Raw genomic sequence first — 144,179 nt, 5'->3', positions numbered from 1 at the left:
CGATCTCGCAAGAGAAGTACATCACCATCAAGGGGGAAAGAGTAGAAGGTGCTGCTGAGACGTCTTATTTGTAGAAATCAAGGCCGTGGATGCTGGTCTGAATGTTAGGTCTGTTATGGATAGTCTCCCGGGTGTGCGAGTCACCTGTTCTGAATGTTAGTTCTGTTTTGGATAGTCTCCCGGGTGTGCGAGTCACCTGGTCTGAATGTTAGTTCTGTTTTGGATAGTCTCCCAGGTGTGCGAGTTACTTATGTGTTAGTGTGTTACTTTTGCTTTCTGTAGCCATTGCTTTGTCATGTTGGAAGGAAGCACATTTTGCCAAATAAACAACTTTTTTTATTTACATTGCCCATGTCTGCTATTTACATTCATACTGCCCTTCATAGGCTTTGGGTTATTCGACCGGTTCCATTCGTGCTCCTTGAATGGCACCAAGCATTCCATCAGAGGGGTCTAGAAGCGGCCTGTTATCAGCCTCTGACAGACGGCCCTTCCAGTTTGTTCCTCCCTCCCGTCTTGGTCCTCCTCCTCCTCCGCCTCCTCCTCCTCCTCCTCCGCTGGTGCTTCCAAGTCTGGTGGCATTGGCTGTGTGCGTAGGATGGCGAGGTTACGCAACATGCAGCAGACAACGACGAAGTGGGAGACTCGCTCTGGTGAGTACTGCAAGGCGCCTCCGGAATGGTCCAGACAGCGGAACCGCTGCTTCAACACACCGATTGTGTGCTCCACAATGTTCCTCGTCGCCTGATGGCTCGCATTGAAGCGCTCTTCGGCAGGAGTGCTGGGCGAACGGAGCGTGGTCATCAGCCATGGGCACAGAGGATAGCCCTTGTCACCGAGAAGCCAGCCTGCTGGGTGAGCCGGGGCCTTGAAGAGGTCTGCAACTGAAGTCTGGCACAGGATGAAGGTGTCGTGGCTGCTGCCAGGGAACTGTGCATTGACTGCGAGGATCAGCTGTCGGTGGTCACAGACCAGCTGAACATTCAAGGAATGGAATCCCTTGCGGTTGCAGAACTCCTCCGGATTCAAAACAGGGGCCCGCAAAGCCACGTGCGTACAGTCAATGGCGCCCTGCACCATGGGGAAGTCCGCTATTGCTGCGAAGCCCTCTGCACGCTCCCGCTGCTTCTCCAGTGTCACAGGGAAGGAGATGTACTGCCGCCCCCTTTTAAATAGGGCATCTGTTACTTGACGGATGCAGCAATGCACCGCAAACTGCGATATGTTGGCGATGTCCCCAGTTGCGGCCTGAAAGGAGCCGGTTGCATAGAAATTCAGGGCAACAGTCATCTTGACAGCCACCGACAGAGAGGTCCTGCATCTTATCTGAGGCTGCAGATCTGGCTGAAGCAGGTGGCACAGCTCAGTCACCACCTCCTTTCTGAAGTGCAGCCTTCTAAGACACTGCTCCTCTGACATGTTCAGGTAAGAGAACTGCTGTCTGAAAACCCTGGCAGCGTAAGGTCTGGTGTGGCGACGTCTGTTGGCCCTCCTCCGTCTGGCCATTCCTGCCCCTCTCTCCCTGCGTCTCTGTGCCCTTTCCAAATGGTTCAGCAGCAGGACGTTCCCCTCCAATGCAGCCCCCATAATAACAGCGCACAAGGAATTGAAAGCCTAGTAAATGCTCACCAGCAGTAAGGTAAACGTCAGAAGGCTGAAGTTCCTCTGGCCAGCGCTGGCTCACTGGTGCAATGGCTCTCAGAGTGCAGCTCAGCAACTCTGTGAAAGTCTCGAGGAAGTTGTGCTCCCAAAATGGCTGCCGCTTTTATACCAGTGCAGTCCCCTTTAAAAGCGCCCCCCAGCCCGAGACCGACTGGGGAACGTTCCAGGTAAGCAGTCCTTATTAGCGCCAGGCGGAACGAAGGGGCGCACCACTGAATTTCCGGTCCGGGGTGCCAAAAAGGCGTTGCACACTGAAATGACGTCATGATCTGCCTGCGCCCGCGAGCGGGCGCTAAGATTTAGCGCCGGCGCTAAAACCCACTCAATATAGCAAGAGGCGCTGGGTTCACTGCGCCCGGGTGAAAATTGGCTAACGCCCCACTTCTCGGCCTCTTTAGACGCTAATCGTTGGCACAACCAATCGAATTTCTCCCCCACGACTCTAGAGGGAGTGCAACCAAGGTTCATGAGATTGATTTCTTGGATGGCGGGACTGTCGTATGAGAAGAGGTTGAGTAAACTAGGCCTGTATTCTCTTGAATTCAGAAGAATGAGAGGGGATCTCATTGAAGCATACAAAATTATTACACGGCTTGATAGGGTGGATGTCGGGAGAATGTTTCACTTGGCTGGGGAGTCTAGAACCAGGGGCCACAGCCTCAGGATAAAGGGTAGGTCATTCAGGACTGAGATGAGAAGACATTTCTTCATACAGACGGTGCTGAATCTTTGGAATTCTCTACCCCAGAGGGCTGTGGAGCCTCAGTCATTGGGTATATTCAAAACAGAAGTTGATAGATTTCTGACTAATAAGGGCATCAAGGGATATGGCCATAGGGCCGGTGAATGGAGTTGAGGCAGAAGATCAGCCATGATCTCATTGAATGGCGGAGCAGGCTCGAAGGGCTCCTATTTCTTATGTTCTTATGTTTTTATGTTCATGCAGTGCTAATCCTCACAGCTACGCTGTGTTGTGCAGGGCATAACAGACCATGATGATTCTGGAAACCTTGGCTGGTGCATACTGAAGGGCTCTTCCAGATCTGTGAAGGCATCTGAAGCACATTTTCAGCATGCCTATTGTCTGCTCTCTGACACATCTGGTGGAAATGTGGCTTTCATTATATCTCTCCTCGGCCTCAGTACTTGGCCTCCTCAAGGGTGTCATGAGCTATGTCTTCAGGAGATAGCCCTTGTATCCATGCAGCAAACCAGAAATTCTGTTTCGAGGAGCAAAGAGCTCAGGGAGGGTGGACTGGCGCAGGACGAAAGAGTCATGGCAGCTGCCAGGGAATTTGGTGCACACATGCATGATAATCTTACTATGGTTGCAGACCAGCTGCACATTGAAGGAGTCGAAGCCCTTGCGGTTGACAAAGACTCCTGGGTGATGATGGGGTCCCATGATGGCCACATGTGTGCAGTCGATGACGCCCTGCACCCGTGGGAAGCCAGCCAGAGTGGCAAAGCCGCGCGCCCACTCAGTAACACTGGCTTCATCAGTGGCAAAGTTGATATAATTGGCTGACTTGTCAAACCGGGCAACGGTGACCTGTGTGATGCATCTGTGTGCTGCAGATCACTGGAAGGAGCCTGAGGTGAAGAAGTTGAGAGTGCTGGTGACTTTGACAGCCACTGGTAAGGCATGTCCACCAGGTCCTCTGGGCTGCTGGTCTTATTCCAGCAATGTGAAAATGTCTGCGACGACCTGGCGCGATAGCCTGAGCCTCCTTTGGCACTGCTGCTCAGTCATGTTGAGGAAGCTCATCCTCTGCCTGTATACCCTCTGTTGAGGGTGCTGTCTCCTGCGCGGTGCAGCCCTGCGCTGATGCCCTCTGTCCTGTGGAGTATCAGGTGGTTGAGGAGAAGGTTGGTGGTGGTGTTGTTGGTGCTGCTCGTATGCCTGGTGCTGCTGGTGTTGGGGCTCATCATGGTCCGATTCTGAGGACCAAGGTGAAACAGTATAAATGGTACCCATGCTAATGGAATAGATGGCAGGTCAAGTAAATATGACACAAGCAATCTGTCAGTGATGTGATAGGTTCTAACAATGAGGTGACACTGGGTAGCGACTTTGCTGGAAACACTTGCAGCCTGTAGAAAGCTAAATCTGTGCTGGCAATGCAGTCAACAACAGCTTCTGCCTGAGGAAAGTGATCAGCTGTGAGGTGGGAGTTTTTATTGTACTTTTCATGCTGTGCACTAATCAGCTGGAGCAATGGCCACTCAACTTCCGCCTCAGGTTGACAAACGTGGTTCCTGAGCTACGTGATTCCTGTGGTCAGCCAGGTAAAATTTGAAAGGTAGGTTTATAAAGGCCTAGAAATTGGGTTGGTAGCGCCGGCACTGAGCGCCTAAAGAGACCTAGAATTGGGGCGAAGCCCTATGTTGGGGCGAGCGCTATGAGGATAGCGCCGACTCAGAAATTGATGATACATTTAGCGCCTGCGCTAAGTGTTTGCGCGCGCCCGCGAGCGCAAACTGCTCATGACGTCATTTCAGTGTGCAACGCCTTTTTGGAGCGCCTGAGCGCATATTGGGTGGCGCCCGGAGCCTTAGCGCCCAGCGCTATTAGTGACAGTTTGAAGGAGGGCTAACAGGTCCTTCTCGGAGTAGGGCGGCGCTATTTAAAGGGGACAGCTCTAGTGCAGAATCTTCTGCCACTTGGCCTGCTCATTGCGATCGCTGCTGGAGAGATTTGGCGAGCTAATGTGGAGCGCACTTCTGGGATTTGAGCTTTACAGTACTTGGGACCTTCAACCCTGTCCGAAGCACTTGCAGCACTACACCTAAAAGCCTTTTGACCAACTGGCATCCGAATGGGAGCTTGTTTGGAGGGCGACGGCCTCATTGCCCAACACTGTGAAGGGGCAGAGAGACGGCGGGAGAGAGGGCCGGGATTGTCCAGAAGGAGGAGGGGCAATGGAGGTCGGCCAATCCGACGGGAGGCTGCGAGGGCCTTTAGGCAGCAGGTGACAAGCCTTGACATGTTGGAGGAGCAGTGTTTGCGAAGGCTCCGAATCTGGAGGGACATTGTTACTGATCTGTGCCACCTGCTTGGTCAGGATCTGCAGCCGCGTGAACGCTGCAGAACCTCTCTGTCCGTGATGGCTACACTGACTGAAGGCCTCCATTTTTATGCCAACGGCTCCTTTCAGTCAGCCATTGGGGACAATGCGACTGTCGCTCAGGCTGCAGTCCGCTGTTGCATCCGGCAAGTGACAGATGCCCTTTATAGGCGAACGCGTCCATTCATTACCTTCCCTCGGACCCTGCACAAGCAGGCGGAGGAGGAGGAGTATGAGGAGGAGGAGGAGGAGGAGGAGGAAGAGCAGGAGGAGGAGGAGGAGGAGGAGGAAGATGGAAGGGCTGCTGAAAGTGGAAGGTCCATTCGTCAGAGGCTCCTCTGGACTCGTCTCGACGCCCCTGTGGCAGAATGATGAGAGTCTTACCTCATGGGCACTTTGGATGTTTGAGGGCCTCTGCATGCCAGCATCACTGAAAGTAGTCACATGCACCAAGCAACATTTAAACTTCTGTTTATTGACATAAAAGTCTTTCATTACAGCTAAACAACGTAAAGTGAGCAGAAACTATCACTGCCAAAATAAAAGTGACCTGTTCGGCAAATCAGCAAAACTCAACAAAAATCTGCACCTATAACAACAGGTGAGGGTGTCCGTGAATTTGGACAAACAAACGTCTCAGCACCTCCCTCTACAACTGGCCCCTTGAGGGAGAACGACTTCTCGTTCGCGCCCGGCCCCTTCCCTCCCTGCTGCTCCTACGTAATTGCACCCCAGTGGCGGCCTCAAGGCTGGGGGACGCTTGCCGACTGTCTGGAAGCACAGAAGCCTCTGAGGTACGGCCTGGCCGACCTCTGGGCTTGGAGGGTGCGGACGCGGGATGCTTGCTTTGAGCATGGCTGGGAGCAGTGTGGCCTGCAGGTGGTGGCAGCTGCAATGCAGGCATCCCAGCGCTGGCATGTGCAATGGTCTCCTGCCGAGAGAGGACACCTGCACCATGGTCGGACGACACACTGGCTATCTGAGGGGGGCGGCTCGGCTCATCCGCCACAATCGCAGGCTCCACGGATTCCTGGCCTTGTACGGGAGTGGAAGGGCCCGGGGTGATCCTATCTGATGCAGAGAGGGTGGCTGCAGTGAGACATCGCGTTGCCTCAATCTGGCTGTGGAGGAGCCCAGCAAGTGAATGCGTGGCAACAGTGAGGACCTGTGTGCCAGGTGCCAGTGCTTCGGAGAAGGCCTGGACAGTTCTTCCCATGGCTTCGGACAAGGCAGGAGCTGACCGCTCCACTGCCTCGGACAAGCCCTGCACAGAACTTTCCAGGGATTGTCCGAAGCCCTGAACAGTCCTTTCCATTGCCGACTCAAAGCCGTGGACAGTCCTCTCCATTGTTGGGCCGAAGCCCTGGATAGTCCTATCCATTGTGGCCCCGAAGCCCTGGATAGACCTGTCCATTGTTTCCCCGAACACCTGGAGAGACCTCTCCATTGTTGCGCCAAAGCCCTGCAGAGTCCTCTCCATTGTTGCCCCAAAGTCCAACATACTCCTAGCCAATGAATCTATTGACTCAGGCATCTTCTCCACTGCAGCCATCAGCTCCGTGTGTCTGACCCGGGCCTGTTTACTCATCTCTGCCAGGCGCCGGACCTCATCTGCACTCTGTGCAGCAGTCAAGACGACCTGCCTTGCCCTGCGGGGAGACGGTGGCCGAACTTGCCTATCCCCCCTGCGTTGCTCCATGCCACTTGGTCCGGCAACTGGTTCATCCTCAGAGCCACCCCGCCTCCCCTCCAGGGGACTACTATCCCCAGTCTGCAGATGTCTCAGCTCCCCGGATTCTGCAACGGCTGGTCCGGATTCCTCCTGGTCCTCGCCTCCGGTGGCACTGGCACTGGCAGCTTCAGCGCGTTGAGCCCGAGTTGGTGCTGCTTCATCTGAAAGTGGGAGGTGGAAGAGTGGCTTTAGCAAAAGGACAGGTTTGCTGAAAGGCATGCCAGATTGCGGCATGGCCCTGACATGGCTGCACACTGAGGATGCATGCTGGCGGGGGGACCAAGTGGAAGGCAACAGGTGGAAAAGGTGAGAGTCTTACCCTCGCTGTCGGTAATGGGGTCGGCAGATGCAGTGGTCACTGGACCAGACAGACGTCCTCCAAGTACCTGGTGCACTCTCTCCTCCAGATCCGTGAGAGTGACCACTTGTGCAGGTCCGCCACCGGTTCGACACTGTTCTTTTCTAATCTGCGCCATCTTCGACTGCAGGGGAAAGAAGGGGAGGTTCTGTTACATGAGGCCTTGAGACATCATCGCATGCCCCCCATTGTGCAAGAGCCCTTACATGAGGCCATGAGACATCATCGCATGCCCCCCATTGTGCAAGAGCCCTTACATGAGGCCTTGAGACATCATCGCATGCCCCCCATGGTGCAAGAGCCCTTACATGAGGCCTTGAGACATCATCGCATGCCCCCCATGGTGCAAGAGCCCTTACATGAGGCCATGAGACATCATTGCATGCCCCCCATTGTGCAAGAGCCCTTACATGAGGCCTTGAGACATCATCGCATGCCCCCCATTGTGCAAGAGCCCTTACATGAGGCCATGAGACATCATCGCATGCCCCCCATGGTGCAAGAGCCCTTACATGAGGCCTTGAGACATCTGTCCATGTGTCTGCCCAGAAAGGGCCATGGGTGCATACTGACAGATGGCCAGTGGCGCATCATTGCAGCAGGGTGCCCGAAGTCAGCTGCAGATGGAGGGAAGCAAAAGTTTGGTAAACCATCACTCACCCTAACGATCCGTGTCAGGTCGTTGAATTTCTTCCTGCACTGAACAGGGGTCCTGGTCGCCATGCTGCTGGAGTTGACCCTCACAGCAACCTCCCTCCAAGATCGTTGGTAAGCCTTCTGATTTGGCCTCTTGCCATTATCCGGGTACAGCACCTGTCGACGGTGTTCAACTGCAGCCACCAATTGGTCCAGAGCCTCAGTGCTGAAGCGCTCTGCTCTCTGCCTAACCTTCTCCATAATGATGAACTTTGTACCACCAGACAAGGGCGAGCGCCGAATCTGAGGCCTACAGGGCGTTGGGTGTTGAAGCTCAGTCTGACTGACCCACCCCTTTAAGAGCCGGCCGGCGCCTGCAGGTCTCGTGCTTTGCCATAATTGAGTTCACCTGCGCTGCGCCCGTCCGCGTCAAAATTGAGTAGCGCCTGACCTTTTGCACCTTAAGAGCACCGTGCAACAGCTGATTTAGCGCCTGAATCCCCTTTGGGGGCGATGCAACCCAATATCGCCCCAGGCGCGGATAGCTCTCGTCTGGCTATAAACTTAGCGCATCGCCAGTTCTACCGCCTCAAGCGTGGCTATACCCAATTTCTAGGCCAAAGACTCTTAAGTGTCTGACATCTACCTGATAATGATTTAAATTAACTTGCCCGCCTCTGCTGACCGGAGTGCTGCCGCACTGGCAAACGCGCCCGAGGGAAAGGTGCGTAGGGGCAGGATGATGGCGGGTTTCTGACCCGCTCCAAGATATTGCAAATTTCTCACCTGACCCATCTCTGATTGCGCCTGCGCAGACCCTAGAAAATTCCAGCCTTTGAGTGGAATCCCCACTTCCATGACCCCTTTCGCCATCATCCCTCTCATGGCCCAGCCCCACTTCACTGCTAACACTGCGCTGGAGAACACTTTGGTGCAGATCAGTGAGGCCAAGGCTAAGGTATCTGTCAATTTATTTAAGGTGGCAGACATGTTGGCATCCAGAGTCGGCACAGTGGTGTTGAAGGCGTGCATGGGCTCATTTGATTGGTGCGTATGACAGTCCATGCCGCTGGCCACTCTATCCATGGAAGAAGACATCTTCTCAATGTCCTGCAACATCACCTCTCTCGTGCTTGAGGTCAATTCCTCCAATCTCTCTCCAATTCTGGTGATTCTACTTTGAAAGCCTGTCAGTTCATCACACATTCTCTCCTGCTGCTCAATGATTCTCCTCTTCATCGACGGCCCCCGAGGTATAGCATCTGTATCCAGCTGAGCAGAGCTTGGAGAGGGCGATGCAGATACTCCACTGATTGCCGTATAACATGTGGGAGGCTTTTACTTTCTTGTGTCACCGGGTAGCTGGGAACTCCCTGTGTCCCCATCTCCAACAACCAGGATGCCATAACTCCACTGGTAGCAAGAGCTCAGAAACCAACACAAAGAATACAAGATCACCACGCAGATGAGAAGACCATTCAATCCTTTTTAATTCATCCATCCAGAAAAACTTAGAAATTGGATAAAACCCGAAAATGGGCGGGAGCTGGCGGAAGCACCAGCCAGCACTATTCGCCTGCGCCTCTTCTAAGAGCTGCAGGCAGCACGCAAAATTCATGCTGTCTGCTCATTAACATGATTGGAGCGCTGAACTCAGTGCTAAACGCGCTGCTGATTGGCTTAGTGCTCAACTGCGGGGGGCAGGGGCAACATCAGGTGCAATCAACTGGCCAATAATGTTTGGCCTAGGCTCTCTCCACTACTTAAAGGGGAGGTGCTTTGTTGCAGAAGCACCTCATTATCAAATGAGAAGACACAATGGACCAACAGGGGAGAGAAAGCGAAGCATTTTTCCAATGCTGCACTGGAGGCCTTCGTCCTGGGGGTGGAAAGATGATGGCGGGCTGTCCTTTACCCGTAGGGTGGCAAGAGGCCATCCAAGCTCCTCACCAGAAGGATTTGGGAAGAGATTGCACAATCTATCACGGCCACCAGTGTTGTTCCCAAGGCATGGCTCCAGTGTCGCAAAAAGTTTAATGACCTCACATGGCAGGTAAAGGTGAGTGAAGGCTTCAGCAAATGTCATATCCCACCATCTGCACCACAAGCCTCACACACTGCTCAATGCACCACACCCCCAGCACTCGCCTACCAACAATCTCTACCTATCATCACTTACACCTCACAATCATAGCTTCACTTCACCCTCACACATTTACCACTGTTGCAACACTCACACCAACATCTCAAGTCTTGCACACACTGACAGCTATTCAACCATAGCAGGCACATCACCCAAACACATTGCAGCACACTCACTAACACAATTCCCTTTCCCTTGCAGGCCAAGATAGCACACAACTGCAGACAGCAACAACAGACGGGAGGCGGGCAAGCCAGGATTCAGATCCTTACTGACTTCGAGGAATCCGTATTTCAAATGATTCAAAGGGCAGTGACAAAGTCTGTGACCAGCGGAGAAGTTGAACCCATTGCTGATGATGACGGTATGGTCGTACCTAATCCTTCTTCTCACATCCCACTTCCCCCTCATCCCACAATCTCTTCCCACTTACAAGCTGCTGATGGTGTATGCATGGATATCTTGCTTTCCCCCTACCCCTCACCACAACCTGACTCTTGTGCCTTTCTGCTTTCAGATAACCAAGAACTGCAACCAGCACAGCCTGTCCCTCATCATCTTCAGCAAACTGACGGAGGAGGCAAAGAAGGAGAAGAAGAGACACCAGCACTACATTTGACACTCGCAGACACCAGCTCAGAAAATGGCACTGTGTGAACTTTAGATGGTAGTATAGATGCGGGATCTGCACCTGGTGAGTCACCGGGCACAAGTGGGCTGCAGCCAGGCCAGGGGGAAAAGGTAGCTCAGCTACCAGCTTTCTGGAGGGCGAGGTTGCGCATGAGTTTTGCTCCACAGGACTCAGATTATTACCTCGATGGGGTGGCCTTCAGAAGAAGGGTGATGGGCATGCACACAGAAATGGTAGGCGCAATGGCAAGCCTGCCAGAGAGCCTCTTGTCAATGTCATGGAGCATGGAGGAGTCCGATTCCAACATAGCACGGGGCTTTGCACAGAGCTTGGAGCCCATGATTTCCAGGATGGAAATGATGGACAACATCAGGAGAGACCTTGTGGAGCCATGGATGATGGTGGGTGAGATGGGTGATCTTGCAGCTTCCACTGCAGCACAGCAGAAGCAACCCAACAGCTCACTGCAAGGAAGTTGGTCCCGTTCCAGTTCAGGTGCAACCCGTCCGACTTGTACAAATCCCACCTTCCCCAGAAGCAGACCCAGTGATCCAGGAAACTAAAGCCCTCCCTCCTGCACCAACTCTTTAGCCATGCATTCACCTGCTCTATCCTCCTATTCCTATACTCACTAGCAGGTGGCACCAGGAGTAATCCAGAGATTTCAACCTTTGTGGTCCTGCTTTTTAATTTGCTACCTAGCTCCTGAAACTTTTGTTGCAGGACCTCATCCCTCTTTCTACCCATGCCATTGGTACCAATGTGAACCACGACCTCTGACTGTTCACCCTCCCCCTTCAGAATGCCCTGCAGCCGTTCAGTGACATCCTTGACTGTGGCACCAGGGAGGCAACATACCATCCTGGAGTCATGTCTGCGGCCACAGAAACGTCTATCTGTTCCCCTTACGATGGAATCCCCTATCACTATTGCTCTCCCACTCTTTTTCCTCCCCTCCTGTGCAGCTGAGCCACTCGTAGTGCCACGGACTTGGCTCTTGCTGCATTCCCCTGAGAAACCATCTCCCCCAGCAGTATCCAAAACGGAAAATCTGTTGGAGAGGGAGATGGACCCAGGAGACTCCTGCACTACCTTCCTAGTTCTTTTACTGTGTGTTTTGTGGTGGCTCTCAGTTCAGCTTTGTGCCCAGGTGGACGCTGTGATGTTCCATGATAGAGAGATGGTCTGATGGGGAAGTGGTGAGCAACGGGGATCTGGGGTTTCATTCAGTCAAATTAGAGTCTGATGAGGCGTTTATGGCCAGCCTGTCCAGAACGGGGATTTGATGCCTGCCTCCTCCCTTCCTCCTCCTCCTCTGCCTCATCCTCCTCTTTCTCCTCTTCCTCTTCATCCTCCTCCTCCTGAGGTTGTCCCACAACTCATGGTGGCAAGGGCTGCACGTTCATGATGGCCAAGTTGTGGAGGATGCAGCAGACCACCACCAAATGGGACACCCACTTCAGCGTGTACTGGAGGGCTCTTCTCGAGCGGTCAAGGCAGCGGAACCATTGCTTGAGCTCCCCGATGGTCTGCTTGATGATGTTCTTGGTGGCAGCATGGCTGTTGTTATATTAGTGCTGGCCACAAGTGATGGGGTTGCGGAAGGGAATCATCAGCCATGTACAGTATGGACAGCCCTTGTCTCTGAGCAGCCACCCTCGGGTTTGATGTGGCGGCTGGAAGATTGCTGGCACATTGAACTGGCGCAAGATGAAGGCATCATGACTGCTGCCAGGATAGCGGGAATTCACCATCATGATGCGCTGGGCATAGTCATACAACAAATGCACATTAAGTGAGTGGTAACCTTTACAGTTACAGAACATCTCAGCATTGTTACTCGGTGCCCGCAAAGCCACATGGGTGCAGTCAATGGAACCCTGCACCATGGAGAAGCCTGATCTCCTGGCAAAGCCACATGCGCATTCCTCCTGCTTCTCTCTGTTCAGAGAGAAGACAATGAAGTCCCTTCTCCTGAAGTAGAGAGCCTCTGTGACCTCCCGGAGCTAGCAGAGTTCGGTGACCACCTCCTTGGTGAAGTGGAGCCTCCTAATACACTGCTCCTGGCTTAAGTAGAGGTAAGAGAAGTGCTCTCGGAACATCCTAGGTGGGTAAGGCCTCTTGCTTAGAGCCCTCCTGTCCCTCCTCCTCCTCCCTCTGTGAGCATCTTGTACTCTTCTTCGCTGCCTCCGCTCCATCTCCCTGTCGTACTCGAGCGCGAGGGGAACTGCAAGTACAGCCCTCTGAGTGGGAGCAAGTGGTGTGAGCAGAACCCTTTAAATGAGAAGCAAGGCATTCTCCACTTGCAGCAACACTTCCTGTCACCTCAGCAACTTTAAACAAATATAGAAAGCTCCAAGAGTTGCAGAAACCTAGACAGAGCCAGTAGAACTGAAAAAGCAAGTCAGCTGCAAGTTGTTGGTGAAGATCCCTTTAAATAACACTGCTGGAGGCTCCTTCCTGCTGTTGAATGCTTGCTCAGCTGGTCATGATTAGGAGAGGGCCATAAGTGGAGCGGTGATGACAGATCTTGCGTCAAGTCAGCGTTGCACACTCATTGACATCACGATCTGCCTAATCTAAATATCTGCAGCGAGCGCAGGCTATGGCAGGACCCAAAGGAATTGGGTGGAAGCAAGTTGGCTGCCATCTTTCTTCAAAATGGGCCTTAATGACAACCGTTAAACACCAAATTTCTAGGCCCCTGTCTCTTAAATGATTCCAGGCTTTTGGCTCCAATACTTGTGAAGGAATAGCGATATTCAGAAAAATACACCATCCTATGAAAGAAAAAGCCTTATTAAAACATGACATACTGGGTCTGGAAGTCTGGAAGCCTTAACAATCTAAAGCTGTGAACAGCATACAGGATATTGAGATAAGATAAGTTGTTGTCACTGAATCAATAGCCTTATTGAAGCAGAAAGGTTGGAGGTTCCTAAAAGTCTGCAGCTTGGAAAGAATACAATAGCCATACCAAGTTAAGTGTTATAAACCAACACTTTGGAAAGAATCACATAAATTAAAGAAACATCAAGGTATTGTAAGGTATTTGATTTTGGTGGATATCCTGGAATAGACTAAGAAATGTAAAAATGTAATGAAGTTAAGATTTGAGAATAAGGATCTCTAATAATAAGATTGTAAAAGTTTTCTGTATTTGGAACTGTCAATGTTGCAATTGAATCACCAGCTGTAAGTTACATGTCGGTTCTTTAATAAATCTATATTTTTTTAGAATTGTCTCACATAGTACTTCTGTATCAAACTCGCAAACTCAATCTCTGTACACTCTTTGGTGAGGAGTTGCAGAATTCTGGGGGAGTTTTCTGGACCCTCATAATATCCGGAAGGTTACAGTCTCGCTAAACTTATTAAAAGTGCTATCTGGAGGATGGTAACATCTTCAGGTCATTCCTTTCCTTTAGGGAGAGATAGTCTGGACCTTTAGACCCAATTAAGCATCTTTAGGATTCAGCTACCTCTAACTTTAGTTGAAGGTGAACGTCTGGGGAATACGCCTGATCTGGGGTAGCCCGACAGGGGCTAAGACTAGTAATAATTCCTTCCATACTCTACCTAGAAGTGCATTCTGTACTAATCATTCTTTGCATTAAGCACTTCCTAATGCCAGATCTAAAACTGCTTTTCACCCCTTTGAACCCTGTGCCCTTTGGTTCTACTATCACTGTTTAGTTTGAAGTTGTGCTCTATGCCTTCCCTATACTATTTACTATTTTATAACCCTCTGAGGTTCCCTCTCATTTGTTTCCTTTCAAAGCTGAAGAGCCCAATTTTTTCTAATTATAAATACCTTGTGATTACGAGCTATGGCCAATTCATGGGGATTTAACTGTATGCAACATTGTACTGTTCATTTTGTTCAATAAGCCATAACTGGATTGAAATTCCCAATGTTCGGGAATGCTTCCCTGACCTAAATCTAGTAACTAGGGAGTAGAAACTTGGGGCATACTGATCCCATCAGATTCCCGCTCCTTTTGCATATCATGCCGTTTTGTGACTCTGAGGCCCTGATTTTAACCCAACCCTTCCAGTTGAGAATGGGGTAGGTGATCGGTTAAAATTGGGAAAATCCATTTACCACCCCATTTTTGTCGGCATTTAAACAGGTACTCATTAGGATCTGTGTAACGTTGTGAGTTGTACATTTCCAAGCCAGTTCTGAGCTTCTTTCTTATTTTTTCCTCCCTTAGCTACCCTCATTAAGCACTCACAGCATATCATGGCTGTTGCTTTTGCTTCACTGTTTTGGATGGATGAAGAGTTGGAAAAAGAGGAGCAGCAGCAGCCAGAAGAACCCGGACAATGAGCAGCTGGGCCTGTTGGAAGACAGCAGGTCTGCTGCAGGGGGCTGTTCGCAGAAGGCCTTACCCAGCCCACGGGTAGGCTAAGAGATATTTCTGAGCAGCAGTGCAGGAGGAAGCTGTGTTTCACCAGGCAAGCTGTCACTGACCTATGCAGCTTGTCGCAGCAGGACATGTTGCCTGCTGGCTCAGGTGGCCACGCTTTGCCAGTGGCTCTCAAAGTCACCACCACCCTTAACTTTCTTGCCATAGGCTCCTTCCAGGTTGCTACAGGGGGCATCACCCACATCTCCCAATCTGCAGTACACAGCTGCATCAAAAAGGTCACCAATGTCCTGCTTGCTAGAGCAAACCAATATATTACCTTTGCAATGGATGCCAACAGCCAGAATGAGAAAATTCTGGGAAGTGCAGTAGTGGCCACTTTCCTCATGTCCAAGATGTAATAGACTGCACTCATGCAACTATCAGGGCACCAGAACACGAGCCAGCATTTGACCGACTGTGACACCAAGTAGTCCTAATAAAACTGAAGTCAATGGCGATCAGCGGGAAAACTCTCCAGTGGCTGGAATCAAACCTGGCACAATAGAAGATATTTGTCGTCATTGGAGGCCAATCTTAGCCCCAGGACATCACTGCAGAAGTTTCTCAGGGCAGCATCTTAGACCCAACCATCTCAAGCTACTTCAATAATGACCTTCCCTCCATCATAAGGTCAGAAGTGGGGAAGTTTGCTGATGATTGCACAATGTTCAACTCCATTTGTAATTCCTCAGATAATGAAGCAGTCCATGCCTGCATGCAGCAAGACATGGATAACATCCAGGCTTGGCCTGATAAGTGGCAAGTGACATTCGCACCACACATGTGTCAGGCAATGACCATCTCTAACAAGAGAGAGCATAACTACTTCTCCTTGACATTTTATGGCATTACCATCACTAAGTCCCCCACTATCAATACCTGGGAGAAACCATTGACCAGAAACAGAACTGGACAAGCCACATAAATGTCAGTGTCCTTGTTGAGTACAAGAATGCTACATTAGAATTTTTTTTTGAAAAATCACATTTATGTAATGATAATAAAAATTATTTATAATTATGACATTTACACTAGCTAATCTCTTAAAATATAGTTCGTGACTTATGATATGCTAAAATGGCCCATTTGAATGAATAATGACTACATTTGTTTTTGTAAAGGTGAGAATCATGTCATTCATCTGGTACATGCATGCATTCTGCATATGGACTTCAAACGCTGTACACTTTATTTGAATTATTCTTATCATACAAAATGTTCCTTTTCTGGACCAAGGGTTTGCAGGTCACTATTAGAAAAACTGCATAGATGAGCCATAGAAAGATGATAAGCAATCTGAATTAGCTTTAGTTACAATGAAAAATAGTGACAGGCAATCAGTTTCCAAACAGAAGTGATCATATGACTTTAGGCCTTAAGCATCAGGAACGTGCCCCTTTTTTCACAAAAGCAGATGTAAACTGGATAAGCAACATCTCAGGGGGACATGCACTGAAAAAAATCACTCACCTAGTGACACTGAAGCAGTATAATCCCTTTATTCTTCAGGCTCTGGATTTTTTTTCCCACTCTGATTTATCTCCCCTCCCTCTCCTGAATTTCTGCCTACAGCTGCCCTCTGTTAACCAACCCAAGTGATGATTTTTCATGTGGGAGTTTAGAAAGTGATGACAAGAAAATCCACCTTGGGGCATCACAGCCAACAGCAATCTTGCCCACATGCACAGACTTCCTAGCCAGAATCACTAAGAACACATGCAGGCTGTTATCAAAGCCTTCAGTGCTCTTTATCATTTTCATTAGTGAGATTGCACAGCTTTCACCAACCATACAGCAGTGCTTGTTAAAGTCATTTTGTTGTATTTCTGTGCTGATCAGCAGCAATAACAACAAATTACAATTTAACTGCGGCTTTTACTGTAACAAAATGCTCCATTTACAGTGGGTTTGTTGGCACCAGAGAAGCAAGAGGCAAAAATGGCGGAAGGCACTGTCAAAGAGCAACGTTTGAAGAGGGTTTCAAAGGAACATAGGAACAGGAGTAGGCCATTCAGCCCCTCGAGCCTGCTCCGCCATTCAATGAGAACATGGCTGATTCTTATAGCCCGCCTGTGGCCCATACCTACTTACACCTTTGGTTAACAGAAAGCTATCAGTCTCCGATTTTAAATTAACAATTGATTTAGCATCAATTGCCGTTTGCAGAAGAGAGTTCCAAACTTCTACCATCCTTTTGTGTGTAGAAGTGTTTCCTAACTTCAGCTCTTCAAAAAATTCAATCACGTTTGTCAGGCATGACCTACCTTTCACAAATCCATGCTGGGTCTTTCTAATCAACTGAAAATTTCCAAGGTGTTCAGTCACCCTATCCTTAATTATAGACACTGTTATGTTCATTAATAACTAGACATTCTTATTATGAACAGCTAGCTTCTAGCTAGACATTTATTCAGTACACGTTCTCTAGGTACAGCATCTGTAGAGATTCCGCATGTGTGCTTCTGTGTGCAGGCTGCCATCTTGACTGTTGCCTTGTGGGTAGCCTAATGCCTCATGGGTAATGTAGCCTTAATATATATACAGCTGGGTAGTGTAGTTTTATACATACAGCTATATACAGCTCTACGGCTCCACCTAGTGTCCACTATAGAATGACATGTTATTGATCATTACATCCCCCTTTCTTTGAGGTTTAACAAAATCAATATCAATCAACTTTCAAGAAAACAATAAAGATAATATCAGTAACACTTTTGTTAGTGCTCTATAAACATAAACATTTTCAAAACAGTCAACACATTTTCAAAGCTTTACATTGTACTCAAAGATTAAGTCTATCAGGCTCTTTTACTTCACGTGTGGATCTTCTCAACATGGGTAAGTCTGATATGTCTTCATGAGATTGTTCTGGCAGTGAATGACAAGATGCAGTTGTGGCATTGTCATCAATCTGCTCTTGTATAGATCGAGGTCTCCTTGCGATCTTTGCTTGGAGAGGGTTTCAGTGTTTCCTTCACTCTTCATGCCATAACTCTCAATGTAGTCAATGCACTCTCGAAAAACTGCTGGCAGCTGGATCCCATCATACAGCATAGTCCTCTCAGCAGCCTCGGCTAATGGGACACCAAAGATTGGCCTGAGGGAAGAAGGAGTATCCACCGGAACTGTTTCCTGCTCTGGTGCAGGCTTCTTCTTTTTCTTTTTCTCTTTCCACTGCTTAACAACATCTGCTGCAGTTATATCTTTGGACTTTTTCTCCTTGTGTTTTTCCTCTTTGTGCTTTTCTTCCTTTGGCTTCTCTTTGACCTTAAAGTCTTTTTCTTTCTTCTTGGAGAAACTAGGCTTTTTGAAGACATGGATACCCTTTGGCCTTTTCATCCTTGATGGGCTCTCTGCTTCATCACCTGAGTCATCTGGTCTGCTTATGGCACAGTTTATACGGTAGACTCTTTTGACCAGTTCTAAGTCCTCACAAGCTTTGTCACCTAGTATCGAATCAAGTCTTTCAGCCACAACAGAAAACATGAGATGATGCACTTTGTCTTTGACTGTCACTTTAAGTCTGCATACACCTAAGCTATCTATTTTCTGTCCATTATAGTCCTTCAGTAGTACTGACTTTTTCTGTATTTTGGGCTTTTCTTTCATATTTTTTATGTCACTCATACTGATTAAATTTGCTTTTGCCCCAGTGTCCAGTTTCAATGTAACTAATGCTCCATTTATCTGCAGTGGGATCATCCATTTGTCCACTTTTACTGCATTGACTTTATGTTCAGCATTGTCCATTTCTGAGGGCTGCACATTTTCTGTATCTTTTTTGATATCGTCACATGACACCATTCCTACAAAAAATGTCTCACTTAAATCAGTGTCCTCAATCACATTAACTTGTTGCCCTTTCGTTGATTTACTTTTGAAAAGCATTGTTTGGCAAAGTGGTTCTTTCCATTACACTTTGTGCACATTTTTCCAAATGCTGGGCATTGTCTTAACTGATGTTTGTAACCACAGCGTTTACAATTAAAAATTTCATCCTCCGATTGCTTTTCATTTCTGTTCTGCCCATGTTTCTTCCCCTTGTAGGACACAGCACCGACAGCAGCATTTTCACTCATTACAAGCGCATCATTATTGATTTCACTGAAAGTCTTCGCGTGCTTTCGAGCTAACTCGCTGGCTTGGCATATTTTCACCGCATTTTCCAAATTTAGTTCGGTTTCTCTCAACAGACGTTCCCTGACTTTTTTATCATGAATACCAAACACAATCTGGTCATGAATCATGGATGATTTCAGCTCAGAGAAATTACATGTCTGTGCTTTCAGTTTCAGATCAGTTATAAAGCTATCAAAAGTCTCATTTTGTTGCTGTGTCCGAGAACGGAAGATGTATCTTTCATACGTCTCATTCTTTTTGGGAGAGCAATGTGCATCAAATTTTTTTAGCACATCGTCTAATTTTTCTCTGTTCTCCGTTGGGTTAAATACAAATGTATTAAATACCTCTATTGCCTGTGGGCCTGCAACCGTAAGCAGCAACGCTATCTTCCTTGCGTCTGGCTTCGTACCGAATCCGATGGCTGCAATGTAGAGTTCGAATTGCTGTTTAAAAGTCTGCCAATTGTAGTCGATTTTTTCTGTGAGATTCAAACGCTCTGGTGGCTTCAAATTCTCCATGTCGCTTTTCACAATTTTCAGCAGATCTTCACCATCCTGGTACCATGTTATGTTCATTATTAACTAGACATTCTTATTATGAACAGCTAGCTTCCAGCTAGACATTTATTCAGTACACGTTCTCTAGGTACAGCATCTGTAGAGATTCCGCATGTGTGCTTCTGTGTGCAGGCTGCCATCTTGACTGTTGCCTTGTGGGTAGCCTAGTGCCTCATGGGTAATGTAGTCTTAATATCTATACAGCTGGGTAGTGTAGTCTTATACATACAGCTATATACAGCTCTACGGCTCCACCTAGTGTCCACTATAGAATGACATGTTATTGATCGTTACAGACACTAGCAATTTCCTGACAACAGATATTAGGCTAACTGCTCTATAATTCCCTGGTTTCCTTCTCTCACCATTTTTAAATAGCGGAGTGACATGCGCAATTTTCCAATGTAAAGGAACGGTTCCTGAATCAGGAGAACTTTGGAAGAGTATAGTTAGGGCATCTGCAATGTACTCACCTACTTCCTTTAAAACCCTGGGTTGGAAACCATTTGGTCCTGGGGATTTATCACTCTTTAGTGCCATTATTTTCTTCATTACTGTTATTTTACTTACATTAATTTCATTGAGTCCCTGTCCCTGACTTAGTTTCCTTGGGATTTCTGGCATACTATCCTCTTCCTCTACTGTAAATACTGATGCAAAGTAATTTTTCAACATGTCTGCCATTTCCTTATTAACACTGATAATATCACCGCTTTCAGTTTTTAAGGGGCCAACATTGCTCCTGACTACCCTCTTTTTCCTAATATAATTGTAAAACAATCTTTGTGTTGATTTTGATATCCTTTGCAAGTTTCCTTTCATACTCCCTTTTTGTAGCTCTTACTATCTGTTTTGTGACCCTTTGCTGTTATTTGTATCTTTCCCATTCGCCACGATCTGTGCTATTTTTTTGCATTTTTGTATGATTTTTCTTTTAGATTTATGCTGTCCCTTACCTCTTTAGTCATCCATGGCTGTTTATTTTGGCAAGTAGAGCTCTTGCCCCTCAGGGGTATCTTTCTCTTAGGCAGTCCCTCGGAACCGAGGATGACTTACTTCCACATTAAAAATGAATTCTCAAGTGACTGATGAGTCCAATGCGGGACCTACAGTCTCTATCACAGATGGGGTAGATGGTGGTTGAAGGGGGGGTGGGTGGGGTGCTTGGGTTAACGTGCACTCCTTCTGCTGCTTGCGCTTGGCTTCCACTTGCTCCCGGCGAACAGACTCGAGGTGTTCAGCGCCTTCCCGGATGCTTCTCCTCCATTTTGTGCAGTCTTGGGCCAGGGATTCCCAGGTGTCGGTGGGGATGTTGCAGTTTTTCAAGGAGGCTTTGAGGGTGTCCTTGAAGCGTTTCCTCTGCCCACCTGGGGCTCTCTTGCCATGTCGGAGCTCCGAGTAGAGTGCTTGTTTTGGGAGTCTCGTATCGGGCAAGCTGATCGAGCGTGGTCAAAGCTTCGATGCTGGGGATGTTGGCCTGAGTGAGAACACTGACGTTGGTGTGTCTATCCTGCCAATGGATTTGCAGGAGCTTGCGGAGGCAGTGTTGGTGGTACCTCTCCAGTGCTTTGAGGTACCTGCTGTACATGGTCCATGTCTCTGAGGCACACAGGAGGGCGGGTATCACTACTGCTCTGTAGACCATGAGCTTGGTGCCGGGTTTGAGGTCCTGGTCTTCAAACACTCTCTTCGTCAGGCGACCGAAGGCTGCACTGGCACACTGAAGGCGGTGTTGGACTTTGTCATCAACGTCTGCCGTTGTTGACAGTAGGATTTTGATAATCGGTGGGCAGTACTGTGTGGCGGGGGCAGGTTGGTAGGGGACCTTTGTCTTACGGATGTTTAATGTAAGGCCCATGCTCTCGTATGCTTCGGTGAAGATAGTTTGGAGTTTGACCTCCGAGTGTGCGCAGATGTAAGCATCGTCTGCATACTGTAATTCGATGACAGAAGATGGTACGACCTTGGATCTGGACTGGAGACGATGGAGGTTGAACAGTTTCCCGTTTGTTCTGTAAATCAGCTCCACTCCAGCGGTGAGCTTACTGAGGGTGAGAAGGAGCATTGCTGCAAGGAAGATCGAGAAGAGCATTGGTGCAATGACACAGCCTTGCTTGACCCTGGTCCGTACGTGAATTGGGTCTGTGGTGGATCCGTTGGACAGGATCACAGCTTGCATGTTGTCATGAAGCAGGCGGAGGATGGTGACAAACTTTTGAGGGCAGCCGAATTTGAGGAAGACACTCCATAATTCCTCATGGTTGACAATGTCGAAGGCCTTTGTGAGGTCATAAACTGGTTCTGTATCACCTTAAATTCTTTTTTGAACATCTCCTACTGATCTAATGTCATTTTACCCATTAACAGATTTGCCTAATTTACTGTGGACAGTCTCTATCTCATCCCTTTTAAGTTGGCCATACCCAAATCTAAAATCTTAGTCACTGTTTCGCGTTTCTCCCTTTCAAACACTTCGTTGAACTCAATCATGTTACGATCACTATTGGATAAATGTTCATGCACAGTTAGGCTGTTAACTAAATTTGGCTCATTACTCATTACTAAATCTAATACGGCTTGCCCCCTTGTTGCCTCTAGGACATATTGTCGTAGAAAACTATCCCAGACACACTCAAGAAATTCACTACCTTTCTGACAGGTGCTAGTTTGCTTGTCCCAATCTATATGAAAGTTAAAATCCCCCATTAAAACAGCTCTGCCTTTGCTACACACTTGCCTAATCTGATGAAGAATGAAGAGAGGTAGTATGTTGAAAGACATAATAGTAGCTGAAACCTCTGTCACCGATGGTGGAGTGGTGATGGAGAGGGATGACACACAATCGACCAAAGTCAGAAGAGTAGAGGGTGCATGTTAGGATTGGAAAAGACTGTTGAGATAGGGAGGGGTGAAGCCACGGAGCAATATGAAAATAAGGTTGAGCATTTTAAAGTCGATGTGCTGGGAAATAGGGATCCAAAGGAGGTGGTCAGTCAACAAGATGGAGAAGTTAGTGCTATTTTGTAAGCTATTTTGTGTCGTGGATTAACATTTACTAGAGACAATTAAGGCTCCCAAACTCCTTTCATCCAGCAGAGAAAGGGGCTTTCATCCCATTAGTCTGAGGTACAGCTGAATCCAGGTATCAGAAATGAGAACATGCTAACATGCTGTGCTACCTAGTGCCCACATAAAACAATACTTTTGTTTTGCTTACATAAGCTGTCTCATAGTTACCACTGAATAATTAAACATTGTTTCATTGAAAGCTATTAATAATTAAAGTGGGTTCTACATAATTAAGCAAATGATCTCACTGTAAAAATGGAAATATTCAATCTCTCTATCTTTTATGGATAGGACTGTGCATTTTTCATGGGGTTTTTGGTCAAATGTCAAATTGTATAGACCGAGGAAAACAAAATTCAGTCACAAAGACAAATTTTCTTCATACTGCAGGATGGGAACCTTGCCCAGCAGAAGCACATATTGAAAATTTGGCCATATGTTGCACAGAATTTCCAAGCTCAAGTGTGCATGTTACCGCTAGAGGAGAACATAAGAACATAAGAAATAGGAGCAGGAGGAGGCCATTTGGCTCTTCGAGCCTGCTCCGCCATTCAATGAGATCATGGCTGATCTTCTACCTCATCTCCACTTTCCTGAACTATCCCCATATCCCTTAATTCCCTTAATATTCAAAAGTCTATCAATCTCTGTCTTTTGAATATACTCAATGACTGAGCCTCCACAGCCCTCTGGAGTAGGGAATTCCAAAGATTCACCACCCTCTGAGTGAAGAAATTTCTCCTCATCTCAGTCCTAAATGGCCAACCCCTTATTCTGAGACTGTGACCCCTGGTTCTAGACTCCCCAGCCAGGGGAAACATCCTCCCTGCCTCTACCATGTCAAGCCCTGTAAAAATTTTGTATAATTCAGTGAGATCACCTCTCATTCTTCTAAACTCTACAGAATATAGGCCTAGTCTACTCAATCTCTCCTCATAGGACAATCCCCCCATCCCAGGAACCAGTCTGATGCGTATTTCCTGCGTAGACTCATACTTAACAAAATCCCTGACCATGCAACAGAAATTTTAACAGTGAACCTCAGCTGATTTTTCTGTGACAATAATTTTGCAGGATGTTCCCCATTACATAAAATACAAGCAAAACTGTACAGACATTAAAAATGTACAGTCCCATTTATGCACCATCAACTTACATTTCTAATAATGACCTCCAATTCATTCTGTAGCTGTAGTACAAGATTGTACAACTGAGGACTATTAATTGCACATCTCTTCCAGTGAATTTTACAGCTGACCTCAGTTAGCTGTGCTCAGATGCAGGCATTGATGTATGGTAGCTATTTGTTCAATATATTACAAAAGAAAATCTCACATTCCTCCAATAATGGGTCTGATTTTCATCCCACTACCACGCCCATTTATGTCTGTTAATGGGCAATAGCAGGATAAAAATTGCAAAACTAAACATACCAACCTACCAAAATTGATTTTCATGTCATCTGATATTGCACGGTTGCCAACTACTGCAGTTACACTCCACACACAAAAATTTCAAAAAGGTCTATCATTTTACTGGCTTACACAAATGTCTGCACATTATCACCCATATATGAGCCCATAGTGCCTGTCTTAAGTGTTCTCTTTTTTAAATTATTTTTTTATGGGATGTGTGTGTCGCTGGCAAGGCCAGCATTTATTGCCCATTCCTAATTGCCCTTGACTCTAGTACTGCTATGAGGTGCTCCATTTTCATCTGTGCAGTTGCACGGCCAGTCATCGGAAGGACCAAGAAACAGGGCAGAGGGGCAAGGGTTAGCACATAGTAGCAAGGGTGAGCACTAGCTGATGAGTAACAGTGCAATGCAAATGTCGATTGTGATGCTGTGGGGGCAATTTTCCCAGCCCCGAGGAGGTGGGTTTGGAGGCAGGACAGTTGACAAAATGGCAAAAACTGAGTGCGGGTTCGGAACCCGCCTCCAGCCCACCTCCATTGGGAAGATCGCCCCTGTGTGTCTGTGTGCACTGGTGGGTTGAGTAAAAAGGAAAAAAAGAAGGGCAAAACACCCTGCTGTGCATGCCCTCCAGCCGGTCATCTCCAATTATGTCGATGGCAGTATCCTCCATTGGAGTCAAAGGGCTTGATTTTGTCAGTGTGGGCGGGCTGGGGCTTGTCAGGTGGAAATCGTGTCAGGATCCCGACTCCTAAGTGAAGTGTTGAAAAAGTGCGATTTTCCCCTAATTGGGCACTTGATTTCCTGCATGTGGGAACCACTGGCCCAATTAGTCTTTTCATACAGAAAGTCGCCTCCGACGACATCATCAGTGCTATTGGATTTAAGGCCTGCAAGCAGCCTTGATTCTTCTGGAGACTGCAAAGGCTCTGCAATTTATATGAAGGAGTTGAGACCACACCTTGAGTATTGTGTGCAATTTTGGTCACCTTATCTGAGGAAGGATGTTCTTGCCATGGAGGGATTGCAGCGAAGATTCACCAGACTGATACCTGCGATGGCAGGAATGACGTATGAGGAGAGATTGGGTCGATTGGGCTTATATTCACTGGAGTTTAGAAGAATGAGAGGGGATCTCATTGAAACTTATAAAATTCTAACAGGACTAGACAGACTAGATGCAGGAAGGATGATCCTGATGGCGGGGGAGTCCAGAACCAGGGGTCACAGTCTAAAGATAAGGGGTAAGCTATTTAAGACGGAGGTGAGGAGGAATTTCTTCACCCAGAGAGTGGTGAACCTGTGGAATTCTCTATCACAAAAGGCAGTTGAGGCCAATTCATTAAATATATTCAAGAAGGAGTTAGATATATTTCTTAAGGCTAAAGGTATCAAGGGTTATGGGGAGAAAGCAGGGACAGGGTACTGAATTTGGATGATCAGCCATGATCTCATTAAATGGCAGAGCAGGCTCGAGGGGCCGAATGGCCTACTCCTGCTCCTATCTTCTATGTTTCTATGAATCGTGGAAAATGTCAACAATGAAGCAAATGTGTGCTCCTCGGTTTGATGAGCCCTCCCTCCAAGCTCTGGTGCACGGAGCCAGCTGTAATAAGGAGTTGCTGTTCCCTTCCTCAAGGAGAAAAAAGCCACCCCAGCAGACAAAAGCTGTGTGGCTACAAGTGGCCCAGGTTGTCAACTCCATTTCAATGAGCCGCAGAACCTGGCTGCAATGCAGGAAGAGGTTTCATGACCTTCTCCGCACCGGAAAAGTGAGTATGACTTTCCCATCACCCTCAATCTGATCCCCATCGCCTCTCCTCACCAGCACTCTGCTTTGCCAACCTCTTCCTCCACATCCCACTTGACACTTACATCCCTGTGCCCTTACCCATTCCCTTTCTCTCTATGGTCACATTCACTTAACTATTCAACCATGCAGCCCTCACACTTCCTATCACTGTGATGCCATGACAACAACTACTTACAACACACAGGAAGGTCCTTTGTATCCTTCTAAGCATCTATGCTATGCATTCACTACACTCACTCCTTCCATGGTCCATGGAGGAGCTTAGTCGCAAGGGTATTGAAAACATGGTCATTGTTCAGAATAGAATGACATCTCTTGAGGAGCGATGGTCAGCTACTGAGCAAACAAAGCAGAATTTCATGCAAGTCCTCTGGAGTAGGACTTCCAGTGCAGAAATGGGTCCTCATGGCCCCCCTGCAGTGCAGCAAGGTGCTGTCAAACCATTTGCTACCTCTGAAATGGGGCTGACCCATGAGAGGGATGTTGGTGGCAGACAACAAGGAAGTGGGGGCTCCTCTCCAAGCGCTCACATGACCATGCCACAGCAAAGCCCTCAGTCAGAGCCCCATCAGAGTCCTCACCCAAATGAGATGGGCGTCTCAGCCCCTGCACAGCCGTAGGAGCAGCAGACTGTTGGCGAGCCTGCACAGGTTCGCCACCCCAGAGGATGCCCGCCAAATGTATCGAGACAGGAGCAGCAAGAAAGTGAGCAAGGGGCCTCCACATTTGCTGAAGCCACAGGGGAAGCACCACGTAGGAGCACACATAAGAGGAAGATAAAGCACAAGTAGTCACAAGGGTAGTCACTTGGGTGCTGTGTTGTTTTGTTTTTGGACCAGCCATCATTGTGATTGTATTATAAAGTGTTTAGATCGCAAACTGTTGAAGTTGTGGAATAACAACAGAAAATGCTGGAAATACTCAGCAGGCCAGGCAGCATCCGTGGAGAGAGAAACAGAGTTAACGTTTCAGGTCTGGGACCCTTCATCAGAACTGGAAAAAGCTGGAGATGTAACAGATATTAAGCAGGTGCAGAGACAGCGGTGGGGGGGCGGTTAGGAGGGGAGGAAGGAATAGAAAGAACACCCTGTGCTTTTGTAAGAGGCAGGAAAGATAAAATGTTGCAAATGGGAATGGCAAAAATCATACTGCATGAAAAATGGGGGCAGGGATAATTATCTGAAATTGTTAAACTCAATATTGAGTCCAGCAGACTGCAAAGTGCCCAATCGAAAGATGAGGTGCTGTTCCTCGAGCTTACGTTGAGCTTCATTGCAGCAATGCAATAGCCCGAGGACAGAGAGATCAGAGTGGGAGTGAAGCGGTGAATTAAAGTGACAGGCGACCGGAAGCTCAGGGTCACCCTTACGGACTGAACGGAGGTGTTCCGCAAAGCGGTCACCCAATCTGCGTTTGGTCTCCCCAATGTAGAGGAGACCGCATCGTGAGCAACGAATACAGTATATTAAATTGCAAGAAGTACACGTAAATTGCTGTTTCACCTGGAAGGGGTGTTTGGGGCCCTGGACAGTGGGAAGGGAGGGGGTAAAAGGGCATGTGTTGCATCTCCTGCGCTTGCACGGGAAGGTGCCAGGTGAAGGAGAAGGGCTGTTGGGGGTGATTGAGGAGTGGACCAGGGTGTCGCGGAGGGAGCGGTCCCTTCGGAATGCTAAAAGGGGAGGTGAGGGGAAGATGTGTTTGGTGGTGGGATCACGTTGGAGGTGGCGGAAATGGTGGAGGATGATCCATTGAATGTGGAGGCTGGTGGGGTGAAAGGTGAGGACAAGGGGAACTCTATCGTGGTTCCGGGAGGGAGGGGCAGGGGTGAGGGCAGAAGTGCGGGAAATAGAACAGACACCGTCAAGGGCCATGTCAACCACGGTAGAGGGGAATCCTCGGTTGAGGAAAAAGGAAGACATGTCGGAAGCATTAGTATGGAAGGTGGCATCGTCAGAACAGACGCGGTGGAGACGGAGAAACTGGGAGAATGGAATAGAGTCCTTACAGGAAATGGGGTGGGAGGAAGTGTAGTCTAGGTAGCTGCGGGAGTCGGTGTGCTTGTAGTGGATGTTTGTTGAAAGCCGATCGCCAGAAATGGAGACGGAGAAGTCAAGGAAGGGAAGGGAAGAGCGACTCAACATTGAGTTTAACAATTTCAGGTCATTATCCCTGCCCCCATTTTTCCTGCAGTATGATTTTTGCCATTCCCATTTGCAACATTTTATCTTTCCTGCCTCTTACAAAAGCACAGGGTATTCTTTCTATTCCTTCCTCCCCTCCTAACCACCCCCCTCCTGTCTCTGCACCTGCTTAATATCTGTTACATCTCCAGCTTTTTCCAGTTCTGATGAAGGGTCCCAGACCTGAAACGTTAACTCTGTTTCTCTCTCCACGGATGCTGCCTGGCCTGCTGAGTATTTTCAGCATTTTCTGTTGTTATTTCAGATTTCCAGCATCCGCAGTATTTTGCTATTACATGTTGAAGTTGTGGCCTGTGTCATTTCACAAATGGGACTTTCACATTGAGGGCTTATCAGAATGGTGGTCAGAGTGATAGGAATCCGTAGGTTCTTCTCCATTGTCGATGATCTGGTAAGAAGGCGCGAGACTAAAGTGTTTGATTGTGCAGGCTAAGCAAACCTGGCCAGGATGAGTGCATCCCTTGCATCCTGGGCAGCAATGTTGTTGCGCGCTGGCACCTTCTGGCCTGTGCATCTTCAGGTGGGTGACTAGCAGCTTGGCGCTCCTGTTGATGCTCCTGCTGTTGGTGCTGCTGTTGCTCATGGTTCTGCTGCTGCCACGGCTGGTCTGCATCCGAACCTGATGTCCAGGAGAAAAGGAATTAAATGTTCGCCATGCTTCTGGAATATGCCTCAGTTGAAGAAGCTCTTAGTCAAGGTGGGGAGAGGGGTTTCCCAAGAGGTCACACTGGAGATGGGTGTCAGGCTCCAAACTTCCACAACACTGAGTATGCCTGCTAAAAGTTCCCCCAGACAACAAAGTTCTGGCACCTGCAAATGATCATTGGTGAAAACTCCTTTGTAATGGTGGAGCTGCAGCTGTTTGTAACAATCCACTAGTGAGGCCGCCAGGATTACCTGGCGTGTTCCAGAAGAGCCGTGTAGGATGGGGGGAATGTGTTAAAATCAGTAACGCCTCTCAAAATGGGATTATAGAGGCAATTAAGTAGTTGTTAAGGGCAGTAAGGGCCTATCCCGCCTCTTGGAGGTGGGATGGAAAGCGGGTCAGAAAACACACACTTAGGAAAATTGCTTGGAGGCGGGATGGAGGCGGGAACGGGCTCGCCCGCCAGTTTTGGTGATTTTAACAACTCGCATGCCTCCAAACCCGCCTCCTCGGGGCTGGGAAAATCGAGCCCAAAGTTTGCAACTTGGTGGGCCCTCTTGAGGTTCTTGAGGTTTCCCTCCAATTGTGAGCCAGTGGGTTAGGATGTGCTCTGCTGAAGTATTCTGAAGATGTGTGAGGGAACTTAGCATAGTGTGGATGCTAAGAGAATAAAGCACCAAGTGTGTGCAATATCTAGGAATCACCAGAATACTCACCAATTTTGTCAGCCAAATTCCCCTAAATTTGTTGGCCACACCTGCCTTTCATAAAACGGGATTGGATTTTCTGGAAAGGATAATAAACAGTGGCAATATAAGCTAAAAGGTATTATTCTGAAAGACACAACCCAGGGGATGGATTTGGTGGTACTGGTGAAAAGATTGTGGAACCCATCAATACAGAGGACAGCAGCAGTAAAGAGAGCAAATGAGATCTTGGGTGGTATAGCCAGAGGAATAGAACACCAATCGTTGGAAACGATTGTACAAAGCACTGATCTGGCCCCACCTGGAGAATTGTGTACAATTCTTGTTAACGTTTTATGCGAAAGACATCCAGGAGAGGGGACAATGAAAGGCACCCACTTCACGGCCTGACAACCTTCCTAAAATAGGGCAACCAAATCTGGATACAATGGGCCGATTTTTCTGGCGGCCCTGCTTTTGTGCACTCCCCAGGCCAAAGTATGCCTGACGTTGCCATTGCAGCTCGGGCACAGGCCAGGGCCTTGCACCAGGAATCAGAATGAAGCCAAGAGTGCAGGATTGAGAGGCCTTGGGACCTTCAAGAAAAGCAACCAGAAGGCCTCAAAATCCAAAAAATCTGCTACATCCCTTAGCAGAACATAGACCACTTACCCTGTCAGATGTCATTGCTTTACTACCTGATTGCCTCAGGTCTCCAAATCTGAGAAAGTCCAAGCAGAAAATCCAACAGCATCTTCTTTGGACAACTCTGAAATGTGCCCCCAGCCAACTAAAGCATCGCAAATTGAGGTGGGGTGACCCATCCCGCCTCATTTAAATAAGAATGTTGGGCCAGTTCCTTGTGTAGATTCTATTCTACCGCTTGGAGGAAATCCCACAAATCCCAGAAAAAAGCAAAGGTTACAGAGACCCAATGGGCCAGTCCACTCCCTTCTTCCTGACATTTGCTCTTAGGAAATGGATATTCCCTTGAGGCAATGGTCATAAAAAACCACCCCCAATATTCTAACTGTATCTGAACCAATGATTTATGTAGTCTTAGCATTACCTCTGCTTTGGAATTCTGCAGTTATAAAACTTATGGCCCTAGAAATTCAATTGCACTGCGTCTGTTGTAAAACAGACGCCATTGGGCCCAGAATGGCGGGTGGCGTGCGTGCGCTAATTCCACGCTGGAAGTGCGCCACCTGCCATATTGGATCAGGCTGCACAGTAGGTGCCCAGGGTAAGCACCTGTAACTAGTTAAGTGAATTTGCATATGCAAATAGGGGCCCTAACGCCCACCAGGCATACAGCAGTCAAAGGGACTGCGGGAGTTTGCACAAAAGGCAAGTTTCAAGTTTATACTTGTTGCAATCCTGCTCCTCCTGGCTCCACATTAAAACAGTGGGCCACTGCCGGCCACCCCTCACCTGCCTCACCATTCCTTCCCCTCCCCAAACTCACCTGAGATCCTCAGCTGATGTTCAAGCTGGCTGAATTCGCTGCCCATCCATAACCGGCGAGCTGCCTCTGGGACTGCATTGGGCACCTGCAGCTTGCCGGTACTATGCTAATTAGGCCATCGGACCAATTTGCCATGGTCCTGCCACTGGCCTCATTAGGCATGTGCAATGTGCGCTGCACCGGGATCGCGCCCTGATTCTGGCACGGTCCAATTTCTAGGCCAGACTCTCAGGTAGTTTTTACGGTGTTAACATTTTGCCCTCCCACTGCTCAACTTCTGTGTATCGGAACCCTTAAGTCATCTACTCATTTTAAAGATTTATCGTACATATGTCCCCTCCATATTCTTCCTCCCAAATTGCTCCAAACTAAATTTAATCTGACATCTATCTGCCCAATCACCTAACCTGTTTATGTGCTCCTGAAGTTGCTTACAGTCGACTTCACAGTTAACTATCCTCCATATTTTTGTATCATCTGCAAATGTTATTATTATGTCCCATATACCCAAGTCCAGATGGCTTATAAATATTGAGAAGAGCAGTGGACCCAACACTAACCCCTGCATGGCACCAATATTACATCGCTCCAGTCAGAAAAACATCCATTCAGCACTGCTCTGTGATTTCTGTCCTTTAGTCAACTTCCTATCCATGCTGCTTCATACCCTTTAATGCTGTGTGCCTTCAATTTATCAACAGGCCTCCTTTGCAGCACCTTATCAAACAACTTTTGAAACTCCATATTCACAACTTCAGCAGCATTTCCTTTATCAGTAGCGTCTGTTATTTCCTCAAAATCTCTGTTACATTTGTCAGACATGACTTGTCTTTTACAAATCCGTGCTGGCGGTCCTTAATTGACCTAGGGCTGAAATTCTTCCGATGTCACAGTGGAATGGCTGCAAACTCAGCTGACACCTGGATACACCAGCTCCTGACCTTCAGTTCAAGTTTCTGAGATGTCCTTGTAGGGGTGGGGTCTCCACCGCCTCGAACAAGGCCATCAACATAAAGAGGGGCAGGGGCGAGGAGGGAGCCTCTAAGTTCACTCCAAGTTCTCATGCCCCGGCCTTCAATTGAGACTCAAAGGCCATGAAATTTGGTAGGTTAGCGCCTCCCGTTAACGCCTGGCGGGGGCACTAATGGGGCATTAAGGGGTTAGCGCCCGGCCGCGATGAATCCAACGCCGCACGCAACCTTCGGTGATGAATTAGCGCTGGCGCTGTTACTGCCTAGGCCTCTAGCACCTCTCACATGGTGATGTCAATGCGTATGCAACGCCCCGTTAATGGCCCCGATGCAAATTGCCTTTCACCCCTGCTTTAGCGCCTCATGCCAACAACGCCAGTAAGAGGAGGCGTTGTGCACACAGAGGTGCGCTGCAGGAGCGGGAGTTAAAGGGAATGCTTCTGTGTCGCTTGAACATCGCAAGAAAGGCGCTTTCAGTGATCGCACCGTTTATTACTGGCGCCAGTCTGCTGCCTGCGCAAGAATTTTTACACCTTTTCCTCAAACATCTCCAAATGCTGCACTTTCTGAAAGTGAGGGGGGCTGCAATGGCAGTTACCCAGGTCGCATTGAAAAACACCACTGATGACTGTGAGGTTATACAGCGTGATTGGCCCTTCCCTTTAAGAGATGGAAGCAGCCTGTGTGATTAAAGAGTGCTGTTTGGACTGCGCATGACCTGCTTTATCACTCTGTCAGTAGCGCCCCGCTCTCAGAGGTTAGCGCCCTAAGTTAGGAGTGTAGCACTTGATTTAGTGCTCAACTTCCCTCTTGGAGCACTAACAATGAATTTCGTGGGAGTCGACAATGATTAGCGCCTAGCGCTAATTCTTCAACTTTTAAAGTTTTAGCGCCCCAAACGGAGCTTTCTTAATTTCTCCCCCAAAGAATCAGCGCAGGTACTCAACAGGCATAACTCGCCAACACCTGACAGAAGTGGGGTCCACCAGGGGCTGGGCTCTGGGGCTGGACCCTGGAACATCAGGGGTTGCTATTTTTCTTTCTGAAGCAGCCCATAAGACAAGGGGTGATGTAATAAAACTCACTACGCACTTGGTTTGTATAAAGCAAGGCTTTAATCAACTTGTTTCAGAACATGGAGGTATAGTTGTATTTCACTAGTTCCTGTCTTACAAAATGTCCCTGGTAAGCTGGGCCCACGCCCGAGTATTTATACTCCTTGGACGGCGCCACCAGCTGGCCGTCCAGGATTATTTCATGAGTAGTTTCTTGATGATGATGAGATTTACAACAAGGGGCAAGATGTGTTTTTCTGGGGGAGGGGTTGAGCAATCCTCATTCTGGCTAGCCTGTTTAGTTGGCGTGGGGAACCACAGATGTGTCCTGTTGTGTCTCCTTGTGTTCTTACACTATATATATTACAGACACTTTAGTTCATTTTTAGTTAGTGCTTTTACTCAGCTGTATTTTTTTGCTTTGTTACAGTGCTGCCGCATGGTGCGGAGTGATACAAGATGTCCGACGCTGCACTGTGCACTGCCCGTGCACAGTGTGGCACATAGCAATATAACTACACCATACCAAAGTAGTTCCATACCAAAGTAGTTCCATTTAACGATGTGATACTATAACAATGGATACTATAACAATGTAACATCCCTCTTTCTCAAAAAACTAAAACATGAAATTTAACAATTTAAATTAACAAATATTATATCTAAACTATTATTATCAACTACAAAGAATCGTGAGTTTTTTTTTATTCGCGATATCGCTCAGGTGGTTGGATGTTGTCCCTCCATCTTGTGGATTTGGTGGTGACCATTCCTCTCTGCAGTGTTTTGGTGTGTTCCGCTCTCGTTGTTGTTGTTGCTGTCGCCTTTGGAGTTCGAGTGTGCATGCTCGTGGTTGTTTGATTTGTAGCGCTTGTTTCTGGTGTTGTACTGCTTGTGGTAGCTGGTGTTGTCAATGTTGCTGATGTTGTCTGCTGCTTATCCAGTTCAGGTGAAGGTCTGATGTGGAGTCTGTTCCATCTGTATTGGTTACCAGGTTCAGTCTCTACGAAGTAGGATCTTGGAGTATCAGCTTTTCCAATGACCTTAGCTGGATTCCAGGTTTTCAACACCGGGTCTTGCACATGCACTGATTGTCCATTCAGCAATTCTGGTAGCGTCTTTGCATGTTTATCGAAATGTTTGCTTCCTACGATTTGTGCTTCTGCCAGCTTTTGTCTGAAGTCCTCCTGGTCCTGCGGAGGATGTATTTTTGCTGGTAGTGTAGTCTTAAACTTCCTCCCATTCAGCAATTCCGCAGGTGATTTCATGTCTGCTTTCAGTGGTGTTGATCTGAGTGATAGGAGGGCAAGGTCTTGGTCTTCCCCCATCTCACTACTTTTGATGAGAGTTCTCTTGACAATCTGGACCTGTCTTTCGATGAACCCGTATCCCCTTGGGAAACGTGGGGATGAGGTTACTATTTTGAACCCATACTTTTCTGCCAGAGCTCTGAATTCACTCGATGTGAACTGGGTTCCATTGTCACAGATTACCTTTTCCAGGATTCCTTGTTCAGCAAACAAGCTCTTTGCAATCCTGGTGGTAGTTGTGGCTCTCAAGTCTTTCATCCTTCTCACAAAAGGAAACTTGGAATAGTAATCTGCCACTATGACATACCATTCTTGATTGCACATGAAGAGATCTGCCCCAACATTGTGCTATGGTCTTGACGGTATTTCACTAGGTATCATCTCCTCTTTCTGTTGTGCATTTCTGTATTTCTGGCATATATCACATGCAGAGACCATCTGTTCGATATTTTTGTACATGCCTATCCAGTATACAGCTGATCTGGCTCTCAGCTTGCATTTTTCCATTCCCATGTGGCCTTCATGTATGAGATGGAGAAGTTGTGTCTGCATCGTCTTTGGCACGATGATCCTCGATCCAGCAAGGAGAATACCGTCTTCTACTGCAATATCATCTTTAATCGTCCAGTATTGACGAATTGTCGCCTGTACCTGCTGGATTCTCTCCGGCCACCCCTGTATTACTTGTTGTGTGAGTAGTTGCAACTCCTCATCTTTGCTAGTCTTATCTCTGATTTGACTGAGCTTTGTAGGGGTAACATTCACTAGGTGGTGGATTTTTACTGTTAGGCCCTCCACTCGTGTTTCTTATATGGTGACACTCGAGACAACGCATCTGCTAGCACCATTTCCTTTCCTGGCTTATATTTAAGCGTGAAGTCATAGCTTTGGATCCTTAGAAGTAGTCTTTGCAGTCTTGCAGGCGCTTTGCACAGATTCTTCTTATAGATCTGTTCTAGTGGACGATGGTCACTTTCTATTGTAAATCGCCTGCCATATAGGTATGTATGGAATTTCTCGCATCCGTACACTACTGCTAATAGTTCTCTTTCTATGTTGGCGTATCTCGTCTCGGCTGACATCAAGGCCTTTGATGCGAAAGCTATCGGCTTTCCTTCCTGCACCAGAGCTGCCCCTAGTCCTCTGGTAGAAGCGTCTACTTGCAGAGTGACTTGTTTCTTTGCACAACAATTCTTTAAGTTGTTTGAAATTCCTTTCGTGTGATTCAGACCACTGGTATTCGGCATCTTCTTTCAATAGCTCTCTGAGATTTGTTGTATGTTCCGACATGTGTGGGATGAAAGAACTCATGTATTGGACCAAGCCGAGGTAACTCCTCAGCTCTTTCTTGTCTTTGGGTGGTTTCATTTCAGCAATCGCCGCAATCTTCTCTGGATTTGGCTTGACTCCCTCTGGTGTATAAATCATACCGATAAATTGGCATTCCTTGACTTTAACTATGCACTTATCTGCATTTAACTTGATGCCAGCCTTCCTGGTACTCTCCATGGCCTCATGTAGGTGCATGTCATGGTCTCTTTCATCTGCTCCATAGATCTGAATATCATCAGCTATTCCTATAGCTCCTTCACAGCCTCTGTATGTCTCGTCTATTTTCTGTTGCAAGATATCTTGACTGACCTTTAGCCCGAATGGTAGCCGCAGGAATTTGTAACGCCCAAATGGTGTGTTGAATGTTGTCAGTGTTGTTGATTCCTCATCCAACTTCACGTTCCAATATCCATTTCTGGCATCTAGTTTTGAGAAAACCTTAGCTCCTGCCAGTGATGGCGTAATCTCCTCTAGCGTTGGGGTGGGATAGTGGTCCCTCTTTATCGCCTGGTTTAGGTCTTTGGGGTCCAAACATATTCTGAGACACCCGTTTGGCTTTTCTCGTACCACAATTGAGTTTACCCAGTCTGTGGGTTCAGTGACCTTTACGATCACTCCCTTTTCTTCCATTTCCTTTAGCTCTCTTTCAAGCTTTGTCTTCAGCTCGATGGGTACTTTTCGTGGAGCATGGATAACGGGCTTTACCTCTGGATCGATGGTGATGTGGTATTGGAAATCTCCGAAACATCCCACTGTATCATCGAAACATTCCGGATACATGCCTATCAAGTCTTTTTTACTCTTGATTTGTGGGCGGTTCTCCAGTGGGGTGTTGCTGTCTATTTTCAGTGGCGTTTCCGTCAGCTCGTGATGCACTGAGATCAATCTCAACTTCTCACAGCTGTATAATCCCAGGATCACTGGCCCCTCAGTGTCAGTGACATAGAACATACAGTTGATGTTCTTTCTTTTATGTGTCCCTTTGATAAAGGTTATTCCGAGTTGTTTAATCTCACTCCCCCCGTATGCTGTCAGCGTGACATTACTTGCCTTTAAACAACCATTTTTCGGGTAGCCATCTTCTTTCAGGTTTTCGGGAAAGATCTGCTGGTACAGCCTCATTGGGAGAATGTTGCTCTGAGCCCGTGTCCAGCTTCAACTTTAAGTTGATGGTTGTGGGCCGACCTTTGACCTTTTTTTTTATTTGGATGATGGTGTGCAATTCTCTCCTCGGAGTATTTTCCGCTCTGGACATCGCGAGAAGCTGTATCTTTATGGTTTCAATGTTTAGCGCATTGTCATGATCATCATCATCATTCTGCTCATCCATGGCATGGATATTGTGTTTCTTTCTCTGGTTCTGCTGTCCACCTTTGTTTTTGATGTATGTTCCTTCTTTCTTTGTTCTACACCTCTTTTCCCAGTGGTTTAGTTTGCCACATGCATTGCAGCTTGTTCCATATGCTGGACATTTCCTCTCTTCTGTGAAATCATGCAGTCTTCCACAATTTCTGCACATGTTTCCCCCGTTGTCATGTGCATGTCTTTGTGTGTTGTACTTTTCTCTCACTGCATCCACTCTGTTGTCCGTCTCAGAAGCCGTCCGCATGTCAGCCGTTTGAGAAATCAGCGTTTTCATTTGCTGCTTCATGGCTTCATGAGCTCTCGCAGTATCTATAGCCTCTGTTATTCCAAGCTTTTCTTTTCCTATCAGTGCTTTTTGTACCTCTACATGCGCTGACCCCCATATTAGCTGGTCCACAAGCCTTTCCTCCATTTCCTTAAATTTACACTTGCTGGCTTCATTTCTCAGCCTTGTCAGGAAATTGTCAGCTGTTTCACTGGGTTCCTGTCTTAGACTCTGGAATTTGTATCTGTGTATACGGTGATTGGATTTAGGCTCTAGATGGTTGCTGAATTTATCAAAAATTGTCGCAGGGTTTTCCTTTTCCTCTTCAGTCAAACTCCAGCTATTATACAAATCTAGATCTTTTTCTCCTGTCCACAACAGAATGTAACTAACCTTTTCCTCGTTGGTAGTACCCTTCAGGAAGCTTTTGAATGTAAGCTCACATTTCTGTTTGAACTTGCGGAATGCTTCTACTATATCGTCGGCTTCCCAGTTCATGAGGGGTTGCATTTGCACAGTCAGTGCCGTCATTTTAGTTTCACGTACAATTCACTCTCAATCACTGCATAAAATCACTTTTCGTCTTATTCATAGTTCGTATAGCACAATGTTGTACTCACTTATACCGCTGCCACCATGTTGTGTCTCCTTGTGTTCTTATACTATATATATTACAGACACTTTAGTTCATTTTTAGTTAGTGCTTTTACTCAGCTGTATTTTTTTGCTTTGTTACAGTGCTGCCGCATGGTGCGGAGTGATACAAGATGTCCGACGCTGCACTGTGCACTGCCCGTGCACAGTGTGCCACATAGCAATATAACTACACCATACCAAAGTAGTTCCATACCAAAGTAGTTCCATTTAACGATGTGTTACTATAACAATGGATACTATAACAATGTAACACCCACTAAAGACATCCTTCTCCTGACCCTTACTGCTGATCACATGAATTTTGGTGGAATCAGTGGTGGGAGCAATCCCTGCATAACTGCTGGGATCATTCCCCCCGCAGCCACCCCGACCCCCTCCCTCCACCCCGCCCAAGGAATTTCCTGGCCCTTAGGTCTTTCTAAGTGAGTATTACTTTGTCACACATTATCACCTCTAGAAGCTTACCTACTGCTGACATTAGACTGACTGGTTTTCTGGTTTATCTATTTCTCTCTTTTTAAATAGAGCTATTTCCTCTCTGAATATCCTTCACATTCTAGGATTCATGCCTTCAGGTCCTAGTGTCTTTTCCATTTTGAGTTCCACCTATTTTTAAGTGCAACTTCTTTATGTATAGCTATCCTATATAATTGCTCTACCACTTCTCTTCTACTCTTTCATTCTCACTATCACTATCTATTGTGAAAACCAAGATGGAGTACTCATTTAGTATCCCCAACATTGCTTCATCCTCCATAAGATTTATTTTTCCATCGCTAGTCTGCTTTACATTTTCTGAATTCAACTATAATTTTAACAGAAAAAACACCACTTTATACACTAGGCCCTCTCTCTAACATAAGAAGTACTCAGTACAGTAATATAATGGCCCAGAAATTAGGCTCGGGGGCTTGCCGCGCGTGGAAGCCCCCAATGTGCACTTACCCGGCGCGCCGGCCGTTCTGCTCCCGGGACGCGTGGAATTCCTTTTTTCTGATGATGACTCCCGGGCAGCGCCTGACGTCACGCCGCCCAGGAGTGCAGCCAGCGCGGAGTGTAAGTGAGACACGCCCCGTGAGGTTTCATTACCATAGGACACGCCCCCAATCTTTCTCACAAGCTGCAAAGCATTTTTACATGCAGAGCAGCATTTTGAATAGGTTCTTTGTATTTTTATGAATCTTTTGGTAATTTTTATAAACTTTTAAAGACTTTTACATTATTTTGAAGAATCTGAAGTTGTTTTAAACAGAATTAAAGCAATTTAAAGAGTTATAAAAGCCCTGAAAGCATTTTTTTCATTCAATTTATTTAATTAGCAACATGAAATGGCTGGAATGAGCACAATTCACGTCATTAAAAGAACTCACAATTTAACTGACGATGACCTCAGCAATCTCCTCAACGAGGTGGAGGCGCAGCGTCTGCGCATCATTGGGAATGAGAACTCCAAGGCGCCGCGAAAAGGGCAGATGATAGCTTGGTCTTTCAAGTGGCAGCATAGGGCTCCAGTCACGGGTAGGGAAAAGGCACAGGAAACGTATGGGTGTCACCTTGTGCGCAGAGTGGGCCTTTGGCGTAGCGGTAAGCATCCCCGCCGCTGGGCCAGAATGAGTAGGGTTTTGAACCCCACTTCAGACAGTCCCGGCAAGTGGAGTGGGAGCTCCGACTATAAAGTCTGGCTGGACCTCCAGCGGGATACTTGCGTCCGTGGGTGTGGGTGGCCCCCCCCCCTCGTATGGGTTGTGGGAGCCCGTAAAACCTTCCCGCCATAGGACTAACCACCCTAATGGCTGGTATGAAGATGGTTACGGTCACGGAAGGAGCGTTAACGTGGCCAGAAATCCTTCCACCACTTCATAAAGTTCCCCAAAGGGAACAGTGTGAGGACACGTACGACGACGACCTCTTGCGCAATGCACCTCCTTGGACCCTCAGTCACAGATGTGAGGGGGCAAATCGTTCAATTGTTAAATTTTTCATTTTATTGACATGTAAAATGTTGTGTTTGCTGTTTTCATTGAAATGTTTATTTGTGACTGAAAGGATATGTAACCTTTTCCTTTAAACAGTGCAGCCTGTAGTCACTTTGAAAGAAATTTGCAATTTTTATTGGAGCCAAAGTATTTTTACAACTGTTTGAAAATTAGAACATAGCTAGTTTCCACCTTGAATGTCTTTATTGCAGTAAGAAAGTAGATAAAGTCACTTTAAACTGTTAACACATTTTTTCTGAACTATTCATGTTTACAAATGTTTGAAAAGTAGGAAATAGCTAGTTAACATTGAAAAGTTATAAACTATCTACATCAAAACTGACCCTGATAACTGTTTTATGATGCAATAAAAGGTCACTGTTTCACTTTAATATGTGTCTGCTCCTGTCTTTGCCTTGCGGTGGGAGGGGTAGGTACAAGGCGACACTACCTCGTGAAGGTGTTGGCTACCAGCAGTTCCCGAGCAGCCTTATTTTCGGCGGCACTTGGCTCCTCCCCATGAGGCCTGGCAACATGCACATTGCCATCGCCTTCATCCTCCATTTCAACAGGCAGCTGTTCTGCAGTGTTAAGGGTCAGTCCTTCCTGCAGGGCAAGGTTGTGCAAAGCACAACAGGCCAGCACAATCCTTGCCACTCTCTGGTGAGAGTGCTGCAAGGTCCCCCCTGACCTATCCAGGCACCGGAAGCGTGATTTCAGAAGTTCTATTGTCCTCTCCACCACTTGACGTGTGGACACGTGTGCATGGTTGTATCTCTCCTGAGGCTGATTATTGGTCTTGCGGTAAGGGGTCATCAGCCATGGTCTTAGCGGGTAGCCCTTGTCGCCCAATATCCATGCGGATCCTGTAGGCAATTTGCTGAGAGCATCATACAATTTAGAGTTACGGAGGACGAAGGAGTTATGATTACTTCCCCGGTGCCCTGCATTCACGTTTAGGATCCTGAGATGCGCATCACATAATATCATTACATTCAATGAATGATACCCCTTCCTGTTTATGTATGTCACAGGTGCATCCATTGGTGCCTTCAATGCAATATGGGTTCCATCGACGGCCCCAATCACTTTGGGGAATCCAGCAATGCGATGAAATGCTAAGGCCATCTCCTTTTGATGTCGAGTGAACAAGTCATACTTAATTAAATCTGAAAGCCTATGGCAAATGGCTTCTGTGACCTGGTGAATGCAGACCCTCGCAGCATTCTTGGAGATGTTGCTTATGTCACCGGTGCCTGCTTGAAATGACCCACTTGCAAAGAAGTTCAATGCTGTGGTTACCTTCACGTTCACTGACAAGGCAGTGCGGGTCTTCGAGCATGGTTCCAGGTCTGCCTTCAACATGTCACATAGTCGGCCAATTGCCTCTTTACTGAAGCGCAGCCTCCAGACACACAACTCCTCCGACAGCATCTCAAATGATCGCCTCTCCCTGTACACTCTGTGGGGTGGGTAGTTGTTCCTTCTGACCAGGAGACAGTTATGGTTCCTCACTCTTCTACATTGTTCCCTGGCGTTACGATTTCTTTGAAGCAAATCCACACAGAGCATCACGGCAACATTTCTATAAGCAACATTTCTATAAGAGGGCATGTTTCTCGCTCACAGGACTCCTCTTTACACAGACGTACCTGCAAGGAGGAAATGGAAATAGTTGTTACAGTTATTTTACTAAACTGAGTGGCTATAAAATCAACTCGGCCTATGCCAGGAAACATGCTTTAACGGCTTGCGAACATGTCTTACCCGCCTGATGAATATCACAGGCCGAGATCCTTTTCCAATAACTTACATTTTCAGAAAGTCATCATTACATACATACATTCATCCACATACTGAAAGGAATACATACGTAAATGTACATCCCTCAAGGAATATATACAGACATACATACAACCATACATACATACTTACTAAAAATAAGATATATTACTGATGAAAAGTTCATTTTTTAAGCATTTTATTCATTTTTAAACAGTCACTTTCACATTTAATAAACACATTAAATTCAATTAGGCCTTGCACACAGCCACAATTGCTCCTTATACCTAAATTACTCAAAACCCGTTAAAAAAAAAAAATTCAAGTTTAAAACTTACCTCACACTTTCTTAAAATAACTTTCCTCCCTTTCCCAACCAAAAATGTGCCGTTCAGAAGCTCCACTGATGAAATACTTCTTCCTCTGGAGCTTCTCGGGGGCTTTACTCATCCTTTTTTTATGTGTAAAATGTGTGGACTTACTCTCACTCAAACCATTCATAAAAATGCCAAAGTTTACTGCGCACGCGCTGACTGAAACGACGCATGCGTTCCGCCTCTTAACCCCTTGGTTCCGACGACAGGAAATGACGGTTTTCAGCGCATGCGCTGTGCATCCTGAAAACCGGCACTTCCATCGGGCCCACGCGTGAGTACCCCGTCCGTACTCACGCGTTGGGACCCGAATTACTGGGCCAATGTTAATACAATGTTAGTCTGAGTGTGTTGTGAAAGACGGCATTTTTGAAAGGCATTTAACAGAGGACTGATGTGGCAACTCTGTTGAAGAGAAGGCTTTAGATTGTATGTGCTATCTTAAAGCTCACGGTACATCAAACAGTCTGGGCCTTTATGTACTTCAGAGAATTTGCATTATTTTATTACTTCTCATTATTAGTTCCTCCTCAAATTGGAGTCAAATAATGTCCCCATAAGTATCATTAATATCCTATGAGCAATTTATAATTCACATTTATTTATTATTGTGCTGCTGAAGTAAAGACTATAAGAGATCACATCATAGGAAGAAAGAAAAGTAAATTAGGTTTTTATGTTACACTGAATGTTTCCCCATCTAGAGCACTGCCTTCATTACTGTATTATAAATCAAATTATAATATCCTACTCTCTCTAAATATGTGTTTTGTTTCTGAGAGATGATCTGAACAATCAACACATTCCATTATTTCCAAATATATATTGAACATATTGTAATAATATTAGTGCAGATTTAAGGACGGATCAAAGATCTTTAACCTTTGATAATATAACATGGGAGCCATTGTTATATCAGCGACCAAAGTTATTTAATTTACTTTTCAGTCCAATTCTGTATCCAGGATTGTTTATGATCTACAAGATCATAAAATCTTTATTAACAAGAGTGGTAGCAAATACGCCTCAGGGAAAACAATGTGGGATATGGAACAAAATAGGCAGATGTCTAAATTGTGCACAAAGACAATGATTTTAAGGAAGTGATTGAGGTCATTTCTATTATGGTAAGATATCCTAAATGGAACATAGACTTCGAGAGCAATATGCTGCTACTCTGTTAAACTAGCCAAACGTTAACTTTTTTACATGACACATTGCGAACCTTCTGCACATTACCTTCGATTTTTAGTTCACTGTCTTATCCTCATCTTCAGCCTATCTTTCATTTTCAGAATAGAGCTTGTTTCTAAATTGTCAGACTGCTTGTCCGACATCCAGTTCTGGATGAGCAAAAATTTTCTCCAATTAAATATTGGGAAAACCGAAGCCATTGTTTTCGGTCCCCGCCACAAACTCCGTTCCCTAGCCACTGACTCCATCCCTTTCTCTAACATCTGTCTGTGGCTGAACCACACTGTTCACAACCTTAGTGTCATATTTGACCCTGAAATGAACTTCCGACCACATATCCGCAGCATAACAAAGACCGCCTACTTCCACCTCCGTAACATCGCCCATCTCCGCCCTTGCCTCAGCTTATCCACTGCTGAAACCCTCATCCATGCCTTTATTACCTCTAGACTTGACTATTCCAACACACTCCTGGCTGGCCTACCACATTCCACCCTACGTAAACTTGAGGTCATCCAAAACTCGGCTGCCCGTGACCTAACTCGCACCAAGTCCCGTTCACCCATCACCCCTGTGCTTGCTGACCTACATTGGCTCTCGGTTAAGCAATGCCTCAATTTCAAAATTCTCATCCTTGTTTTCAAATCCCTCCATGGCCTCACCCCTCCCTATCTCTGTAATCTCCTCCAGCCCCACAACCCCCCCGAGATATCTGTGCTCCTCTAATTCTGCCCTCTTGAGCATCCCTGATTATAATTGCTCAACCTTTGGTGGCCGTGCCTTCTGTTGCCTCGGCCCTAAGCTCTGGAATTCCCTCCCTAAACCTTTCCGCCTCGCTACTTCTCTTTTCTCCTTTAAAACGCTCCTTAAAACCTACCCCTTTGACCAAGCTTTTGGTCACCTGCCCGAATTAATCCTTATGTGGCTCGGTGTCAAATTTTTTGTCTTATAATACACCTGTGCAGCGCCTTGGGAGGTTTTACTACATTAAAGGCGTTATATAAATACAAGTTGTTGTTGTTTAACGCATCGATCCTAATAAAGACTGTGTCATTGAGTAGCATCTGTTCAATTCATGGTAAAGACTGTATATACATTCTATATAAAATATATTTTAATAATTTTCACTATTTATGGCACTTAGAACACTACAGTTAATAGAGATTGAATCTTTTAAAATATAGTCAAAATTAATAATTTTCTCAGTATAAAATGAATAATGCACCATAGACTGCAAAGTTACAATACAAGGATGTACTGGCTATTTAAATGCTAATTGGTAATTGAAACTCTACCACTAGTGTGTTATGACATGTTAAATACAATCTAATGAAGTTTGCAAGCCTGGAAGTGCGGTTATTAGCAGGGATGTGTAAATTCATATTAGCCAGAAATTAACCTTCTCCATATATAGATAATATAAAACTAGGAGAACATTGACAATTGCAGTGTTTGGTCATACCTTCAAGACATGATCCTCCCAATATGTATTTCTGTTACTAACATAAAGGCTCGTTTTGAAGAAAAATGGTGGCTGACTCACTTCCACTCGCTTCTGGCGGGTTCTGCCGCCATTTTGGGGAGGTCGGTAGCGTTGCAGTTGCCAACGCTCACTTCAGCTATTTAGAGGAGGCAGATTGTGACGTTAATGAGTGTGCAATGCTGATTCGACGCACGATCTGCCATTTTGGACATCGACGCTCGTTTTAACGCCCTCTCGTAATCAAGGCCAGCTGAACAAGCATTCAGCAGTAGGAAGGAGCCCTCAGCCGTGCTATTTAAAGGGATCATCAACAACTTGCAGCTGACTTGCTTTTTCAGTTCTACTGGCTCTATCTAAGTTTGTGGAACTGTTTGGAGCTTTCTGTACTTGTTTAAAGTTGCTGAGGTCACGGGGAGTGTTGCTGCAAGTAGAGAAGGCCATGCTTCTCATTTAATGGGTTTTGCTCAGACCACTTGCTCACAGTCATGGGGACTCTACTTGCAGTTGCCCTTGCACTCGAGTATAATAGGGAGGTGATGCGGAGGCAACGAGGAAGAGGACAAGATGCCTGCAGAGGGAGGAGGAGGAGGGGCAGGAGGGCTCTCAGCAGGAGGCCTTACCCATCTAGGGTCTTCTGAGAGCACTTCTCCTACCTACACCTAAGCCAAGAACAGTGTATTTGGATGCTCCGCTTCACCAAGGAGGTGGTCACAGAACTCTGCCACCTCTTGGAGCCAGACCTGCAGCCTCAGAGGAGGGCAGTGGCAGCTCTCCCAGTGGCCCTCAAGCTAACCGTGGCCCTCAATTTTTTTGCCAGTCTGCAGCAGGCGACACAGCTAACATTTTCCATGTTTACCGTCCATCACTGAGGCTCCCTACTCCAGGAAAGGGGACTTCATTGTCTTCCTTCTGACCAAAGACAAGCAGGACAAGCGCGCATGTGGTTTTGCCAGGATAACGGGCTTCCCCATGGTGCAGGGCTCCATCGACTGCACACACGTGGCTTTGTGGGCACCATATACCAATCCTGAGATGTTCCATAACTGCAAAGGCTACCACTGACTTAATGTGCAGTTGTTGCGAGACCACGCCCAGCGCATCATGATGGTCAAAGCCTGGTATCCTGGCAGCAATCATGATGCCTCCATCCTGCGCCAGTCCAGTGTGCCAGCAATCTTCCAGCCACCATGTCACATCTGAGGGTAGCTGCTCAGAGACAAGGGCTATCTGCTCTGAACCTGGCTGATGCCGCATATGAAAAACATTTTGCCCTTTCTTTGGGGTGTTGCGCCATGCTTATTTTCACCTGACAATGAGGTGCTTCTGCAACAAAGCACATTCCCTTTAAGTAGTGGAGGGAGCCTAGGCCAAACTTTATTGGCCAGTAGACTGCACCCAATATTGCACCCCTCCCCCCGCCCCCGTTAAGAGCTAAGCTAAATAGCAGGGTGTTTAGCGGTGAGATCATGTAAATGAGCAGCCAGCCTGATTTTTGCATGCTGCCTGCGCCACTTAGAATGCCCCCACCCGTTTTCGGGCCTTATCCAATTTCTAGGCGAAGAACTTTTTGGAACAGGTCCAATTAGCTCTAACAAGCCCATCTCTTTTTCAAAGGTCATTCCCACCTGCCTGCCTTCTTACCAATTTCCTACATTACAACAGTGACAACACTTCAAAAGTACATGATTGGCTGTAAAGCGCTTTGGGACATCATGAAAGGCTCTATATAAATGAAAGTTCTTTCCCTCTCCAGAAATGCATGTAAGGGGGGTGACTTTAAGAACATGAGAACATAAGAATTAGGAGCAGGAGTAGGCCATATGGCCCTTTGAGCCTGCTCTGCCATTCAATAAGACCATGGCTGATCTTTGACCTCAACTCCACTTTCCTGCCCAATCCCCAGATCCCTTGATTCTCCTAGGGTCCAAAAATCTATCTATCTCAACCTTGAATATACTCAAAGACTCAGCATCCACAGCTCTTGGGATAGAGCATTCCAAAGATTCACAGTGAAGAAATTCCTCCTCATCTCAGCCTTAAACGGCTGACCCCTTATCCTGAGACTATGCCCCCTAGTTCTAGACTCTCCAGCCAGGGGAAACAACCTCTTAGCATCTACCGCCAATCCCTCTCAGAATCTTATGGGGGAAAAATTCAGTTGGTTTGCGCCTCCCATTAGCGCCTTAAGAAAGCGCTAATGGAGGGCAAAGCAACTAGCACCCGGGCGAGGCGATATCTGCGCCTCTCGTGGAATTGACCGGACATTTTGTGGCGGCGCCAAACAATACCGCCCGATCTCCTGCGCACGCAGATCTTGACGTCGTTCGAGCGTGCAACGCCCTTGTGGCGCCCTGGAACAGAAATTGAGTGGCGCCCCCCTCCTTTCCGCCTGGCGCAACCAACGACAGGTAGACTGGAACGCTTCCCAGTCGCTGTGGGGCTGGGGGGGGGGCACTATTTAAAGGGGGCCTCTTCCTGGCTTTTTGTGTGGTAGACATTTTTGCACCACTCATTCTGAGAGAGAGAGAGAGATTTTGAGAGAGAGAAAGAGAGAAAGAGAGACTTCTGCATTGAGTCAACGCTGTCTGAAGTACTTTTGGCTTCTGACCATAACTTTGCAGGTACTTTGGTTTTTGACCTTCATTACTTTGATTGCCAAGAGACTATGGGGGCTGCACTGATTGAGGGCGTTGTCCTGTGCCAGCAGATTCGGAGGGCACAGAGACGCAGAGAGAAAGTGGCAATCATGGCCAGACGGAGGAGGGACAACAGGCCTCTGTACAGGAGACCTTACCCTCCCAGGGTATTTCGCCAACAATTCTCCTACATTAATATGTCTGAGGAACAGTGTTTGCGAAGGCTGCGCTTCAGCAAGGAGGTGGTCACTGAGCTCTGCCATCTGCTGCAGCCAGATCTGCACCTCAACTGAGGAGCAGGACATTTCTGTCGGTGGCAGTGAAGATAACAGTGACTCTCAACTTTTATGCCACCGGCTCATTTCAATCAGCTACTGGGGACATCGCCAATATCTCCCAGTTCACGGTCGATTGCTGCATCCGTCAGGTCACAAATGCCCTCTATAAAAGGAGACAAGAGTACATCTCTTTCCCCATGACCCCAGACACCCAGCATGAACGCGCTATGGGCTAGTGCTATTACATCTTTTATAATGGACTCTAGCATTTTCCCCACTATCGATGTCAGGCTTACCAGTCTATAATTCCCCGTTTTCTCTCTACCACCTTTTTTGAATAGTGGGGTAACATTAGCTACCCTCCAATCCATGGGAACTGTTCCAGAATCGAGGGTGATCTCCTTCCCTTGCGCACTTCCCCCCTCCCACCCTACTGCTCCTCCGTAATGGGACCCCAGTGGCTGCAGCAAGGCTGGTGGAAGGCTGCTGATTGTCACAACCTGAGATTGCAGATGCCCTTGAAGGACGGCCTCGACCAGCTCTGGGCCTGGAGGGCCCGGCTGCAGACTGCACCAAGTCTGCATGGGCAGCAGCAGTCTGTCCTAAAGGCGGTGACAAGTGCAGTGGAGAAGTGACAGTGGTGGCAGCAGGAATGCTATCATCTTGAGAGAGGACAGCAACTCCCTGCTTGACTGACACACTGGCTCTCCCACGGGGCAGCACTTCAGCATCCGGAGCAATCTGCTGGAGCACAGATTGTTGGCCTGCTGCAGCGCGGTGAGAGCCCCGGGGAAATGTGTCCGAACCAGCGAGGATGGCAGCAGTCAGTGCTCACGTGGCCTCAATCTGAGTCTGCATGAGTGCAGTCTGAGATGGGATCATGGCAGCCAGTGACTGAATTGCAGCACTAAGCATTTGCGTGGCATCCGCCTGTGCTACAGCGAAGTGCTCCACACTCCTTGCCAATGATTCAATGGATTCAAGCACCCTTCCCACTGCACCCATGAGCTCAGTGTGCATGTCCACCGCCTGGGTGTTCATTTCAGCGATGAGCCGCTCCTCCTCTGTGTCCAGTGCAGTAGGACTCGCTGGCATACTCTCCCTCTGAGGAGAAGGCCCCCGAGCTTCCCTACCCCCATCGCATTGCTGCAGCCCGCTGGGTCCTGGAGCTTCACCCTCATCAGACCATTCCTCCCTACTCCCCTCCAGGGAAGGCGTGTTCCCAGTGTGGGCATGGGATTCCTCAGGAGAGGGTGGCGCTGATGCTCCGGCTTCATCTTCCTCCTCGCCTGCAGCTTCACTCCCACTGGCAGCTTGAGGGCCCGTCTCCTCAGCTGGTGAATCACCATCTGAAAGCAAGGAGGTACAAGAGTGGCTTTAGCGTGAGGACAGGATGGCAGTAAGGGAGGAATGAGTGCAGCAATTTAGTAAGTTGGATTGAAAGTGTCAAAGGCTGGTGTTGTGAGGGATAAGTGGAAGGAGAGAGGACAAAAAGGTGATGACGTTACCATTGCTGTCCAGAATGGGGTCGGCATCTCCAGTGGCGACGGGACCGATCACCCGGCTTGCCACAATCCTGTGGACACGCACCTCAAGATCGCTGAGGGGTTGCAGCTGAGGCCGCGCTCCACCCGTCCATTGCTGCTGTTTCCTATTATGAGATAGCTTGGCCTGCAAGAAAAAGGACGGCATCTGAGTAAATATACAGCCATGGTCTTGCCTGATGTGCCTCCCATAGTTGAATAGCCCTTACTGTATACAGCCATGGTCTTGCCTGATGTGCCTCCCATAGTTGAATAGCCCTTACTGTATGCAGCCATGGTCTTGCCTGATGTGCCTCCCATAGTTGAATAGCCCTTACTGTATGCAGCCATGGTCTTGCCTGATGTGCCTCCCATAATTGAATAGCCCTTACTGTATGCAAAGTGTGGAATGTGCGTGTGTGTTTGATGAAAGGGTCATAGGGGTTGGATGAGTGTTGGGCATTGGGGTTTTAAGACCCTCTGGCCATTGAGTGAGGTTGAATTGGAGGGATGGAGAGTTATTGAAAAAAAGCCACTCAGCCTGACAACCCGAGTGAGGTCATTGAACTTTTTTCTACATTGGATATGGGTCCTGGGCACCATGCTCCTGGAGGAGACGCTCTGAGCCACCTCCCTCCACACTCTTCTGTACTCGCACGGCAAAGGCCTCCTGCCACTCTCTGGGTACAGTATAGATCTTCTGCACTCCACCGCGCCAACTAGAGCCTCCAAGGCCCACTTGCTGAAGTGCTGTGCTTGCTCCCTGGCCCTCTCCATAGTCCTTGCCTGCAAGATTTAGCCACAGGTTTGTCCAGGCCGAGATTCAAGGCTCCAATGAGCAGGGTGTGGCTGGAGAGCAAGATCGACCCTCCCCTTTAAGAACTGGCCGCGCAAGTGTGTCTGTGTTCAATTGCTAACTGACAGCACCTGCGCTGCACCCGTGTTCTGAGGTAGCGCCTCGCTCCTCGGCCTTTGCGCCTTAAGAGAGTTGTGTAGCGCCTGATTTAGTGCTCCAATCACCTCCAGGGGCGATAAAAGCCAATTTTGCCGTCGGAGGCGATAATTAGCGCCAGACACTAACTTTGCTCACGGCCGATAATGGCGCCCCAAACGGGACGATACTGAATTTCTCCCCCTATATGTTTCAATGAGATCATCTCTCATTCTTCTAAACTCCAGAGAATATAGGCCCAATCTACTCAATCTGTCCTCAGAGGCCAACCCTCTCATCACAGGGATCAAGCTAGTAAACCTTCATTGCACCACCTCTAAGGCATGTATATCCATTCTCAGATAAGAGACCAAAATTGTGCACAGTACTCCAGATGTAGTTTCACCAAAGCCCTGTACAATTGTAGTAAGACTTCCTGGGAGCGAAATTCGGCTCCTTTGTGCCTGCCGTTAGCCCCTCCGGGGGGGCTTCCCGAGAAATTTGGCAGGGCGATGCTGAGGCGCTACCCGATAGCACCGAGCCCCCGCTGGTAGCATCTCGGGCCGCTGCGCCACCGGTGATGACGTATTCACCGTGCGCCGCAACCCCTTAACGCCACACCGTGGCCCCTTACCACCCCACAGCAGAAACTTCGGCTGCACCCCGCGAGGCTGCCACAGTCAGTGTCAACACCAGCCTCACGGGCCGCTGACCTCCGCTTGCAGATGGTATTTAAAGGGGAGGTGCGGCCGCGACCTGGGCCGCCATTTTATATTTTTGGCTGACCTCCAGGTTGGCCCTCCGTGATGGGCTGTGGCGTGGTCTTGGATGCCATTGCGCAGCCCGGCACTGTGTCTCGGCACTGGGCTGCTGCCATGGCACTATGCCGCCCTGGTGGCCTAGTGTGGGCCATCGGAGGCCCTGCAGAGTGCACAGCGGCCATCCCTTTTAACTGAAGGGGAGGGGCATTGAAACACAGCAGTGCTCCACGGAGCCTTCGCTGAGCGCTGACGATCATGCCCCGACATCGCCTCAGTTATCACCCCACCAGGAAGTGGAGCGCTCGACATTGTGCTCCACTTCCTGTGTGGGGCAGTAAGCCGAATTTAGCGGCCGGGGCGGTACTTCCGCGCCGGACGCTAAATGTCCGGCCTTAACTCGGTTACCACCCTCAAATGGGGCATAACCAAATTTCATGCCCACTTACTCTTGCACTCCAACCCCTTGCAGTAAAGGCCAACATGCCATTTGCCTTCCTTATTGCTTGCTGTACCTACATGCTAACTTTCTGTGTTCCCTGTATGAGGACACCTAAATCTCTCTGAACACCAACATTTAATAGTTTCTCACCATTTAAAAAATATTCAGTTTTTCTATTCTTCCTACCAAAGTGAATAACCTCACATTATACTTCATTTGTCACCTTATTGCCCACTCACTTAGCCTGTCTATATCTCTTTGCAGGCTCTTTGTGTCCTCCTCACAGCTTACTTTCCCACCTAGCTTTGTATCGTCAGCAAACTTGGATACAATGCACTCGGTTATCTAAGTCATTAATATAGATCGTAAATAGCTGAGGCCCAAGTGGCACCCCCCTAGTTACAGCCTGTCAAACGGAAAATAACCCGTTTATCCCTACTCTCTGCTTTCTGTCCATTAACCAATCCTTTCTGTGTGGATTCTCCTTCGGTGGAGGAGCCACGGAAAAATTGCATAAACGACATTTACGCCCTTTTCCGGGGTTTAAGCAGCTCTTGCGCCAAAGTTACAGTACCCTCTAAGTATCTTCCAAATGCATTCCCTAGTAACATATTCCACTAGTTATGTACCTTCGGGGTGAAAACATTTGGTCTGTTTTCTCTTTCTTACCTTCAGTTTCTAATTTTTAACTTCTGTCGACAGTACTTGCTCACTTTTTCATACTGAACAGTTTGCCTCGATGTCCCAAACTTCAATTTGGTTAGCTAATATTTCTGACAATATTCTGAAGCTTCAAAATGGAAAATTTTGCATTGTCCATGGATTGAAGTACATGACACTATTTGAAACATTCATCACATGCATGCCACAGGGTTCAAATCTTATCAAAGTTTGTGCTCTTTTTCCAGTATCTCCACTTCCTCAAAAAATTTTCCCTTAAATATGTAGTGTACCTTTCCTAAGACTTTCTTGTTGTATTTGAAACTCTCTCATAGTAAATTTTCAGCTCTTTCAACTTCAGTTAATTATTTTCCACTGATCATTTCTTCAACAGTTACATTTATTCAAAGCACATTTCATGGTTTTGTTACTTCTGCATCTGTCATTTATTTTTTGAAAAGCCTAGAAATTCAGTTGGTTGCGCCAGCAGTTAGCGCCTTAAGAGAAGTGAATTTCGGGCGCTATGCGTGTAGCGCCCGGGCGCAGCGCAGTTTGCGCCTCGCCCCAAATTAAGTTGACCCTTAGCACCGGCGCAAAGTTTAGCGCCCGCCCAGCTGCGCGCGCAGAAAATGACGTCACATCCTCGTGCAACGCCCTTTGCGCGCCCCGATTCCAAACTTCAGTCGGACCGCCCCATTGTGCGGCTGGCGGCCAGAGCGTTTGTAAAATGGAACGCAACACAGCCGACGCGGGCCCCGGGGAGCGCAAATTAAAGGGCACGTACCCTGCAGTATAAAGGGCAGCCATTTTGCAGCAAACACTCTTGTGCAACGGATTTCTGGACACACAACAAGGAGGAGAGCTAACTGGTTTCGTGCAGCAATAGCTCAGGTATTTTTGGACTCAGGCCAAAGCGCTGCAAGTGCCCTGTTGGAAATTTGACTGTTTGCCAGCATTTGATGGGGGTTGCATGGGGTGCCAACGCGGAGTTTCAGCGCCATGTGCGTAGGGCTCGCAGACGCGGGGTCAGAGGGGCAGCCCTGGCTAGAGGCAGAGGGGGCAACAGGCGTCGGCAACATAGGCCTTACCCAGTCAGGGTATACCGCCAGCAGCGCTCCTACCTCACCATGAGTGGCGCGCGATGTGTAAGAAGGCTGAGATTCCGAAAGGAGGTGGTTGCAGAGATCTGCCACCTGCTTCGCAGAGATCTGCGTCCAAAGCTGCCACGATGCCTTTATCCTGCAGCAGAGTACTGTGCATGACATGTTCGAGGCACAGCCTCCCCCAAGAGGATGGCTACTCGGGGACAAAGGCTATCCTTTGTGTACCTGGCTCATGACCCCGCTCCGCGCGCCCAGGACCGCTGCTGAAGAGGCATACAACGAGAGCCATCAAAGGAGCAGAAACATCATCGAGCAAACTATTGGGGTCCTCAAGCAGCGGTTCCGCTGCCTTGATCGTTCCGGCGGATCTCTGCAGTATTCGCCGCACCGGGTCTCCCAATTTGTCGTAGTTTGCTGCATGCTACACAACCTGGCTCTCCGCAGGATTCAGGCACTGCCACCTGACGTTGGACCACCACCTCAGGAGGAGGAGCAGGAGGAGGAGGAGGAGGAGGAGGAGTACGTTCCCAGGAGGGAGCGACAAGGTCCAAGGGCCGTCCGTCGCCAGCTTATTGAACGTAACTTCTAAGCCCCCTGTCAGGGAATGCCTTGTGGCCATGAAGCAAGATGAATGCAGCCGCTCCACAAGCCCTCAGCCGGCGAAGGCAACAAAGACTAACAAGAACAACCATGGACACTGTCTAAATAAAGATAAATTTATATTTGACAAAAATGAAACCCCTTCCCACATGAATCCCAAAAACAATCAACGGCCCCCACAAAAAGTGCAACAAACGACTCACTCCCATAACCTGGGGAGGAGTAACTCCACATTTGAACAAACCAGGCCTCAACCTCGGCCTTAACGCAAAAAACATACCCATAAACAAAACAACCATGGGCAAAATAAAGATGTCCACCGCCATATAAAATGAAAGCTGGCCACACCCTCTACTTAGTGGCCCGCGAGGGCGAGACCTTGTCCAGCCTTTTGGCGCCCCTGCCCGGCCTGCTGCTCCTCCGCAAGCTCTGCCCAGTGGCTGCTGCGAGGCTGGGGGAAGGCGCCTGAGGGTCAGATGTCCTTCCGCCAGATGGCCTTGGGGGGCGGCCTACATGGGCTTTGGGCCTCGAGGGGCCGGCTGTTGATTGGCGCACATGTGCATGCCCACCATCAGCTCCAGCCGCTTGCCGTTGACGCTCCACTGGGGGAGTGGCGGCGACGGATGGCGCAATGTGGGCAAGCTGGTGTATTGCAGGCACTGGCTGGTGATGTCGCACGCTGGCACTCGCCCGGGCACGCACTGCACGATCCGCACCAATCAGCCGAAGGGCGGATCGCTGTGCTGCTGCAGCGCGGCGGGTGTCCTGGCGATGCCTGGCTGAGGCAGCGCGTGTGGCAGCAGTGAGTGCCTCTGTTGCCCTGGTCTGCGCCCGCATCACATCCGCCACTGACTTGACGGCATCAGCCAGCGACTCCATCGCCGGAGGCATCCGTTCCACTACCTCCATCATCATCCGGCCACTCTCGGCATTTGATGCCCCAAACTCCCGCACACTGGTCGCCAGCGACTCGATGGCCTCAGGCATCCGTCCCACCACCTGCATGAGCTCTGTGTGGTGGCGGTCCGAATCCTCGGCCATTTTGTCCAGCTGGCGCGCCTCCTCCGAGGTGGAGGTGGCCGGACTGGAGGCGGGACTCTCCCGCTGGGGAGCAGGGGTCCGAGCTAGGCGACCCTTGGCACGTTGCTGGTGCTGAATGTCCGCAGCAACTGCACTCCCCTCCGATCCTTCCCCCCTCTGGGGGGAAGGCCGCGGCCCACCCGCAGCCCTCCTGGGTGGCTGGACGCCACTGGTCCCAGCAGCTGCACTCCCCTCCGAAAGTTGCTCCAGGCTCTCGTCCAGGGAAGACGTGTCCAACACTTTGCCCTCTGCTGCGGGACCTGAGTCCTCCCCTGATGGTCCGGGTTGCTCTTCCCCCTCCTCCTCCTCCTCCTCCTCCTGTTCGGAGGGGCTGTCACTGGCAGCTTCAGGGAGCTCTTCGTCACCAGCTGAAAGCAGGAAGGCACAAGAGTAGCTTCAGAGTGAGGAGAGGGCATCAGCGAGGGAGTCATGACTGGTGGCATTCAGCACATTGGTGGCACAGTGGCAAAGGAGGTAGCTCGGATGCGCAAGTGCGACGAGAGAGGGCCAAAAGGCGAGGTCCTTACCATTGCCGGGCAGCGGAGGGTCGGCTTGTCCGCACGCTCTGGGCACAATCACGCGGCCTCCCATGAGGCCACTCACGCGCTCCTCCAGGGGAGTGAGCTTCTGGAACTTGGCGCAGCCTCCCCCGGTGATGTCGCGGCGCTTGCGATTATTCGCAAGTTTAGCCTGCAAGAGAAAGGACGGGCTCTAAATACAGTGTGTAGCCGTGACGTAGTGTGCACTGCCTCCCATGGTGGAATAGCTTGGCCAGAGTGTAGCCCTGATCTAGTGTGCACTGCCTCTCATGGTGGAATAGCTTGGCCAGTGTGTAAAGTGCAGAATGTGCAATTGATGCTCATGACTGTCCCAAAGCTGCTGGCTGAGGGCTGCCCATTAGGCCTTTCAGGTCCCTTTGCCCATCATGTCAGGTGTACATGCAAGAATGAGGAGGAGAGTGGAAAGGGTACTCACCCTGACAATCCTGGTCAGGTCATTGTATTTCTTCCGACATTGCACCTTGTCCCTGGGGGCATCGCCGTAGGATGACACCCTGGTGGCGATCTCCCTCCAGGCTTTGGTGTAGACGCGGTGGGTGGGATTCCTGCCAGTGTCTGGGAACAAGATCCTGCGCCTCTTCTCCAATGCTGTCAGCATGATATCCAGATCACGCTCTGAGAAGCGCAGGGCACGCTCACGGGCCTTCTCATGCGTTGCCATGGCTCCTTGGGCTCAGCAGCAGTGTTGAGGCCTAGTTTGAAAGCTGCAGTGTGCAGGGCGTGGCAGCAGACCAAATCGTCCCTTCCCCCTTTAAGAGCTGGCCGGCGCCACGGGGTCTGCTGTCAATCAAAAAATGACCGCACCCGCGCTGCGCCCCGCCTCGGCGCTATCCCTCTGCACCGCCGGCTTAGCGCCTAAAGATAGTCGTGTAACGCCTCTTTTAGCGCTCCAGCAACCTCTTAGGGCGAAGCAACTGAATTTCGGCGAAGCGGGCACAACTTTGGGGTGGGCGCTAAAGTCGGGCGGGCGCTAACGTTAGCGCCCCAAAACTGGCAAAACTGAATTTCTAGGCCATAAAGACTTGCACTTATGTAGTATCCTGTCACATCACTCAAAATTTGTCACCTGTAATAAATTACTTTGAAGAGCAGTGACTTTTGTTATGTTAATAACTCTCTGAATAAAGCAGAAATCAGCAGCAGGAGTTCCTCAGGGCAGTGTCCGAGGCCCAACTCTCTTCAGCTGCTTCATCAATGACTTTCCCTCCATCATAAGGTCAGAAGTGGGAATATTCGCTGAGGCCTGCACAGTGTTCAGTGTCATTTGCAACTCCTCAGATAATGAAACAGTCCATGCCAGCATGCAGCAAGACCTGGACGATATTCAGGCTTAGGCTGATAAGTGGCAAGTAGCATTCGCGCTACACAAGTGCCAGGCAATGGCCATCTCCAACAAGAGAGAGTCTAACCACCTCCCCTTGACATTCAATGGGATTACCATCACCAAATCCCCCACCATCAGTATCCTGTGGGGTCACCATTGACCAGAAACTTAACTGGACCAGCTACATAAATGCTGTGGCTACAAGAGCAGGTCAGAGGCTGGGCATTCTGCAGCGAGTGACTCACCTCCTGACTCCCCAAAGCCTTTCCACCATCTACAAGGCACAAGTCAAGAGTGTGATGGAATACTCTCCACTTGCATGGATGAGTACAGCTCCAACAACACTCAAGAATTTCGACACCATCCAGGACAAATCAGGCCGCTTTATTGGCACCGCATCCACCACCTTAAACATTCACTCCCTCCACCACTGGTGCACTGTGGTTGCAGTGTGTACTATCTGCAAGATACACTGCAGCAAATCACCAAGGCAGCACCTCCCAAACCTGTGACCTCCACCACCTAGAAGGACAAGGGCAGCAGGTGCATGGGAACACCACCACCTCCAAGTTCCCCTCTAAGTTACACACCAGGTCACACCATCCTGACTTGGAAATATATCGCCATTCCTTCATCGTCGCTGGGTCAAAATCCTGGAACTCACTCCCTAACAGCACTGTGGGAGTACCTTCACCACACGGACTGCAGCAGTTCAAGAAAGTGGCTCACCACCACCTTCTCAAGGGCAATTAGCGATGGGTAATAAATGTTGGCCTTGCCAGCAACGCCCACATCCCATGAGTGAATAAAACAAAAGCTCCCCCACTAGGTCAATTGGTAAATGTGCTGCTTAGTGCGCAATACAGACCGGAAGATCCTAATTTCAATTTCCAGTCTCTGCTGAGGTAACCGTGCATGCTCCACCCAGCATCAGCTGGCAGTCCAGCCAAAGAGAAGTCCGAAGGTAAGTACTTATTTATTTTTGTGGGGCAAGGAGGAGAAAGAGGGGTCTCCTGGGCTGCACAAAAATAGCCTGGGCCACTGCTGCACTATGTTCCTCCTCCCAAGAACAGACCCCCCCCCCCCATTGACCGACTTTCTCCAGGCCCAGAGTCCGGCCTGGCTGCCCAATATTGCAGCAGCCCAGAGCCAACGGTTTTACAGGTGAGACTGGGAAATGGGGTGGCCGTGGGGCCCAGCATTTCCTGCAGAGCTAGGCCGAGCGCGGGCTGCATTCAGGGCAACACAATATTGATCATGTTTCAGGCGCAGGAGCTGGAGGCCTATTTTTTTGCCTATACTAATATGTCAGGTGACACACTACCAGCTCGTAATGAAGGTGCACTTCCTGTCTGCCATATTGGAGGCTTAAGTGCCTGTTTTAGTGCCCAAAAAATTAGCACCGGGCCATAGAATTTCTATGGCATTGCTTCAGGAAAAGAGGGAAAATAAGTGATAAAAATTGGAAATGAATAAAATAAGTTGTCTTTATTTTTTAATTTTCTTACTTTGTAGCTTAACATAGAGAGTTCCCTTTTGGTTTAGTAAAAAGTATTTTATTATTGGTGCTCTGTATTTTAACTTGGAATTTTTCAGTTTTACGATTCAAGTATAATAAAATGCCACAACTCAGTACATAGATACACAATGTAAAAAATTTGAACAATGGCTTTGAATGTCCTCAGGGTTAATGCCACTGTGTGGGTTTTATCGGGATATATGGGGGCTAGCAGGATCAGGTACTGGAGCTGGATTCACTTACACCAGGTCTCCATCCCATTCTTGAAGTGCTGGTGTTTCCTGCAAGGGGATAGTTCTGGCATCTGCAGGACTTGCGGAATGGCACAATCCAGCAGAATTACCAGCAGTCCCACCCCCACTGTCCACTACATGCAATCATTGTAAGCTGGCAGAAATAGGGAATGCCAATTTTGGAAAGGCCAGGTTTCTCACGGCAGCCAGTCACAAAGCAATTGTTTGCTGAAGGAAAGCTGCTTTCCTGAAAAAGGGCCAGTTCTTGATGGTTCCATGCTTTTTCGGCTGAACCTGCTGGCATTGTGCCTCAGTGGCTGGCCAATACCACAATTTTCTCTCCCACAGCTGCACCACTGCTGGCATGGGTGCTTGCTCACCATTTAAATGACTTGCCCCAGCTAACGATCGAGAGCTGGTAATGATGCTCTGCGATTGTTACGGCAGCAAGAATTGTAGAGTTTTGGAGCCCATATATTTAAAGAACAAGAGCACTGAGATTCAAAGGACGACAGGGGTCAGGCCTCCATTGCTACACAGTGTAGGAGATGGAGTTACACTCTTTTGAAGTGGGGTGCCATACAAGTGAGCTTTGGGAGACTCTTACACAGCCATACTGACTTCCAGATTTTGGTGGCCATGCCATTTTTATGCTACACATCCAAAAAGTATGCAGCTCTGACTAGCGGCCACCTGTTTACTTGTGAAGTTCAAGTTAATGTTAAGTACGATTGCCAGTGCAGATAAGCAATGGTTTGGGGTGGAGATGGATCTTCTTGAATAAGCAAGACTGGAGGGAAGGAGCTGCAATTTCTTATTATAGGTTTGAGGAGAATAAGGACTATTGATCAGAAATCAATTACCCAAAGACAGTCCCAAAGCCATTCCCTGAACATTGCCCTATCTCCAACTTGTCTGCTATTATGATGTTCCTTTTCTAAAAAAAAAATAGGTTAATAAGGGGCTTGTTGAGACTTCTGCTCTATTCATTTTAGTAGGGCATTTACTGAGGGTAGTACTCCAGGTGGAATTTTGCAGTCGATTATATTTATATCTACTTTTAAATTCAGCATCTGATACCTGATGCAGTATCGCCCCATCTCTTACAGAGAGTATAATGTTTAACAGTTTATTTGGAGAGGTAAGAAATCTGATGGACATTAACCCATTTTCTTTGACAATCTCATAATGGGTATCCATCCAGATTCTGCAGCATCACTGTCATCCAGTCGTCTGATGCCTGGTAGTCTAGTTGGGCTGATGAATTTACGTTCCCTGGTAGAACATGGATGGATTTATCTTTGTTGCCTGCTGATCTATTTTTCAGTACATGTCAGTGGTTGTCTTGGGGGGGGGGGGGTTATTTAAAAGATATGTTAATAGTATTTTAATATGTTTATTCTCATTCTGAAGCACAGCATCTGCTCTGAGGTGCTTTATGAATGCATGGCAATTAATCAATTATACATGAAAGTTCTCTTGACAACAAGACAAAAAGTGAAAACTGGGGTGCTCATGGGGAAGGTATGTGCTTTATGGAATTGAATATCTCTCCGGGAAAATTGCAATACCTCTCCCAAAGCAACTTTAATTAAAACAATGCAGTATTTAAAATATATATTATATATACACAGATGTATTTAAAATCAGATATACGACACTTATTTTCATTATTACTCTGGACCCTGTCAGTAATATTTGCCCAATAACAGCAGCAATTGTCATGTCTCTTCCCACTTCGATCCTCTGCTAATGTTTCAGATATCAGTAAAGTTACTTGCAAATTACCTTTATTACTTTGTGGACAAGGGTTGGAAGAATCAGCAATTGCAAGTTATCCTTCAGTTCGGATTAGGCTGGGACAAAGCTCAAAAAAGCAACCTCTGCTCTAAGCAAACTGTCCACTTACTGGTTCAAAACAAAGATGACCCAATTTGCACTCACAAATGCCAATGTCTGGAATTTCATGCGTATTTGCTTTCGGATTGGGGTGCAAATCAAAGACACGGCCTCAAAAATCACAGAATTTGGGGTATATGTACAATATGTCTAAATCTCCTTGATCTTTTATAATGGTCTACCGATCCCGCAGCCCGAACACGTCCCACCCATAGTAATGGTCCCGACCCCAGGTTACAGAGCCTTATACATGAGTTTCCTGCAATTGCGTTTGCTTAGAGACTCTCTTCAAATTAAGTCATTTTACTGGTTTTATTGCAATTCTTTGAGCTTTTCTTTAAAAAAAATTCCTCATTGAGACCTGCACTGTATTTTTTGTTTCTTTTAATACATTTTATGGCATAAGTCCCATTAAAAATTGAAACGCTTCCCCATTGCAGGTTCTTAAACATGCTGTGCTTAATGTGCATGAATGATGGTTGAACAAGTTGAAACTTTAATGTTCGTACTTAAGAGTTTTTGGCCTTGGGCCCTAATTATTTACGCTGAGTTACATTCCGGCGTATTCTAATGAGATTCGCAGGGTAACTTGACATCGGCAGAATGGGCGCGGGAATGGGTGCACGTTAAGTCTAACTTCCCGGTTGTGCCCACGGAGGAAATTCCAGGACAAGTTACAAAAGTAAAAAAATAAGCAGTGATTCGGGAATAGACTCTTCAAGTGAAGTACTTTGCACTCTTCCCACTTTTGCTCAATCTTCAGGAGGACCTGAGAGCGCACGGTAGAATCTCCTGTCTCCCCAATAATCAAAGTTCAGACTCGGGCTGGGCACCTCACAGAAACGGAGCCGAACCTCAACCTGATTTAACCAAAATAAAGCAACGTTTAGATCCCATCAATCCAGCACCACAAGCCTCCCTCTCCAACCTTTCTCTTCCGTCGTTTTTTTCTTTCCTTTTCCAGATTTGCATTTCGATTCCGACTCCTACATTTCGCTGACTTTTAACTTTAAAAAAAATGTAGCATTTTTTTCACCGGTGCTTTCTGATTTGGGCAGCTCTGTGTGTTTCATTGCGAAGTGACTAAAATGGCCAAACTGCACTCTCACGTTTTGAAAATTGCGTTGATAATTTGGCTTAATTGGCGTCTGATCACTCGCTCGAGTTAGTGATTTGTTCTGTAAAACCCAGACTTGTTTGGAAAGCTGCCGGGATCTCGGCGAACAGAGCCTGGGTGTTTTTTTTTGCCGACGAAAAATAATCCAATTAATTTTCTCCAACAGGGATGAGTTTGCCTGTGGTTATGGGTCCATTCGGAGTGTGAGGTGTTTACAGGTCGCGCAGGGATGGAGTAGACGGAGAAACACAGATTTCCCCCCGGACCGTCTCTTTCTGCATCAGCTGCTTGTTGCTGTGGATTGGAATTCAGTTGTGGAGTTACATTATTTCGGGTCAGTGGTGTTCATCCTCTTAATGTGAGGCTACAGCGGCCACATCCTGAGCGGAATCGGCCAGGCAACGCGTTTCCACGTCGGCAGGTCAGAGCTTTTCCCACCAAAGCCCCTTCAAATAGCGGCGACTCTTCAGCTACGGAAAACAGTCTTGGGTTTTCTTCAATTTTAGTGACACGTCCGTCACACACACACACACAAAACCACAATGACTAAGATCACGCAGGTAACTAGTTCTGACTTTTATTAGTTGTTGCCAGAGGCTTAACATCGCCGGCCTGTCTGAAAGGCATTATTGATAAATATATGGAAGAGCGTATTGCTGTTTATTTTATTGAAAGTTTGTGGTTGCTGAAGCCCGGTGTGTTTAGACGGTGTCTGAGTCCGGGTGTCTGGATCGTGTGTAACAGCAACAGCTGCATTAAATGCCATCTCGGTTTCGCAGCAGTCATCTTATCCTTTGCAAACACGTCAAATAATAATAACAATAATAAAATGTCAGGAGGTGGTCGGTAATGCTCGCTCCCGGAAACTTGCCCGGTTTCCCGGTATCTGCTGTAGCCGCTGGGGTGCCGCTCACACCAGCTCGCTGCTGGAGCTGACTGCGCGCCTCGCCACCGTTCGCCTGGATGCAATAAAATGCCACCAGGCGTTGCATTTTCTGACTGGAATCTCCTCTTTTCACCAGCTTATTCAGATCTTCAGTGAATAAACCACCACACTTTATGGATGCTGTATTTATTGGGGCATGGCAGATTACCTTATGTTCTGCTTCGCTTGCTGCTAAAAGTGCGTGGTAACCTAAAATATTAGCAGCCTCGTGCAGTTCGCGGTGCTTTTAAGAAGCATTAGGCACGGCCGGTGAACAGGTTGGATTTCTGATCTCTTGGTAATGCATTGTGTGTGGCATTGCCTTGCTACTGTCTCCTTGTGAAGTTTAAGGTGCAGTGACTGCTCTTTAGTTACAGAAGTTGACAGTGTCACAGAAAATAACTGACTAAAGGAAATTACAATTTCCGTTTGTCTCGAGAAGAGAAGTTAAGGGATTTATTTTTTCACAATCAACTTTCAAACTCAATTTGAATTTTCAAGACTTGCCCCTTAACTGAAAATCATCATTAAATAAGCTCGACGCGCTACACTGACTTGTCAGATTTTCCATGTTAAAAATGTGTTTGCATCAAATCATCTGTCTCAAGCAGATTTTAAGCTAATTTCAAATTCCGTTAAAACAATCACAAAATATCTAATTGTTAAAGGAGCATTGTTACTTTATTGGGGAGTTTTCTTGGAACCAGTGAAAAACAGCTTGTTCCAGATTCAGAGGAAATTCTGCCATTTCAAATAATTTAAATTCAGAGACAATTTTAGATCTGTTGTGGCATAAGCAGTGATGTATTTTACTCTGCTGTTTTAATACTAAATCTTAAGAAAATTATCAAAATAAACAGGGAGAATGACACTTATGATGCCATTGTGTCTTTCAAGGTACTTTATCAGATGACAATGCCCCTTTAAAGCTGACATGCCAGGACTGTAAGTGATTGTGCTCTTTTTGTCCTAGTTGGAGAATCTGTGGCTGTGAGGAATGCCCTTAACAAATCCCTGCCATGGCCCCTGGGATTGTCTACTCACCTCTCTTCACCTGCTGCCTACTTTTCATCACCCTCTGCTTTCCCTTTTCCGTGTCCCAGTCCCAGAAAGACACTACCAATGGGGCTGAGTCACTGCCCACGGTCACTGGTGCTGCCTCCACCTCTGAATATTCATACCCAGATTACAGGGGCAAAGGCTGCATGGACGAGAATGGTTTTGTGTATGAAATTGGAGAGGAGTTCACACCGGGTCCCGCCGCCTGCCCATGTGTCTGTACTGAAGATGGCCCACTGTGTGTCAAGCCTGAGTGTCCTAGTTTGCATCCTCGCTGTATCCGAGTGGACACCAGCCGTTGCTGCCCTGAGTGCAAGGAAATGAAAAATTACTGTGAATTTCGGGAAAAGAAATATAAACAATTGGAGGAATTCACGGTAAGAAAAAACTCTCGCTTTCATCTGCTCTTTTATCTTTTATCCTTTCAATCTTAAAACTTTTTTCCTGTAGTATACCAATTCTGTTCCTCTTTACTCCTTCATTTCAAATATTTTATTTATTATTTAATCTCTTATTTCTCCATCCATTTGTTCCAATTCTTTCCTGTAAGCGCTGTCTCAAACTGAGGTATCGGTGTTGGCCAGTCTTTGGTACCTTGCACAAAGAGCCATTACTCATGTGTGAGATTTGACCATGACTGTTGGTAGCCTAATTGATTATGGGGCAGATTATAGCTGAGCGCAATCTATCTTCAGCCAACATCTCCATACATGCTTTCCAGGGGAAGTTATGTGATAGCAATGAACCCTGGGTGATGTTTCTGCTCCCTACGACAGAAGCAGAAATGCTAATTGCAACGTGCCTGTCATTGCCCTATTGTAACATGTTTCTGTGCAGCATTAAACACAAATAAATGCCATAGAATCATATCAACTAATAATGATAAGTTTACTTTCTGAAGCAGCTGCAGAAAGTGGGATTAAATAAAACATGTATAATGAACACAGAGGCTTTTGGTCAGAGTGAGCATGGTTTAGTCTCCATGTTTCATAAATTAAATGCATTTCAATTATTATTTTAATATAGCATCCTCTTAGTTGTAATCATTATTTGTATTTCAACAGCTGTCATTTTATTGTGTGTTATTGTACATGTTACCAAAATGAATCTTATTGTGCCTCTGTTTGATTATGTTAATCCTAATGTTACAACAAAGAGATTTTTCTGGCCTAAAACAGGAGCATTAACAAATTCAAACAGGGGTATGATTCCAAACAACAACACAGCCAGGATCTGAATGAGGGGATAAGAATGAATTTACAGGTGCTGGTTACACAGTATCACTTAACCCGTCTGTTGTTAACCATAATGGCTCAGGTGGGGTATGATACTTAGTAGTTGAGCTTTGTACCTTTTATTGTCCCCTCTGGGATTTCTTCTAAATATTTAGGATATGAACCACTTGCATTATCATGCGGTTCAGAATCACTCAGTAATTGATCATACAATTATTTACAACATAGCACATCGTTGTGTTTCCAATTGTATTGTTTGCCATCACTGGGAAGCTTCTTAACACTGGCCATTTACCTTCTTCATCAAGAAGGCTTTTAGTTGTCTTGGATGAGATCTGGCCTCATGATGGGATGAGTACCAAGTTGGAATAGTTGAAGGCCTCTGAGTAATCATACCAAGGACCTTAGTTACAAGAAGCATATTGCTGACAAGAAAGCCTGAGACTCTGTCTGTGTCACTGCCAATAGAGCAGAATTGAGCATGAATGATGTGGTCAATGATTTTCTTATCTCTGTGGCTAAAGCTGGAAACACATTGAAGCTAGAATTTACTAGATGCTCATCCATCAAGTAGGGTCCTAGCAAAGTATCTGCCCCTCTTTGAAAAGCCTCTTTAAAACATATCTCTTTGATGTTGTTTTCAGCCATCACCCCTAATCCATCTACCTCAATTTCTTGGCTCTGGTTATTTTTTTAGTGTAACTTGTTGAAATGGGATCAGTGGTAAACCTGGTACATCCTTGAGATTTGGAGAGAGCAATATATTGACTTAACAAGCTATTGTAGCAGGAATCAATCTGTATTCAAGTTGAAAGATGAAGCAGTGTATGCTACATGTACACTAATGAACCAGCTTACTGAAAGGAATCTGATCACACATTGCATTGCTTAGGTAATGGTATGGTGACAGGTGTGAATGATATTCATCCCAGTAACCTTTGTAATACAAAAAGTGCCCAAACAGTTCTCCTTCATGGTTTGGAGCTCTTAGCCATGGGCTAGGCCCAAGATTGTTGTAGAAAAGGAAAACAGTAACATCAAGTGAAGGTTCTTGCCTGCACCAACTTTTTGCTCAGGACACTAAGAGGAGTTAGCCTCTTGGCTGGCATATCTCTTTACTAACTATCTTACCTGAGGACCTGGATTAAGCAGTTGGTGGTGAGTAAGGTTGTTTAATGACACCTGTTGGACATCAAGGTGGTTGACATGTGTAGGTTTTTCCACCATGCTCAAGGCAGTTTGCCATCAAATAGCTCATGAGGACATTTTGAACCATAACTGGACTGGAAGGTGTTACTTGCATATGTGAAAATGTATTTTTGTATTCAGGGTTCAGTGCCTAACTTTATTGGATTGCCCAGAGGCAAGAAGTTGCTGTTGAAGCTCTGAAGCTCTAACTGGTGGAACCAATGTTCAATGGTGTATGGTGTTTATCCATTCTGTAGTCAAGAAGATGGTGGCAGTATAATCATACATTAAGCATGAAATGTGCTGCTCACCATGTCGCTCATGAGGTGATCTTAGAATCTACTATTTAACCTAGCAGGGGCTCAGATCTATGTTTGTCAGTTGTCTAATGACTAATTCTTGACTATCCTCGTCTGACGATCTCTTAGGGCTCAAATCGGCTCCACGCTCACAAGCCTGCAGATGAGAGACAGTTTGATGAACTATGGCAGATTCAGTAATCTGACACCGAGATATCTCTTTAAACCAATGCCCAGACAAGTAAATGGTCCTGACAGGGGAAGCAGTGGGAAGCTCACCAGTGCCTTAAATTGGTAAATCATACAGTCTTAGTTGGTTAAACTCTAGTGGTACACCTGCACACATTTTGGGGCTCTAAGGCTTAAGCTTTGAAATGTTTCACTTTCATTCTCTGCCCTTAGGTAAATGGGGCAAGTCCCTCTTGGAACATGGGAACATAGGAACAGGAGTAGGCCACTAAGCCCTCGAGCCTGTTCTGCCATTCAATGAGATCATGGCTGACCTGTGACCTAACTCTATGGGGTCGATTTTAACTCAGCCATGAGGTGGGCTTTGAGGCGTGTGGGGGGTTAAAATCGCAAAAACTGGGGATCGGGACCCCCCCCCCCCGCATGGTTCTCAACCCCGAGCCATTTTAACCCAGGCGTGTCTGATGGTCCCGAATCAGTCCCGCCTCCAACAGGCGGGACTGGTCTTTAAGGCCCTTAATCAGCAATAATTGGCCTTTATAATGCCATTTTAACAGGCCCTTGCATTTTTAACCCTTTTCCCACGTAAAACACGCCGGTGGGGATCACGCCTGTGAAACCTGGCGTGAGCACTATTGGCTTGCTGACTATCAGCTGCAGGTCAACCATTAAAGAGGAGATTTGATCAGTCATCATTTGCAGGTGGCAGAACTTTGTTGTTTCAGGCCTGGGGCAACTTTTACCAGGCTTAACCACACCTGTGGAAGGTTGGAGCCTCACACACATCTCCAGTGTGAACTCCTGGGAAACCCCTCTTGCCACCCTCACTCAGCGCTTCCTCAACAGAGGCATATACCAGAAGCATGGGAGCCATTTATTTCCTTCTGGGCATTAGATGAGCTCGAACACCAGCCGTGGCACCAGCAGAACCAGGAACAACAGCAGCAGCAACAGGAGCGCCAGGCTGCTGCTCACCCACCTGAAGCTGCACAGGCTAGAAGGGGCCAGCGCATGGAAGTGGCTTGAGAGCACCTTGCTGCACATCAGGGGACTATGGGGACCCGTTTCTGCACTGGCAGTCCTACGCCGAAGGACTTCCATGAAGGTCTGGTTTCTCTGTTCAATAGATGCCCATCGCTCCTCAAGAGATGTCATTCTATTATGAACACTCACCATGTTTTCCATACCCTGGCGACTTATCTCCTCCATGGAGGTTGCCATCCTTTCCATGGTGATGCGTTCATGTGCCAATGACTCCACAAAGGCTCTGCTCATGTTTACTATGGACTCCTCCATTCGCTCCACACTCACATCGACCCTGGAGACAAAACCTGCCAGAGACTCCTGCATCTGTTCCTGGAGTTGCAGCCCCGCTGATCTTATGGATGGACCCAAAGGCAGAGGGTTGACATGCAGCTGAGCCAAGCTGGCAGAGTCCTGCGCCCTCCAACTAGCACACTCCACTGCTGTCCCTGTCTCCACAATCTGCTGATGCTCACTTGTGAGCTGTGATACACCAGGTGACAACACTACTCTATGTCCTGAAGGTCCCCCCGAGGTGTGAGTGTCTGCGCTGGTGCTGGGTGCACTTATTTCTGCTGACGCTGCAGCAGGTTGCAGATTCCTCTGAGGAGACTGGAATCTCAGGCTCTTCCTTCTGGACAGTGGGGATGGGGGCTTTTGATGGTCCTGTGGGGGAGTAAAGGAAAGAGAGTTAGAGATGTGAGGTCAAGGTTACATGCACATTGCATATTGCAGATGATCATAGGTCCATCTGTTATAGCTTCAGAATCATTATCAGCGACTCATGCAATGTCAATGAGAGAGATGGAAAACTATTCCTGTGGTGTATGTGCCTTTAAGAGCCCCAGGTGTGCTGTAATGCCGGTAATTGCCACTCGGGCTATATAAGCCTGTATATTGTGTATATCCGTTAGAACCCCCCCCCCCCCGCAGACTTTGCTTAGTAAATACCTATGAACCAACTCCTGTCTTCAGTGTCTTTATCAACACACGGCCACTACAATTCCGTCCCCCACATGCGCCTCATCCTCCAGTCCTACGATCTCCAGGACTGCCTCCTCCCAGGGGGTGAGGTGGGCTACTGATGATGGCTCTCCTCCTGTCCTCACTCGTTCTCTTTTATTGTGAGCTCTCTTTTCCTGCAACGAGGGAGACAAGTGGAGTTTGAGTGAGAATGAAGGAGTGAGTGTAGAGAATCCATAGAATAGATGCTTAGAAGGAGACAAAATGGAGTGAGGTGGCAAGACCAAGGGCCCTCCCTGTGTGTTGTCAGTTTTCATAGCATCAGAGTGATAGGGAGTGTGAGGGCTGCATAGTCGAATAGTTAGGTGAATGTGAGCATAGAGAGGGAATGGGTAAGGGTTCATGGATGTGAGTGACAAATGGGATGTGGAGGAAGAGATTGCTAAAGCTGAGTGCTGGTGAGGAGAGGCAATGGAGATCAGGTTAAGAGTGATGGGAACTTCATACTCACGTTTCCAGTGTGCTGAAGGTCATGAAATCTCTTCCTGCCCTGTATCTAGGTTCTGCGGGTAGCCGACGTCGTCAAAACGGGGTGCAGACCTCGGACTTTCTTTTGCCATTCTGCTTCCAGCTCAGTGTATCAGCAAATGCCAAAAGGTTGGCAGCCTGCAGAAGAAGCAAGGCTTGTTGCAGACCCTAAATGCAGCAGCAATAATGATGTCATATTATGCGACTTTCTGATTGGAAATACTCATTTGCCAAGGGTTCCCACACGTTGGAAATCAATTGGCCAATTGAGTTAAAATTGCATCAATCTCACACACCCATTTAGATTCGTGTGGGAAACACCAAATTCGGGGAACCCAACAATTCCCTGCACCTGAGTTAAAATCGACCCCCATATATCCACCTTTGCCCCCATATCACTTTAATACCCCTGGTTAACAGAAATCTATTAATCTCAGATTCAAAATTAACAATTGATCTAGCATCAACTGCCATTTGCAGAAAAGAGTTCCAAACTTCTACCACTCTTTGTGTGCAGAAGTGTTTCATAACTTCACTCCTGAAAAGCCTGGCTCTAATTTTTAGGCTATGTCCCCTAGTCCTAGCAGAAATAGTTTCTCTCTATCTACCCTATCAGCTCCCCTTAATATCTTGAAAACTTCAGTCAAATCTCCCCTTTATCGTCTAAATTCCAGAGAATACAACCCTAGTTTGTGTAATCTCTCCTTGTAATTTAACCCTTGGAATCCAGGTATCATTCTAGCAAATCTACGCTGCATTCCCTCCAAGGCCAATATGTCCTTCCTAAGGTGTGGTGCCCAGAACTGCTCACTCAGGTGTGGTCTAACCAGGGCTTTGTATAGCTGTAGTATGACTTCTAACTCCTTGCATTCTAGTCCTCTTGATATAAAGACCAGCATTCCATTAGCCTTTTAAATTATTTTTTGTCCCTTTCCATAACATTTTAATGATCTATGTACATGGACCCCTAAGTCTCTTTAGACGTCCACTACTTCTAGTTTTTCTACACTTAGAAAGTACTCTGATCTATCCTTTTCAGGTCTAAAGTGGATGACCTTACACTTGTCTACATTGAAATCCATTTGCCACAGTTTTGCCCATTCACTTAATCTATTAATATCTCTTTGTAATTTTATGCTTACATCTACACTACTTACAATGCCGCCTATCTTTCTGTCATCGGCAAACTTGGATATGTGGCTCTCTAACCTGTCATCTAAGTCGTTAATAAATACAGTGAATAGTTGAGGCCCCAACACCGATCCCTGTGGAACGCCACTAGTCGCACCCTGCCAATTAGAGTACCTGCCCATTATCCCTACTCACTGTCTCTTGCTGCTCAGCCAATTTCCTAACCAGGTCAATAATTTGCCCTCAATTCCATGAGCTTTAGCTTTAGCTAACAGTCACTTATGAGGGACTTCATCAAATGCCTTTTGGAAGTCCATATAAATAACATCCATAGACATTCCCCTGTCCACTACTTTAGTCACCTCTTCAAAACATTCAATCATGTTCGTCAGGCATGATCTACCCTTTACATAGATACATAGAAGATAGGAGCAGGAGTTGGCCATTCGGCCCTTCGAGCCTGCTCCGCCATTCAATGAGATCATGGCTGATCATCCAAATTCAGTACCCTGTCCCTGCTTTCTCTCCATATCCCTTGATCCCTTTAGCCTTAAGAAATATATCCAACTCTTTCTTGAATATACTTAATGAACTGGCCTCCACCGCCCTCTGTGGCAGAGAATTCCACAGGTTCACCACTCTCTGGGTGAAGAAATTCCTCCTCATTTCAGTCCTAAATGGCTTACCCCTTATCCTTAGACTATGACCCCTGGTTCTGGACTCCCCGGCCATCAGAAACATCCTTCCTGCATCTAGTCTGTCCAGGCCTGACAGAATTTTATAGGTTTCGATGAGATCCCCTCTCAATCTTCTAAACTCCAGTGAGTATAAGCCCAATCGACCCAATCTCTCCTCATACGTCATTCCTGCCATCCCAGGTATCAGCCTGGTGAATTTTTGCTGCACTCCTTCCATGGCAAGAACGTCCTTCCTCAGGTAAGGCGACCAAAACTGCACACAATACTCAAGGTGTGGTCTCACCAAGGCCCTGTACAACTGTAGCAAGACACCCTTGTTCTTGTACTCGAACCCTCTTGCTACGAAGGCCAACATACCATTTGTCTTCTTAACTGCCTGCTGCACCTGCATGCTTACCTTCAGCGACTGGTGTACAAGAACACCCAGGTCTCTTTGCACTTCCCCTTCTCCCAAACTATTACCATTCAAATAATAATCTGCCTTCCTGTTTTTGCCACTAAAGTGGATAACCTCACATTTATCCACATTATAGTGCATTTGCCATGTTTCTGCCCACTCACCCAACCTGTCCAAATCGTGCTGGAGTTTCATGACATCCTCCTCACAGCATACCCTCCCCCCCAGCTTTGTGTCGTCTGCAAATTTGGAGATATTACATCCAATTCCCTCGTCCAGATCATTAATATATATTGTGAACAGCTGGGGTCCTAGAACCGATCCTTGCGGCACCCCACTAGTCACTGCCTGCCACTCGGAAAACGACCCGTTTATTCCAACTCTTTGCTTTCTGTCCGCCAACCAGTTCTCTATCCAAGTCAATACCTTGCCCCCAATCCCATGTGCCTTAATTTTGCACGCTAATCTCTTATGCGGGACCTTATCGAAAGCCTTCTGAAAGTCCAAATACACCACATCCACTGGTTCTCCCTTATCTATTTTACCAGTTACATCCTCAAAAAATTCCAGTAGATTAGTCAAGCATGATTTACCTTTTGTAAATCCATGTTGACTTTGTCCGATCCAGTCACTGCTTTCCAAGTGCTCTGCTATTACATCTTTTATAATGGACTCTAGCATTTTCCCCACTACCGATGTCAAGCTTACCGGTCTATAATTCCCCGCCTTTTCTCTACCACCTTTTTTGAATAGTGGGGTAAAATTAGCTACCCGCCAATCCATGGGTACCGTTCCAGAGTCTATCGAGTTCTGGAAGATGACCAGCAATGCATCTACTATTTCTAGGGCCACTTCCTTAAGTACCCTGGGATGTAGATTATCAGGCCCTGGGGATTTATCGGCCTTCAGTCCCATCAATTTTCCTAACACCATTTTCCTACAAATACTGATTTCTTTCAGTTCCACCCTTTCATCAGACCCTATGTTTCCTGGCATCTCTGGGAGGTTATTTGTGTCCTCCTTTGTGAAGACAGAACCAAAATATGTATTTAGTTGGTCTGTCATTTCTTTGTTCCCCATTATATATTCCCCCGATTCTGACTGCAAGGGACCTACGCTTGACTTCACCAATCTTTTTCTCTTCACATATCTATAAAAGCTTTTACAGTCAGTTTTTATGTTCTCTGCAAGCTTATTCTCATATTCTATTTTCCCTTTCTTAATTAATCCCTTTGTCCTCCTTTGAATCCTAAACTGCTCCCAATCCTCAGGGTTATTGCTTTTTCTGGCCAATTTGTATGCCCTCTCCTTGGACCTTATGCTATCCCTAATTTCCCTTGTTAGCCATGGTTGGGTCACCTTTTTTGTTTTATTTTTATGCCAAACTGGGATGAACAAATTCTGTAGTTCATCCATTCGGTCTTTGAATGTTTGCCATTGCCTATCCACTGTCAACCCTTTGAGTGCCATTCCCCAATCAATCCTACCCAACTCGCTCCTCAGACCATCATAGTTTCCTTTATTTAAATTGAGGACCCTAGTCTCCGAGTCAACTACTTCATTCTCCATCTTAATGAAGAATTCGATCATATTATGATCGCTCCGACCCAAGCGGTCTCTTACAACAAGATTGCTAATTAACCCTTTCTCGTTACATAATACCCAGTCTAAGATGGCCTGATCTCTTACAAATCCACGCTGGCTCTCTCTGATCAGCTGCAAATTTTCAGGGTGTTCAGTCACTCTATCCTTAATTATAGACTCTAGTAATTTCCCAACACCAGATGTTAGGGTAACTGGTCTATAGGCCTAGAAATTCAGTATAGCCACTTTTGGGGCGGTAAAGTCGGGCGGGCGCTAAAGTTAGCGCCCGCCGGAAAGTGGAGGCCACTTCGCCGAAATTCAGTAGCTTTGGCCAAGGAGTTTGGGCGAGCGCTGAAACTGGCGTTGCACTCCTATCTTTAGGCGCTAAGCCAGCGGTGCGGACTGATAACGCCGAGGCCGGGCGCAGCGCAGGTGCGGTCATGTTTTGATTGACAGCAGACACCCTGACGCCGGCCAGCTCTTAAAGGGGGAAGGGTCGACTTTGTCTGCAGCCACGCCCTGGATAGTGGAGCCCTGCAGCTAGGCCTGAACACTGCTGGTGGACCCAAATAGCGCCTGAAGCCATGCAGAAGGCCCGTGAACGAGCGCAGCGCTTCTCAGAGCATGCTTTGAGGGTGCTGCTTAGGGGGTTGGAAAAGAACAGAGAGATCTTGTGCCCGGACAGTGGCAAGAAGGCTCCCAGGAGGCAGTACAGGAGAGCCTGGAGGGAATTCGCCCAGAGGGTGTCAGCCAACAGCGATGCCCCCAGGACTGGTGACCAATGCCGCAAGAAGTACAACGACCTCAGTCGGTTGGTCAGGGTGAGTACCCTTTCCAGTGTCCTCCTCATCCTTGCATGTGCACCTCACATTATGGGCAAAGGGACCTCAAAGGCCTAATGGCCAGCCCTCCTCCCGCAGCTATGGCACTGGCATGATCATCAATAGCACTCTCTGCACTTAACACACTGGCCAAGCTATTCGACCATGGGAGGCAGTGCACACAACAACAGGGCACCACACTGTACTTAGAGGCCGTCCTTTCTCTTGCAGGCCAAGCTGGCGCGGAATTTGAAGAGCCAGACTGTCACCGGGGGAGGCCGTGCCCAGTTCCAGGAGCTCAGTCAGCTGGAGGAGAGCGTGGCTCGACTCATGCGTGGCCGGGTGACTGGCCCCGTTGCTATTGGAGATGCCGACCCTGTGCTGGGACCCAATGGTAAGGACATGACCGTTTGGACCTCTCTGGTTCCCCTTGCGCTTCAGATCTACATCCTTTGCCACTGTCCCACCAATGCGCATAATGGCACCACTCATGCCTCCCTCGCTGACGCCCTGTCCTCACTCTAAAGCTACTCTTGTGCCTTCCTGCTTTCAGCTGGTGAGGAGGAGGTCCCTGAAGCTGAGAGTGCCAGTGCCTCGGAAGAGGAGGACGACGAGGACCAAGAGGAAGGCGGCACATCGGGGGAACCCTCATCCGCGCCAGGGGATGGCAATGGAGGGGACACGTCTTGCCTGGAGGAGAGCCAGGGGGAAGTGTTGCAGGGGGGTGTAGCTCCTGGGCCCAGTGGCGTCCAGGCACGCGGGAAGGGTCGGGCAGCACGGCTGCCTTCTCCCCAGAGGGAGAGTCCGCCCTCCAGTCCGGAGACGGTCCTCGCCCAGGAGGTGCGCCTCCTTGATGAAATGTCCGCGGCCTCGGAGCGGCGCCACAACGAGTTCATGGGGGTTGTGGGACAGTTGCCTCAGGCCATTGAGTCCCTGGCTCATAGTGTGGCCAATTTCGGGGACTTACAGGCCAGGGGTGTTGAGCAACTCGCGGCAGCACAGGCCAGGGGTGTCGACCAACTCGCGGCAGCACAGGACGCGAGTCGCGAGTTCATGAGTGGTGCCATCCAGACACTGGCTGATCTGATGCGGGCACAGACCAGGGCAGTTCGCGCACTCACTTCTGCCACACTCGCTGTGTCACGGAAGCATCGCCAGGGCACCCGCCGCCCTGCTGCAGCACAGCGGTCTGGCCTTCACCAGATTGCTGCGCTTGCTGCAGTACCAGCCCGGCCGAGTGCCAGTGTCTCTGGCGACCAGCGAGCACCTGGCATCAGCCAGCTTGCCCCCATTGCTGCAGCCGCCACTGCCACTCCCCCAGCCAAGGTGCGATGAGCTGCTGGAGAGACTGATGCTGGCCAGCCACAGCTGCAGCAGTCAGCAGCCGGCCCCTCCAGGGCCGGACCTCGTCTAGGCCGACCCCCAAGGGCATCTGCCGTCACGCATTGTGCCCCTCAGGAGCCTTCCCCCAGCCTTGCAACACCCACAGGGCCCAGGCTGAGGCAGAGCAACAGGTCGGGCAGGGGCCGGAGAAGCCTGCACAAGGTCTCGCCCTCTCGGCACACCAAGTAGAGTGTGTTGCCAACTTTTTTTTATATGGTGGTGTTTGTGTTCTGGAGGGGGGGGGCTTATTTTGGTAAGGCCGAAGATGAAGGCAAATGTTTTTTTATATGGGTGTGTTTGTGTTCTGGAGGGGGGGGGGCTTATTTTGGTAAGGCCGAGGATGAAGGCCAATTGGATGGACGATTTTTGTTATTCCTCCCCAGGTTGTGGGAGTGAGATATGTTTTTGACTGTCTTTTGGGGGTCTTGTCTGTTTTTCTGTTTCATGTGGGAAGGGCCCTGAGTTTGTTAAATAAAGCTTTTTATTTATTCAGCTTGTCCAGGTGTCATGTTTCAAGTGGTTGTTGCGTTAACCGGCTGAGGGCTTGCGGAGCGGCTGCATTCAGGTGCGTTCATTGCCACAAGCCATTCCCTGACAGGGGGCCTAGAAGTGTCGTTCAATAAGCCGCCGGCGGATGGCCCTTGGACCTTGTGGCTCCCTCCTAGGCTGCTACTCCTCCTCCTCCTCCTCCTCCTCCTCATGGTCCTCCTGCTCGTCCTCCTGAGGTGGTGGTCCAACGCGAGGTGGCAGTGCCTGAGTCCTGCGGATAGCCAGGTTGTGCAGCATGCAGCAAACGACGACGAACTGGGAGACTCTATCCGGCGAATACTGTAGAGATCCGCCGGAACGATCCAGGCAGCGGAACCGTTGCTTGAGGACGCCAATCGTTTGCTCTATGATGTTCCTTGTGGCTTGATGGCTTTCATTGTATGCCTCCTCCGCAGGGGTCCTGGGCGCGCGGAGCGGGGTCATGAGCCATGTACACAAAGGGTAGCCCTTGTCCCCAATAAGCCACCCCCTTGGTGGAGGCTGTGCCTCGAACATGTCAGCCACAGTAGTCTGGCGCAGGATAAATGCATCGTGGCTGCTTCCTGGAAAGCGGGCATTGACAGCTAGGATGCGCTGCCTGTGGCCACACACCAGCTGTACATTGAGGGAATGGTAGCCCTTCCGGTTGCGGTAATCCTCGACATTGTCGATCGGTGCCCGCATAGCCACATGCGTGCAGTCAATGGCACCCTGCACCATGGGGAAGTCGGCGATCCTGGCAAATCCGACTGCACGCTGCTCCTGCCTCTCTAGGGTCATGGGGAAGGAGATGAATTGGTATCTCCTTGCGAAAAGGGCATCGGTGACCTGCCGGATGCAGCGATGCACGGCGAACTGGGAGATGTTCGCTATGTCCCCAGCAGCGGCTTGGAAGGAGCCGCTTGCATAAAAGTTCAGAGCCACCGTGACCTTCACTTCCACCGACAGAGACGTCCTGCACATCAGCTGTGGACGCAGATCTCTGTGAAGCAGCTGGCAGATCTCTGCAACCACCTCCCTTCTGAAGCGCAGCCTCTTAACACAATGCGCGGCAGTCATGGTGAGATAGGACACCTGCTGCCGGTATTCCCTGAGTGGGTAAGGCCTATGTTGCCGACGCCTGATGGCCCCTCTGCGTCTAGGCATGGCTGGCCCTCTCACACAGCGTCTGCGAGCCCTTCGCACATAATGCTGGAACTGAGGGTTGGAACCCCATGCAGCCCCCATAATAAACTTGCAAACAGTGAAATCACAATGAGTCAAATTTCAAAGCTCTGGCCAGAAGCCAAAAATACCTCCTATTTTGTCCCAAATCAGTAAGGTCTGTTCCTTGGTCTCTGTCCAGAAATCCAAAGCACTAAAGTCATTGCAGCAAAATGGCTGGCCTTTATAGTTCAGTGTAAGTGCCCTTTAATTAGCGCTCCCCGAGGCCCACAGGGCCTCTGCTGCGTTCCACTTCACAGTTCTTAACAGCGCCACGCCCACATTGGGCGGGCGCCACTGAATTTCCGGTTTGGGGTGCACAAACAGCATTGCACGACGAAATGACGTTATAAGCTGCGCGCGCAGCTGAGTGGGCGCAAACACTTTGCGCAGGCGCTAAATGTCAACTGAAGTTGGGCGTAGGCGCAGATCGGCCTGCGCCCGGGCGCTAAGTGCCTAGCGCTGGAAATCTACCCCTCTTATGGCGTTAACGGCTGGCGAACGCAACTGAATTTCTAGGCCATAATTCCCTGGTTTAACACTCTCACCTTTCTTAAATAGCAGAGTGATGTGTGCAATTTTCCAACCTAAAGGAACGGTTCCTGAATCAAGAGAACTTTGGCTATATAATTATATTATGATCGCTCTTAGATGAATAATATGCACCATTAGGCTGTTAACTAAATCTGGCTCATGACTCATTATTAAATCTAGTATGGCTTGCCCCCTTGTTGGTTGTAGGACATATTGTTGCAGAAAACTGTCCTGAACACACTCAAGAAATTTGTTACCTTTCTGACATGAGCTCGCCTGCTTATCCCAATCTATATGGAAGTTAAAATCCCCCAATAAAACCACTCTGCCTTTACTACATGCTTGTCTAATCTCTGCATTAATACATTCTGCCACTTTACAGCTGCTCCTGGGGGTCTACACACAACTTCCACTACAGTCTTAGATCCTTTTCTATTTCTTAATTCTACACATAAAGGGTGAAAAATTCAGTTGGTTAGCGCCTCCCGTTAACGCCAGCAGCTGGTGCTAATGGGGCACTGATGCAGTAGCGCCAGGGCAAGGTGAATCCAGCAACACATAGCAAATCTGATCCCCCTCGTTCCGCCGCTGGTACGAGGTACCGCCGGGGACGTCAACGCCAGGCAGACCATGATGTTAGTTCACTGGGCGCCCGATCTACAAAATTTATTTTTGCAACCTACCTTAGCACCTTGACCAGACAGCGACAGGGAGTGGAGTCGTCAAGCAGGCGGAAGCCGGCTCCAAGGACGTTATTTAAAGGGATCATGAGTAATGAGTCACAGCTGTCAGGTTAGTGGAGTTTCAGTGCTTTCTTGTCAGTTTGATATTGTGCAACAGTTTAATTCAGTAATTTAAAGGTTCTTTTGTATCAGAAGTGTTGTGGTAACTCAGAAGTAGTTACATTTATTCTTAAAAAATATCAAAGTGCTACACTTGGCTTACATTAATGGGGGCTGTGTTGGCAGTCTACCTGGCCCTCCAGGATCTATGGCGGAGGGAGCGGAGGCAGCGAGAAAGACTGGAACATGTGGCCAGAGGGAGGAGGAGGGCCATCAGGGCTCTTAACAGGAGGCCTTACCCTCAGAGTATTCCGAGAGCACTTCTCCTACCCCCAAGCAAGTATTAGATGGCTCCGCACCAACAAGGTGGTGGTCACAGAACTCTGCCACCTCCTTCAAACAGACTTCCAGCCTCTCAGCAGGATGACTTAAACCCCAGATTCCTTTTGCTCACCACATGCCCATCATACCATCCCTGTGTCGTGCCATATCACCGCGTCCTCCTGGGCGCAAAGGTGAAATGAGAGAGACCACAAAATATTGCAAATTCCATTAATAAATAAGCATATCACACATATCACATTCATTCTAATAACTAATGACCCTTGTGCCTGCCATAGTTGTGTGCAAGGCATGAGATGTGGGTGTGAGTGTTGGTAGGTAGAGATTGTTGGTGGGTGAGCACTGGGGGTGTGCTGCTTTGGGCTGTGTATGAAGCTTGTGGTACAGATGGTGGTATGTAGCATTTGTTGAAGCATTCTATCACCCTGTTCACCCGACTGAGGTGGATCTGCCATGAGCACACCTGCTTCAGTCCTCCGACTCCTTCTCCTTGTTGTGCTTCTCCTTGCTGAGGCAGCTGCACAGCCAGCAATGCTGAGAATGAGGTGCTGCAGCATTAATGAACCACCCCTTTAACTACTGGGAAAAGCCTGTGGCAATGATGAGTTGAAATTAGACTGTACCCGATATTGGTCCACCCTTTGAGTGTAACGCCACTGAGCTGGGCCTTTAAGTCTTGATTTAGCGCCCCAATCATTTCTTTGAGCAGTGAGAATGAATTTTGCATGCAGTCTAAAGCATTAGTGCCTGGCGCTAATTCTCCAGTTTTTCTAATTGCTGGGCTATAATGAATTTCTAGCCCAAAGTCGCCACTGTCTGCTTACCTCTCATTATATCATCTCTTATCATAGAAGTAATTTCATGCTTAATCACATGCTACTCCTCCCCCTCTATCAGAATCCCTATTCTTCCCTAGGCCTTATAATTTGGTATATTCAGTTCCCAGTTCTGACCACCATGCAGCCATGTCTCAGTAATTGCTACCATGTTGTACCCTCTAAGTTGAATTTGCGCCTGTAATTCATTCAATTTGTTCCTTATACTCTGTGCGTTTGTATAAAGAATGCTTATTTGGGCCACACTCCCTAGCCTGTCCTTCTGCTCTTATGTTTTTCTCACACATTTCTTATTTCTCTCTCCTGATTTAATTATTTTATATCTTTTAGTTTTCCCTTTACCTGTACTGTCTAAAGCACAATTTCTGCCCATTACTCTGCTCTCTTCATTTTCATTTTGTTTTAGAATGATTATTTATACTACCTTTTCCACCTGAGCCCTCCAGCCCTCCACCCCACCTCCCCCCCCCCCCATTTATTAGTTTAAAGTCCTTATGACCACCCTATTTATCTTGTCCGCTAGGACCCTGGTCCCAGCACAGTTCAGATGGAGCCCGTCCCAACGGTACAGTTCCTTCCTGTCCCAGTACTGGTGCCCATGTCCCATGAAATGGAACTCCTCTTTCCCACACCACTCCTTCAGCCACGTGTTCACCTCCCTAATCTGCTTATCCCAATGCCAATTTGCACATGCCTCGGGTAGTAATGCAGAGATTATAACCCGTTAAGTCCTGGTTTTTAATTTAGCTCCTAGCTCCTGGTACTCTCTGAACAGGACCTCTTGCCTATGTTGTTGATCCCAACATGGACCACAATAATTGGATCCTCCCCTGTCCCTCGTCAATATCCTATCAAGTCAGTTCAAGATGTCCCTCACCCTGGCACCAGGTAGGCAACATACGATGTGGGACTCTCGATCCTGCTTACAAAGGATGCTATCCGTCCCCCTAATTATTGAATCTCCTACAACTACCACATTATGCTTCCCCTCCTCCGCCCTTTGAACAGTCTCCTGCTCCAAGATGCCATGGACAGCATTCTGGCTGTCCTTCTGACAGTCTTTATCCTTATCCACGCAGGCAGAAAGTACATTGTACCTGTTGAATAAGATCAGTTTCTGCGGCTCCTCGCTCTCTATCTCACCTGGGTTCCCCTTACTCTGCACACTGTAACGATATCAGCAAATAGTGATGGTATTTGCCTGTTTGATTATTATGCCTTACCAGCATATTTGCCTGTTTGATTATTTATGTCTTACCAGCAGAGGGCATGTGAGAGAGGCAGAGTAGTTTCGTTTTGGATGGATCTCTAAGATGGTGTCTCCTGTAAAGCAGTTAACTTACTTGAACACATTTTAGATTAAAAGACATACTCTTTCATGAATGTGTCGTCATTGAACCCACATAGAAAACAATACATGGTGTCAGAAGAGGGATTGAAAGAGATGAAGAGGAAAAATCTGAAGCTAGCAACTCGACGAGACAGTGAACAGAGTCGTGGCAAGTAAGCTACCCAGCAAAATCAGCTCTTCACATATTAGCAAGCCAAAAGAGAACATCGTTACTTACCTTTGGAGAATAGCTAACGAAGTGAAAAATGGAAGGTTTACACCCACCGGCGAAGCTTCAGTTGACAGGTAATGTGGCTGAAAGTTGGAGGAGGTTCAAACAACGTTTGGAGTTGTATTTAGCAGCAATCGGAGCTGACGAGAAAAGTGATAAAATGAAAGCGTCAGTGTTCTTACATGTCGTGGGTGATGAAGCGCTGGAGGTGTATAATAACTTCACATTCGCTGCTGATGGAGACAAAATGAAGCTGGATAAAATAATGGAACAGTTTGAGGCCTACTGCATACCTAAACATAACGTGACGTTTGAGAGGCACAGATTTTTCACATGTGTACAGAAAACGGGAGAGACTATTGATCAGTATGCGACTGAACTGAGAAACAGAAGCAAAACGTGTGAATTTGGGGGACTGACAGACTCGCTGATAAAAGACAGACTGGTGTGTGGTATTCCAGATAATGGTCTAAGGGAAAGACTGCTAAGAGAGCAAGATCTAGACCTGGGAAAAGCCATAGCACTGTGTAGGGCTACAGAGACTGTGAAGTCGCAGGCAAAGGAGCTGTTCAGTGACGGTAGCTGCAACGTGGATGCAGTGAGAAAGAACGGACACAAACCGTTTAACAAAAAGAGCGCCAATGTGAAAAAAGAGGCGTGGCCAGCGAACAAAAATGAAAGGGACAATCGAAAGTCATGTAGTCGATGCGGTACACAGCATCCACCAAAAAAGTGTCCAGCATATGGTAAAACATGCAATAGTTGCAACAAAAACAACCATTATGCCCATTGCTGTATGAACCAAGCGCAACAAAGCAAGGTCCATGCAGTAGATGAAAGCGAGATAGAGGAGTTCTATGTGGATGTTGTGTCTGAAAACAAAATAGAAAAAAGAGACTGGATGTTGACACTAAAAGTGAATGACATACACATTCCATTTAAATTGGATACTGGAGCACAAGTTAATGTGATATCAGAGACTGATTTTAAGAAAATTAGACCCAAACCAAAGATACATGGAACAAAAGTGAAAGTGACAGGATACTCAGGTACTGAGATACCAGTGAAAGGAAAATGCATTGTCAAAGTGACACACAAGGACAGAGAGCACACGCTAGCATTCATCGTGGTGCCAAAGGATGTGCAGGCCATACTAGGCTTAATAGCCTGTGAGAGACTGAACCTGGTAAAGAGAGTCCTCATTGTGGAAAGCGAAGGAGAGACAGTCTATGATGAACTCATGAAAGAGTACAACGACCTATTTCAGGGTCTAGGCTGCCTTCCAGGAGAACACACGATCAGAGTAGATAAAAGTGTGCCAACGGTCATACATCCATGCAGAAAAGTTCCGTTTGCTCTTCAAAAGCAACTGAAGGCAGAGTTGGACAGGATGGCAAGCCTGAACGTGATTCAGAAGATAGATGAGCCAACTGAGTGGGTGAGTTCCCTCGTCGTTGTGGACAAAAAGAATGGAAAGCTCAGAATTTGCCTGGATCCAAGAGATCTAAACAGAGCAATAAAGAGAGAGCACTTCAAGCTTCCTACACGTGAGGAAATCATGTCACAGTTTGCAAATGCAAAGTATTTCAGCAAGTTAGATGCATCATCAGGATTTTGGCAGATGAAACTGGACGAGGCAAGTTCAAGACTGTGCACGTTCAACAGTCCATTTGGCAGATACAGATTCCTAAGGTTACCATTTGGCATTGCCTCAGCTCCTGAAGTGTATCACAAAACTATCCATATGATCTATGAGCACCTGGAGGGAGTTGATACCTCGATGGATGACATCATAATATGGGGAACCACGAGAACTGAGCATGACGAGAGACTGAAAAAAGTGCTGGAAGCAACAAGGAAAACAAACCTGAAGCTGAATAAAGAGAAATGCCAGCTCGGGGTGACAGAACTGACATTCGTGGGAGATATCCTTAGCAGTGAGGGCATCAGACCAGATCCCAGAAAGGTGTCCGCCATTGAGAATATGCCAAAGCCACAATGCAAAAAGGACATGCAGAGGTTTAATGGAATGATCAACTACATGGGTAAATTCATATCCAACCTCTCAGAAAAGATGGCGCCACTGAGACGACTAACTGAAAAGAACATAGAATGGGAATGGAATCATGAGCATGAGAAGTCATGGAGCGATCTAAAGAAACTGCTCACAGAGGAACCAGTTCTGAGGTTTTATGACCCAGCGAGACCCATCAAGATATCATCAGATGCATCACAGAGTGGGCTCGGTGCCATTCTTCTGCAAAAATATGACGACTGGCAACCTATTGCATATGCATCGCGCTCAATGACAGACGCGGAGATGCGATATGCTCAAATAGAAAAGGAGCTGCTCAGCATCACATACGCCTGTGAAAGATTTCACCAGTTTGTGTCAGGACAAGCAATCAGTATAGAGACTGACCATAAGCCCTTGATTGCATTGTTCCAAAAGCCACTAAATGGCTGTCCGCTTAGTATACAAAGAATGATGATCAGGCTGCAACGCTATACACTGAATGTTGCGTACACCCCGGGTAAGCTGATGTATACAGCAGACACGTTGTCCAGAGCTGTTGACCCAAGAGAGCCCGCAAACACCAAAATGGATGAAGACGTGAACGCCTACGTGGACATGATCACAAGTGCACTGCCCATAGCAGATGCAAAAATGGAGCTCATAAAGACTGAGACAAACAAAGATGAAACACTGAGATGACTGAGGAAAAGCATCTTGGATGGATGGCCCAACATGAAGCAAGACTGCTCACCTGACATGGCAGAGTACTGGAACTGCAGGGCGGAACTATCAGTGGTCGAAGACATCATCCACAAAGGAAGTAAAATAGTTATCCCAAAGAGTCTGAGAAAAGAGATGCTAAAAAGGATCCATGGAGGACATCTGGGAATCGAAAAGTGTAAGAAAAGAGCACAAGAGGTGATGTACTGGCCACGAATCAACCAAGATGCGACAAATGAGGTGTCAAACTGCACAATATGCCTGAAATATCAAGCAAGCAATCCTGTAGAACCACTAAAGCCACACCCAGCGCCAGACAGACCTTACCAGAAGGTAGGCGCTGACCTATTCGTATGTCAAGGGAAGAACTATCTTGTAGTCACAGACTATTACTCCCTGTATCCAGAGGTTTGTAGACTGTACACCACCACTGCAGACGCTGTGATAACATGTATGAAAGCCATATTCTCCAGACATGGCGTGGCAAGCGAGGTCTTCACAGACAACGGACCCCAGTTTTACAATGCAAGTTTCTGACACTTTGCCAAAGAGCGGGACTTTGTCCACACAACGTCAAGTCCTCACTTTCCACAGTCCAATGGACTAGTGGAAAAATTGGTCCAGACAGTGAAAAGACTGATGTACAAGGCAAAAGACAGTGGAACTGACTTCTACCAGAGCATGCTTGTATACCGCACAACGCCGCTCGAGTGTGGTATGTCACCAGCCCAACTCCTTATGGGACGTCTGCTAAGGTCAAACCTACCCATCCCGGAGAACCTCCTGAAAACAAAAGAGGGGGAGAAAGTGAGGAAGTTCAAAGAACAACAGAAAGAAAAGCAAAAGTACTACTATGACAGAGGAACACAAAACCTACCTGAACTCCACACTGGTGACCAAGTAAGGTTCAAAGACAAAACAAACATATGGACTCAGAAGGGAACTGTCCTGAGTGAAGTCCAACCAAGATCATACACCATTCAGACAGATGAGGGTGCTGTTCTGCGAAGAAATCGTCGGGATCTTCTCATGGGACCAGCCACAGCAGGTCAAAAGACTGATACTGTTGAACAACCTGATCACACAGCTGAGAACCCATCATCTGAGGCAACAACTCAGATTCAAGGACAATCAATCAGAAAATCCTCAAGACACGTGAAGCCTCCTGAGAGACTCATTGAGCAAGTTTAAGGACTCTTGTTACAGAAGGAAGTAATGTTATCTTATTCTCTCTTCAAGTTCTAGTGTATTTACATATTTCATGTGAACACACAAAACAAGGTTAAAAAACCTTGATAATGATAATGTAAGTTCATTAAGTGTGACAGTTAAAATGCAGAGTAATACAAAGAAAACATGTTGTTAAATAAAAGTAAAATACTTTTGTTTTAAGAAAGGGAGATGTAATGATATCAGCAAATAGTGATGGTATTTGCCTGTTTGATTATTGGCCTAGAAATTCAGTTGGGCGCGGCAGCCGTTAGTGCCTTAGGAGGAGTAGATTTCGAGTGCTAGGCGCTTAGCGGCTGGGCGCAGCGCGATCTGCGCCTCGCCCCAACTTCAGTACACATTTAGCGCCGGCGCAAAGTCTTAGCGCGCGCCCTGCTGCGCGTGCACATCATGACGTCATTTGCTAGTGCAACGCCTTTTGTGCGCCCCGAACCGGAACTTCACTTGCGCCGGCCCATTGTGCGCCGGGCGGCCCGAGCAACTGTGAAGTGGAACGGTACACAGCCCAGCCGGGCCGCGGGGAGCGCAAATTAAAGGGCACTTACCCAGCAGTATAAAGGTCAGCCATTTTGCAGCATTCACTCTTGTGCAACGGTTTTTTGGACAGAGACCAAGGAGGAGAGTTTACTGGTTTGGACCAACACTTGGACAGGTATTTTTGGCTCAGGCCAGAGCTTACCAATTATCTTTGCCTTCATTCAGAGCTCAGTGTTTGCCAGCATATAATGGGGGCTGCATTGGGTGGCAACGCTGAATTTCAGCCTTATGCCAGAAGGGCTTACAGACGCCGTGAGAGAGTGGCAGCCCTGGCTAGACGCAGAGGGGGCAACAGGCGTCGCCAACTGAGGCCTTACCCACGCAGGGTATACCGCCAGCAGACCTCCTATCTGACCATGTCTGCCGCGATGTGTGTTAGGAGGCTGCGATTCCGAAGGGAGGTGGGTGCAGACATCTGCCGGCTGCTTCAGAGAGATCTGCAGCCACAGCTGATGCGCAGGACGTCTCTGTCGGTGGCAGTGAATGTGACGGTGGCTCTCAACTTCTATGCCTCCGGCTCCTTCCAATCCGCTACTGGGGACATCGCTAACATCTCCCAGTTCGCCGTGCATTGCTGCATCCGCCAGGTGACCGAAGCCCTTTTCAGAAGGAGACATCAATTCATCTCCTTCCCCATGACCCTGGACAAGCAGCAGCAGCGTGCAGTGGGGTTTGCAAGAATAGCGGGCTTCCCCATGGTGCAGGGTGCCATTGACTGCACGCATGTGGCTTTGCGGGCACCTCTTGAGCATGCCGAGGATTACCGCAACCGGAAGGGCTACCATTCCCTCAATGTACAGCTGGTGTGTGACCACAGGCAGCGCATCCTAGCTGTCAATGCCCGCTTTCCAGGCAGCAGCCACGATGCCTTTATCCTGCGACAGACAACTGTGGCTGACATGTTCCAGGCACGGCCTCCCCCAAGAGGATGGCTTATCGGGGACAAAGGCTATCCTTTGTGTACCTGGCTCATGACCCCGCTCCGCGCGCCCACGACCCCTGCTGAAGAGGCATACAACGAGAGCCATCAAGCGATGAGGAACCTCATAGAACAAACAATCGGCATGCTCAAGCAACGGTTCCGCTGTCTCGATCGCTCCGGGGGAGCCCTCCAGTATTCGCAGGATCGAGTCTCCCAATTCGTCGTCGTTTGCTGCATGCTGCACAACCTGGCTATCCGCAGGACTCAGGCACTGCCACCTCACGTTGGACCACCACCTCAGGAGGAGGAGCATGAGGACGACGAGGACGAGGAGTACCAGCCCAGGAGGAAGGCACAAGGTCCAAGGGCCACCCGTCGGCGGCTTATTGAACGTCACTTCTAGGCCCCCTGTCAGGGAATGGCTTGTGCCAATGATAGAACATGATTGCAGCCGCTCCGCAAGCCCTCAGCCGGTTAAGGCAACAAACACTTCAAAGATCAAACATGGACAATGTGAATAAATAAAATGGTTTATTGTACAAACTCTGGGCCCTTCCCACATGAAAACCAAAAACAGACGAAACCCCCAAAAAACACTCAAACACATTACTCGCTCCCACAACCTGGAGAGGATTAACAAAATAGGGCAACTAAAATGGCCGTCATTCTCGGCCTTCGTCAAAAACAAACATCACATCATCGGCCTTCAAAAAACAAACATCCAATTCTCGGCCTCAAGAAACAAACACAAATGGCCACATATTCGACTATTTGGCCCGCTAGGGCGATGCCTTGGCCATCTTTGGGTGGCCCCTGCCCGCCCTGCTGCTCCGCCTCAAAGTAAGGCCATTGGCTGCTGCAAGGCTGGGGGCAGGCTCCTGAGGGGCACATGTCGTGACGGCAGATGCCCTTGGGGGTCGGCCTAGTCGAGGTCTGGCTGTCGAGCGGGCGGCTGTTGATTGCTGCAGCTGTGGCTGGCCAGCATCAGTCGCTGCAGCAGCTCCTGGCAGCTCCACTGGGGGACTGGCAGTGGCGGCTGGAGGAATGGCGGCAAGCTGGCGGATGGCAGGCGCTCGCTGGTCGCCTGAGACACTGGCACTCGCCCGGGCCAGCACTGCAGCATGCGCACCAATCTGCCGAGGGACAGACCGCTGTGCTGCTGCAGCGCGCCGGGTGCCCTGGCGATGCCTGGCTGACACAGCGAGTGTGGCAGCAGTGAGTGCCCGTGTTGACCTGTTCACTGACCGCATCAGAGCAGCCAGTGACTGGACGGCACCACTGATCACCTGGCCAGTCGCTGACAGAGCTGCCCCGAATTCCGCCCGACTCGCTGCCTGATCTGCCCGGTATTCCGCCCGACTGGTGGCCTCTGAGGGCCCGAACTCGGCCACACTCCGAGAGAGGGAATCGATGGACTCAGGCAACCATGCCACTGCCGCCATGAGCTCCGTGTGCCGGCGCTCCGAGTCCGCGGACAAGTCTTCGAGGCGTTCCGTCTTCGAGGCGTTCCATCTCCTCGGCGAAGAGCATCTCCTGACTGGAGGCCGGACTCTCCCTCTGGGGAGAAGGCCGCCGAGCTGGCCGACCCTTCCTGCATTGCTGGAGGCCGCTGGGCCCAGCAATTGGACTCCCCCCCGACGCTTCCTCCCTCTGGGGAGAAGGCCGCCGAGCTTCCACCCCCCTCCCGCCTTTCTGCAGCCCGCAGGTCCCAGGAGCTCCCCTCCCCTTCGACACTTCCGCCACGCTGCCCTCCAGGGAAGACGTGTCCCCTACATTGGCCTGGGTGGCCACGGCTGAGGGTTCCCCTGATGGGCCGCCTTCCTCTTGCTCCTCCTCCTGCTCCTCTTCGGAGGGTCTGTCACTGGCAAGTTCAGGGACCTCCTCTTCACCATCTGAAAGCAGGAAGGCACAAGAGTAGCTTTAGAGTGAGGAGAGGGCGTCAGTGCGGGATGCATGAGTGGTGGCATTCAGCGCATTGGTCGGACAGTGGCAAAGGATGTAGATCTGATGCGCAAGTGGGGCGAGAGAGGTGCAAAAGGTGATGTCCTTACCATTGCTGCCCAGAACAGGGTCGGCATCTCCACATGCAACGGGCCCAATCACCCGGCCACCCATGAGGCGCTCCACGCGATGTTGCAGGTCGGTGAGTGGCTGGATATGGGGTCGGCCTCCCCCGGTCGCAGTCCGGCTCTTGCGATTATTCGCCAGCTTGGCCTGCAAGAGAAAGGACGGCCTCTAAGTACAGTGTGTCGCCATGATCTGGTGTGCACTGCCTCCCATGGTGGAATAGCCTGGCCAGTGTGTCGCCATGATCTGGTGTGCACTGCCTCCCATGGTGGAATAGCCTGGCCAGTGTGTCGCCATGATCTGGTGTGCACTGCCTCCCATGGTGGAATAGCCTGGCCAGTATGTCGCCATGATCTGGTGTGCACTGCCTCCCATGGTGGAATAGCCTGGCCAGTGTGTCGCCATGATCTGGTGTGCACTGCCTCCCATGGTGGAATAGCCTGGCCAGTGTGTCGCCATGATCTGGTGTGCACTGCCTCCCATGGTGGAATAGCCTGGCCAGTGTGTCGCCATGATCTGGTGTGCACTGCCTCCCATGGTGGAATAGCCTGGCCAGTGTGTCGCCATGATCTGATGTGCATTGCCTCCCATGGTGGAATAGCCTGGCCAGTGTGTCGCCATGATCTGGTGTGCACTGCCTCCCATGGTGGAATAGCCTGGCCAGTGTGTCGCCATGATCTGGTGTGCACTGCCTCCCATGGTGGAATAGCCTGGCCAGTGTGTCGCCATGATCTGGTGTGCACTGCCTCCCATGGTGGAATAGCCTGGCCAGTGTGTCGCCATGATCTGGTGTGCACTGCCTCCCATGGTGGAATAGCCTGGCCAGTGTGTCGCCATGATCTGGTGTGCACTGCCTCCCATGGTGGAATAGCTTGGCCAATGTGTTAAGTGCAGAATGTGCAATTGATGCTCATGCCTGTCCCATAGCTGCTGGATGAAGGCTGGCCATTAGAGCTTTCAGGTCCCTTTGCCCATAATGTGAGGTGCACATGCAAGGATGAGGAGGTCACTGGAAAGGGTACTCACCCTGACAATGCATGTGAGGTCATTTAACTTTTTGCGGCATTGGGCACCGGTCCTGGGGACGTCGCTGTTGGCTGACAGCTTGGTGGCGACATGCCTCCAGGCTCTCCTGTAGACGCGGACCGTCGCCTTCTTGCCATTGTCCGGGTACAAAACATGGCGCTTCTTCTCCACAGCAGCAATCAGCACACTCAGATCACGCTCTGAGAAGCGCTGCGCACGTTCACGGGCCTTCTCCATGTCTTCAGGCGCTATTTGGGTCCAGCAGCAGTGTTCAGGCCTAGCTGGAGGGCTCCACTATCCAGGGCGTGGCAGCAGACACAGTCGACCCTTCCCCCTTAAGAGCTGGCCGGCGCCAGGGTGTCTGCTGTCAATCACGAGATGGCCGCACCTGCGCTGCGCCCGGCCTCGGCGCTATCGATCACCACCTCCCGCTTAGCGCCCAAAGAGAAGCGTCCAGCAGCAGTTTTAGCGCTCGCCCGAACTCCTAGGTCGAAGCTAATGAATATCGGAGAAGTGGCATCGATTTGGCGGCTGCCGCAAACTTTAGCGGACGCCCCACTTTAGCGCCCCAAAAGTGGCGTCAATGAATTTCTAGGCCATTATGCCTTACCAGCATATTTGCCTGTTTGATTATTTATGCCTTACCAGCAGAGGGCATGTGAGAGGCAGAGTAGTTTCGTTTTGGATGGATCTCTAAGATGGTGTCTCCTGTAAAGCAGTTAACTTACTTGAACACACTTTAGATTAAAAGACATAGGCCTAGAATTTCGCTATCGCCGCGCCAGGTCTTTAGCGCCCGAAAGTTAGCGCTCGCCCGGATTCCCGTAGCGCCCGCCTGAAATTCAGTTGCAGCGCCCCAAGACGGAGGCGGGCGCTATTGCAGGGTTTGGCCGCCTCGCTTGGGGCGCTGAAAGTCAATTTCAGGCGTCCAGCTGCCGCTGCGCCACCCGATGCGGTGCGGCAGGCTGGGGTACTGCAGGCCTCCTCCTTCTCTTAAGGAGGAGCTGCCTGCAGCCGTGAGATCGCCGCTGGATTCCCCCGGCAAATGAGCCCGGCACCACGGAGAAGTGCCGGGCTTGCGGGGGTCAGAGACCAATGCCGCGGGGGGGGGGTGTGGGAGTCCGGGGAGGAAGGAGCGGCCAAGCGGCCGCCGGGAAAGCGGCCGGCCGCACCTCCACCTTTACGCCCCGGCCTCTCGGAGCTGCAAGGCCCCGTTTTACAAACGCTCTTTGCGCCCGCCACGGGTGAGGCGGCGGCAAGTGAATTTGGGCGTTGGGCCGGCATCGCGTTGGAACCGGGGCGCTGCGCACGCCGATGACGTCATCGGTGCCGGCGCAGCGCTACCGGCTAACGCCACCATTTGCGCTACACTGAATTCCAGGCTACCAACAGCGCCGGCGCTAAAGACCTCTTTAGGCGCTAAGTGGGCGCTAACACCACTGAATTTCTAGGCCATACTCTTTCATGAATGTGTCGTCATTGAACCCACATAGAAAACAATACACACACTATCGGTCACACCAACCCCATTCTTATCCTGCACCTCTCTACGAGGTGTGACCGAGGACTGGAGCAAACTATCCAGATACTCCTCCCCTCCCTTATGTGTCGGAGTGTCTCCAACTCACACTCCAGCTCAATGACTGAGCCGGAGAGATTCGAGGCAGAGACATCTACTGCAGACATGTTCACTCGGGATGGTCCCACTGTCTACAAACTCCCACATACTGCAGTCCAGACACACAACCTACTCTGCCATATCTTAATAATATCTAAAAATATTTAGTTTTTGATAACATTTATTTATAGATTCTTTTTAGCTTTAAGGCTATTTAACTGTTTAGTTAACACCAAAAAAACACTAACCACAAAAAACCCACTAACCAACAAACTACACTCTGGGGAGAGTGTATCACATATTATACAGTTTTCTCTGCAGTTTGATTTGGAAACTGTTTAATATAACGATGAGTTTCTGCATGCATCAGACACTGGGTGACCCTATATATCCTTAAAACATGAAGCACTCAGAGTATTAAATTTTAACGATTATGAGAGTTTGTAATTGTCTGAAGTCTTAACTAAATTATACCCATAATAAAACCTTCCTTTTATTTGTTGCAAATTGAGTGAGAGTTTTACAATTGTTGCATTATTAGCTTTATTGCTGTTTTTTCAGACATAGGCTTAGGTTTTCTGAACAGGAACAGTCTGGGAATAACCAACCGGAAAGTGGAGTGGAGATCTGGCATATCGGTTCTCCACCTATTTAACACGACATCCCAGTTTGGCATTTGGGTTTCATACTGGAGTTGGAAATGCCTGTCAGTTTGCTGCTTATATTAAAACAGGACCAGATGATATTAAAGCATCTTTCATGCAATTTACTGGTGTATTTACTAGAATGTCAAAGTTCATAGAATTCTTTTTTATAAATATATTAAGAGAAAGCGATTGGATGCCTTGGGGTTTGCCTACATGACAATAGTATTTCAGAAATAATTCATAGCTCATGAAGAGCCCTGTGATATCCAACAGCAGGTATTTTCTATGCCAGAAGCTTGTCCATAGTATGATAATGAGACTGACTTCAGAAATGCAGGCTAAAGGTTGGGCAGGCGGAGTTTGGAAAATCTAGAACAATTTATATTAAATAGTATTTGTTCATTCTTTGATTATTTTGATGAAAATTTACTCCAAGTCAAATAAACAGAATAAGAACATCAGAGAACATGGAACGAGAAAAGGTCATTAAGCCCATCAAGCCCCTTCCTTTAACGGACCACATGCAATGTACCTTATTATGGACTGTTTGTCACCTATTTAATTTCCTGAGGGAATTTTTTACGTAAATATTCCAAGAACCCCAAATGTAATGAAGCAAAACTCCAGAATATTCATTCATCTCCACATCTTCACTATTCAAGCATTGCCTGCTGCCCTCCCCAGACAACATTACCCCAGTACCCCTAGCCCCAGCTATGGAATATTTGAACATTGTAGTCTAAACCTATCCTATTCCAACCCAATTTATTTTAAAGTTAATTACTAGAGCATAATTTGCTTTTTCTGTGAGTATGTTCCATATATCCACTACCCTGTGAGCAAAAGAAAGATATTTTAATCTCTGGATTAATTTTAAATCTCTCTTCTAATTTTGCAGTCACAGTCCAAATTAAATCACCTGATTCCATCTACAGCAACTCAGCATTTTCAAGACCTGGATAATGTCTCTCTTCAATCTTTTTTGTAATGAAAACAATTCCAGTCTGCCAGTCTTTCTTCATCATTTAGAGATGTAGTACTGAAATCATTCTTGTCACTCTCCTCTGAACCTCGTTAATGCATCAATGTCCTCGGGTGCCCAAGCTGCACATCAGAGTCCAAATGTGGCCTAAACAGTGATCAGTTCAAAGCTGAAATAATTTATTTGAACTTGCATTTAAATTTCATAAAGATGCATTCTAATGTTCAATTAAGTTTTCTTATTAACAAGAAACATTCATTGAATGGCCAATAATTAAACTAAAATTCTTTTCTTTCCCTACATTTGCTAACATGTTTATCATGTATATGCATCTTGTTTCTTTTTCTATTATATATTACCTTCAATTGTAGGTACATTGAAATCCATCTTCGATTCCTTAGCCCATCTGTTTAATTAATTCTAATCTCTTTGAATATTATTTATCTCCCTTGTATTTTCCAGCTTGTCACACAGTTTGCTATAATCAGCAAATGTTATATAATAATTACTAGTCTCCAAATCATTTTTGAATATTGTGAATGCAAGAAATTCTGAATAGACTTTTGTGCAACTCCACTGGCTACTGCCTTTTTGAGAAGGACATTTTCTAATTATAATAATCTTCTGCTTCCTATTGTTAAACAACTGCTCAATCCAGTTAACTAGTTTGCCATTAATTCCATGCACCTTAAACTTCTTTAAAAGTCTTACACGTGGACTTTTATCAAATACCTTCTAAAAATCCAAGTAAATTTTATCCAATGGATAGCCTTCATTAATTAGTTTAGTTACCTCATAAACGAATTCCAGCAGAGTAATGAAGGGTGACCTATTACTTCTAAATTAATGTCTGTGTGTTCATTAGAGAAGTATTGACCGCATCCCATATAATGCTCTCAACAATTTACCCCAGTACAGATGTTCGGCTAACTGGTCTATAATTTTCCTGCTCATGTCATTCCTTTTTGAAGATCAGGATTGTATTTGCTATTCTCCAGTAATTACAGATTCTAAATCTGGCACGTTCAACCAGAAATGGAAAATCAGAAATTGAAAGAATGATTGTACTGCTAATGGTACCACTAGCCCAGAACAACAACCTGACCACTATTTTGTGTACTAACTGTATCAAGATCCTGTTTATTCTTAGGGTCAGAATTACAGGGCACTGAATACTATGGCCGGAATTTTGTTTACCTGGGCGAGTCGGGTGCGGGCGGTCGCCGTGGTGGGTCGTGACCCCGTTGTTGATTCCATCCCGCTCCTCATTAACTTTGCGTTAATGGGGCCCACCCCGCACATTACCCGGCCCTATTAAATGGTGCGGGTCTGATGATGTAATCGATGACGCTTTTTCAGCCAGGATATTTAAAGGAGCCTTGGCCACATTGCATTTGAAGGTTCATCGAGGCGTGTGCAGGCAGCGCACTGCACCATTGGAGTGTTGCAACCATTTCCAGAGATGACTGCACAGAGGCAGAGGGCTGCCCCCAGGTTCTCCGATGACTCCCTCCATATGCTTGTGGAGGGAGTCAGAGCACGCAGGGAGGTCCTCTTCTCTTCTAATTGGTGGGAAAGACCTCCCCAGGAGACCAAAAGAGCCTGGCTCCAAATAGCTGAGGAGGCCAACAGCAGGGATGTTGTGAGGAGGATCTGGGTGCAGTGCTGGAAATGTTTCAATAATCTCATTAGATCAGGAAAGGTGAGTACAAAGCCACACTCAGCTTCATCCTGCTGTGCCTCTCATCATATACCCATCACTCTGCCTTCCCTACCCTACTGCTGCACATCCTTACTCACACCAACATACCTTGCACCTCCACCCATCCCTCTCTATCTATATTATCACATTCCCATCTGACTAACCACCCCTCACACTCACCCTCATAATAATGCAATCATAGCAACTAACAACACACAAGGAGGCCACTTGGCTTTGGCACCCCACTTCATCATAGTCTCCATCTAAAGATGTAACCAATCCATTCCTTACACTCATTCCATTACATAGAAACATAGAATGATAGGAGCAGGAGTAGGCCATTTGGCCCCTCAAGCCTGTTCCGCCATTTAATGAGATCATGGCTGATCATCCAAATTCAGTACCCTGCTCCTGCTTTCTCCCCATACCCCTTGATCCCTTTAGCCTTAAGAAATATATCTAATCCTTCTTGAATATATTGAATTGGCCTCAACTGCCTTCTGTGGTAGAGAATTCCACAGGTTCACCACTCTCTGGGTGAAGAAATTCCTCCTCATCTCAGTCCTAAATGCCTTACCCCTTATCCTTAGACTGTGCCCTCTGGTTCTAGACACTCCCACCATCGGGAACATCCTTCCTGCATCTAGTCTGTCCAGTCCTGTCAGAATTTTATGTTTCAATGAGATCCCCTCTCATTCTTTCTAAACTCCAGCGAATATAAGCCTAATCGACCCAATCTCTCTTCATACGTCATTTCTGCCATCCCAGGTATCAGTCTGGTGAATCTTCGCTGCACTCCCTCCATGGCAAGAACATCCTTCCTCAGATAAGGCGAGCAAAACTGTACACAATACTCAAGGTGTGGTCTCACCAAGGCCCTGTACAACTGCAGCAAGACATCCTTGTTCCTGTACTGGAATCCTCTTGCTACGAAGGCCAACATACCATTTGCGTTCTTAACCGCCTGCTGCACCTGCATGCTTACCTTCAGCGACTGGTGCACAAGGACACCCAGGTCTCGTTGCCCTTCCCCTTTTCCCAATCTATTGCCGTTCAGATAATCTGCCTCCCTGTTTTTGCCACCAAAGTGGATAACCTCGCATTTATCCACATTATACTGCATCTGCCATGCATCTGCCCAATCACCCAACCTGTCAAATCCTACTGGAGTTTCTCTGCATCCTCCTCACAGCACACACGCCCACTCTCACTCTACCTCTTTCCTTGCAGGAAAAGAGAGCCCAAAATAAGAGGGCGAGAGAGAGAGAGAACCGGAGGTGGAATGCCTTCATTGGCGACGCTAACACCAGCAGAGGAGGCTGCCTTAGAAGTTTCGGGAGTCGCCGAGCAGCTGGAAGTGGGAGACGGAGAAAGGGGGACATCTCAGCAACCTGGTGACAGAATTACATATTATACAGCCACATGGCATACAGCAGTCACTCATATGGGGACTGATGTAAGCAGCCAGTGAATGGTCATCATGGTAGATGAACTCAGTCTTCATATGACATATCTAACTCATCTCTTTACTCTCCCACAGGTCCATCAAGAGCCCCCACCCCCCCATGACTGTCCAGGATGAAGATGACTCCTCAGAGGAGCCTCCAGCCTCTGAGGGCACACCATCACCAGACATAAGCACACCCAGCACCAGTGCAGATACGCCCACCTCGGTAGTTCTCACGCAAGATAGAGTAGTGTTGTCACCTGGTGTCACACAACTCAAGTGAGCAAGAGGAGATGGTGAAAATGGGGACAGCAGTGGAGACTCCTCGTCAGATGGTGCAGGATGCTCCCAGCTCTGCTCAGCTGCATACAGACGCTGAGCCTCAGGGGCCATCCAGAAGGAGGATGTTCTTGGAGGTGCAGCAAGAAGTGCAGGAGGCTTTGACAGGTTTTGCGAGCACAATGTCTGCAAATGTGCAGAGAATGGAGGAGTCCATCTCCAACATGAGCACCACCGTGTTGCAGGCAATGGCGACAGTAGGCTCTTCCATGGAAAGGATGGCCACCTGCATGGAGCAGCTAATGCGCCACTCACAGGAGCACATGGTCACTATGGAGAATAGATGGCAGACACTCATAGACCTCCTCTCTAGGAGGGATGTCAACGTCGACATGGGTCCTCATGGCCCCACTGCTGTGCAGTGAGGTGGTCTCCAGCTCCTTGCTAGCAGGGAAGTGCAGGTGGCCCATGAGAGGGATGATGGTGAGAGGGCACATGGAAATCAGGGCTCCTCTCAAAGCGCTTACACTTGTCCCCCATTGATTCCCCCTCAGTCAGAGCCCCAGATGCCTCCTTGGACAGCGATGGCCAAGTCTGCCCCTGCACAGTTGAAGGAGGAGCTGACTTTGGCGGGGCCCTCACAGGCTCCAAAACACAGAGGACCTCCACCAAGAGTGTCTAAGCAGTCACAGTAGGGAAGTGAGCCGCCTGCCTCTACCTCTGCTGAAGCCACAGGAGTAGCACCTCATAGAAGCACGCATAAGAGAAAGATGACACACAAGTAGATTCACAAGGGTAGCCTTTTATTCAATGTTTCTGGACAGTTTCTGTTACTGTAATGTCACGCATAAAAATCTTTATTTTCACCACTTTCCGGTCTTGGACAAATTTGTGTGTACTTTTGGAAGTGGCTTAGTGAGTAGGAGTGAATGGTCAGGCATAATGTTACCCCCAGCAATGGTGGTCAGTGTGAAAGGAATGGCTTGGTCACTGTAGGGATGCTTTATGGAATTGCTGCGGGGTGGTGCCAACCTGGCGCAGCATGTAGCAGCCATCTGGGTGTATTTGGCCTCCTCAAGTGTGTCATGAGCTACACCTTCAGTGGATAGCCCTTGTTTCCAAGCAGCCAGCCAGAAAGTCTGTTTGGAGGAGCAAAGAGCTGAGAGGATGGACTGGCGCAGGACAAAAGAGTCATGGCAGGTTGACAGACGTGGTTTTCGTGTTGCGCGAATCCCGTGGTCATGCAGGGAAATTTGAAAGGTCGACTTAAAAAGGCGCTTAAGGGTCTTAAAAGTACCTGATAATGATTTAAATTAGGTCGCCCGCATCTGCCATTCGGGTTGCTGCTGTGCTAACAAACCATACCCGAGGGAAAGGCGTGTGGGGGCAGGATGATGGCGGGTTCCCGGCCCGCTCCAAGATATGGTATTTCCGATTTCCCACCCGACCCGCATCCAATCGTGCCTGCACAGACCCCAGAAAACTCCAGCCTATGAGTGCCAGCTGGGATCAGCAGGTGTGAGCTGGTTGGAGTTGTTTCTGATTGTCCAGTTGAGTAAAATATTGTTATGTTCCTCTTGTCAAGCCTTGGCAGCATTTTCAATCATTCACCATAAAAAAGCCAGGCTAAAAGGGAAGGGTTAATAAAGTATCTAAGTAATTTCCAGAAGGAGTTGCCTTTTTTTCATGTTATTAAATAGATGTAAAAATTTTAGTTAATTACCTGTTGCACATCATCTACTCCAGATCTTTCTAATAACTTCAGCAAAGTACTAAAAGAGCTTGAATTTAAATCAATTTGTTACAGTGTGGCAACTCAGAGTGGAAAAAATAACTATTCACAAAGGAGCTTGAACAGTATAAATGCTTTTACACATGACCTTAGGATTTGAAGAGACAGTGATGTATGGTGGCCCTAATATAGTTCCCTGGTTTGCTTGCTTATCTCTAGTCAGAAGTGACATCAGCAATAACATTGAATCATTATTTCTTCACCTCTCATAACATTTTGTGTGAGTTTAGATTAAAAATGCAAACCCCGATTTTATCCTGGAAAGGGAATCAGGCTTCCGGGGGGTTGAGGCAAGCGCTAAACCCACACAACCTCAGCGGTGTGAGGCTCTGGTGATTGTAAGGGGAGTCATTTTAACCTAACCCACCCAGCGGGAAACTAGCAAGATCGCATCGGGTGGCCATTTTACACTCCACACGGTTTTACTTTCCATTGAAATCATTGCAACTTCCTGCTGCCCTTGTCCTTCTAGGCGGTATGCGGCGACTGGGCGGAGGCGGAATTTCGGGCAGCAGGAGGACGTGGATGGGCACTGAAGGAATGATCTCCGGCAATAAGGGAAGTTACGGGGTGGGAGTTTTGGGAGGGTCTTTCAGGAAGAAGGGGGAGCCCAGGACAGGGGAGGCCTAAACTTTCCTTGCGGGAGGAACACTCCTGGATTCTTCAGCGGTCACTGAGGTCACCAAATAATGGTAAGTTTTTAAAAAAATATTTAAAAAAACAAACTTCCTGTGGAGCCAGCAGTACTCCCCCCCACCCCCCCCCCCGCGCCCCCCCCACCCCACACACAGCTCCAACCCTCCTCCTGGACATACTTTTGGGCCGCTGTTGGAAAGGCAAGCGGTCTGACATTCGTGACCCACAATGCACGAGGTGCCTGTGGAGACACGACAAACACTGGCAGCTTGGGCATAAAATGCTAATGAGGCCCGATTTCCAAGGTCTTGGTTTGGGCAAAGATGTGCCCGGTTGAAATTCTACCCCTCAAAGTTTAATATGAAGATTTGCTAGCCATTTCGTATCTTCAAATTAATTCATGAAAGCACACAGATTCCCCCACTATAATGACAGGCAAATATACACGTACAAATCATCAGAGATTGAATCCAGAAATTACGTGCCACTCTCTTGCTGCTCTGTTTGAGGGTAGTGAATGCAAAAGCTCCGAATTCAGTCAAAAGTCAGTCAAATTCTTTGATGGCCTTCCTCATCCATCCATACTTATCTTTGTGATTACAAGCAGCAGGAGAGAAGCTTGATACATACTGTATCATTAGATTCCAGGGATCAGTGTCTACTACTGAGGCTATTCAGTGGAAATGTATCTATTTGCCAGCAGAATGCAACGGATCAACTCCACGCAACTAGACCAAGGCCAATCCAAATCCTGAATGATCTTGAAAAAGCTCCAATTCAGTTCACTTACGTTTTCATTTCCTGTCAACAGTGTGTTTGGCAATTCCTCACCACCATGTAAATAACGGTGTCAGTTTTGGCATCTTATTATCACCATTAGCATACTATTTGCACACATGACACCTGAATGCATGCACTTCCTCTAAAACCACATCCAAAGTCGTGGTGAGCTGCCTTCTTGAACCGCTGCAGTCGTACAGTGAAAGTATTCCCACAGTGCTGATAGGGACGGAGTTCCAGGATTTTGACCCAGCGACGATGAAGGAACGGTGATATGCTTCCAAGTCATGATGGTGTGTGACTTGGAGGGGAACCTGCAGGTGGTGTTGTTCCTGTGCGCCTGCTGCCCTTGTCCTTCTAGGTGGTAGAGGTCGTGGGTTTGGGAGGTGTTGCCGAAGAAGCCTTGGCGAGTTGCTGCAGTGCATCTTGTAGATGGTACACACTGCAGCCACGGTGCGCCGGTGGTGGAGCGAGTGAATAAGGTGGTGGATGGGGTGCCAGTCAATCAGGCTGCTTTGTCCTGGATGGTGTCAAGCTATTTGATTGTTGTTGGAGCTGCACTCATCCAGGCCAGTTGAGAGTATTCCATCATACTCCTGACTTGTGACTTGTATCTGGTGGAAAGGCTTTGGGGAGTCAGGAGGTGAGACACTCACCACAGAATACCTAGCCTCTGACCTGCTCTTGTAGCCACCGTATTTATGTGGCTGTTCCAGTTAAGTTTCTGGTCAATGATGATCCCCAGGGTGTTGATGGTGGGGGATTCAGTGATGGTAATGCCATTGAATGTCAAGGGGCAGTGGTTAGACTCTCGCTTGTTGGAGATAGTCATTGCCTGCCACTTGTGTGGCGCGAATGTTACTTGCCACTTATCAGCCCAAGCCTGAATGTCGTCCATGTCTTGCAGTATTCGGGCATGGACTGCTTCATTATCTGAGGAGTTGCGAATAGAACTGAACACTGTGCAATCATCAGCGAACATCCCCACTTCTGACATTTTGATGGAGGGAAGGTCATTGATGAAGCAGCTGAAGGTGGTTGGCCCTAGGACACTGCCCTGAGGAACCCCTGCAGCGATGTCCTAGGGCTCAGACAATTGACCTCCAACAACCACAACCATCTTCTTTTGCACTAGGTATGGCTCCAGCCAGTGGAGAGTTTTCCCACTGATTCCCATTGACTTCAATTTTACTTGGGCTCCTTGATGCCACACTCGGTCAAATGCTGCCTTGATGTCACCTCTGAAATTCAGCTCTTTTGTCCATGTTTGGACCAAGGTTGTAATGAGGTCTGGAGCCGAGTGGTCCTCACGGAACCCAAAACTGAGCATTGGTGAGCAGGTTATTGGTGAGTAAGTGCCACTTGATAGCACTGTCGACGACACCTTCCATCACTTTGCTGATGATTGAGAGTAGACTGATGGGGCAGTAATTGGCCAGATTGGATTTGTCCTGTTTTTTGTGGACAGGACATACCTGGGCAGTTTTCCACATTGCCAGTGTTGTAGCTGTACTGGAACAGCTTGGCTGGAGGTGCAGCCACTTCTGGAACACACGTCTTCAGCATGGCAGCCGGGATGTTGTCGGGCCCCATAGCCTTTGTGTATCCAGTGCGCTCAGCCGTTTCTTGCTATCACGTGGAGTGAATTGAATTGGCTGAAGACTGACTTCTGTGATGATGGGGGCCTCAGGAGGAGGCCGATATGGATCATCCACTTGGCACTTCTGGCTGATGATGGTTGCAAATGCTTCAGCCTTGTCTTTTGCACTCACCTGCTGGGCTCTACCATCATTGAGGATGGGGATATTCATGGAGCCTCCTCCTCCTGTTAGTTGTTCAATTGTTCACCACCATTCATGACTGGATGTGGCAGGACTACAGAGCTTTGATCTTATCCATTGGTTGTGGGATTGCTTAGCTCTGTCTATAGCATGCAGCTTCCACTGTTTAGCATGCATGTAGTCCTGTGTTGCAGCTTCCCCAGGTTGGCACCTCATTATTAGGTACGCCTGGTGCTGCTCCTGGCATGCTCTACTACACTCCTCATTGAACCAGGGTTGGTCCCCTGTCTTGATGGTAATGGTAGAGTGAGGGATATGCTGGGCCATGAGGTTACAGATTGTGGTGGAATACAATTCAGCATGTGGTGCATGACAGGGAGATGGAGCAGAGGCAGCAAAGATGAAGACAAGCTGCTCACAGAGGGAGGAGTGGGAGAAGGTCTCTCAGTGTGAGGCCTTACCCATCTAAGGTCTTCTGAGAGCAATTCTCTTACTTCAACCTGAGCCAGGATCAGTGTGTGAGGCGTCTGCGGTTTATGTAGGAGGTGCTCACAGAACTCTGCAACCTCTTGCAACCAGACCTGCAGCTTCACTCCAGGGCAAGGACAGCGCTGCCAGTGGTTGTGAAGGTGACCGTGGCCCTGAATTTCTTTGTGTCGGGATCCTTCTAGGCTGGAGCAGGCGACTTCTGTACATCTCACAGTTCGTTGTCCACTTCTGCATAAGAGAGGTGACAGAAGCTCTTTATGCTAGGAGAGCAGTCTTCATTGTCTTCTCTCTGACCAAAGAGAAGCAGATGGAGCATGCACGTGACTTTGCCAGGATAGTGGACTTCCCCATGGTGCACGGGGCCATCAATTGCACGCATGTAGCTTTGCGGACATGATAGATAAATGCTGAGATGTACCGCAGCTGGAAAGGTTACCACTCGCAGAATGTGCAGTTGGTGGGCGACCATGCGCAGCACATCATGATGGTGAATGCCCAGTATCTTGGCAGCAGTCATGATGCTTTTATTCTACTCCAGTCTACTTTTCCCTCAGTCTTTGAACCACCAACACAAACCAGAGGTTGGCTACTGGGCTACAAGGACTATCCACTCATGATGCCACTCAGCAACCCAACCACACGTGGGCAGCATGCGTACAATGAGAGCCATGCTGCCACATGGAACATCGTAGAGTAGACCATTGGTGTCCTTAAACCACTCTCCCGCTGCCTGGACTATTCTGGAGGAGGCCTACAGTACTCACTGGAGCGTGTGTCCTGAATCGTGGTCTGCTGTATCCTCCACAACCTGGCCATCATGAGGGCACAGCCCTTGCCACCAGGGATATGGTCATCAGCTCAGGAAGAAGAGGAGGAAGAGCAGGGGGCGGAAGAAGCCGAAGTGGAAGGGAGGAGGCAACTCAGACAGCCCGTTTCTCGCTAGGATATCTGGATCGAATCATCCGCCTGCGGTATGAGTGAACGCAACCCCAATTCCCCATTTAACGTTAGTCCCACACATTGGCCCAGAAATACGGGTCTCCACAGGTGAGTACGCACGGGGTACTCACCCGTAGGCACAATGGAAGTGCCGGCTTCGTGCATGCACTGCGCATGCGCGGGAAACCGGCACTTCCATTCCCCTGAAAGAAGGGGTTGAGAGGTGGAACACGTGCGCCGGAGAGGCGGCGCGTGCACATCGAAGTTACGTTTTTTTCCCAGGTGTTTCCGGGAGGGTAAGTCTCCAGCAGTTATACTTTAAAAAAGCAGGCGCAAGGCCTGCTTTTAACAAGGTAAGTGGTGAATTAATTAAAATTAAAACATTTTTTCCACAGGTTTATTATTTTTAAATATTTTAAAGAAAGGTAAGTTTATTTTCAGCCCCGTTAGAAAATGAAATTTATTTTTTCAGAAATTTAAATTATTGTTTAAAATAGTTATTTCATGTACTTTATAGTTATTTTAAAAATGTGATGGTTTTTTAAAAAATTTATTTGAAGTTTTAGTTATGTTTTGGGGCTTATAGTATTTATAGGTTTGACAGCTCTTCCTATCAAACTTATGAATGAAACATTCCCTGCTACCATTGGCTCTCCATGTCCCACGTGATCCCAGGGGACGCAGTGATCTAACTGCACCCCTGGGAAAAGCAAGCACTGCGCGCCGGCAGTTGGAGGAGGCCCAAGATCGGAATCCCTCGCGGGCCCACAGCACAACGGCCAGCGCGCTAGGTAAGTGCAGGTCAGGGGCTTGCACCCGCGGGAAGCCCCCGACCCAAATCTCTGCGCCATTATCTTCCCTCTATTAGAGACCATCACAGCATCATCTTGGCCATAATGCTGAAATAAAAGTCACCATAAAAGAAACATTCCAATCAAACTGGATCGATACGTCCATCCAATATTACATCAAAAATTCAACTAATCACCCTTGTGCATTCCCTTCGAAACATGGAAACATAGAGTAGGCCATTCAGCCCCTCAAGCCTGCTCTGCCATTTAATGAGATCATGGCTGATCATCCAAATTCAGTACCCTGTCCCTGCTTTCTCCCCATATCTCTTGATCCCTTTAGCCTTAAGAAATATATGTAACACCTTCTTGAATATATTTAATGAATTGGCCTCAACTGCCTTCTGTGGTAGAGAATTCCACAGGTTCACCACTCTCTGGGTGAAGAAATTCCTCCTCATCTCAGTCCTAAATGGCTTACCCCTTATCTTTAGACTGTGACCACTGGTTCTGGACTCCCCCACCATCGGGAACATCCTTCCTGCATCTAGTCTGTCTAGTCCTGTTAGAATTTTACAAGTTTCAATGAGATCCCCTCTCATTCTTCTAAACTCCAGCGAATATAAGCCTAATCGACCCAATCTCTCTTCATACGTCTAAAGGCGGAAGTCACACCCCCATCCACATCAATGGGGCTGTGGTGGAAAGGGTGGACAGCTTTAAGTTCCTCGGAGTCCACATCACGGAAGACCTCTCCTGGTCCCTCAATACCTCCTCTCTGGTGAAGAAGGCCCAGCAGCGCCTATATTTCCTAAGGAGGCTGAAGGGATGTAACCTGTCACCCTGATCCTCTCTAACTTTTACCGCTGCACAATAGAGAGCATCCTGACGAATTGTATCACAGTATGGTATGGCAGCTGTAGCCACTATGACCGGAAAGCCCTGCAGCGGGTAGTCAAAACTGCCCAACGCATTACCGGCACCCGGCTACCGACCATAGAGCACATATACCAGAAACGCTGTTTACGGAGGTCACGGACCATCATCAAAGACCCTACCCACCCCAGCCACAGTCTGTTTGCCCTCCTGCCATCTGGGAGACACTACAGATGCATTCGCACCCGTACGACCAGATTTAGGAACAGCTTCTTTCCCAGGGCTGTCATCCTACTGAACTCCACAAATAAACTCTAAAGCCCGCACATCTGCCAATGCACTTTATTATGGTTATGTTTATGTTAATGTATTACAAGCCAAATGAATTTTGAATGTTTAAATGTCTTAATCTAAATGTACACTCTCGGGAGCCGCAAGCCTACATTTCATTGTACTGCACTTGTGCACTAACAATGACAATAAAGTTGATTATTATTATTATTATTCCTGCCATCCCAGGTATCAATCTGATGAATGTTCGCTGCACTCCCTCCATGGCAAGAACATCCTCAAGTAAGGTGACCAAAACTGCATACAATACTCAAGGTGTGGTCTCACCAAGGCCCTGTACAACTGCAGCAAGACTTCCTTGCTCCTGTACACACAACCTCTCGCTATGAAGGCCAACATACCATTTGCCTTCTTAACCGCCTGCTGCACCTGCATGCTTACCTTCAGCGACTGGTGCACAAGGACACCCAGGTCTCATTGCACTTCCCCTTCTCCCAATCTATTGCCGTTCAGATAATAATCTGCTTTCCTGTTTTTGCCACCAAAGTGGATAACCTCGCATTTATCCACATTCTGCATCTGCCATGCATCTGCCCAATCACCCAACCTGTCCAAATCATACTGCAGTTTCTCTGCATCCTCCTCACAGCACACATGCCCACCCAGCTTTGTGTCATCTGCAAACTTGGAGATATTACATCTAGTCCCCTCGTCTAGATCATTAATATATATTGTGAATAGCTAGGGTCCTAGCACCAATCCCTGCGGTACCCCACTAGTCACTGCCTGCGATTCGGAAAAAGACTTGTTTATTCCAACTCTTGGCTTCCTGTCTGCCAACCAGTTCTCTATCCAAGTCAGTACCTTACCACCAATTCCATGTGCATTAACTTTACACGCTAATCTCTTATGCGGGACCTTATTGAAAACCTTTTGAAAGTCCAAATACACCACATCCACTGGTTCTCCCTTATCTATTCTACCAGTTACATCCTCAAAAAATTCCAGTAGATTAGTCAAGCACGATTTACCTTTTGTAAATCCATGTTGACTTTGTCCGATCCTGTCACTGTTTTCCAAGTACTCTGCTATTACATCTTTTATAATGGACTCTAGCATTTTCCCCACTACCGATGTTAGGCTTACCGGTCTATAATTCCCCGTTTTCTCTCTACCACCTTTTTTGAATAGTGGGGTAACATTAACTACCCTCCAATCTATGGGAACTGTTCCAGAGTCTATAGAATTTTGGAAGATGACCAGCAATGCATCTACTATTTCTAAGGCCACTTCCTTAAGTACCCTAGGATGCAGATTATCAGGCCCTGGGGATTTATTGGCCTTCAATCCCATCAATTTCCCTAACACCATTTCCCTACAAATACTCATTTCATTCAGTTCCTCCCTCTCATTAGACCCTATGTTCCCCGACATCTCTGGGAGGTTATTTGTGTCCTCCTTTGTGAAGACAGAACCAAAGTATGTATTTAATTGGTCTGTCATTTCTTTGTTCTGACTGCAAGGGAGCTACGCTTGACTTCACCAATCTTTTTCTCTTCACATATCTATAGAAGCTTTTACAGTCAGTTTTTATGTTCCCTGAAAGCTTACTCTCATACTCTATTTCCCCCCTCTTAATTAATCCCTTTGTCCTCCTTTGCTGAATCCTAAACTGCTCCCAATCCTCAGGTTTGCTGCTTTTTCTGGCCAATTTAAATGTCCTCTCCTTGGATCTTATGCTATCCCTAATTTCCCTTTTTAGCCACGGCTGAGTCACCTTCTTTGTTTTATTTTTATGCCAAACAGGGATGAACAAATTCTGTAGTTCATCCATGCGATCTTTAAATGTTTGCCATTGCCTATCCACCATCAACTCTTTAAGTAACATTCCCCAATCCATCCTAGCCAACTCGTGCCTCATACCATCGTAGTTTCCGTTATTTAAATTCAGGACCCTAGTCTCTGAGTCAACTACTTCACTCTCCAGCTTAATGAAGAATTCTATCATATTATGATCACTCCGACCCAAGGGGCCTCGCACAACAAGATTGCTAATTAATCCTTTCTCATTACATAATACCCAGTCTAAGATGGCCTGATCTCCAGTTAGTTCCTCGACATATTGGTCCAGGAAACCATCCTGTATACACTCCAGGAATTCCTCCTCCGCAGTATTGTTACTAATTTGGTTAGCCCAATCTATATGTAGATTAAAGTCACTCATGATAACTGCTGTGCCCTTATTGCACGCGTCTCTAATTCCCTGTTTAATGCCATCCCCAACCTCAGCATTGCTGTTTGGGGGTCCGTATACAACCCCCACTAATGTTTTCTGTCCCTTGGTATTTCTCACCTCTACCCATACAGATTCCATATCATCAGAGCTAATATCCTTCCTTACTATTGTGTTAATCTCCTCTTTAACCAGCAATGCTACCCCACCTCCTTTTCCTTTTTGCCTGTCTTTCCTGTACATTGAATACCCCTGGATGTTGAATTCCCAGCCTTGGTCACCCTGGAGCCATGTCTCCCTAAACCCAATTATATCATATCCGTTTACATCTATTTGCGCAGCTAATTCATCCACCTTATTATGAATGGTCCTCGCATTAAGACACAAAGCCTTCAGGCTTTTTTTTTAACAGTTTTAGACATTTTAGAATTATTATTTCCTGTAGCATGTTTGATTTAAACCCTTGATTTTTCTGACTGCCACTTTTGCTTTTCTCCTTCCTGCCTTTTGCTTCTATCCTTGCTTCCCTTTCCTCTGTCTTCCTGCACAGGTTCCCAACCCCCTGCCATTTTAGTTTAAATCCTCCCCAACAGCAGTAGCAAACACTCCCCCTAGGACATCGGTCCCAGCCCTGCCCAGGTGCAAACCATCCAGTTTGTACTTGTCCCACCTCCCCCAGAACCTGTTCCAATGTCCCAGGAATTTGAATCCCTCCCCCTTGCACCATTCCTCTAGTCACATATTCATCTAAAATATCCTTCTATTTCTACTCTGACTAGCACGTGGCATTGGTAGCAATCCTGAGATCACTACCTTTGAGGACCTACTTTTTAATTTACCTCCTAACTCCCTATATTCAGCTTTTAGGACCTCATACCAGTTTTTCCCTATATCATTGGTACCTATATGCACCACGACAACTGGCTGTTCACCCTCCCCCTCCAGAATGCCCTGCAGCCGCTTCATGACATTATTGACCCTTGCACCAGGGAGGCAACATACCATCCTGGAGTCTCCTTTGCGGCCACAGAAATGCCTATCTATTACCCTTACAATAGAATAGTAAGTGTCTTGCGTGTGCCTCATCCTATCCAAGTGCTCCTACCTGGTACTACCCCAGTGGCTGCAGCATGGCTGATGGAAGGCTGCTGACTTTCAGTGGGAGAGACTGCAGATGGCCTTAGAGGATGACCTCGAGGAGGCCTGAGCCTAGTAGGCCCAGATTCGTGGTGCAGAAAGAGGGATATGAAGATGAATTCACTGACCTTGACCACTCATGTGAGGTCATTAAACTTCTTACAGGTCCTCATGGCTGATGCGCTATCAATTACTCATAAAAGACTGAGAGTTAAGAGAGTAACTAAAGGCTTTTATTAACAAAAGAATGAAGGTCTGCCTCGAGTGGTCGACCGGTCCAGAAATACAAAGGGCTGGGGAGCAGTCACCTTTATACTAGGACTTGTGGGAGGAGTCAGCCGAGGCATGTCCAGGCATGTACACAGTGGAATACAAACAGTGGTTTACCACATTCACCCCTTGTTTAAAATTGAGTCCAGCGGGGTGAAGTGTATTAAAAGTTAGTGTATTGGAGTCTCTCCGGAGGTCTTGTCTGCTGCTGTGATCGGCGTGGCGACGGCAGGGGTAGTGGAGCTTCCGGCGTCGAGTCCTGCGTAGGCTGTGGCACAGGCGTGTCGTCCTCGTAGATGTCGAGCGGGTCGCGGGGCCCAGGCCTGCCGTCTGCTGGGGCTGGATATCGGATCATGGGGGGGGTGGTAGTGAGTAGTGGGTTAATGCGGCCCCCGAGGGTGCAAGGTCTCTTATGGAGACTGTGTCCTCCCGCCCGTCCGGGTATGCAATGTAGGCATACTGGGGGTTGGCGTGGAGGAGGTCGACCCTCTCGACCAGGGGGTCCATTTTATGGGTCCTCACGTGTCTTCTCAGTAGGACCGGCCCTGGGGACGTCAGCCATGGCGGTAGCGATGTCCCCGATGTGGACTTCCTTGGGAAGACAAACATTTTCTCATGGGGGGTGGCGTTAGTGGCAGTGCAGAGCAGTGATCGAATAGAGTGGAGCGCATCGGGGAGCACATCCTGCCAGCGGGAGGTTGGAAGGCCCCTAGACTTTAAGGCTAGCAGGGCGGCCTTCCAAACTGTCGCATTTTCTCTTTCCACCTGTCCGTTCCCCCGGGGGTTGTAACTGGTGGTCCTGCTTGTGGCAATACCCCTAGTTAGCAGGTACTGACGGAGTTCGTCGCTCATAAACGATGAGCCCCGGTCACTATGGATATAGCTGGGGAAACCGAACAGGGTGAAGAGGTCGTTCAGACATTTAATGACCGTGGCACTGGTCATGTCCGGGCAGGGGATGGCGAACGGGAAACGGGAGTACTCATCAATAATATTGAGGAAGTACACATTGCGGTCGGAGGAGGGGAGAGGCCCTTTAAAATCAACGCTCAGGCACTCGAAGGGGCGAGTGGCTTTTATCAGGTGGGCCCTGTCTGGTCTATAAAAGTGCGGTTTGCACTCAGCGCAGACTTGGCAGTTCCTGGTCATGGTCCTGACCTCCTCAATAGAGTAAGGCAGGTTGCGGGCCTTGATGAAGTGGAAGAACCTGGTGACCCCTGGGTGGCAGAGGTCATTGTGGAGGGCCCGCAGTCTATCGATCTGCGCGCTGGCGCAGGTGCCACGCGATAGCGCATCCGGGGGTTCATTGAGCTTCCCGGGCCGGTACAAGATCTCGTAATTGTAGGTGGAAAGTTCGATTCTCCACCTCAAGATCTTGTCATTTTTGATTTTGCCCCTCTGCTTGTTGTTAAACATGAAAGCAACTGAACGCTGGTCAGTGAGCAGGGTAAATCGTTTTCCGGCCAGGTAGTGCCTCCAATGACGCACAGCCTCCACAATCGCCTGGGCCTCCTTCTCAGCAGCGGAGTGTCTGGTCTCCGGGCCTTGGAGGGTTCGTGAAAAGAAGGCCACGGGTCTCCCCGCCTGATTGAGGGTAGCGGCCAGGGCAAAGTCGGACGCGTCGCTTTCCACCTGGAAGGGGATGGATTCGTCCACTGCGTGCATGGTGGCTTTGGCAATGTCCTCCTTGATACGGTGGAAGGCTAAGCGGGCCTCTGCCGTCAAGGGAAAAGAGGTGGACTTGATCAGCGGAAGGGCCTTGTCCGCATAGTAGGGGACCCACTGGGCGTAATAGGAGAAAAACCCTAGGCACCTCTTCAGGGCCTTGAGGCAGTGGGGCAGTGGGAGTTCCATAAGGGGACGCATCCGGTCGGGGTCGGGGCCGATGACTCCGTGTTCCACAACACAGCCAAGGATGGCGAGGCGGTTTGTGCGGAATATGCACTTCTCCTTGTTATATGTCAGGTTCAGGAGTTGGGCGGTGCGGAGGAATTTTTCGAGGTTTGCGTCATGGTCCTGCAAGTCACGGCCGCAGATGGTCACATTGTCCAGATATGGGAAAGTGGCCTGCAACGCATTTTGATCTACCATCCGGTCCATCTCCCTTTGGAAGACGGAGACCCCGTTGGTGACGCCAAAGGGAACCCTAAGGAAGTGATAGAGGCGGCCGTTTGCCTCAAAGGCAGTATTCTGGCGGTCCTCAGGGTGGATAGGGAGCTGGTGGTACGCTGATTTCAGGTCAATGGTCGAGAAGACGCGGTACTGCGCGATCTGGTTGACCATATCAGCTATGCGGGGGAGTGGGTAGGCGTTCAGCAGGGTGTAGCGATTTATTGTCTGGCTGTAGTCGATGACCAGGCGCTGCTTCTCGCCGGTCTTAACGACCACAACCTGGGCTCGCCAGGGGCTGGTGCTGCCCTCAATAATCCCTTCCTTCAGGAGCCGCTCCACTTCGGTTTTAATGAAAACCCTGTCCCCGGCACTGTATCGCCTGCTCTTTGTGGCGATGGGCTTACAGTCGGGGGTGAGGTTAGCAAACAGTGGGGGGGGGGGTGACTCTGAGTGTGGAGAGGTTGCACCTGGTGCGCGGCGGGCAATTTGGAAGCTGCTGGCTGCGGACTGTGAGTGGGGGTAGGGGTCCACCGTACGCCATCGTAACACTTTTAAGGTGGCACTGAAAATCTAACCCCAGCAGGACGGCAGCGCAGAGGTCGGGCAGGACCAGAAGTTTAAAATGATCGTACACAGTCCTGTCTACTACGAGTGTCACCACGCAGTAGCCGCCGATGTCCGCCGACTGGGACTCGGAGGCCATAGAAATCCGCTGGTGCGCAGGCAGGACTGGGAGAGAGCAACGCCGCACTGTGTCGGGGTGGATGAAGCTCTCTGTGCTCCCAGAGTCAAAAAGGCAGATTGTATCGTGACCATTTACCTTAATGTCCATTGTGGAACTGGCCAGCTGGTGCGGTCTCGCTTGGTCCAGTGTAACGGATGCCAGCGTAGGGGTCGGTGTGTCGCTGCGGGTATCAGATGAGGCGGTGTTGGGGGCCTGCTGCGTTCCGGCTGTCGTCCAAGATGGCGGCGTCCATGATCCCCATGTGGCTGGAGGCGTCCAAAATGGCTGCTGTACCGGTGGTTCGCACATGGCCGGGGAGGCCCAAGATGGCGGCCCGCATGGCCCACACGCGGCGCTGCTGGGGTTCGGGGTGGCTTTGGCCCTGCAGACGCTAGCGTAGTGTCCCTTCTTCCCGCAGCCCGAGCAGATCGCGTTTTTCGCCGGGCAGCGTGCTCTGGGGTGTTTTGCCTGGCCACAGAAGTAGCATTTCTGGCCTTGGGGCACTGCTGTCTGGCCTTGGGACACTGCTGCGGTAGTTGGGCCGTTGCTGGGGTGTGGCTGGGGTGGCACGGCGCTATGAGGCGGTCCTACCGTGTCCCAGGCTGTCATTCCCCGCGGCGTCCACGGTGCAGAGGAGTAGGCATCCATGCCCCGGTAGGCTGCATCCAATGATAGTGCGAGTTCAGAGGCCTTGTTGAGGTCGAGGTCACTCTGCTCCAACAGTCGCTGTCGGGTGTAATTGGATCTGTGGCCCGCTACAAAAGCATCCCGGATAAGTTCCTCTGTGTACACGGCGGCCTTTACATCCTTACAACCACAGGCCCGGCCAAGCACAGACAGTGCCTGAAGGTATTCCACGGTCAATTCCCCAGGTTGTTGTTTACGACTCCCCAGAAGGTGCCTGGCGTACACTTCGTTCACTGGGCGCGTGTACTGGTCCTTGAGGAGCTTGATAGTGTCCGCGTACGAGGTCGCGTCTTGGATGACCGAGTACACTCGGTGGTTCACTTTGGAGGTCAGGACATCCAGTTTGTCCTCGTCCGATTTGATTGCTGCGGAGGCGGTCAGGAATTTTTCGAAACACTTAAGCCAGTGAGTAAACTTGGTGGATGAGTCCGCCTCCCGATGATTTAAGTCCAGGCATGCTGGTGTGAGGATCTTCTCCATTATAAAAATTTTGTTAATAAAATTGATGCGCTATCAATTACTCATAAAAGACTGAGAGTTAAGAGAGTAACTAAAGGCTTTTATTAACAAAAGAATGAAGGTCTGCCTCGAGTGGTCGACCGGTCCAGAAATACAAAGGGCTGGGGAGCAGTCACCTTTATACTAGGACTTGTGGGAGGAGTCAGCCGAGGCATGTCCAGGCATGTCCACAGTGGAATACAAACAGTGGTTTACCACAATGGCTATACTGCTGGCATTGACCACATTAGCTATCTGCTCCCATGCAGTCTTGTCTGTTTCCTGGAGGGCCTCCTGGCCCCTGTGGGATGAGGACCTCTCTCCTGGAGTTGACCTCCTGGACTAACTCCTCCAGTGCTGCATCCAAGAACCTTGGAGCCCTTTCTCTGTCCTGTTGAGCCATTACTCAGTCTTCTTGAATAGGGCAGTATCCTCCACAAATACTTCCAGCACTTGTTGCAGGCAGAATGCACCTCCCCTTTAGTGGTACAGACTGCCTTTAAGTAGTGCAGGCTAGCTTTAATTGGTGCAAACCTCGCACGAACTCCGGCTCCCTGCTGAGCGTTCAGCCACTCAGCAGCATGTTTAGTGCTTGATTGAATGCTACAATCATGCAAAGTAGCAGGCAGCATGAATTTTACGTGCTGCCTACAGTCCTCAGAATAGGCGCGGGTTGCTATTGCATTGCAATCCCCACACCCACTTTCAAGGATACCGAATTTCTAGGCCATTATATCTAAAAGATGGAATTATGTGTACTATGTGCTAACCCTTTGAGGATAGCAATAGTGTTTTGTACTGCTTACAACATGAAATAAGAAAAGCAAATTCATATTTTCCAATTGCTCAGCAGTAAGCAGTGCTCTGTGGCTAGATCCCATTGTGCCTGGTAGTATTTAGGTATTGTTTTGTAGAATATTATTTTAGGAAAGACTATGTGCTGAATATAAAAATTAAATAAAATGTGTTTTATTGAAAACAAAAGAGCTTTAACATTTGAATGTTTAAACCATTTAGTGATATCAGAAGAATCTTTAATGCTCAGTATTTAATTTGTCTATTCCAGAGAATGTGTCATCTGTTAATTTTTAAAAAATGTATTAGTAGCACATTCTAACATAGCATGCTGGTAGGTGAAACAAATTAGTAAAGCAGATTACAACATAATAGATTCTGCTAGCATCTACTAACCACGCAGAAATATGGGAACATATGAAATGATTGTAGTTGCTGGTGACAGTTAAAGGCTGAATGCTTCATGTGCTCTCATAACCTCTTCCTAACATCACGTAATCTCACTGCTCACTTGAATAAGCAATGTTAGAGTATCAAGGGAGCCAAACTCTGAGTTGCTGGTTGTATATTCTAGTTTCAGGCATTTTGTTCACTTCTTTTAAAAAGCCAGGTAAGTGCTTCAGAATATTGCCTGTGTTCATGAAATGTCACTGTAGCAGAGACATCGTCATAACGAATGTTGATAGCTGCAGGCAAATTTAAGACCTCAGAATATTGTAGAAAAGCCTCCCAAACTCCACAGCGTGATACTGAATTAGGCTAATAGTGGCCTTGTTGACAATTGACCAAGTAAAGGTGAAAGCATGAAACACTCTTCATTTGTAGACATTAATTTTTAACTCACAGCAGCAGATGCTGAACTTTATTTTTTTCTTTCTAATTCTGAAATTCACTGATTGAAACCATAACAATGGTTACTGTGTTACTGTACATCCAGATTTAAATCCAGTAAAAAAATATATTTTTGATGGTTCCTTTGTCATATTTGTAGCAGCTTTTTTTCTCAGAAGATTGTAGAAGGTACAACTTGGTTATTGTTACAATGTGTCACTAATTCTTTTGTTGAAAAGTACTACATCACACAATCGCAACCAGGCAAATCGATGTGAATTTTGTGACCCTTTAGAAATACAATAGTGTCAAACAGAATACATTTTACAGCATTCACTTGTCATTTACTGTGTTATTTCTGGTGATACAGAAATGATTACAATACTGAAAATGGATTGTACCTTAATTCATTTATGGTACCCTTTTGATAGAGAAAGAGTGAGACATTTTTATTACATTTTAGCATTAGAGTGCTGAGTTAGGTGATCACTGCTAGGGCAGTATTTAAGGTTGTACAATTGATCTCAAAGTTTCTAGGTTAGAGTAGTGGAAAAAAATCAACTCAATTGCTGCTTCTGATCACTATCCTCCAATGACCTATCCTGGAAAGTGCAAGTTTGGACATCGGATGAGAACAGGATAGGCCTCGACTGTGATGTGCTCCGTGATAAAATAGCCCTGTGACACTCACTTTCCAGGGCACACATAATGAATGGTCACTTCAGCAAAGAGCCAGCGAGCTTCTAGCATCTACAGAACTGTATCCATTCAATGGCAGCCTCAGGCTTAAGAATGAGAGTAACAAAGGGACAAGTGAAACTAAGGTTGGAGCAGATCTCCAATCCATTGACCCAACCTCACTGCCTCCAAGGCTAGGATTACCTTTACTTTCTATGATGTTGTAGCCACTGAGGTCATAGGTTCTGACAATGGGAACGTGAGAAAATGCATCAAGAAGATGAGTCATCAATTACATAACCCATGTTTCACCAAAATAGATGCAATATATTCAGGTAATATACAAGTAAATAAAACAATCTGTTCTAAATGTTGCACAAGTTTAATCAATTATTTCTTTCAATACAATTAGTTATGAAACCTAAGAAGGTATGATATACTCTATTAAATCATGTAAAGGAAAATAATGCATTTAATTAAGTTACTGCAGAATGCAATTAAAACTTAACCATTCAAGTTAATATTGGCAGCTGTATAATCACAATACATGATGGATTGAAATCTATTATTCAATATGGAAGTGAGCATGATGCATGCAATAAGGTAATAAAAAGAACAGAGTGACTCCTGCCAACGACCGGAAGCGTACTGCGCATTAATCTGGAACCAGAAGCTTTTTTTCCACAGAGCATTTTTCCTCACAGCCCGATCTCTCCCGGTATTTTTCCTCACAGCCTGCTGTCTCCCGCCATTTTGCCTCACAGTCCGCTCCCTCCCGGCACTTTTCCTCACAGCCCGCTCCCTCCCGGCATTTAAAATATTTTTTTTAACGAATCCGCTCCTGTGATGAACCAGCAGCGTGCATGCGCAGTCCGCTTCCAGTTCATTGGCAGCAGTCGCGTCCTTGTATTTATTGGCAGAGAAAGGAATATTAGCATCCATGGTCACGATGTCTCTTGGGAAATTAATATTCCTAAATAAGGAAAAGGGTTTAGCTTGCTGGGGTGTAAGAGAATTCAAATCTGACACCAAATATGGTTTGCAACTTAATCCTTTTATTGTGTTCGACCAAGATTTTGACACATGTAAAGTCTCTAAGCAGTAGACGTACAGAGAAATAAACAATATTACCCCATTTCCTGTCTGGGTACAGATGTAACCTCTGTCAATCCTTTCAATCCTGACTATCTCTACAAATTGTGAAGGAAAGCTCAAGATCTTTATAGGCCTCTGGTCACCTATGCTGTCCTAGATGATTCATTATGGCATGATAAGTGTTATTGTGAACAAGACCCCCAGAAATGAGGTAGTTCCTACAAAACTTCCAGATGATCAATCTGTTTACCATTAAGCATGCAACTAATTATCATAGTCCCATTGTCCATTTCCTTATCTCAGACTATCTTGGCTATATCGTTTCACAATGTGGCAAGAAAAAGAAGTCAACAGGCACAAATCCTACATCCTGCCCTTTTAGCAGAAGCTAAACAGCACAGTCAATTAAATCATACGCTGATACATTAAACCCTGGAGCATCCTTGGAATGATCAATTCAGCCATTTCATCATTTCTAGCTGCAATACAAATCTACAAGCCATCCACAAGGTTAAAAGATAGCAAAAACCATAATCATATGAGATTAAACCAAATCCTAATCCTATGTATATATGTTTACACAAATAGCGTATCTTACAGGGATAGATGGCCTTTTCCTGTTCCTAAAAAAAATCTTATGGTGTAAGAGGAGTAGAGGGGTGACAATAATCCATCTTTTGTGATACTCAGCAGATATCCCAGTGGCAAATTACAATAAATAATGGGCCTGATCAGAGAGCCAGGAGGAAGATCTTCCATGTATCACCAGGAAGATCTCATTGAGAACCTTTTGCCAGCACAGGTGGTGGAACAAGAAACTTTAATAGGTTTCAAGAAGGAACTAGACAGATTCTTATCAACAAATGGATTAAGGGTAATTAGAAACACTATTGATTGATGGGGTAGATGGACCGAAGGTCTTCGCCTGCCTGAAACTGTTACTATGTTACTATATTGTTCTGTTTTAAATGGGCGACCCCTTATTCTGAAACTATGCCTCCAGTTCTAGATTCCCCACGAGGGGAAACATCCTCTCTGCATTTACATCCTTACCCCAATCCATTACGATCCCTGCCTTCCTACTCTTCTGCCAACAACCAAGCTTGAATACCCTGGAATAAGCCCACGGCTACCCTCTGTGCCTTGTATAGAATCCTCAGAAGGACCCATTGAGGCATTCGATGCTGGCTCCATACAAGCAGCAGCCCTAACTGTCCCACCATCATCTTTTGCTGACCATCTCGCCTAGCATGCCTTGCTGAAGCTAACCTCACCAAACTCCGTCCCATCCCACTCATCTCACCAACCACTGCCACTATGGACTATGCAGGTAGATCAACAATGACTGCCTCTGTTCATATATCCCTCTAGAATCTTTGTTCACTCATAAAGAAGGTCCTTGTTACCCATAAGCTTTTTATGGATGATTACATTGACTTTCTGGCTTTGATTGAAACTTGGCTCAGCTGGCGACACCTGGCTCCTCACTGAAGCCTTCCTGCTTGGGTATGCTTGCCACCACCTGCCCCATTCAACTACCAAAATGGTGGCTTGGTTGTTATCAGCAAGTCACACCTTGGCCTCTCTCTCTACTCCTCTGGCACTGAATTCCTCAAGCACCTCATTATGTTCCACCCATCCTACTTCTTTAAAATCCTCATTGGCTAACACCCCAAAGTCTCACTCCAAGTTTCTCCCTGAGATATTCTCCCTCCTTTCCTCCCTCAGTATTTGCACTCCTCATTTTTGGTCATCTCTATCTCAGCTCTCTTTGCCCTCCTCTGAATTCACTGCCCAGACAGGCAGTTCCATAAGGAGCTCTGGAGCTCTTCATTTCTATCCATGGGAATCTCCTGCCATCCTTTGCCCTTTCTCTCCCAAATCTCCTTGCTTCCACTGTTCAGGTTCCCCTGGCTCTGTCAGTTGGTGCATTTTAGCCCTCCTCCTCTTCTTAGGCAGTCCCTCGGAACCGAGGATGACATGCTTCCACATTAAAAATGAGTTCTCAGGTGACTGATGAGTCCAATGCGGGACCTACAGTCTCTGTCACAGGTGGGGCAGACAGTGGTTGAAGGGGCAGGTGGGTGGGGTGCTTGGGTTGACGTGCGCTCCTTGCGCTGCCTGTGCTTGGCTTCCGCTTGCTCCCAGCGAAGAGACTCGAGGTGTTTGGCGCCTTCCCGGATACTTCTCTACTTTGTGCGGTCTTGGGCCAGGGATTCCCAGGTGTTGGTGGGGATGTTACACTTTTTCAAGGAGGCTTTGAGGGTGTCCTTGAAGCATTTCCTCTGCCCACCTGGGGCTCTCTTGCCGTGCCGGAGCTCCGAGTAGAGCGCTTGTTTTGGGAGTCTCGTATCGGGCATGCGGACAATGTGACCCACCCATCAAGCTGATCAAGCGTGGTCAAAGCATCGATGCTGGGGATGTTGGCCTGAGTGAGAACACTGATGTTGGTACACCTATCCTGCCAATGGATTTGCAGGAGCTTGCGGAGGCAGCATTGGTGGTACCTCTCCAGTGCTTTGAGGTGCCTGCTGTACATGGTCCATGTCTCTGAGGCATACAGCAGGGCGGGTATCACTGCTGCTCTGTAGACCATGAGCTTAATACCGGGTTTGGGCTTCTGGTCTTCAAACACTCTCTTCCTCAGGCGACCGAAGGCTGCACTGGCACACTGAAAGCGGTGTTGGACTTCGTCATCGACGTCTGCCCTTGTTGACAGTAGGCTCCCGAGGTATGGAACGTGGTCCACATTGTCCAAGGCCTTTTCGTGGATTTTGATAATTGGGGGACAGTACTATGTGGCGGGGGCAGGTTGGTAGAGGTCCTTTGTCTTACGAATGTTTAGTGTAAGGCCCATGCTCTCGTACGCTTCGGTGAAGGTGTTGACGGTGGTTTGGAGTTCGACCTCCGAGTGAGCGCAGATGCACGCGTTGTCTGCATACTGTAATTTGACGACAGAGGATGGGATGACCTTGGATCTGGACTGGAGGCAATGGAGGTTGAACAGTTTCCCGTTTGTTCTGTAAATTAGCTCCACTCCAGTGGGGAGCTTACCGAGGGTGAGATGGATCGAGAAGAGCATTGGTGCGATGACACAGCATTGCTTGACCCCGGTTCTTACGTGAATTGGGTCTGGTGGAACCGTTGGTCAGGATCACGGCTTGCATGTTGTCATGAAGCAGGCGGACGATGGTGACAAACTTTTGAGGCCAGCCAAATTTGAGGAGGACACTCCATAATCCCTCATGGTTCACAGTGTCGAAGGCCTTTGTGAGATCAAAGAAGGCCATGTACAGCGGTTGGTGCTGTTCCCTGCATTTCTCTTGTAATTGACATGCGGTGAAGTTCATGTCCATTGTGCCCCTTAGTGGGTGGAATCCGCATTGCGACTCTGGGAGGAGCTCTTCGGCCACTGGGAGAAGGCGATTGAGGAGGATTCTTGCAATGACTTTCCCTGTGGCAGACAGCAGGGAAACTCTTCTGTGATTACTGCAATCGGACTTGTCACCTTTCTTGAAGATGGTTACAATTATGGCGTCTCTGAGATCCCCTGGCATGCTCTCCTCCTTCCAGATAAGTGAAATGAGCTCATGAATTCATGCCAGTAGTGCTTCACCGCCATGCTTTAGTGCCTCAGTGGGGATTCTAGCTGCTCCTGAGGCCTTGTTGTTCTTTAGTTGTCAGATGGCCTTTTCAACCTCATGCCGGGCTGGGGTTGTGCTGAGATGGTGGCGGGTAGCATGCTGCGGGATGGAGTTGAGGACACTCGCGTCGAAGACAGAGTCTCGGTTAAGGAGATCTTTGAAGTGCTCCTTCCAGCGGGCACGGACTGCCTCTCTGTCCTTGATGAGTACCTCGCCGTTCTTGGCCCGCAGTGGGGTAGGACCTTGGGTGCTTGGGCCGTAGATGGTCGTGACTGCGCTAAAGAATCCATGCATGTCGTGGTTGTCGGCTAGCTGCTGAATCTCCTGCGCTTTCTCCACCCACCATCTGCTCTCATTTTAGCCCTAACTACAAGTTAACTACAAGTCATCTGCTTTACACCTCCAATACCCATCCCCCACCCCTACTCTCTGTTTCTCAAATTTGGTTTCCAAATTCCTGGACTTCTCAGGATATCAAGACTACATTTCTGCATTGGACTATACTGGATTACACAACTTCGCTTCTGCACTGGACTATACTGGATTACACCGTAACTCATTTGTTGTGTCAAAAATTTGCTGCTAAAAAATTATCTTCCCCACTGTGGCTGTTTCTCTGCTGAGCTGCGTGATTCATTCGACTGGTTTTTCAGCTTTGTTGGTTTCTGCTAGTTGTTGTTGTTTCTCTGATGAGCTGGGTGACTCGTTCTATTGGTTTTTCTGCCTTGTTGGATGCTGGCTTGTGGTTTTACATTTTCTCCACTGCTTCTGACCTACGGTAACCTCCAACTTTGCATCAACTTCGCCATCATCTTCCTGCACCAAAACTGATTCTCATTACCACTGTAATAACCTCCATCCTTCAATTCTCTACCCTTCAAATAGGTTCTGGATTTCACTCGTCTGCTACACCTTTCTCCGAACTTGGACAACAGTTTGTTGATGCTCCACACCGACTCCAACCTATCTATGTCAACCTTTTCCCTCTATGGGACCTCCGACTTTAACTCTGGACTCCCTATTATTGTCAGCAACCTATTCCCTGCTGCTGCCAGGAAATATGCATTCCTAACCGGGCCTATGTAACTTGAGTTTTTCCCCTATGTCCATTTGCGTGCACATTTTGGCTGCCGCTCCGGACCCGAGCCATTCACTTCTATTTCCACTTTTTTCTCCCCCCTTTTTCTTTTCTCTCTATCCCTCCCTGACTGCTCTCTCCTGTCATCATGCCGCCTTTCATCTCTCCTCTCTTGGATACTCTGCACTCCCAAATTCCTAATCCAACCCTTGATTACACTTTGACCTTCCTACTCTCTTGCTGTCGTCCCAGGCTTGACTACCTCATAGATATGTCTACCGCTTCCCTCTGTGCCTCTCTTGGCATACTACGAAAGGCCCACTGTGGCACTTGTTGCTGTCTCCTCACAAGTAGGAACCCCAACTGTCCCATCCTACCTTCCCATCCAGCACGCCTGCAGGGGCCTAATCTTGCCAATCTCCTCCCCGTCCAACTCACCCCTCCAAGCGCTGACCCTGTGGATGTTGGCAGTGGATCAGCCATCACTGACCTCTCTGCAACTCCCTGCAGAATGTCCATTCACCTGCGAACAAGGCCCTTGCAATCCATGAGCTTATTGTGGATGATTGCATCGACATCATGGCCCTGACAGAAACTTGGCTGAGGGGTGATGACGCCTTACCCTTAAATGAAGCCTCCCTGCCTGGCTATACCTTCCACCACTTGCCCCGCCCAGACCGCCATGGTGACAGTGTGGCTCTCATCACCAAATCACATCTGGGACTGTCCCCCTACTCCTCTGGCACTTTCTCCTCCTTTGAGCATCTCACATTATTCCACCCCTCTCACCTCTCATTTGAAATTATTGTTCTCTACCGCCTACCCAAGTACAATAAAAGTTTTATCATTGAGATATCCGCACTGCTTTCCTCCCTCAGCCTCTGTACCGAGTGACTTCTCATCCTCGGTGATTTCAACCTCCATCTCAATTCATCATGCTCTCCCTCCTCTGAGTTCACTACACTCCTATCCTCCCTTAATCTCTCCCTCCATGTGAACTCCCCAACCCATATTCACGGCCATCCCCTTGACCTTGCCATCTCTCGTGGCCTCGCTACTCCCACCATGTCAATCGAAGATAAGGCAATTGCTGACCACTTTTATCGCTTTCCACCCACAACCCCCTTCCCCCACCCAACCCCACTTCCTTCTGTGTCCGCCCCTGGAAAATACTCTCTCCTAACTCTCTTACAACTGCATTTACGAAATCCCAACTGTCTAGTCTTTGGCCTTCCATTCACCACAACATTTCTGCAGCTACCGATCTGCTCAACAACACTCTCACCACTACCTTTGATGCCCTAGTCCCTATTAAAACCATTACTCGCTCTCACCCTGGCCATTCCCCCGGTACAGCCCACATCTTCGCTCCCTCAAGTCCAAGGGATGCAGACTTGAACAGATATGGCGGACAACTGGTTTGGACCACATAAAGCATTATCGGGCCCTGCTCTCGTCTGCCAAAACTGCTCACTATTCCAGGATCAATCTGAAATGCAAAGATAACTCCCGGCGACTATTCTCTACTGCTAACCATCTTCTTAAACTGCTCTCCCGTCTCCTCCACCCTCACCTCCAATAACAAGTGCGAGGAGCTGATGGACTTCTTTGTCTCTAAGATTGATACCATCCATTCAGCTGCCTCTGTCACTTCCCTTCCTTCCACTAGCCCACCGGGCCAAACTTCCTCTAAAGTTCCCCCCTGCCCTAGCCCTGAATTCACATCTTTCTCCAGTTTCTCTCTGATCTCCCCTCTTGACCTCGCCACACTCATCCTGTCCATGAGACCCACTTCCTGCTCCTTCGACCCAATTTACAATAAACTGCTGACCACCCAACTTCCTTTTCTGGCTCCCATGTTAGCTGACATTGTTAACGGTTCTCTCTCCTCAGGTACTGTTTCCCTCTCTCTCAAATCTGCCGTCATCACCCCTCTCCTCAAAAAAGCAACCCTGGACTCCTCCATCCTTGCAAACTACCACCCCATCTCCAACCTCCCTTTCCTCTCCAAAGTCCTTGACCGTGTTTATGCCTCCCAAATCCGTGCCCATCTTTCCTGGAACTCCATGTTTTAATCGCCCCTGCCACAGTGCCAAAACGGCTCTCATCAAAGTCACAAATGACATCCTTTGTGACTGTGACAAAGGTAAACTATCCCTCCTCATTCTTCTCGACCAGTCTACAGCCTTTGACACGGTTGACCACTCCACCCTCCTCCAATGCCTCTCCACCATCGTCCAGCTGGGTGGGACTGCACTCGCCTGGTTCCTGTTAAATCCGTGTATCTTGATGTTGTGTGTCCTTCAATAACTAGATAAGAGACTGCAGAGAACAATCAACAGGTGTTTACTGGATGAGGGTTACTCTAAAACTAACTGTACAGATCCCTACTCAGGGTTGTATACAGGTGTGGTCACTGTACTACAGTATACAGGAGCTGTAAAAAGTAGTTCTCCCCTTAAAGGTACATACACTACAATTCCTCCCCTTTTAGATTAACAGTACCATAACATTCATTTAACAATTAAATATCAACTAATTACAATTAACACTTTTAACATGCAACATTAACTGAAAATAGTCTATTTATAAATTCAGTCTTTGGGGAGGCTTCCTGATCCTTTCTGGATAGCGCCTTTCCTGAGTGTCTTGCTCTTGGTGCGGAGGCGATTCTGGCCCCCTGTCGTCGGTTGGTTCATCAGCTTCCAATGCTACTGTTTCTGGGGTAGATGCTACCTGTATGTCGGGTTCATCACCAGGTACGCGAGACATGGGGTTGACTCGTTCCTGTGACTCTAGGCATCTCACAATGTTCTTCCCAACATCCACTGTGTACATTAGTGGCCCCTGCCGTGTGCATATCATTCCTGGTTGCCATTTCTCTGTTCGGTAGTCACGGGCCAAGACTGGTTGCCCTACATTGAAGCTCCTTGTCGGCTTCTCATTGATGTGCTGGAATTGCATATTCTCAACATCTCTTCGTACATTTGGTCTAAGCAAATCCAGACGAGATCTCAACCTTCGGTTAAAGAACATCATGGCCGGGGTCTGGTTGGTGACTGCATGTGTCGCATTTCTGTAGGCTAACAGGAAATTGTCCACCTTATGCTGCAGTGGAATGTCATCATCGCACATGGCCCTTACTGCTTTTTTAAAGGTTTGTACGAACCTCTCAGCCAATACACGGTACCCCCGTTTGCAGTAGGGTGTTCAGTGGGTGTAGTACTGTAGACAAATTCAGCAAGAACTTATGGTAGTAATTCACCAGCCTGAGGAACGACCTCAGTTGTGACACGTTTTCCGGTGCTGGAGCCTTGACTACTGCCTCAATCTTTTCAGGGGACTTATGTAACCCCTCTTCATCAATAACGTGGCCACAATACGAGATCTGCTTCTGGAAAAACTCGATTTTGTGGCGATTAGCTCGGAGCCAATATTCCTTCAATCTAGTGAGCACCTGCTCCAGGTTGGCGAGGTGATCACTGTCATTTTCGCCCGTGACCAGGATGTCATCCAAATAACACTGGAATCCCTTGCGGGACTTGATCCATTGCCCTTTGCCAAATAGCCGGAGCTGATGCTACCCTGAACACCAGCCGGTTGTATTGGTAGAGACCTTTATGAGTGTTGATTGTGAGGTACTGTTTCGAGGCTTCTTCTACCTCCATTTGCAGGTACGCCTGGGCCAGATCAATCTTAATGAAGCGTTTCCCTCCAGATAGCGAGGCGAAAATATCTTCAATCCGCGGAAGTGGATATTGTACAGTGTGAAGGACTGGGTTCACTGTCACCTTAAAGTCCCCACAGATGCGAACCTTCTTTGGTTCCCCAGGCGTATTACTCAACGACCTCTTCATTACAAGAATGATGGGTGTAGCCCACTCGCTCCAGTCCACTTTGGACAGTACTCCTGAACGTTCCAAACCTTCCAGCTCTGCTTCGACGGCTGGGCGGATCGCATAAGGTACCGGTCTGGCCTTAAAAAACTTTGGGCTTGCATTTTCCTCTATTTTGATCATCGCTGTTATGCCTTTTAGTGTTCTGAGTCCCTCCTGAAACACTTCTTGTGCGTCAGTTAGCATTTTTGACAGTCGTCCAGGTGTGACGTCGTCATCCTTTTTGGCATCTACAGTCAGTGCTTGTATGGAATGCCAATTGTATGGATCCATTCACGTCCTAGTAGTGGTGGTCCTCCATCTGGCAATACATATAGGTCAATTTTTGGTGTTTTCTTGCCGTTATATATAACGTTCACCCTTATTTTTCCTTTGGTGTAGACTTTTTGCCCCGTGTACGTCTTCAAGACAATCTCTCTAACTCTCAAGGGTATATGTGAGAATAGCCGCTTGTAGTCCCTTCGGTTTATAACTGTTAGGGCTGATCCTGTGTCCAATTCCATTTTCACTTGGACTCTGGCTATCTTGAGCGTGACCCAGATCGTTTGGTGATCCTCCGTTTTGATCACATTATGTAGTTTCAGACAACCCAGCTCCTTGCTTCCAGAGTCTGTATCACTTTTCTGTTCATCTGCACTACTCTCCGTCACCTTATGTACCTTCTTGTACTTCTCCTGTGGGGATTTCTTGCTGCTGGCTTTCTTTTCCGACCTGCAGACTCTTGCTATGTGTCCTACTTTTCCACACTGTCTGCACACTTGGTCCTTGAACCAACAATCCTTATGGTCGTGCGTTGTTCTGCCGCAGCGATAGCACTTCACTGTTCCGTATGACATTTCATTTGTGCCATATTCTTGCGGTCTCCGTTGTATCTCTGCCGCGCCCCGTGCTGCTGCTTCGTGTGATACTGTCATGCTGAAAGCCTTGTCCAGCGTAAGATCCTTTTCTGATAGAAGCCATTTCTGGGTTCCTTCACTTTGAAGCCCACACACAAACTTGTCCCTTAAAGTATCTGCTAGTCCCGGTCCAAACTGGCAGTGTTTTGATAGCTTGCGCAGTTCCGTTAAAAACTCAGCATTACTTTCATCTTTATGCTGGTTCCTTTTGTGAAACTTAAATCTTTCCGCTATCAACAGCGGTGTGGGGTCTAAGTGGTCCTGTAGGATTGACACTATGTTTTCAAAATCCTTTTCCACTGGCTTCTCTGGGGTTACTAGGTTTTGCAGTAAGCCATACATTTTTGCACCCATTGAATTCAACAATACCAGCGCTTTCCTGTCATCTGGCACTTCATTCGCCTTGCAGTACACTTCTATGCGTTCGACATATGTCGTCCAATCTTTGACTTCATTGTCGAACGCTGTGACATTGCCACTCTTCGGCATCCCTGGGTGCGGTTAGACTGGCTAAAAATGGCGTCTCCTGCGCTCTCCCTTCTTCTCCGCTGCGGCTCAAAATGGCGTCTCCCGCGCTCTCCCTTCTTCTCCGCTGCGGCTCAAAATGGCGTCTCCCGCACTTTCCTTTCTTCCCCGCTGATGCTGCTCGCCCCCTGAACACTGCCTCTCTCTCTCGTTGACGCCGCTCGGTCCTGAACAGCGGCTGCGCCCTGTGTGCTCTACCCTCTCTCTTCTCGCGTCGACGCCACTCGGTCCTGAACAGCGGCTGCGCCCTGTGCGCTCTACCCTCTCTCTGCTCCCGTCGACGCTGCTCGGCCTTTTCCTGTGCCATCGGTTGGCTCTAGCCGCCGCTGTGCGGGAAGGGTCTGCGCCGTACCTGTTGCAAGCCCGTTTCGCTGGAGTCTCCGTTGGATGGTCGACGCCCGTGCTTCTGGAATCGGCCTTCTTCTGCAGAGTTGCAGGTAGGTTCGAATCTGCTCATCGCTATTGTTAAATCCGTGTATCTTGATGTTGTGTGTCCTTCAATAACTAGACAAGAGACTGCAGAGAGACTGCAGAGAACAATCAACAGGTGTTTACTGGATGAGGGTTACTCTAAAACTAACTGTACAGATCCCTACTCAGGGTTATATACAGGTGTGGTCACTGCCGGTACTACAGTATACAGGAGCTGTAAAAAGTAGTTCTCCCCTTTAAAGGTACATACACTACAGTTCCGTTCTTATCTATCTAATTGTAGCCAGAAAATTACCTGCAACGGCTTCTCTTGCCACTTCTGCATCATTACCTCTGGTGTCCCCCAAGGATCTATCCTTGGCCCCCTCCTATTTCTCATCTATATGCTGCCCCTTGGCGACATCATCCAAAAACACAGCGTCAGTTTCCACATGTAAGCTGACGACACTCAGCTCTACCTCACTATCTCTTCTCTCGACCCCTCCATGGTGTCTAAATTGTCAGACTGCTTGTCCGACATACAGTTCTGGATGAGCAGAAATTTTCTCCAATTAAATATTGGGAAGACTGAAGTCATTGTCTTCGGGCCCCACCACAAACTCTGTTCCCTAGCCACTGACTCCATCCCGCTCCCTACCAATGTCTGAGGGTCTGAGGCTGAACCACACTGTTCGCAACCTTAGTGTCATATTTGACCCTGAAATGAGCTTCCTGTAATGTATATACCTTTAAGGGGGGAACTATCTTTTACAGCTCATGTATACTGCAGTATTGGCAGTGACCACACCTGTATATAGTACTGAGTAGTAATCTGTACAGATCAGTTCCAGTGTGAGCCACGTTGAGCAAACACCTGTTGTACCGTTCTCCTGCAGTCTGTGTCTTATTATACACAGACACAACATTGGCGACAAGGCAAGTTCGAACCTACCTGCAACTCTGCATCACCTCCCGGGGATTCATTCCTGCAGATCAGTGGATTGGAGGTCAAGGCCAGAGACTTGGTGTCGACAACAGGCAACCGCCCAGTCATCCAGCAGAGACTCGAGAATTGCGGGGGAGGCTGTCGAGAGCCAGGCTTGGCTTTCCAGTCGAGGTGGTCCAGCGAAACGGGCTGGCAACAGGTAGTGCGCAGACCCTTCCCGGACAGCGGCGGGCTAGAGCCCGACCGAGCGGCACAGCAAAGGGCCAAGCAGCGTCGACGGGGGAGAGAGAGAGAGGGCAGAGCGCACAGGGCGCAGCCAGTGTTCAGGGGCCGAGCAGCGTCGAAGAGAGGGAGAGAGAGACGCGCAGAAACCCACGAGGCACTGCCATTGCCACAAGGACCACCGAGAGCGGCGTTGGCAGCAGCGGGGGAGGAAGGAAAGCGCGGGAGACGCCATTTTAAGCCATTGGGAGATGCCATTTTAAACCACACCCAAAATGCCGAAGAGTGGCAGTATCACCGCATTTGACGATGAAGTCGAAGATTGGAGTACATATGTCGAACGAATAGAGGTATACTGCAAGGCAAATGAGGTGTCAGATGACAAGAAAGCGTCGGTATTGTTAAATTTAATGGGTGCAAAGACGTATGGTTTATTACGAAATCTAGTAACCCCAACGAAGCCAATGGAAAAGAGTTTTGAAGACATAGTAACAATACTACAGGAACATTTAAACCCCACACTGCTGCTGATAGCAGAAAGATTCAAGTTTCACAAACGGAACCAGCATAAGGATGAAAGCAATGCTGATTATTTAACAGAACTGCGCAAACTATCGAAACACTGCCAGTTTGGAGCGGGACTGGCAGATACCTTAAGGGACAAGTTTGTGTGTGGGCTTCAAAGTGAAGGAACCCAGAAACGGCTTTTATCTGAAAAGGACCTTACGCTGGAAAAGGCTTTCAGCATTGTGGTATCATATGAAGCAGCAGCACGGGGCGCTGCAGAGATACAACAGAGACCGCAAGAATATGGCACAAACGAAATGTCATATGGAACAGAGAAGTGCTATTGCTGCGGCAGAACAACACACGACCAGAATGATTGCTGGTTCAAAGACAAAGTGTGCAGACAGTGTGGAAAAGTAGGACACATAGCACGAGTCTGCAGGTCGGGAAAGAAAACCAGCAATAAGAAACCTACCAAAGAAAAGTACAAGAAGGTACATAAGATGACAGAGAATAGTTCAGACGAACAAAAGAGTGATAACGACTCCGAAAGCAGGGAACTGAGTTGTCTGAAACTACATAATGTGATCACAACAGAGGATCACCGAACCATTTGGGTCACTCTCAAGATAGCAGGAGTCCAGGTAAAGATGGAATTGGACACAGGATCAGCCCTAACAGTCATAAACCGACGGGACTACGAGCGGCTATTCTCACACATACCCTTGAGAGACACAAAAATTATTTTGAAGACGTACACGGGGCAAAAAGTCTACCCCAAAGGAAAAATAAGGGTGACCGTTATATATAACGGTAAGGAAACACCAAAACTAGACCTGTATGTATTGCAAGATGGCGGACCACCATTACCAGGACGTGAATGGATCCGGAAAATACAACTGGATTGGCATTCCATACAGGCACTGACTGTAGCTGACAAAAAGGATGATGAGGTCACACCTGGGCGATTGTCAAAGATCCTAACTGACGCGAAAGAAGTGTTCCAGCAAGGACTCGGAACACTAAAAGGCATGACAGCGACGATTAAAATTGAAGAAAACGCAAGCCCAAAATTTTTTAAAGCCATACAGTACCTTATGCGAGCCGCCCAGCCGTCGAAGCAGAGCTGGAGAGTCTGGAACGTTCAGATGTACTGTCCAAGGTAGACTGGAGCGAGTGGGCTACACCCATCGTCCCTGTGATGAAAAAGTCGTTGAGCAGTAAGCCTGGGGAACCAAGGAAGGTTCGCATCTGTGGGGACTTTAAGGTAACAGTGAACCCGGTCCTTCACACCGTACAATATCCACTTCCGCGGATTGAAGATATTTTCGCCTCGCTATCTGGAGGGAAACACTTCACTAAGATTGATCTGGTCCAGGCGTATCTGCAAATGGAGGTAGAAGAAGCATCAAAAAAACACCTCACAATCAACACCCATAAAGGTCTCTACCAATACAACCGGCTGGTATTCGGGGTAGCATCAGCTCCGGCTATTTGGCAGAGGGCAATGGAACAAGTCCTGCAAGGGATCCCGGGGACCCAGTGTTATTTGGACGACATCCTGGTCACGGGCGAAAATGACAGTGATCACCTTGCCAACGTGGAGCAGGTGCTCACTAGATTGCAGGAATATGGGCTCCGAGCTAACCGCCCCAAATGCAAGTTTTTTAGAAAACAGATCTCGTATTGTGGCCACGTTATCGATAAAGAGGGGTTACATAAGTCCCCAGAGAAGATTGAGACAGTAGTCAAGGCTCCAGCACCGGAAAATGTGTCACAACTGAGGTCGTTCCTCGGGCTGGTAAACTACTACCATAAGTTCTTGCCAAATTTGTCTACCGTACTACACCCACTGAACACCCTACTGCAAACTGGGGTGCCATGGAAGTGGAGTGTCAAATGTAGACGAGCTTTCCAGAAGAGCAAAACACTAATCACATCGAAAGAGGTATTGGCACATTACAACCCAGCATTACCAATTCAGTTGGCATGTGATGCGTCACCCTACGGCATTGGAGCGGTGCTGTCGCACAAATTCTCGGACGGCTCAGAGAGGCCAATAGCCTTTGCGTCACGATCACTAACCTCAGCCGAGCGTAACTACGCCCAGATTGACAGGGAGGCCCTCAGCCTTGTGTGGGGAGTGAAAAAGTTCAATCACTATCTGCACGGGCAGAAATTCACCTTGCTGACTGATCACCAGCCTCTTATCTCCATTTTTAATCCAGAGAAGGGCGTTCCGGTGATGACTGCGCAACGACTACAAAGCTGGTCACTTTTCCTAGGGGCGCACCACTATGAGATTGAATATAAGGGCACGAAACAGCATGGAAATGCTGATGGGCTATCACGCCTGCCACTGCCTACTGCGGAGGAAGCACCAGCAGTGGATCCTGTCGAAATATTCCATTCGACTATAGTTGAATACCTACCGGTAACTAACGCTTGTATCGAAAAGGAAACCCGAAATGACCCGACACTGTCTCGGGTATATGATTTGACGGTGAAGGGATGGCCAGCACATGGCGACTCACTGTTGCCAGCATTCTCAACAAGGAGAGAACAGCTGTCAGTGTGCCGGGGGACCTTGATGTGTGGATCCCGAGTGGGAATTCCACCCAAGTTAAGGGATAGAGTGCTCAATGAGCTTCATGAGGGTCATCTGGGAGGGGTAAAAATGAAAAGCCTAGCCAGGGCTTATGTGTGGTGGCCGGGAATCGATAAACAAATCGAGGACATGACCAAGAGCTGCTCAGGATGCCAGAAAGTCCAAAATGCACCACCACAGGCCCCTCTACACCCATGGGAGTGGCCCTCATCTCCATGGCAATGGGTGCATATTGATTTTGCTGGTCCATTCATGGACTCAATGTTTTTAATAGCCGTGGATGCGCACTCAAAATGGCCTGAGGTCATCAAAATGTCCTCCACCACCACGGAGAAAACTGTTGCAGTCCTACGGACCATTTTTGCCAAGAATGGCTTGCCAGAACAGATTTGCTCCGACAACGGACCACAGTTTGTGCCCGAAGAGTTCCGGAGGTTCTTGAAAAAGAATGGGGTAAGGCATTACACATCCGCCCCATATCATCCAGCCACAAATGGATTGGCTGAGAGGTTCGTACAAACCTTTAAGAAGGCAATAAAGGCTATGTACAATGACAACATTCCACTGCAGCACAAGGTGGACAATATCCTGTTCGCCTACCGGAATGCAACACATGCAGTCACCAACCAGGCCCCAGCCATGATGTTTCTTAACCGAAGGTTAAGATCTCGCCTGGATTTGCTCAGACCAAACGTATGAAGAGATGTTGAGAGTAAGCAATTCTAGCACATCCATGAGAAGCCAACAAGGAGCTTCAATGTAGGGCAACCAGTCTTGGCCCGCGACTACCGAACAGAAAAATGGCAGCCAGGAACGATATGCACATGGCAGGGCCCACTAATGTACACAGTGGACGTTGGGGAGAGCATCGTAAGACGCCATGCTGACCAGATGCTAGAGTCACAGGAACAAGTCAACCCCATGCCTCGCCCATACGTACCTGGTGATGAACCCGACGTACAGGTCGCATCTACCCCAGAAACAGTAGCATCGGAAGCTGATGAACCAACCGACGACAGGGGGCCAGAATCGCCTCCGCACCAAGAGCAAGACACTCGGGAAAGGCGCTATCCAGAAAGGATCAGGAAGCCTCCCCAAAGACTGAATATATAAATAGACTATTTTCAGCTAATGTTGCATGTTAAAAGTGTTAATTGTAATTAGTTTGATATTTAATTGTTAAATGAGTGTTATGGTACTGTTAATCTAAAAGGGGAGGAATTGTAATGTATATACTTTTAAGGGGGGAACTATCTTTTACAGCTCATGTATACTGCAGTACCGGCAGTGACCACACCTGTATATATTACTGAGTAGTAATCTGTACAGATCAGTTCCAGCGTGAGCCACGTTGAGTAAACACCTGTTGTACCGTTCTCCTTCAGTCTGTGTCTTATTATACACAGACACAACACTTCCGACCACATATCCACAGCATAACTAAGATCACCTATTACAACCTCTGTAACATCGCCCGTCTCCACCTCTGCCTCAGCTCATCCGCTGCTGAAACCCTCATCCATGCCTTTGTTATCTCTAGACTTGACTATTCCAACGCACTCCTGGCTGGCCTCCCACATTCTACCCTACGTAAACTTGAGGTCATCCAAAACTCAGCTGCCCGTGGCCCAACTCGCACCAAGTCTCATTCACCCATCACCTCTGTGTTCACTGACCTACATTGGCTCCCAGTTAAGCAACGCCTTGATTTCAAAATTCTCATCCTTATTTTCCAGACCCCTCCATGGCCTCACCTCTCCCTATCTCTGTAAACTCCTTCAGCCCCACAATTCCCTGAGATATCCATGCTCCTCAAATTCTGCCCTCTTGAGCATCCCTGATTATAATCGCTCAACCATTGGTGGCTGTGTCTTCTGTTGCCTAGGCCCTAAGCTCTGGAACTCCCTCCCTAAACCTCTTTGCCTCTCGAACACTCTTTCCTCCTTTAAGACGCTCCTTAAAACCTACCTCTTTAACCAAGCTTTTGGTCACCTGCCCTAGTTTCTTATATGGCTCGGTGTCAATTTTTTGTTTTATAACACTCCTGTGATGTGCCTTGGGACATTTTACTACTTTAAAGGCACTATATAAATACAAGTTGTTGTTGTTGTTGCCCTTCTTCTGAAAACTTCATCAATGCTTTTGTTACGTCCAGACTCCGCTATTTCAATATTCTCTTGGCTGGCCTCTCATCCTACATAAGCCTTAGCTCATTGAAAACTCTGCTGCCTATATCTTGCTCTAAGTCCCAGTCACCCATCGCATCTGTTCTTACTGAGCTACATTGGCTCCCGGTCCCCAAATGCTTCAAATTTAAGATTCGCATCTTCATACATAAATCCCTCTAGCCTTGTTCTGTTCCATCTCTATAACCTCCTCCAGTGCTACAACCTTCCCCCAGTCATGCTACTGATAGGTTAATGTCCCAAACTATAGCCAGGTATTCCCTCGGAGCTTCTCTCACTCCACTGTTGTAACTTTACCAGAGGCCTGGAAATGGGATTTCCATCGCACTTCTGGCGAAGTTACGTCGGCAATGCGGCAGCAGCTGCGAGGAAATATTCTGGCCCATCTTATTCCCAGGAGAAGTGACAGAACTGGCACTCAGCAAACATTGCTGAGGAAATTAAGTTTTCCCAAGAGAAGATACAATTCCTCGTAAATGAAATGAAATAAAACAAAGCCAAGCAATGTAAAGCTTTCGGGCCAAAGAACAGCTTTGAACATTAGAGCATTAGTACATGGAACCATTGCATAGGGTTGGATGTGGGTGTAAGTGTTGGTCTGAGCTATGTAAAGCAGGACGGCACCAAGTAGAGGCTGTGATGTCCCGCTGCAGGGGGAAAGGGAGATGAAAGGGAAGAGTCACATCTTGGCAGTTCCTGGCACCTACTGCAATGCAACAATAGGAGTCTGTACCCAGGGCATTTCCTGTCATGGAATCCCAGACAGAGTGAAATGGGGATAATTTACAGAGAGAAAAATCTACAAAAGTATTATTTTTTTAAACATTTAAATATAATATAACCATTAAAATAAGGACATTTAGGATAGGGTGCAGTAACGTGCTGCCCAAGCTCATAGTGTTGTGGGACATATGTTCACCCCTCCCCCATCTAAGACCCACTAAACTTTCTATCTCCGGTGTTGTGGCAGTACTATGTAGAGGTCAGGTGCCTCCCTATGTTAGGAAGGGGAAGAAATTAATAATAGTCATCTCTGGCCTGATCTTTCCCACCTCCTGATGACTGCCTGCAAATGGCATTGCTGGAATAGGTTTCTCTTTCGTGACTGTAGATATCTTGTGACCTTAGGCAACTGCAACATTGTGGAAAATAATAAAGCGATTAATAATAATGGAGGGAAAGAAAATTGGAAAAGTACAGCCGCAATGAGAAAAAAACAGAAAAGCACAACTACAAAGATGGATAAAATTTAAAAAGGCAATAAACAACACAAATGATAAGAGAATCAACAAACTACATGAAGTGGGAGCATGAATAGCAAAAGGAAATAACCATTTTGGGCTGGATTTTCTCTGACAGCAAGGCTGACTGCCACCTCCTTGCCCTGACCATAAATTCCATTCCCCCCACCCCTGCCGGGGCCGCTACTGGCCATCACTTCCCCACTTGCTGCTAGAAACTGCTGGTAGGAAGGTAGGGCCCAGGTTCCAATTTCTCTCCCATCCACCCCTCTTACCACTGCTCCCAGGGATGGGCAGGAGAAGCCTGGATAGAGGGAGAGGGTTTAGTTGCAGCCTTCTCTCCCTCCATTTCTCTATGACCTCTCACTTGTTGAAGGCCACAGTCTCTGCCCAAGCCTTCAGTAAAAAGTTGTCCTCGGGGCTCTTCAGTCCTTTAAGTGGCCTCCCGTAGTAGCAGCCCCACTGCAGCTTTGGCAGAATTTTCCCACCATGCGTTGGTGGGTTCCATTTTGCTGGCAAGGATTCCACCAGGAGCCTACCCTGCATACATAATAACCCCCCCTAATCTAGAAAAGTGGTTCGGAGTCACCGCGGGGTCAGAAGAGGAGAATCCAGGCCTTTGTCTCTTGTACCAGATGGATATTACTTTGATATAGTTGCAATATGCTCTGACTAATTCTCTTTCTTTGGTTTCTGCACAACATTAATGCCACACTTTGGGAGATGCTTTCTTTTTAGGTTCTAGTGCAGCTAATTATCTGCAAGTTGTTTTTGTAATTTGTACACATCAATATTTCTACTGACTGTACATAAAATTGCACAACATTAGGGAGGTTCAATTTATTTGCAGTGTTCCCTTTATTGTACTTTATGGATCTAATTTTACTTGGCTAATTTTGTCTAAATGTTTTAAAATTACAATTTGTTGATACATTTGCAAAAATGGTGGTAGAATGCATGTCATATTTTCAGTGGGAGATTGAGTTCTCAAGGGTAACCATCTTTGACAACTTTGGCGATTTTGTTTTGTACATGTGACAGAACAAGATCAAGATAAGGCATGTCAGTACTAGGAAATCGAACACTTTTCCACTTTTTGACATTCAATTAAAAATCAAGCACTCGCTGCTGTAGAATGTAGAATGACAAGCACCTGAGTAAATTTCACTTTACTCAGACCAAGAGTGTTCCTTAAGCTTAACCTCAGAAGACCACCATCAACTTTTACATTCATTTGATGGTTTCTTTTTTAATTCCCCACCTGAGGTCTCTTGGTGAGATTGACGAACTGAAATTTATTTGTGTTGAATTTTGATTAGTTTTCCATGGTGGACCAATGCTCGTGAGACTGCCCAATATTCTTTCCACATAGAACCCTTCCAGCTGGCCGAATGAGAATACTTTTATCCTATCAGTCTGGACTGGATTTAAGCCACGTACCAAAGGTAGAGGGCAGTGAAAGAACCCAGTCCACTCACGAAGAATGCCAAAAGTAACATCCTCAATTTTTGAGCATCTATATCAAGTCTGGTGCTGTGGTGGGTATGGTAGTAAACTAGTAGCCCAAAGGTTAGGAGCTCAAATCTCACCATTGTAAGTTACGAAAATGAATTCAATAAATTTACTAATTTGTAGCTTGCTCCGGGGAAAACGACCATGGGGGCGAAATTCGGTTATGGCGCGTTTGGGGGCGGTAACCAAATTAGCGCCTCACATTTAGCGCCCAGGGCGGGAGTACTGCCCCGGCCGCTAAATTGGGCTTACCACTCTGGCGAGGCAGCGGAGTGCTATCTCGGGCACTCCACTTCCTCTCGGGGTGGGGCGCAAAGCGCGGTAGTGCCAGACGCGGCTGCTCTGCGTAGCACTAACACGTTTCAGCGCCCCTCCCCTTCTATTAAAGGGGAGGTCCGCTGCGCATTCTACAGGCCATTTGATGGCCTCCACTAGCCCACCAGGTCGGCGTGGTGCCGTGACCGCATCCCGGCACCGAGACGCGGTGCCAGAGGGCGCGATGACAGCTACGGACCACGTCAAGGGCCAACCTGGAGGTCGGCCAAAATAGAAGATGTCGGCGCGGGGCACAGCTTTAATTAGCGCCCCGGCAGCGGTGTGCAGCCTGGCTTGTGACCCGCGAGGCTGTCGCTGACATCACCCATGGCAGCCTCGCAGGGCGCAGCCGCATTTCGGGCATGGGGCGCGAAGGGGCTGCGGCGGGGCGCTAAGGGTTGCTTTGCTCGACGATGATGTCATCCCCGGCAGTGCAGGGGCCCGGGGTGCTAACGGCGGGGGCGCGGCACTATCAGCTAGCGCCTCAGTAGCACCCCACCAAATTTCTCGGCAGGCACTATTAGCACCCCGCCCAGGTGATAACCCCTTTGCGCCCAGTTAGTGCCCACTGGGAGCGCTAACAGCAGGTGCAAAGGAGGTGAATTTTGCCCCCCATGGGAGTTAAAATAGAAATTGACAGAACTACACAGCAGGTCAACCAGCACCTGTGGAAAGAACATACAGGTTTACATTTTTGGATGTAACTCTTCATCAGAACTGTAAAAGTTGTAAAAATCCATGTGGTTCACTCATGTCCTTCAAGGAAGGGAACCTGCCACCTCTACCTGGTCTGCTCTACATGTAACATTAGCTCACACTATATGGTTGACTCTTAATGCCCTTTGAAGTGGCCTAGATAACCACTAAGGTGTAGAAACAATTGGTAAATAGCATAAAGGCCCACCATCACCTTCTCAAGGCAACTAGGGATGGGCAATAATATGGCCTTGCCGGTGTTGTCTACATCCGGTGTTGTCCACATCCTGAGAACAATTAATTTTTAAAAATTCTCAATAATTAAAAAACATAGCATTACCCATTTGACCAAAATTGTGATCTCCAAGTCCAGCTTATCCTGTTCCTTGACTTTATTCACTATCATCTTTACTAATGGTTATTTGGAGTATTTCACTTACACTTAACTATGTAGAGCGACACCGTCTTGAAAGTTAATGTTACCGATCATGTAATACTTACAGTGCAATGTTTATTTTGGCTATAGCTCTCTTTGCTGGAGTTACTCCAAACATACATTTTCCACAGTTGATCGATAGAGATTACCTGCACCTCCAAGGAATTGTGTAGGAAGGTAATTTTTTTTCAAGATCTTAGCTCATGCACCCTGATGCTGAAAAAAATCCAGCAATTATGAGACCATCCTGGGATATTTCAGACAGAACCAGAATGTTGAGGTTGAATGGTCACCCAACCTTGCTCCCACTCTCACTTGCTTCCCGAACTCCCTCCACCTGAACAGTGTGATGCTCGAAGTAAACTGGACGTGTTGCTTCGATCATATGATATTTCCATGAAATATTTTTCACATTTGTTGCAGATGGTATGATCACATTCTGATTATGAGAACTATTTTCCTTTGAAAAGTCTTTTAAAAATATTGTTAACATTCTAAACATATCAGAGAAAATAGAGTAATTAGCACTCTCCCTGCCTCCAGCTACAGTGTAACCAATCTGGAAAAGAATATTGTACAACATACCTACCTTGTTCTTAGCTTTTTACCTAATTCTTTGTCATTCAAATTTAGCGTGTGATACAAACAGAATGCACAATGCAGAGCTATGACATTAGGAAGCTTTAAGGTCAGTCTACTCACTTATATGGGATATAAATCCTATCCCACAGATCTTCATAAAGTGTTCTCTATGTCCAGTACTGTAACTCCTATAAAGTAAGCCTAGTTCTGTCACTGTTCAAATGCTGTTTCCATTTTAGGTTTCTCCCTGCGAGAAATGCCGCTGTGAGCCCAATGGGGAAGTGCACTGTTCCGTAGCAGAATGTGCTCAGGTTGAATGTGTGGATCCAGTATACGAACCAGATCAGTGCTGCCCTATCTGCAAAGATGGTATGTGCTTTCCAAAAATAACCCACACTATTTTCATTTTTTCTAAACTGTGCATAACTAGCAATTTAAACATCAAATATTGTCTATAAACTAATTGTAAATGAGGAATTTATTTGCTAATGATTGATTATTATATCTTATAGTACATATTTTGTCATCATGTGGTAATATTACTCATTTATTATGATTCAGGCTCTCTCACAACACTTTCTTCACATTCACATCAAAAGATAGCTTTTTTAGGAATACCCTGATCTCTCATGATCCAAAATTTATAATGGCATGCATGGATTAAATGGGTTAGCATGCCACAGGATTAATTATGACCCTTTTACCGAATTATTTTACACAGAAGTTTCACATGAGCTGCCTACCATGCATGTGTCCTCTTTGATAGATAGAAAAACATCAGGCTGCCAGACCATATATTTCAGGCTAAATTATCAGTTGAATTTATTGCAAGAAGCAAAACACAAATGCAGCAGAACAAGGTTAAACCTACACACAACTGATTTTGTGATTTGAAGAAAAAACAAATCTCTCTAGAATGTTAAAATCTGTTTTCAGAATCTTTAACCTGAATCCTTTGGTGAGCTTTTGCATGGGTCAAGCCTCTTTCTCACCAACAAATTGTGCAAATACGGATGAACTGAGTGAACTGAAGGACAAGGAGAGCTAGCAGCCAAATATATTGTTCCATACAGCATTTCACACTTCAGATCAAAGCAGTCCTTTTTCCAGTTGGCAGGTTTCTATCCCAATTCTTTCTCAACATGTGAATAATCAATATTAATGACTTCTTTTTCCCAAGTGGTTGGACAGCTGATTCTTGTTATCTGGAAAGTATTTATTAAGTCAGTCTTCAGGCAAAGCCTACTGAAATTTTGTATGTGGTACGGCACCTCCTTTAATAGTGGTGGTGATCATAGGCAATTAGCTCCAATCTGCCCTTGGCCAGTATTATAATTGCACTGTATTCACAGATCGCAAGGAAAACAATACAGAAAGTCTTAGCAGCTAAAGTTCTATTTTAAGATTGTTGTGCATTGACCTAGTTAAACTTCATATAAAATTAGATGATATAGAAATATGTTAAAACATGATACAGGATGGAGTTCACATTCCATCACAAATTCCATATATTTGTCCATAAGGAATATATATATTTTAAATAATGAAGAGGGGTGGCCTGGATAGTACCATTCCATTTTTATTATAATTTAATTCTTACTATATTTTACAATCTAGGAACATTAATAATGCTCAAAATTCACCAATGCCTAAAACTCAACAATAGTACATAAACAATTGTTCAGTTTATGACTGAGATATAGGTGCTAAATTTGGGATGGACATTTTAGGAATACATAATCACTGTGCCATTAATAAAATGAGTTAAAAAAATTATTAACAGTAATACGTAGACTTTGTTCAAAGGGACTTCTTACCACATCTCCCAAGTGCATTTTTCAGCAAACTACCAAACAACAACAACATTTTTTGTCTTATAACACTCCTGTGAAGCATCTTGGGACATTTTACTACATTAAAGATGCTACAGTATATAAATACAAGTTGTTGTTGTTGTTGGTCACTAATAAAGCTATCTCACCACTTGCTTATCTTTTTTTCAACCTACATTCTCTTACTTTCCTCCAACATCAGTAGCCTCACCATCTGTCTGTGAAAAAATAGCCCTCACCCAACTCACTCACTAATTTACTCTCAAACTCTCATCTCCCTCTCCTCAGCCTTTGTACCTTTCACCATACATCATCTGCTGTTGACTTGTTAAGCTGAAACCTTGCCTCTGCCTTTGATGCAGTCATCACCACCAAATTACTCACCACCTCCACCAGTACTGTTCCGCATGGAACAGTCCCCATCTTCACTCCCTCAAGTCAGAGGGCCTCAACCTTGAATGCATTAGGTGCACAACCATTCTAGTTATTCTTCACCAGATTTGAATCGACCATATCAAGCATTCCCATACCTCAATCTCTTCAGCCAAGATTTCCCATTTCAGAATCCTGGAGGTTAAAGATAACCCAAGCATATGTTTCTCTGATTCCCAACCCTTTCCCCATCTCCTCCAATCTCACTTTGAATACCAAGTGCAAAGAGGTGATGGATTTTTTTGTCTTAAAGATTGAGACTATCTATGCAACTGCCTCTGCTACCAAATCTTTCTCTTCCCTTACTCCAAGTCTTCCATCAATCTCCTGTTTACCCCAATCTTCCATCACTCTGCAGCTGTCCTCCCATCCCTCTTCACCATCTCCAAGGAGTATCTCTTCCATGAGATCCCCCTCCTGCTCCCTTGATCTCCTCCTCACTCAACTCTTGACCACTTAACTAGCCCTGCTAGTCTCCATGCTAGCCAACATTTTTAATGGCTCTTTCCTCAGATACTGTCACACTCTCTTTCAAAATTGCCATCATCACCCCTCTCAAAAGACAAATCCTCGACCCAGCTGTCACATCCTTTTCCTCTCTAATGATCTTAAAACATGTCATCACTTCCCAACTCAATGCCCTTCTCTCAAAATTCCCCATTTCAATCTTTCTAGGCTGATTCTGCCCTTCTCGCAATATCAAGACTACTCTGACCAAAGTCGCAAATTACATCCTCTGTGACTGGGATGTTCTCCTTGACCACTCCATAGGTTTGATATGGTTGACCATGTCATCCTTTTCCAAAGGCTCTCCTTCATTGCACAGCTCCATGAGACTGCCCTTGTGCAGTTTCACAACTATCTATCCAAACACAGTTCAGCAGATCTCCAGCAATGGATAATCTTCCCATCCCGCCACACTCCAGCCAGTTGCAGTCAAACCTCATCTTTTCATCTTACGTCCACCTATGTGCACTTTTCAGCACAGATCACTGAACAGTGGTGGGGTGGATACCCAGCCCGAGAACACTGAGGACAACAGTAACATCCATGGCACTGCTCTAGCTATAACTGGCTAACTTAGCACAGACCAGAGACCGAACTGGAGGGGGTGGGATGGGAGTGTTCTGCACAGTGCATTTTCCAATTTAATGCATTGAATGGAAAGGTGGTGGCCAGAGGCTACACCCCTCACAAGGTCTCATGGAATTCCAGACATTAGGCTGGGACCCAGATAGACCGGTGCTAACCTAATTTCTGGCCCTTCTGGTGCACTCCTACTGAAGTTATGGCAGGAGTGCACTGAGAAGTGCAGATTTTCAGCCCCAAGCGCCAGATTTACTAACTGCCTATGTCTTTGAAGTGCTACTGTTCAAGTGGTTGTGTTCAATTTTATGAGTATGCAATGGAAGCCCACAAGAGAATTGTGTATTTTGTCTTTCAAGAAGGTGGAATGTATAAAAAGAGCCTATTTAAAGTGTTTTGCAGCTCCACGGCCCAATGTAATGCAGCATGCACCCCAGGGCAGTGTCTTTCTACTTTCAGAAATGTCACAAAGCATTTATGTTAAGTGAAGTCTTTGGTTACAATTTTCATAATTTGTAACCTGCATACTTTCGAAATCAGTACATCATGACTTTCACAACTTGCTGACCTTTGCCTCCATCTCTCCTGACAGTGCAAATTACTCAACTGAAATATGCATACAACAATTACATAATTACTCACTCATTTAGATGCAGGTATTCTGTAATAAGGTGAATGTTACAAAGTAGCACACGTGCACTAAGAGTAACAAAGTTACAAATTGCAAATTTCCTGCAGTGCACAAAGGATTTGCTGAATAGTAAAATATTTTGGAAATTGTACCTATTTTCCCTTGCTAACTGACTACAGTATACTGTAAAGTAAACAGTTTTTGTCTAAGAGTACAGCTCCTGTTTCTGCATTCAAAAAGCATTGTAATATTGATTTTGGTGGTCCCTAAAGAAGAACTAGCTCTATACTGCAAGGCTTCAAGAAACACAAAGCAACTTGGCATTATAGTATGATTGCTGGTCAGACCAGCAGTACATTCGCCTCAGGCCTTCGTCAGAACTGTTCCTGCTTTTCTGCCAGTCTGCAAACCACTATCCACCCTTCCCCCTGGACTGGCTACACAAAGCTTTATATATTCCAAGGTTGGGACTTTCTATTGTTTAGTTGACGAGTACAAACCCAAAGCTATCATGTGAGTGTGCAATCGGGAAGTCTTTAATCAATCACCCTCTGTTGCAAGCAATTACATGAAGGAAGCCATTAATCATTTAGTTGGACTATTAGAATTCAGATTGCAAATTATGTAATTGAAGAAAATAATCAACCAGCTTTTATCAGAACAGCTGTTAATATTCCCTTAATTGCAGTAAGATCTCACAAATTAGACCATTATCGTACAGTACGTTGCTGTAATCACTATTCGTTTTTAAAAGAATCCAATTCTAATAACAAATATTCTGAACTTGTGAAGACGCCAAGACTTAAACCCTGTACTCCTGAGATCCAGTATGGTATGGCTTATATCCATGTTCTTTATTTCCTGTGAAGTGCTCTCCTGCTCCTTTCAGATAAACACTCTCAGTCAGGAAACAAAGAGTTTCTCTTTACAGATTGGGTCTTACGTGCTGATTTTTAGAAACTGTTGCTGTTTTTTTGTACTTGTTTATGGGATGTGGGCGTCGCTGGCTAGGCCAGCATTTATTGCCCATCCCTAGTTGCCCTTGAGAAGGTGGTGGTGAGCTGCCATCTTGAGCCGCTGCAGTCCGTGTGGTGAAGGTACTCCCACAGTGCTGTTAGGTAGGGAGTTCCAGGATTTTGACCCAGCGACGATGAAGGATCGACGATATACTTCTAAGTCAGGATGGCGTGTGACTTGGAGGGGAACTTGGAGGTGGTGGTGTTCCCTTGCGCCTGCTGCCTTTATCCTTTTAGGTGGAAGAGGTCACAGGTTTGGGAGGAGCTGCCGAAGAAGCCTTGGTGAGTTGCTGCAGTGCATCTTGTACATGGTACACACTGCAGCCACGGTACACCAGTGGTGGAGGGAGTGAAGGTTTAAGGTGGTGGATGGAGTGTCAATCAAGCGGGCTGCTTTGTCCTGGATGGTGTCGAGCTTCTTGAGTGTTGTTGGAGCTGCTTTGTCCTGGATGGTGTCGAGCTTCTTGAGTGTTGTTGGAGCTGCACTCATCCAGGCAAGTGGAGAGTATTCCATCACGCTCCTTACTTGTGCCTTGTAGATGGTGGAAAGGCTTTGGGGAGTCAGGAGGTGAGACACTCACCACAGAATATCTAGCCTCTGACATGCTCTTGTAACCACAGTATTTATGTGGCTGGTCCAGTTAAGTTTCTGGTTAATGGTGACCCCCAGGAGGTTGATGGTGGGGGATTCGCAATGGTAATGCCGTTGAATGTCAAGGGGAGGTGGTTAGACTCTCCCTTGTTGGAGATAGTCATTGCCTGGCACTTGTGTGGCATGAATGTTACTTGCCACTTATCAGCCCAAGCCTGAACGTCATCCAGGTCTTGTTGCATGCGGGCATGGATGGCTTCATTATCTGAGGAGTTGTGAATGGCGCTGAACACTGTGCAGTCATCAGTGAATATCCCCATTTCTGACCTTATGTTGGAGGGATGGTCATTGATGAAGCAGCTGAAGATGGTTGGGCTTAGGACACTGCCCTGAGGAACTCCTGTAGCGATGTCCTGGGGCTGTGATGATTGACCTTCAACCACCACAGCCATCTTGCTTTGTACTAGGTATGACTCCAGCTAGTGGAGCGTTTCCCCCCCGATTCCCATTGACTTCAGTTTTACTAGGGCTCCTTGATGCCACACTCAGTTAAATGCTGCCTTGATGTCAAGGGCAGTCACTCTCACCTTACCTCTGGAATTCAGCTCCTTTGTCCATGTTTGGACCAAGGCTGTAAGGAGCTCGGGAGCCGAGTGGTCTTGGCAGAACCCAAACTGGGCATCAGTGAGCAGGTTATTGGTGCATAAGTGCCGCTTGATGGCACTGTCGATAACACCTTCCATCACTTTGCTGATGATTAAACGTAGACTGATGGGGCAGTAATTGGCCGGATTGGATTTGTCCTGCTTTTTGTGGACAGGATATACCTGGGCAGTTTTCCACATTGTCGGATAGATGCTAGTGTTCTAGCTGTACTGGAACAGCTTGGCTAGAGGCGCGGCTTGTTCTGGAGCACAAGTCTTCATCACGATAGCCGGGATGTTGTCGGGGTCCACAACCTTTACTGTATCCAGTACGCTGAGCCATTTCTTGATATCACATGGAGTGAATCGAATTGGCTGAAGACTGGCTTCTGTGAAGGTGGGTACCTCAGCCGTAGGCCGATATGGATCATCCACTTAGCACTGGCTGAAGCTGGTTGCAAACGCTTCAGCCTTGTCTTTTGCACTCATGTGCTGAGCTCCACCATCATTGAGGATGTGGATATTCATGGAGCCTCCTCTTCTCATTAGTTGTTTAATGGTCCACCACCATTCACGACTGGATGTGGCAGGACTGCAGAGCTTTAATCTGATCCGTTGATTGTGGGATCGCTTAGCCCTGTCTATAGCATGCTTCTTCCGCTTTTTAGCATGCATGTAGTCCTGTGTTGCAGCTTCCCTCATTTTTAGGTATGCCTGGTGCTGCTCCTGGCATGCTCTTCTACACTCCTTATTGAACCAGGGTTTGTCCCCTGGCTTGACGGTAATGGTAGGGTGAGGGATTTGCCGGGCCATGAGGTTACAGATTGTGGTGCAATACAATTCTGCTGCTGCTGATGGCCCACAGCGCCTCATGGATGCCCAGTTTAGAGCTGCAAGATCTGTTCTGAATCTATCCCATTTAGCACGGTGGTAGTGCCACACAACACGATGGAGGGTGTCCTCAGTATGAAGACGGGACTCCGTCTCCATAATGACTGTGCAGTGGTCACTGCTACCAATACTGTCATGGACAGATGCATCTGCAACAGGTAGATTGGTGAGGACGAGGTCAAGTAGGTTTTTCCCTCGTGTTGGTTCTCTCACCACCTGTCGCAGGCCCAGACTGGAAATTATGTCCTTCAGAGCTCGGTCAGTACTGGTGCCACCGAGCCACTATGAAGTCATTGAAGTCCTCCCCACCAGAGTACATTCTGTGCCCTTGCTGCTTTCAGTGCTTTTTTCCAAGTGGTGTTCAACATGATTCATCAGCTGAGGGAGGGCGGTCGGTGGTAATCAGCAGGAGGTTTCCTTGCCCATGCTTGACCTGAAGCCATGAGACTTCATGGGGTTCGGAGTCA

The 144,179-nt window shown here is 47.6% G+C and overlaps 1 protein-coding gene across 1 annotated transcript; it reads left to right on the top strand.

Annotated features, from left to right (window-relative positions):
- Window positions 1-60,666: 60,666 nt before the first annotated feature.
- On the top strand, window positions 60,667-137,046 carry vwc2 (von Willebrand factor C domain containing 2). Its single transcript, XM_085989356.1, has 3 exons — window positions 60,667-61,608; window positions 62,947-63,409; window positions 136,828-137,046. The coding sequence occupies exons 2-3, from the start codon at window positions 62,993-62,995 to the stop codon at window positions 137,044-137,046; spliced, it is 636 nt and encodes a 211-aa protein (XP_085845482.1). The 5' UTR covers window positions 60,667-61,608; window positions 62,947-62,992.
- The last annotated feature ends 7,133 nt before the right edge of the window (window positions 137,047-144,179 follow it).

This window comes from Somniosus microcephalus, chromosome 5 (genome assembly GCF_052327205.1).
Source record: "Somniosus microcephalus isolate GS21.2 chromosome 5, FLI_Smic_1.0, whole genome shotgun sequence".
In the NCBI taxonomy this organism is placed as follows: Eukaryota; Metazoa; Chordata; class Chondrichthyes; order Squaliformes; family Somniosidae; genus Somniosus; species Somniosus microcephalus.
Note: the sequence above shows the minus strand (reverse complement) of the source record. Positions and strands in the feature narration are given on the sequence as shown.

What these genes read in the sequence shown, in the direction of transcription:
- vwc2 (XM_085989356.1), top strand. Translation starts at nt 62,993, where the DNA reads ATGGCCCCTGGGATTGTCTACTCACCTCTCTTCACCTGCTGCCTACTT. An exon ending in AACAATTGGAGGAATTCACG is followed by an intron (nt 63,410 to 136,827) that starts GTAAGAAAAAAC and finishes TTTCCATTTTAG; the next exon opens with GTTTCTCCCTGCGAGAAATG.